The sequence below is a fragment of the Equus przewalskii genome, chromosome 1 (genome assembly GCF_037783145.1).
Source record: "Equus przewalskii isolate Varuska chromosome 1, EquPr2, whole genome shotgun sequence".
Classification (NCBI taxonomy): domain Eukaryota; kingdom Metazoa; phylum Chordata; class Mammalia; order Perissodactyla; family Equidae; genus Equus; species Equus przewalskii.
The window spans coordinates 71,869,700-71,987,410 of record NC_091831.1 but is presented as its reverse complement, the minus strand read 5'-3'; the positions used below and the strand labels follow the sequence as shown (position 1 = coordinate 71,987,410).

At 36.7% G+C, this 117,711-nt stretch overlaps 1 protein-coding gene across 4 annotated transcripts; it reads right to left on the bottom strand.

The window, feature by feature from the left end:
- Positions 1–33,882: 33,882 nt before the first annotated feature.
- On the bottom strand, positions 33,883–67,200 carry LOC103567765 (zinc finger protein 33B-like). Of its 4 annotated transcripts, none has more exons than XM_008544499.2 (5): positions 67,088–67,200; positions 64,469–64,527; positions 50,823–50,949; positions 50,473–50,568; positions 33,883–36,919 (listed from the first exon to the last, which is right to left on the bottom strand). In XM_008544499.2, the coding sequence occupies exons 2-5, from the start codon at positions 64,481–64,483 to the stop codon at positions 34,617–34,619; spliced, it is 2,541 nt and encodes an 846-aa protein (XP_008542721.2). In that variant the 5' UTR covers positions 64,484–64,527; positions 67,088–67,200; the 3' UTR covers positions 33,883–34,616. The 4 variants fall into 4 exon arrangements, with proteins under 4 accessions (XP_008542721.2, XP_008542719.2, XP_070423473.1 ...); XM_008544497.2 differs by having other exon boundaries at positions 66,997–67,196; XM_070567372.1 differs by having other exon boundaries at positions 66,772–67,180.
- Between the last annotated feature and the right edge of the window lie 50,511 nt (positions 67,201–117,711).

Genomic DNA, 117,711 nt, shown 5'->3' with positions numbered 1-117,711 from the left:
CCTTCACTGTGTGCCCTGTGATGATAGTTAGCTAATTTGAACCGATCTTTAAGGCTTCTAAGGCAGAAAAGTCAGAAACTCCACAACTCATCAACTTACTGTTGTCCCATCCTGTTCAAGTGCCAAAGCTATTGCAGAAGACAAATGTTCCCTTCCCCGTCCTCACCCACCACACGAGGATCGTTCTAAGTGTGGTAGTACAACACAACAAGGATTATCCTCACGCCACTTACCATTAGCACCGTGGCCTTCACTGCCATCTGACTCATAAGTGATCTAGTTCTAGATTCCAAAACTGAAGTCCTCATTTCTAGGACCACTTTTGGCACCAACAGTACTACTTTGGTCCCCACAAAAGCAGAGGCTGAGACAAAGAATTGGGGTGCAGATAGTTTATTTTAGAGGTTATGGGGAAAATACAGGGAATGGAGAGAATTTGAGAGAAAAGGAGGGAAAGCTAATAAAGTGACGCTGGGGACAAAGAGACTAAAACCACTAAGGAGTCTGAATAACTCTAAAGGATGCACCTCAGAATAGATCCTGTTAGTTGAGGGTTGACCTTGGCAACATTAACATTGAGTATATTTTTTGTACCATTTTTAGTGTTTGCTCACAGTTGACTGGTAGTGATGTTTTATCAGTTCCAGTGAGGTATAGAATATTACTTCTTTACAGGCCCCATTTTTTTTTCTTTTTTGGTGAGGAAGCTTGTCCCTGAGCTAACATCGGTGCCAATCTTCCTCCATTTTGTATGTGGGACACCTCCACAGCATGGCCTGATGAGTAGTGTGTAGGTCCATGCCCAGGATCCAAACCCTTGAAGCCTCAGCTGCTGAAGCAGAGCATGCAAACTTAATCACTATGCCACCAGGCCAGCCCCCACGTGCCATTTTTGAAATATGATTGTCCTTAGTATTTTCTCTCTATATGTTGAGCACCATATCAGATAGTGTGTGTTTTTTGCTTCCAATATGGAATATGATTTAACAACCTCATGGGAATAGTCTTTTATACAAACTCATTCTTTTACCCGTTCCCTTTTTTCTTTTCTGAATTTCCAAGTCTCCTTCTGTTATCATTTCCTTGAAGAACTTCCCTTAGCCATTGTTTGAAGGTAGGTCACCTAGCAACAAATTCTATTTCCTTTCATCTGAGAAAATATTTCTCCTTCATTCCCAAAGGATATTTTCAGTAGATAAAGAATTTGCAGTTGATAATTATTTACTTTAATCACTGGAACAATTTTCTGCCATATACTTCTAACCTCCAAGTTTTCGAGTGAGAAATCTCTTGCCATTTGTATTGGTGTTTCATTGTAGATAATACACAGTTCTTCTCTAACCTCTTTCAAGAATTTTTCTTTTTCTTTTTGGTGAGGAAGATTGGTCCTGAGCTAACATCTGTTGCCAATCTTCCTCTTTTTGCTTGAGGAAGATTGTTCCCGATCTAACATCCGTGCCAATTTTCCTCTGTTTTGCATGTGGGATGCTGCCATAGTACGGCTTGATTAGTGGTAGGTAGGTCCGCACCCAGGACCCAAACCCACGAACCCTGTGTCGCAGAAGTGGCGTGCACAAACTTAACCACTATGCCACTGGGCTGGCCCCAAGAGTTTTTTCTTTATTATTAGTTTTCAGAAGGTTGATTAAGATGTGTCTTTGCATGGATTTCTATTTTATTTCTATTTATCCTCCTGTGGTTTACTTCCCTTTTGAATCTGTAGATTTAGGTCTTGTGCCAAAGTTGAGAAATTTTCAAATATAATTTCTTCAAATATTTTTTCAGGCCTATATTCCTCCTCATAAGAGATTCCACTTAGACAAATGGTAGATCTTTTTGTTTTTGTCCCACAGACCCCTGCATCATTTTATTCAGTCTAGTTTCTTTCTATAGTTCAGACTGAGTTATTTTCTTTATTGTGGTAAAATATACGTAACATAAAATTTACCATTTTAACTATTTTAATTGTGCAATTCAGTGGCTTTAGTATAATCACAATGTTGTGCACCCATCACAAATATTGATTTCCAGAACTTTTTCATCATCTGTACCCATTAAACAATAACTCCCAATTAACCCATTATCCCATCTCCTGGGAACATTTATTTGATGAATTTGCCTATACTAGGTACTTCTCATAAATAGAATCATACAATATTTGTCCTTTTTTTGTCTGGCTTATTTCACGTAATGTTTTCAAGATTTATCCATGTTGTAGCAGATGTCAGAATTTCATTCCTTTTTAAGTCTGAATACTGTTTCACTGAATGTATATACCCCATTTTGTTTACCTGTTCATCCGTTAATGGACATTTATGGTGTATCCACCTTTTGGCTCTTGGGATTAATGCTGCTATGAATAGTGATGTACAAGTGTCTGAGTCCCCGATTTCAACTCTTTTGGGTATGTGCCTAGAAGTGAACTAGATGGATAACACAACGCTAATCATTTAAATTTTTAATAAAATATCATATTATTTCTACCAGTAATGCACCAGCATTCCAATTTCTCCATATCGCCCCCAGCACTTTTTATTTTCAGGTTTTTTTCAAATAGCCATTTTTTTCTCTGAAAACTTTCAATATTTATTTGCACATATTTTAAACAGTAACTACAAGAAATCATTCTGCCACCTATTTAATATTTACAGATTTCTTTGATTGGAAACAAAAAATCAAAACACAGGACACCTAAGTAACTTATCTGAGTCCCCTTCTCTCCCCCATCCTACTCTATTCACTAAAACAAGGCATGCTGCTCTTTCTTCATCTTGCCCTCTCAGCAGGTGAGCCAGGGTTGCAGAGCTGTTAGCTCCACTATAAAAGTCAGACTTTGCTTTGAGTTTTCCACCCATCAGGTCACAGAGGAAGCCGACACTGAGCCTGACAAACAGTCGGTACTCAGAAATGCAGAATGAATTAGTTTGAATGAGGTGATTAAAGTTAATTAGTAGTTAAAGGAAACAATTAAGAAAGACATTTTGTGGCTGGGGCATACGGCTGCATTCTGGAGTCAAAAGCGGGATTCCCCTCCAAATTTTCTGCAACCATTTATTTACATACATTTTAAGCAGTTACTAAAAGAAATTTAAAAATTTTAAACAGTTAATACACGAAAAATATGAAGTGAACTGCTTATGACACTAAAAGTAGTTTATGACAAGATATTTTAAAAAGCAAATTTGGGACCTGAATTCCCTTATGACTCCAAGATTCTGGGTGAAATGTCTTTTTTCTATTGATGTTACCGGTACTATTTCCATTTTGTTCTATTGATGTGCTCTCTTGTGAGCCAGAAAAGTGACTCTAGCAACTCTATGAAAACCAGCAATCAATTTCTTGAGACTACTGACATCTGAGAAATCCAGTCAGTTTTTCAGGAACTGGCTTTTTCTTAGCTCCCTCTTCTTCCGATTAAGTATAAAGGTGTGGTCGTCTCCTTCATGTATGGGAGGCATCAATAGGTGAATGAAGAGTGGTTAGTAACCACATGATGCTGGTTACAGTTAGGCTGGGGAAGAGGTTACAATTCCAACCCACGCCCACCCAGAGAAGCTCTGCCTCCACTCCTAAAACAGCCATTTTAATGGGTGTGAAGAGGGATCTTAATTTGGTTTTGATTTGTACTTCTCTAATAATGAGTGGTGTTGGGCATCCTTTCATGTGCTCATTGTGTATATCTTCTTTGGAGAAATAATGATTCAAGTCCTTTGCCCATTTTTGGATTTTGTTACTCAGTTGTAGGTATTCTTTATATATTCCAGATATTAAAACCTTATTAGATATATGATTTGCAAAATTTTCTCCCATTCTATGGGTTCTCTTTCCCCTCTTCTGATACTATCCTTTGAAGTACAAAAGTTTCTAATTTTGATAAAAGTCCAATTTATGTATTTTTTCATTTGTTGCCTGTGCTTTTGGCATCATAAACAAGAAATCATCACCAATCCAATGTTGTTAAGATTTTTTCTTTATTTTCTTCTAAGTTTTATAGTTTCTCTCTTACTTTTAGGTCTTTACTCACCTTTAAGTGACTTTTTTTAGACAGTGTAATGTAAGGATCCAACTTCATTCTTTTGCATGTAAATACTCAGTTTTCTCAGCATATTCATTGAAAAGGTTGTCCATTCCTCACTGAATTGTCTCGGCACTCATCGAAAATCAACTGCCCATATATGCAAGGGTTTATTTCTGGGGTTTCTATTCTATTCTATTGGTCTATATGTCTGCCCTTATGCCAGTTCTACACTGTTTTTATTTAATTTTTATTGAGGTAACATTGGCTTATAACATTAAATAAATTTCAGGTGTACATCATTATATTTCGATTTCTGTAGGGACCACATCATGTTCACCACCAAAAGTCTAATTGCCACCTGTCACCTTACAAACGTGCCTCTTTGCCACTTTCATTCTTTCTCTACTCCCTTCCTCTCTGGTAACCACCAATCTATTCTCTGTATCTATGTGTTTGTTGTTTTATCTTCCACCTATGAGTGAAATCATATGGTATTTGGCTTTCTCTGTCTGACTTATTTTGCTTAGTATAATACCCACAAGGTTCATCCACATTGTTACAAATGGCAAGATTTCATCTTTTCTATGGCTGAGCAGTATTCCATTGTATGTATGTATATGTATATGTACACACACACCACACTTTCTTTATCCACTCATCCACTGATGGGCACTATTCCACTTCCAGGTATTTATCCAAAGAACAGGAAAACACTATTTCAAAAAGATATGCACAGCATTATTGACAATACATACAGTTTTGATTCTGTATCTTTGTAGCACATTCTAAAATCAGGAAGTGTGAGTTCTCCAAATTATTTTTCTTTAAAGATTATTTTGGCTATTCAGGGTACCTTGAGATTCCATATGAACTCTAGATGTATTTTTCTGTTTCTGCAAAAAATGCTGTTGGGATTTTGATAGGGATTACATTGAATCTCTATAACATGTTAGTAGTATTGACATCTTAAAAATGTTAAGTCTTCCAATCCATGAACATAGGATGTGTTTCCATTTGTTTGTGTCTTAATTTCTTTCAGCAACCTTTTGTAGTTTTCAATGTACAAGTCTTTTGCTTCCTTGGTTAAGTTAATTCCTAAATATTTTATTCTTTTTGATGCTTTCATAAATGGAATTGTTTTCCTAATTTCCTTTCTGGGTTGTGATTCATTAGTGTATAGAAATGCAAATGATTTTTGCATGTTGATTTTGTATTCTGCTACTTTCCTGAAATCATTAGTTCTAATAATTTTGTTATAGAATCTTTCAGGTTTTCTAAATATAAGATCATATAATCTGTGAACTCAGATGATTTTATTTCTTCCTTCCCAATTTGTATGCCTTTTATTTCTTTTCCTTGCCTAACTGTTCTGGCTGGAACTTCAAATACTATGTTGACTAGGAGAGAAGATAGTGGGCATGCTTGTCTTTTTCCTGATGTTAGAGGAAAAACATTCAATTTCCCCACTGAGTATCATGTTATGAGTGGGCATTTCATATATGGCCCTCATCATGTTGAGGAAGTTTCCTAGTTTACTGTTTTTATCAAGAAAGGGTTTTGAATTACATCAAATGCTTGTTCTGCATCAATTGAGATAATCATGTGGTTTTTCCTTTATTTATTAGTGTGCTGGTTGATTTTTGTATGTTGAACTATCCTTGCATATCCACTTGCTCATTGTATATGATCTTCTTACTATGCTGCTCAATTTGTTTTGCTGGTATTTTTGCATCAATATTGACAAGCAATATTGCTCTGTCGTTTTCTTTTCTCATCGTGTCATGGTCTGGTTTTGGAATAGAGCAATGCTGGCCTCATATAATGACTTAGGAAATACTCCTTCCTCTTCTATTTTTCAAGAATAATTGTCGTTAATTCTTTAAATGTTTGGTAGAATTTGCCAGTGAAGCCATCTGATCTTGGAGTCTTTCTTTGTTGGGAGGTTTTTGATTACTGATTCAACCTCCTTAATAGTTACAGATCTATTCAGATTTTCTATTTCTTACTGAGCCAGTTATAGTACATTGTGTCAATCTTCCTATCAAGATGTCCATTTTACATAGGTTATCTAGATTGTTGGCATATAAGTGCTCATAACATTCTCTTATAATACTTTTATTTCTGTAAAACCAGTAGTACTATCCCCCTTTTCATTGCTGATATTAGTAATTTGAGTTCTCTCTTTTCTTAGTCAATCTAGCAAATGGTCTGCCAATTTTGTTGATCTTTTCAAAGAACCAACTTTTGTTGCATTAATTTTGTCTTCTTTTTCTATTTTCTTTCTCTCAGCTATAACCTTCATTAATGTCCTTCTGACCCATGAACATGAGATGTTTTTCCAGGTACTTAAAGGTCATTTTTAACTTTCTTTCAACAATGTTTTGTACTTTTCAGAGTATAAAGTTTGCAGTTCTCTCAAGTTTACTCCTAAGCATTTTACCCTTTTGATGCTATTGTAAATGGAATAGCTTTTTAAATTTCATTTTGGGGTTGTTCATTGCAAATGCATAAAAAATACAATTGAGTTTTCATATACTGATGTATCCTGCAAACTTGCTGAACGGGTTTATTAGTTCTAATTGTTTCTTAGTAGATTATTTAGGATTTTCTATATATAAGGTCATGTCATCTGTGAGTAGAGATTGTTTTCCCTCTTCCTTTTATACCTAGATGCTTTTTATCTCTTTCTCTTGCCTATTTGCCCTGGCCAGAACCTCCAGAACAATGTAGAATACAAATGGAGACACTGGACATTCTTATCTTGTTCCTGATCTTAGAGAAAAGCACTGTGTCTTTCACCATTAAGTATGATTTAACTGGGTTTTTCACAGATGCCTTTATCAGATTGGGGAAGTTCCTTTCTATTTCTAGTTTATTGACTGTTTTTAACATGAAAGGGTGTTTTATTTCATCAAATTTTCTTCCCTCATCTATTGAGATGATTGTGTGATTTGTGTTTTACTCTACTGGTATGATATATTACAGTAGTTGATTTTCAGATGTTAAAACAAACTTATACTCCAGGGATAAATCCCAGTTCATCAGGGTGTGTAATTTTTTTTTTTTTTTTAGTATGTGGCTTGATTTGGTTTGCTAGCATTTCTGAGGATTTTTGCATCTATGTTAATAAGAGATATTGGTCTGTAGTTTTTTTGAGGTATCTTTTGTTTTGACATCAGGGTAACACTGGCCTCACAAAATAAGTTGAGAAGTGTTCCCTCCTCTCTCTTTCTCATTTTTAAAAGAAATTTTCAGAAGTGTTTGTGATGCAGTGGTATTTATTCCTCTTTAAATTTCTGGTAGAATTCAGTGGTAAAGCCATCCCGTCCTGGGCATTTCTTTGTGGATAGTGTTTTTGACGACCTGAAATTCAATATCTTTCCTAATTATAATTCTATTCAGGTTGTCTATTTCTTCTTGAATCTGTTTGAGTAGTTGGTGTGTTTCTCTAGTAATTTCTCCATGTCATCTAATTTATGTAATTTTTTTGGCATACAATTGTTGAAAGTATTCCTTTACAATATTAAAAAATTTCTTTGAAGTCAGTAGTAATGTGCCATCTTTCTGTGGCAGGGAAGAAGGCTTTTAGCAGGGGGTAGTGATCACTATGATACCCAAGAGATAGTGTCCTTCAAAGGTGACAGCACTTCTTTTCCCTAACAAGCCCAAGAGAAAGTAATCAGGATGTAAATAAAGACAGAGAGAAACACTCGGGAAGGGAAGGCTAAGTTTAGGACAGAAAAGGTACTTAGCTGGAGCATGGGCAAAAGGACTCTTGAGAGCGTCTCTTAAACCAATCCTTACCATGAACTGAGAGTATAAATGGCAAACTATATTTCAATGCCGCAATGTTATCATCTCATTAATAGGTTTATAAACTATAAAACGGATTTGAAAAGTACATGATATGATCTATTAGTGAGTTGTGAAATCAACCTAGTGAGTTAGGGCTTTGTGATTTTTTTTTTAAGCAAATACAAAGGATTTACTTTTGTTTTTTGCTGGGAAAGATTCACCCTAAACTAATATCAGTTGCCAATCTTCCTCTCTTTTTTCCTCCCTAAAGCCCCAGTAGACGGTTGTATATTCTAGTTGTAAGTCTGTCTAGTTCTTCTATGTGAGGTGCCAACACAGCATGGCTACTGACAGACAAGTGGTGTGGTTCTGCGCCCAGGAACCGAACCCAGGCCACCGAAGCAGAGCACGCCAAACGTTAACCAGTAGGCTATCAGGGCTGGCTCTGTGATGGTTAGTTTTGTGTGTCAACTTGACTGGGCCACAGGGTTCCCAGACACTTAATCAAACAATATTCTGAGTGTTTCTGTAAGGGTGTCTTTGAATGAGATTAACATATACATTGAAAGCCTGGGTAAAGCAGATTGCCCTCCCTAATGTGGGTGGCTCCCATCCAATCAGCTGAAGCCCAGAATAGGAGCAAGAGGCTAACCATCCTCAGTAAGAGAAAATTCCTCCTGCCTGACTGCCTTCGAACTGAAACATTGGCTCTTCCTGGGTCTCAAGCTTGCTGACCCACCCTGGAGATCTTGGGACTTGTCGGTCTCCATAACCGTGTGAGCCAATTCCTTATGATCGGTCTCTCTCCCTCCCTCTCACTTGCTCTCTCTATATCTCCTATTGGTTCCATCTCTCTAAAGAACCCTAATATAGTCTAAAATTTTATTTATTGAAATAGGCTAGAACAAAATGGAAAAAACCCAGAGTTTATAACAGGTTGTCAAGGTAATATTTCACAATTCTTTAATTTAGGAAACACATATACACATTCAATATATATAAAAATCACCCATACATAAATATATTCACCTATAGATGTAATATTTGAATTTTTTTCTTTTTCTTTACTGCCTGTAATGTTCTACAATAGATATTAACATGAGTCACTCACTCTCTCTTCTTACACAAAAGCCATCTTAGTGAGGCTTTCATATAAAAACTGTATCCTTCCTCTGGCAAATTCCTATCCTTCTTGGCTAATTTATTTTTCTCCCTAGCACACATCACCTTCTTGTACACTACATGTCTGTGTGTAAGAGAGAGAGAGAGAGAGAGAGAGAGAGAGAGAGAGAGAGAGAATGAATATAAAAGTATATATTTCCCCAGTGGAATAAAAGCTCCAAGAGAACAAGGAATTGCGTATCTTGTATGCTGATATAAATCAAGTACCTGAAATAAATATTTAGCATGAATGTTTGTGTATATTTGTACTGGAACTGAAGTTAAATGTACTTTTTGTCTTGGGCTGATGTTAAAACAGGTTTAGAAAACAATGTTCTAGAGATATTCTTACAATCCTCCCAAGCTAATATAAGTATTCTCATTAGTATGAAATAGAATAGAATAGCATTCTGCAGAGTAAAATCCTGGAGTGCATGATGGATACATTTCATAACAGTTTATCTTTGAATTATATGTGAATTCTGCCTGGAAGCCTTTCCCATAGTTACCAGATGGTTCATTCTCTCCTTTCAAAGCATTTTTCAAGTGTTGTTTTCTCAGTGAGGTCTTCCCTGAGCCCCCTATTTAAAACTAAATCTCCACCCAAGCAATTCCCTATATGTGCTTTTTGTTCTTGGCAACATTATCACCATCTAACCCACCATATAGTTTAATTATCTACTTACTGTCTACTGCCTCCACTCTCACAGGAATCAAAGTAAACGAAGGAAGAATCTTATGTTTGTTTTGTTCTCAGCTACATTCTTTGGCCCGAGAATATTACCAGGCAGAAAGTAGGTATTCAATAAAATGTACTGAATGAATAAAAGCTTCAAGTGTGTATTTATACATCACGAAGTAAAAAGTATTCCCTACAGTGTATTAGGGATAAACAAGTCTGAAAAACTGGGCTTGCTCTACAGAATTACTCACATCTACATAAGACACATATAAAAATGTTTAAAAAAGGGATTTCCACTTCTGGTTATGATGAAGTTACAGATTCTAAACTTACCATACTGTGGCAAGCAACTATACAACTAGATAAAATACATGAAACTGATTTCAGACATTGGACAGAGAAAAGGAAAAAGAAGCAAGATAAGCACCAAGCACTCTGGCTTTCTGCCTAGAGCCATATTCTAGAGCACAATTTGGTAAGAGGACCTCAAGCAGAACACGAGAACAGAGATCTTGTTCAGCAGAAAGGACCAAGGATCACGTACACAAAGAGTGAGCCAACAGGGTTGTGGGGCAGAGCTCCAGAGAAGTGGGAGCTATAAAGAATACAGGCCCCCAAATCTGCATATGGTTTCCCCTGAGCTTCTGCTAGTGTAAACCACACACAAGTAGACTGTAACTTCACAAGGCCAGGCAAAGAAGAACATGGGGACTGAAGCAGAACAATTCTCACTGGTCACACAGGGCATAGAGACATTTAAGCTCTGCCCAACCACAGCCCTTGTTGCACACCCAGGGTGTTCAAAAAAGACTCACTACTACACTGCTTAGTAGTAGGGCTAAACAATCCTTACCTTCTATTAGGAGAAAGAGACAATCTGAATAGCTCCTATAAAGGAAATTAAATTAACAATTAATAACCTTTAAAAAAGAAAGCACATGGGGCACGGTTTCTCTGGTGAATTCTATCAAACATGTATGAAGAAATATCAATTCTACAGAATCTCTTTCAGAAAACAGAAGCAGAAGAAACATTTCCTAACACATTCTATGAGGCCAGAAATACCCTAATAACAAAACCTGATAAAGATATCACAAGAAAGAAAAACAACACACAAATCAATCTCTCATGAACATGGATGCAAAAATCCTCAAATATCCAATCCCTTTATAAATCCAATCCGACCATGTATAAAAATAATTATATCCTGTGATCAAGTGGAATTTGTTCTGCACATACAAGGGAAATCAATCAAAGTAATTCCCCACATCAATAGGCTAAAAAAAGGAAATACATATTCATATCAATTGATGCAGAAAAAGCATTTGACAAAATCCAGCACCTATTCACGAGGAAGGGAACTTCCTCAATTTGATAAAGAATATGTATAAAATCTTGCAGCTAACATCCTAATGGTGAGAAACTGGAGGGGCTCCCCCTGAAACTGAGAACAAGGAAAGAATGTCCTCTCTCATCACTCATTCAACATCATACTGGAAGTGCTAGCAAGTGCAAAAAGAATGGGAAGAAATAAAACTGTCTTTGTTTGCAGATGACGGATTGTCTATGTAGTGTTAGAAACAAGACAACAGGCCAAAAATGAAGTTGCTCATGCTAAGCCCATGTCACCAAACTGAGACTTAACTACAGTTAAGGTTCTCCCAGAAATAAAATTTTCAACCAGTCAATCACGAAATTACCTGATCAGCACAAGTTAGGTCATCTGCCTGATAAACCACTGACACCCCCTGAAAGAAAATGACTTTGTAGTAACCTATCCCCTTTTTGCCTAGTGTAACTTCCCTTTTCCTGCTCCCTTCTGCCTATAAAAGTCTTTCATTTTGTATAGCTCCTTTCTATCTGCTAGATTGCATGCTGCCCAATTCATGACTCATTGAATAAAGCCATAAGATCTTTAAAATTTACTTAGTTGAATTTTGTTTTTTAACTGTTTTGATGGCAATGATGGGATCTGAAGAAGACTTCTGATGGCTTCAGGGACAACGAGAAACATAGGCTTTAGCACCAACCTGAACCCCTTGAGTTCTCTCAACATTTCTCACCATTTCCAAGGGCCTTGGGTTAAGTTCCTTTCAGATTTGAGCTCTGTTCTCTTTGTGTTAACCTACTGATCTAATCGGCTTTCCAGGCCAGGGTTAACAGGCAGTCTAGACTGACAGGAGGCTCTGACAGAACACCAGTCTTTAGCCCTTGGTTAGTGTGCAGTCCCAGTCCAGAGCTTGGTGGGTCACCTTGAGCTGGCAGATGGTTCCACGTGGAAACCAAGTCCCAGCATTGGTCAGTCTGGTGTGGATTTGTTGGGTTCTGCTGGTTCATTCTGTAGTTGCACATTGGGAACTGCTGGTTTTTGTTGGCGCCCATTTAATGCCTTCTACTGGCCAGTCTGTGGAAACTTTTCTTTGGTTACTGCTGGTGTCCACAGTTCTGTTTCCTCGGTTGCTGTTGGTTTCCGCTAATGTGCACATGGGGTAAAGGAATAATAAATCTGTTGTTAACGGCAATCTTGGAAGCCAAGCCACAAAATTTGCGGGCATGGGTGGAGCACTTAAAAGCTGTTAGAGAACTTGCCACCTAACTCTAAGACTCATGCCATGATAAGTTGGTCATGGGACAGGTTAGATCAACACTAGATTACCTGTCAAATTCAATTCTGTGCAAGGTATACTGGGAAACACCACAAAATCCCCAACCCAGTGACACATCCCTTTTAGGTATTCATGTGGCTCTGAGAGACCAAAGGCTTGGCTAAAGAAATGGGATCCTCAAATTTCAAAGAACTGAGCACTCCATCCTCCAGCATACCTCCTTACTTTATGTCTAAGAACTGTGGTCCCAGAAGCTGTACGTATCCAGAAAAATGGCAAAGTCTTACTAAGACAACCTAGAATTACAATGGGCATTACAAGGAACATTCTAGTTAGACAACATCGTTTATGTAAGAAGTGCACCTGAAAGCAAGGGCTCCCAAATCAAACAGGATGTGATACCTATTTTAATTGGTATGCAGAAGCCTTCAAAAGGCTTCAATATTCTAAAATAGCTTCCTTGAAAGATTCATTGCAAAAGGCTAATGAAAAGTTAAAGACAAAAGACTGCAAGACTGACCTGACTCCTAATACTACTCTCTATCCTCCTTTACCTGAGTACTCAGTCTTCTAATCCTCTATCTGAATTGCCTTTCCACTCTAAAAAGACTGCAAGACTATAAACAAAAGTCCACTAAGTTAGTGATCTTCCAGCTGCAAAAGCTCCAAGGCCAGAAACCTAAAACAACACCTGGGCCTCTCCCATTGCACCCTCCTAAGGGTCCGTCACAAGAACATTGGCCTAGAAATAAGTGTCTCATTTGCAATCAACTGTGATACTGAAAAAAAGACTGTCCACAAAGGTTTTGTCAAATCCTTTCCCACAAAATTGAGTGCCCCTACATCTACCCTGGAAGGAGGGCCTCCATATGGGCCCCTCCCAGAGTCGACAGGACTCTGAGGGATTGTCCAGTAAACTGCTACCAGTTATTCCCTTAAACAGCCAAAGAGAAACTAAAATTAAAATTAATGGAAACTTTGACATATTCTGGTAGATATCAGGGCTACATTCTCTACCTTAAACCTCATTTGCCCCAGAGCCTGCAGATAGGATCCTGGTAAAATTAGAAGCAGCCAGCAAAGGGTGAGAATTCTTACCAGAGTCAGCTATCCTGGATCTCTGTAGTGTTCAGTCAAGAGAGGAAAGTAAGATTTCACGTTGTCCTTTCCTTTCCAAATTCGGAACCTTGTGAATTTGGGTTTGGGGTACCCACTGGCTGTCGATCCTTCCTCTCCCAGGGATAGCTACTGCCTTCTTGTTTGTCTTGTCTTGTGTCCTGAGAATGTGGTTTGGCTTTTTGAACGAGGCACACAGGTTGTTGGTTCTTGCATATGCAGGCAGTTCAGTCATCAGGCTGGGGGCCCAAAAATATGGCTGGACGGAAATGTGGGTTGCATTCCATTTGCAGCTAGATATAGCCAAAAAGAAAAGTGGGTTGCACTCCATTTATGGCTAGGGTCCTACCGACAGTTGTCAGCTCTCAGAGGAATTGTCTAATTCTTTGTTTCTTTTGGCTATCTTTGGGAGTGTCTCCGGATCTTAGGAAGAGAGTATCTTTTGTACCCTCTTTGGGGAGGCCTCTTATGTCTAAGGGGTTGTTCAATACTGTTAAGAATACTTACTGCTTGTCCCAGCTGAAACCTGATAAGATATTTGAAATGATTATTTTTTTTTTTAAGTAGCTCTATGGTCAGAAGTTGGCCAAATTGCAAGATGATATTCAGAGCCCTATAGGAACTTTTTTTTAGGCCTTGACTCCTAAGTTAAATGAAACTATGTACCTAGAGGGAAAGGAAAGCATTCCAAAGACAAACAGCTCTAAATCTAGAACATACAAATATTTTGATTTCCATCTTGGTTGAGGATCTTCTCCCTGATATAAAGAAGCAAACTGAAGATAATGTAGTTGGATAGCTGAGTCAGCCCCTTGATGTCACTCAGGTTGCAACTCAATTCCTTGAGGAATTAAAAATAACTGTCCTTATCTTACAAATTGAATCTTTACAAGAACAGAAATACAGCTCTAGAAGCATTTCAAAGCCCATCTATCTTTTTTTTACCAATCCTCAAACCTCTTCTTTAATTTCAAAGAGATAGTAAAAGGTCTTGACTTAGGGAGCAAAAGTCCTTCTTAGTGGGAGTTACATTCTTTCTCTGTGCCTTTTGAGAGGCAATTCTTATCAGAATTCAGCAGAGAAAGGATAGTCTTTTCAACAAATGATGTGTGAACAACTGGACATCCATATCCAAGAAAAATGAACCCAGACACAGACCTACATATTTCACAAAAATTAAGTCAAAATAGATTATAGTGGTATCAGCAAAAATGGTGGAGTATGGAACTCAGTATTATGCAATTCCATAAAAGCAACAAAAATATAGGCAAAACCCATCAGAATCAACTTTATGAAATCTGGAATTTAACCAAAGCCTTGCGGCAAGTCAGGGAGTGCTAATTCAAGGAAAACAGCTGATTTTTGGTAAGAATAATGAAACTTTGGGAGCATTTTAACTTGCCCTCATCACAGTCCCTGCTTTCCAGCTCAGGAAAAAAATGTCAAAATAAAATCCCACATTTCTAATACTAGAAGAATCACAACAGATCTCATTCACAGAGAGTTATAATTTATTTGTCTGACTTGTCTGATGGCACAGCTCAAAAGGCTTATCTTTGTATTTTAGCTAATCTGAAACCAACCCAGTGCCAAAGCTGCTTCCTTGGGGGCATCTGTGAAAACTATTTACAGACTGATGCTGCCTAAGGTGATGGATGGCAGTTGGGGTGAAGTTACATGTAGAGAATCCCAAAGAATACACAAAAAAGATTAAATCTAAAAAATAATTCAGCAAGTGTATGTATACAAGATTAACACAAACACAAAAAATAGAAACACCAGCAATGAAAATCTAAAAAGGAAATTAAGAAAATAACCCCATTTACAATAGCATCAAAAAGAAGAAATACCTAGGAATTAATTTGCCCAAGGAGGTGCAAGACTTATACAACTGAAAACTACAAAATATTACAGGAAGAATTAAAGAAGACCTAAATAAATGAAATGATATCTCATGTTCCTGGATTGGAAGATTTAGTATTATTCCGATGACAATATTCCCCAAGGCAATCTACAGGTTGAATGTAATCCCTAGCAAAATCCCAATAGCTTTTTTCAGAAATGGAAAAGGTGATCCTCAAATTTATATGGAACTTCAAGGGGCCCGAAAGCCAAAACTATAATGACAAAGAAGAACAAATTGCAGGATTCACACATGCTGATTCCAAAACTCATTACACAGTTACAGGAATCAAAATGGTGTGGCACTGGCAGAAGGACAGATCTATAAACCAATAGAATAGAACTGAGAGTCCAGAAATCTATGATCAATTAATTCTCAACAGAGGGGCCAAATCGTTCAAAAAGTTTAAAAAGTACAGTTTCTTTAGCAAACGGTGCTGGGACAACTGGTTATTCACACACAAAGGAATGAAGTTGGACCTTTACTTCAGATTATATACAAAAACTAACTCAAAATAGACAAAAGGCCTAGGTGTGAGGAAAGCTAAAAATATAAAACTATTAAGAGGAAACCAAGGTGAAAACCATGATCTTGCATCAGGGAATGATTTCTTACATATGAAACCAAACACACAGTCAATCAAAGGATAAATTAAAGCTCACTGAAATTAAAAACATTTGTGCACAAAAGCATTATCAGGAGTAAAAAGACAACCCACAGAATGAGAAAAATATCTGTAAATCATGTATCTGATAAAGATATATAATCCACAATATCTACAGAACTCTTAGAACTTAACAAAAAAAAAAACAAATTAAAAAATAGGAAAATAATCTGAATAGACATTTCTCCAAAGAAGGTATACTAGTAGCCAAAAAGCTCATGAAAGATGTTCAGCATCATTAGTCACTGGGAAACGCAAATCAAAAACACAATAAGATACTACTCACACTCATCAGAACAGCTAAAATTTTAAAAATGCAGAATATCAACTGTTAGCAAGGACTGGAGCAATTGGAATGCTTACACATTGCTGGTGGGAATGTAAAATGGTACCGCTGCTATGTAAAAGGGTTTAGCAGTTTCTCAAAAACTTGAAACATAGAATTACCTTAAGACCTACCAATTCAACTCCTAGTTACAAACAAATGTTCAATCAAAAACTTTTGAGATGTATATTCATAGCAGCATTATTCACAATAGTAAAAAACTATAAACAACCCATATGTCCATAAACTGGAAAACAGATAAACAAAATGTGGTCCCCGTACAACGGAATATTGTTCAGCCATAAAAAAGGATGAAGTATTCTTAAATGCTAAAAGAAGGATGATCCCTGAAAACATCACGCTAAGTGAAAGAAACCAGACACAAAAGGCCACTTACTAGATGATACCACCCATTTATATAAAAAGTCCAGAATAGGCAAATCCATAGAGCTACAAAGTAGACTTAGTGGTTGTCAGGGATGAGGGTGAAGGGACAATTGGGACTAACTGCTAAATAGGCATGAGATCCTGGAGCAGAAAAAGGACATTAGGTAAAAACTTAAGGAAGTCTAAATATTAAAGTATGGACATTAGGTAACAGTAATGTGTCAATAGTGGTTCAGTAATTGTAACAAACATACTGTATTAATATAAGATATTAATAATATGGGAAGTGGATATGGAGCATATGGGAACTCTCTGATCTTCACAATTATTTATAAATCTAAAATAAAAAGTTAAAGAAAATTTTTAAAAATTTAGCATTAATAAACAGATGGTATAAAGAATAAAAAGGTGATTGACTCATAACTAGTACAAAATTCAGTGAAAAGAAAAATTACAAAAACTGACAAATGCTGGGGTCAGTTGAAAAAATACTTAAATCACTATTATAAATATGCTACATATATTCAAGGACTAAAGAGAAAAAAAATGACATGTAAGATACAAATATACAAAAAGGGAACCAAATGGAACTTTTGGAGATTAGAAAGAATCACTGAATGCAATTAACGTCAAAGAAAAGCCTGGTGAACTGGTAAGTGATCCAAATTTTAAAATACAAAAAAACTTTAAAAAAAAATAAAACACAAAATGAAGGCAAAAGGTCCATGGCACAATACCTAGTAGTCGAAAATATACTAACTTAAGTCCTAGAAGGAGAGAAAAGAGAAACAGAAAAATATTTTTAAAATAATAGGCAAACTGATAAAAACTATGACCCAAGAACTTCAAAGAACACTAAATCTGATAAATGCAAAGAAAAACCACACTAAGGCACATGACAATCAAATTCCTGAAAACGTTATGAACAAAAAAAATGTTTAAAGGAGCATAAGAAAAAATCACAACACATATAGAGGAGCAAATATAAAAAAATACCTCAGACTTCTCATTACAAACTATCCCAGCCAAGACAATGGGAGGACAGCTTTATGGTATTAGAAGAAAACTACCTACCAACATACAATTCTCTACCCGGCTAAAATAGCCTTCACAAAATAATTCCCCCTCACAAACAAACAAAACCTGTGAGAATTCATCACCAGAAAGACTGTATTACAAGAAATATTAAATGGATTTCTCTTAGGCAATATGAAAATGATACCAGATGAAAATTTGAATATATACAAAGTAATGCAGAGTATCAGAAATGGTAAATAAGAAGACAAACATATAATACTTTTCATTTATAAATTTCTTTAAAAAGGAAGTTTAAAGCAAGTATAATAGTATATTTTGAGATGAACAAGGAACAAAGAAATGGAAATTATGATAAAAATAGTGAATAGGAGAGGAATAATTTACATACTTTCTTGTATACTGTAAATGTTAAATGTTCTGTTATTACTCAAAAGTAGACTTGATAAATTAAAGTACATTACAACATTTAAACAGACAGCTACACGATAATTTTAAAAAGAGGTAAAGTTAAGAAGACAATAGCGCTGATAAAATGGACTAAGAAAAATATACATTCAAAAAGAAGGCAGGAAAAGAGGACTGAAGAATAGATAAGATAAATGAAAACAAAAAGCAAACTAGTGGTCTAGACAATATGGTGGACATTCACGTCTCCCTGCTCCTCCCTGCAAAACTCTTCCTCTGAAATAACACAAGACAAATAAGAGTGAACTCTGAAAAGTGTTTAGAAAAAGGGTCACTGGCTGTGACCCCAGGACTGGAGGAACACCACTGTAACACGTCATCTTATGTTCCTCCACTCAACAGAAGGAGGTGACCCAGACTCAGCATTTCCCAAACCCTGATGTAGCAACAGAAAGAAGCCCTGACAGGCTCATTTCTCAATCCAAATTTTAAAAAAGTCCCTTTGACAACTGCAGGCAAGCCCGAAATCACCAGCAAAGGGGACTAACCTGGAGGATCTCACCCAATAGGCAGCCCAGGGAAGTGCTCCCCTCCCCAACCAAGAGACAGAGGCAGGTGAGCAGAAATGGCAGGAAAGACCCAGCCAGCACAGTACCTGGTCCAGGAAGCCTCTTAGCTTCCACAGACCAAGACTTCTCTCCTCACCAAGAGACCCTGATGCCCTTGCCTGGCGAAACACCTTTTGCCCTCTCAAGCAGTAGTGAAGAAACCAGTAAGAGCACCAGCAGCAGTAGATAAAATAGGCAGACCAGAAAGACTGTGAAAATTAAACTATCTTTAGAACCACAGCCCATACAAGTAATGCAGGACCCGTACACTAAGCCTAAAGATGTTTGCTGCAAAAATAAAAGATTTAAATAGGACTCACAATCTCCTAACATAAAAAGAAAAAACACACAGGATACATTTGAGAATCATCCATTATACTAAGAACCAAGAACACAACTTGAAAGAGAAAAGATAATCAAATGACACCAACACTAATGAATCAGATGTTGGAATCATCTGACAAATATTTAAAGCAGACATCAAAAATAATGCTTCAACAATCAATTATAAATTCTCTTAAAAGAAATGGAAAAATAGAAAATCACAGCAAAAATATGAAGTTAAAAAAATCAAATAGAAATTATAGAATTAAAAATTACAACTGAAAAAAAAACCTTGGTAGATGGGCTCAATAGCAGACATGACAGAAAATAGGATCAATCAGTCCTCTTAAGGAAAGATCAACAGAATCCACCCAATTTGACTAAGAAAAAGGAAATAGACTGGTAAAAAAAAAAAAAAGAACATAGCCTCAGGGACCCGTTAGGCAAGAATAGAAGATTCATATATTTAGAGTCCTAGAAGAGTAAATAGAGAGAGGGGATGAAAGAGCATTTGAAGAAAAAACAGCTGAAAAGTCTCCAAATGTGGCAAAAGGCACAAACCTACAGATTCAATAATTTGAGTGAACCCCAAGTAGAATCAAGACAAAGAAATCCCAGCCAAGACACATCATAATTAAACTTCTGAAACTCAAAAACAAAGAAGAAAACCTTAAAAGCAGGCAGACAGAAATGGCAAATTTCCTACAGAGAAACACTAATTTGAATTACAGTGAATTTCTTATTTGAAACCTTGGAGGTCAGGAAAAAAAGAGCAAAACCGGTGTTGAACTGCAACTACGATATGCAGTGAATCTATCCTTCAGGAATGAAGGGAAATAAAAATATTCTCAGAAGACAGAAAACAGATGCTTAAAGAACTAACACTTCAGAAAACAGAAGAGGAAGGAACACTTTCATTTTATATTACCAGCATTATACTGATACCAAAACCAGACAGTAACATTTCAAAAAATTAAAACTACAGACTATATCTCATAAACTTAGTTACAAAAATCCTCAACAAAATACAACCAAATCCAATAATCTACAAAATGAATTATATATCATGACCAAATGAGATTTATTGCATGTACATAAGGCTAGTTCAACATTTAAAATAAATCAATGCAAACCACCAAGTTTAAGAAGAAAAATCACAGGAACTGGAACAACTGATGTAGAAAAAGCAGGCAACAAAATCCAATAGTCATTCATGATAAAACACTCAGAAAACTAGGGATAGGAAAGAATTCCTATAGATAAAGAGTATACACACACCCACAAAAGTTAACAGGTAAGATCATACTTAACAATGAAAGGTATTTTCCTTAAAATGGGGGAAAATATAAGGATGTCTGCTCTGAACACTCTTATTCAACATAGTAGAGGTTCTAGCCAGCACAATAAAGCAAGAAAAGGCATACCATTTGAAAGGAAGAAAGAAAACTGCCCTTATTGCAGATAACATGATTGTCTATGTAGAAAATCTCAAGAAACACATTAAAAATTCCTAGAATTAATAAGTGAATCAGACAGACTGTAGAACACTAGACCAACACAAAAATATTAATCACATTTCTATATATATGTGCAAAAACAAAATTTGAAAATACACCATTTACAATTACTCAAAAAAAACAAAGTTATACATTTAATAAAACACGTATAAGATCTGTATGCAGAAAAATAGAAACTACTGAGGGAAATTTAAGAAAGCCTAAATAAATGTATGCATACATACTGTAAAAAACAACATAGTAAATATGTCAATTTTTTACAAAGTGACATAAAAGTTTAATTCAATTCTTACTAAAATGCCAGCTGTAGACAGTATTGTTCTAAAATTTATATACAATTGCAAAGGAGGAAACACTGGTCAAGATGGCGCCGTGAGCAGACATTGAACTCGCCTCCTCCCACAAACACAACCAGGTTACAACAATTTTGGGAAGAATCACCCTGGATTGAAAACTGAAAACTGGATAAAAAGAATCCCCACGACAAGGGACAGTCCTGACGAAGGCAGAAGAGGCAGTAACTCTGGCCAGAGAGGAAAAAAGCCACCTTTGGGAGGAGCGGAGCTTCTCAGCTGGCCAGGCGGGAGCCACCCTAAGGTACGAGCCCTCCCTGGAGGAGTGAGGTCTGGAGCAGGGGCAATACTGCTATAAACATCCTTTGGACTCTGCCCAATTGAGATGGGGGTCTTACTGCCTGGCTTTGCTGGCTATTAACTGCAGAGAGGACACCCCAGAAAAGCTATCGGCCAAAAGCCAAAAAGATCCAGGTCTTAAAGGGCCCAAGCACAAACTTACTCATTGCAGCAACCTAAAATCACCAGAGAGAAGGCTGACTGTCCTTTGGTGAAATGAGACTCACCTGGTGGGCTCTGGGGGAATCTTGGTGAGAGGAGGGTCCTCTCTGGAGACTGAGACATTGGTGGGGGCCATTGTTCTGAGCTGGTCCAGGCGTGCTGATACGGACACCAGTGGGGGCCATTGAGGTTCATCCCTTGGCCTGTTAGCCCGGGGTCTGCCACACCCACTAGAGCACAGATTTAATCCAGTTCAGCCAGGGCAGGCAACCCACCCTAGGGACTGGCCCCACCTAACAGCAAGCCCTCAGGCTACTTTTCAGCCTGCATTGACTGAGTGCCTTGATCCTCTACAGGCAGGCAAGGGTGTCTGCCTCTGTGGGGCAGGGCCTGTGTGAGGACCAGGTGAACTGTGGGGGGCATTGGGGGAGAAGGGGGGCCTCTGCAGTGTGGCATTGGGGTACACTCCAGGGGGTTGAGAAGTGTGCACGGACCAGGACTGTGTGGACAGTGTATGTGGTCCAGTGGGGGGTGAGGCTTATCAGCGGCAGAAGACTTGTGCTTCACAAATAACCATAAAAAGGATCAGCCCCATCTTCCAAAGCCTGAAACAATTGAGTGCCCCCATGCCAAGGGCTAGCCCCACTCAGCTGCACTCCTAAGAGAACTGACAACAGCCTTGTTGGCCTCAGGCCTATCACAACTGTAGCCCCTGAGCGTAGCAATCAGCTACACTGGGTACCAACCCAATAAAGAGGACAATTGCAATAAGAGTGTGCTGATAGACTTTGTAGCCAACAGTGCTGAGCCCCCCCCCAACCAGATTTACAAACAGCTGGCCAGGGAAGGAAAGATCAGACTCCCTGTGGACCTGCAGTGGGCGCAACCCTGCCACAGCAGAAGAACACAAGTAAGGGGTCACTCCTGGTTCTTATGGTCTGGTGACGAGAGGGAGCGCACTGCTGGGCCTCATAAGGCATCTGATACATAAGGCCACTTCTCCAAGATCAGGAGACATAGCCAACTCACCTAATACATAGAAATAAGCACAGAGAAAGAGGCATAATGAGGAGACAAAGGAATACTTTCCAAGCAAGGGAACAGTACAAAACTCCAGAAAAAGAACTAAGTGAAACAGAAACTAGTGACCTACTGGACAAAGAATTCAAACAAAATATAATGAGGATGCTCATAGATATGCGGAGAAGAATGGATGAACACAGTGAGCACATCAGCAAAGAATTGGAAAATATTTTAAAAAAAAAACAATCAGAAATGAAGAATACAATACTCGAAATGAGAAATTCACTAGAGGGACTCAATAGCAGAGTAGAGGAAGCAGAAGAACGGATCAGCAAGCTAGACGAAAGCCTAGAGGAAATCACCGAAGCAGAACAGAAAAGAGAAAAAAGAATTAGAATGAGAACAGTGTAAGGGAACTCTGGGACAATATCAAGCGTGATAACATTCGGATTATAGGGGTCCCAGAAGGAGAAGAGAGAGACAAAGGGGCAGAAAACTTATTTGTTGAAATAATAGAGGAAAATTTTCCTCACCTGAGGAAGGAAACAGACATCCAAGTTCAGGAAGCACAGAGAGCTCCAAACAAGAGAAGCCCAAAGAGGCCCACACCAAGACATATTATAATCAAAATGTCTAAAATTAAAGACAGAGAGAATCCCAAAAGCAGCAAGAGAAAGGCCACAAGTGACATATAAAGGGAAACCCATCAAGCTATCAGCGGACTTCTCAGCCGAGAACCTACAGGCGAGAAGAGAATGGCACGACATATTTAAAGTGCTAAAAGGAAAAAACCCACAACCAAGAATACTCTATCCATCAAGGTTGTCATTCAGAATGGAAGGAGAGATAAAGAGCTTCCCAGACAAGCAAAAATTAAAGGAGTTTATCACCAATAAACCAGTTCTGCAAGAAATGCTGAAGGGACTTATTTAAGTGGGAAAGCAATGACCACAAATAGAGATGAAAGAAAAAAATTATCAAAAAAACCCAAAACAACAACAACAAAAAACAGGCAATAAAATTACTTGTAAGGTAAAAGTATAGTAAAGGCAGCAGACCAACTACCTGTGAAGATAATATAAAGGTTAAAAGACAAATGTACTAAAATCATCTATTTCAACGATAAGAGGGTAATGGATAGACACACACTAAACAAAACACAATATATGATGTGAAAAACATGTAATGTGGGAGGAGGGGAGTGAAAAAGTAGAGCTTTTAGAAAAAGGTCAAGCTAAAGAGTCTATCTACTCAATATAGACTGTTATATGCATAGTATATTAAATAGGATCCTCATGGTAACCACAAACCAGAAACCTACAACAAGCAGGAAAAAAAGTAAGACAAAAGAAATCAAACATATTACTAAAGATAGCCATCAAACCATGAGGGAAGAGAGGAAGAGAAAATGAAAGGAACTGAGAAGAACTACTAAAACACCTCAAAAAAAGAAAAAGTGACAAAATGGCAATAAATACATATTTATCAATAGCTAATTTAAATGCCAATGGACTAAATGCTTGAATCAAATGCCATAGGGTGGCCAACTGGATAAAAAAACAAGATCCATGTATATGCTGCATACAAGAGACACACTTCAGACCTACCGACACAAACTGAAAGTGAAAGGACAGAAAAAGATATTCCATGCAAATGGCAAAGAAAAGAAAGTGGGGGTAGCAATACTAATATCAGACAAAATAGACTTTAAATCAAAAACTGTAATAAGAGACAAAGATGGGCAATACATAATGATAAGGGAACAATCCAACAAGAAAATATAACACTTGTAAATATCTATGCACCCAACACAGGAGTACCTAAAGATATAAAGCAATTATTAACAGACATAAGAGGAGAAATAGACAGTAACACAATAGTAGGGGACTTTAACACTCCACTTACACCAATGGATAGATCATCCAAACAGAAGATCAATAAGGAAACACTTGCCTTAAAGGACACATTAGACCAGATGGACTTAGTAGATATATACAGAACATTCCATCCAAAAACCACAGAATACACATTCTTTTCACATGCCCATGGAACATTCTCCACAAATTACATATTAGGCCACAAAACAAGTCTCAATAAATTTAAGAAGATCGAAATAATACCATGCATCTTTTCTGATCACAAAGGTATAAAACTGGAAATCAACTACAGAAAGAAAACCAGAAAAGCCACAAAATGTGGAGATTGAACAAAATGCTACTGAATAATGACTGGGTCAATGAATAAATCAAAGAAGAAATCAAAAAATTCCTGGAGACAAATGAAAATGAAAACACGACATGCCAAAATCTGTGGGATACAGCAAAAGCAGTTCTACGAGGGAAGTTTATAGCAATTCAGGCCTATCTCAACAAAGAAGAAAAATCCCAAATAGACAATCTAAAAGCGCACCTAAAGGTACTGGAAAAAGAACAACAAACAAAGCCCAAAATCAGCAGAAGGAAGGAAATAATAAAAATCAGAGCAGAAATAAACGAAATAGAGACTAAAAAAACAATAGAAAAAATCAATGAAACCAAGAGCTGGTTCTTTGAAAAGATAAACAAAATTGACAAACCCTTAGCTAGACTCACCAAGAAAAAAAGAGAGAAGGCTCAAATAAATAAAATCAGAAATGAAAGAGGAGAGATTACAACGGATACCTCAGAAATACAAAAGATAATAAGAGAATACTATGAAAAGCTATACGCCAACAAATTGGATAATCTAGAAGAAATGGATAAATTCTTAGAAACATACAACCTTCCAAAACTGGACCAAGAAGATGTAGAAAATTTGAATAGACTGATCACCAGTAAGGAGATCGAAACAGCAATCAAAAACCTCCCAAAAAATAAAAGTCCAGGACCAGATGGATTCCCTGGTGAATTCTACCAAACATTCAAAGAAGACTTAATACCTATCCTTCTCAAACTCTTCCAAAAAATTGAAGAGGAGGGGAGGCTTCCTAACTCCTTCTACAAAGCAAATATTATCCTGATACCAAAACCAGACAAGGACAACACAAAAAAAGAAAATTACAGGCCAATATCACTGATGAACATCGATGCAAAAATCTTCAACAAAATACTAGCAAATTGAATACAACAATACATTAAAAAGATCATACATCATGATCAAGTGGGTTTCATTCCGGGGATGCAGGGATGGTTCAACATCTGCAAATCTATCAACGTGATACACCACATTAACAAAATGAAGAATAAAAATCACATGATCATCTCAATAGATGCAGAGAAAGCATTTGACAAGATACAGCATCCATTTATGATAAAAACTCTAAATAAAATGGGTATAGAAGGAAAATACTTCAACATAATAAAGGCCATGTATGACAAACCCACAGCAAATATCATTCTCAATGGAGAAAAACTGAAAGCTATCCCTCTAAGAACAGGAACCAGACAAGGATGCCCACTGTCACCATTCTTATTTAACATAATATTGGAAGTCCTAGCCAGAGCAATCAGGTAAGAAAAAGAAATAAAAGGGATCCACATTGGAAAAGACGAAGTGAAACTGTCACTCTTTGCAGATGACATGATTTTATATCTAGAAAACCCTAAAGAGTCCACTAAAAAACTTTTAGAAATAATAAAGGAATACAGTCAAGTTGTGGGATACAAAATCAATGTACAAAAATCGGTTGCATTTCTATACACTAACAACGAAGTAGCAGAAAGAGAAATTAAGAATACAATCCCATTTACAATTGCAACAAAAAGAATAAAATACCTAGGAATTAACGAAAGACGTGAAAGATCTGTACACTGAAAACTATAAAACACTGTTGAAAGAAATCGAAGAAAACACAAAGAAATGGAAAGATATTCCGTGCTCTTGGATTGGAAGAATTAACATCGATAAAATGTCCATACTTCCTAAAGCAATCTATAGATTCAACGAAATCCCTATCAAAGTTCCAACAACATTTTTCACAGAAGTAGAACAAAGAATCCTAAAATTTATATGGAACAACAAAAGACCCCAAATAGCCAAAGGATTCCTGAGAAAAAAGAACAAAGCTGGAGGCATCACCCTCCCTGATTTCAAATTATACTACAAAGCCATAGTAACCAAAACAGCATGATACTGGCACAAAAACAGACAACAGATCAATAGAACAAAATTGAGAGCCCAGAAGTAAACCCACACGTTTATGGACAGCTAATATTTGACAAGGGAGCCAAGAGCATACGATGGAGAAAGAAGAGTCTCTTCAATAAATGGTTTTGGGAAAACTGGACAGCCACATGCAAAAGAATGAAAGTAGACTATTCCCTTACACCATGCACAAAAATCAACTCAAAATGGATTAAAGACTTGAATGTAAGACCCGAAACCATGAGACTTCTAGAAGAAAACATAGGCAGTACGTTCTTTGACATCTGGTCTGAGCAGCATATTTTCAAGTACCATTTCTGACCGGGCAAGGGAAACAAAAGAAAAAATGAACAAATGGGACTACAGCAAACTAAAAAGCTTCTGTACAGCAAAGGAAACCATCAACAAAACGAAAAGACAACCTAACAATTGGGAACAGATATTTGCAAACCATATATCAGATAAGGGGTTAATATCTAAAACATACAAAGAACTCATACAGCTCAACAACAAAAAAACCAACAATCCAATTAGAAAATAGGCAAAAGATCTGAACAGAGATTTCTCCAAAGAAGATATGCAGATGGCCAACAGGTATATGAAAAGATGCTCAACATCATTAGCTATCGGGGAAATGCAAATCCAAACTACAATGAGGTATCACCTCACTCTGGTCAGAATGGCTATAATTAACAAGACAGGAAACAACAAATGTTGGAGAAGGTGTGGAGAGAAGGGAACCCTTGTTCACTGCTGGTGGCAGTGCAAACTGGTGCAGCCACTATGGAAAGCAGTATGGAGTATCCTCAGAAAATTAAGGATAGATCTATCATATGATCCAGCGATTCCACCGGTGGGTATTTATCCAAAGAACTTGAAAACACAAAGGCATAAAGATACTTGCACCCCTATGTTCACTGCGGCATTATACACAATAGCCAAGACATGGAAGCAACCTAGGTGCCCATCAAGGGACGAATGGATAAAGAAGATGTGGTATTTATACACGATGGACTACTACTCAGCCACAAGAAATGACGAAATCCGGCCATTTGTGACAACATGGATGGAGCTTGAGTGTATTATGCTGAGTGAAACAAGTCAGAGGGAGAAAGTCAAATACCATATGATCTCACTCATAAGTAGAAGATAAAAATGACAAAAAAAAAAAAACCCCACACAGCATTGGAGATTGGACTGTTGGTTACCTTTGGGGGAGGGGGGAGGGCAAAAGGGGTAATTAGGCTCACATGTGAGGGGATGGACTATAATTAATGTTTGGGTGGTGAACATGATGTAATGCATACAGAATTCGAAATGTGATGCACATCTGAAAAAAATAAAAATTGAAAAAAAAAGAATTGCAAAGGAAACAGAATAGCTAAAAACAATTATTTAAAAAAGTATATCAAGTGGGAGGAATCACTGAACTTTATTCAAAAATTTATGATATAGCTACAGTAATCAAGACAGTGAGGTATTGTCAATGGAACAGACACATAGATCAATGAAACACAACAGAGTTTCCAGAAACAGACCCACGCAAATAACACCAAATGATTTTTGACAAAGGTGGAAAATCCATTCAACGGAGGAAGGATAGCATTTTCAACAAACGATGCTGAAATAATTGGACATCATAGGCAAAAAAAATGAACCTCAACCTAAACCTTACAAAAAATTAACTCAAAATAGATAATAAAATAAAATGTAAAATAAATTACAAAACTTTCAGGAAAATATCTTTAGGATCCAGGGCTAGGCAAAGAGTTCTTAACTTGACACAAAAAATATGAAGAAAAATTGATAAATTGGACCTCATCAAAATTAGAAACTTTTGTTCTGTGAAAGACCCTGTGAAGAAGATGAAAAGACAACTTACATATTGGGAGAAAATATCTGTAAATCATACACCTGACAAAGAGCTACAATCCAGAATATACAAAGTACTCTCAAAACTTAACAGTAGCAACACAATACAATTAGAGTATGGGAAAAAGACACAAAGAACTGTTTCAACAAAGAGAATAAACAGCAAAAACACACATGAAAATATTTTCAACATCATCAGGGAAATGCAAATTTAAGTGACAATGAGATATCACTACACACCTATTAGAATTGTTAAAACAAAGCATAGCGATAACATAAATGAAAGTGAAGATGTGGAGAAATTATCACTCATACATAACTGGTGGGAATGTAAAATGGTACATTCATAGCAGGTTATTTGTTAACAGTCAAAAACTGGAAGAAACTCAACATGTCCATCAATGAATGGGTGAATGGTTAAACAAACTGTGGCCTGTATTTAATATGCAGTACTATTCAGCAACAACGACAAACTACTAATATACATAACAACTTGGATAAATATTCAGGGAACTAGGTTTGGTGCAAATAGCCAATCCCAAAAAGTTACGCACATATACATCTCTACAACATTTTTGAATGCACAGTGGAGGAGCACATAGGGGTAAGGAGGGTGTGGTTATAAAAGGGTAATACAAGAGGTCCTTGTGATGATGGAACTATTCAGTATTTTGACTATGATAGTAGATATACAAACCTACACAAGTGACAAAATTGTATTAAATACATACACACAAACAAATGTGTACAAGAAAAACCAGAGAAGTCTGTATAAGGTCCGAGGATTGTATCAACCTCAATATCCTGGTTGTGATATTTATACTACAGTTTTGTAAAATGTTACCAATAGGGAAAACTGGCTAAAGAGTACACAGGAATTCTCTGTATTGTTTCTTAAAACTGCATGTGAATCTGTAACCATCACATAAAAATTTCAACTGAAAAACTTGGCAAGATGGTAGATGTTAAAATAAAAATTTACTCCAATTAAAAGTACTCCAGTAGAGGGCAGAGATTATCAGACAGGATAAGAAGCAAGAGCTAATTCTATGCTCTTGAGAGCACAGAAAAAAAGTGAGCCAAAAAGAAAACTCACTTTAAATATAAAGACAAACATAGGTAAAAGAAAAAGATGGAATTAGCTACACCATGCAGACACTGATCATGAGAAGCTGAAGTGGTTATATCCAACCAGAAAAAGCAGATTTGAGAAAAAGGAATTTTGGCAGGAATAAACAGGAAAATCACACAATGAAAAAAAGACATAATTTTAATGTGAATGCTCTGAAATTAGAGCTTCAAGTTACATGAAAATCTGACAGAATAGAAAAACACAAAATCACAATTACAGTCGTAGACTTTAACACTCCTTTCTTAAAAATTGATAAAAAATTGAGAGAAAATCAGCACAAATATACAAAATTTGCAAAACATTATCAACCAACTCGACCTGACATTTTAGAACATCTTACCCAGTAACAGCAGAATACCTAATCTTTGCAAGTGCCCATGGAACATTCACCAAGAAAGAGAATGTACTGAGCCATAAGAGAAGCCTTGAACTTAAAACAAATGTAGTCATAAAGATTTATATTCTCTGAACACAAAGAAGCTAAATTAGAAATGAAAAACAGAAAAATATCTGAAAAATCTAATATTTGGAAATTATACAAGGCTTTTCTAAAGAATCCATATGAAAAAAAAATCTCAAGGGGGCTGGCCCGGTGACACAGTGGTTAGGTTCATGTGCTCCGTTTCAGAGGCCCAGGGTTGGCAGTTTCGGATCCTAGGCGAGAACCTACACACCGCTCATGAAGCCATGCTGTGGTGGTGACCCACATACAAAATAGGGAGAGATTGGCACAGATGTTAGCTCAAGGCCAATCCTTTACACCAAAAAAAAAAAAAGAAAAAGAAAAAGAGATCTCAAGATAAATTGGAAAATATTTTGAACTAAATGAAAATGAACACGTAACTTACAAAATTTCTAGATGCTGGAGCGAAATTCAGATTTTAAAAGCTTACAGTAGAATAAAAATAATTTCAAAATTAATGACCTACATTTCTATTTTTAAAAGTTAGGAAAAGAACAAACTAATCTCACAATAAGTGAAAGGATAAAAATACAAAGAAATGAACAGAAGTCCATGAAAAGAAAAATGACAAACAATAGAGAAAATCAATGAAACCAAAACCTCATTCTTTTGAAAAACACAATCAGTAAAACTGATAAAGTTACAGCAAGACTGATTAAGAAAAAGAGAAAACAAACTACCAATATTAAGAACGAGATGGGTGACATCAGTACAGATTTAGCTCATAGGCTTACTCTTCATGAACATTGACACAAGTCTTTAACACAATATTTGCAAATCAAACTCAGCAATATACAAATGATACATCACAATCAAGTGGATTTTATCACAGAAATACAAGGCTGTCTGAACATTCAAAAATATATAAATGCAATTAATCACACTAGAAAAGTAAAAGAAAAAATCACGTGATTATTAGATTTTATGTTTAAAAGACCAATTGACAAAAATCAACATCTACTCATGATAAAACTCTCAGAGAACCCGAATAGAAAAAAAAAAAAAAAACCCTAAATCTGAAAAACCTACAAGTGACATGAAATATGGTGAAAGATTCAATGCTCCCCTCTAAGATTGAGAGTGAGACAAGGATATCTTTTGTCACCATTTCTCTTCAGCATTGTAGTAAAAATGCAATAAGGCAAGAAAAAAGATGTAAAAAGCACGAAAATTAGAAAGGAAGAAGCAAGTGCAAGAGACATGATCATAGACAGAGAAAACCTTAAGGAATCAAAAAAGCTACCCAAGCTAAGTTTGCTAATCAAGGTTAAAGGAATTAACGTCAATACACAGGGATCAATTGTATTTTTATTTACTAACAAAACACAATAAGAAATCACAATTAAATAAACAATACTATTTATAATAGCATTCAAAACCAAGATATACTTAGAGGGAAATTTAATAAAACGTGCAATTTCCATACTCCAGCAGCTATGAAACACTATTGAAAGAAATTAAAGATCCAATTGAAAAGAGAGATATATTCATGGATCAGAAGTGTCAAAACTAAGAAGTCAGTTTTCTCCAAACTGACTTACAAAGTCAATGAAATTCTAAAACAATATTAAAGGCAGCCTATATCTTTTTTTTTTTTAGAAATTGACAAGTTCATTCTAAAATGTAAGTGGAAATGAACAGGCCTGGGAATAGGCAAAACAATTTTGAAACAGGAGAACAAAGTTGAAGAATTTATACTATGTCATAGACTTACTAAATGTAAGGGAATACAGGTAGTGTAAAGAAGATATATAGGTCAGCGGAACAGAATAAAGGGTCTATAGGTAACCCCCCCACACACGTACAAATACAAAGAATCAACTGGATTTCAAAAATGGTGGCAAAGTAATTCAATGGGGAAAGTATAATCTTCTGAACAAATGGTATTGAAATGATTGAATATGCAAGTGGAATAACATAAATCTCAACCCTTACCACATACTACACACAAAGATGTACTCAAAATAGGTCATATACTTAAACACAGAGTTAAAGCATTTAGAAAATGTGAAAAAAATCTTTGATATCATTGGATCTGCAAATATTTCTTTGATAAGAAAAAAAATAAGCTGGCCTTTATCAAAATGAAAAGCTTCTTTGGAAAAGCCACAGACTGGGGGAAAACATTCATAATTAATAAAGAATTCTTAGAACTCAGTAATAAGAAGACAAAAAACCCAACTAAGAAGTGTGGCAAAGGATTTGAACAGATGCTTCACAAAATAAGATACACGAATGGCCAAGAAGTAAGTGAAAGATGCATAACATCATTATCCATCAGGGAAATACTAATGAAAACCACAGTGAAATAGCAAAATACAATCATTAGAATGGCTACATTCAAAAGGGACCATACCAAGTATTCGGAAAAATGTGGAACAATCGATTTGGAAAAACGTGGAACAATCAGAACTGTTACACATTGCTGACATAAATGTAAAATGGAACAACCACTTCAGAAAAGTTTGACATTACACATACTAACCCTACAAACCCTGAAATTTTACTAAGTATTTATTCAAAAGGAATAGAAACATGTCAACACAAAAATGCACATGAATATTCACTGCAGCTATATTCATAATAATCAATAACTGTGAACAGGTGAATCAATGAACTGTAATATATGCATACAATGGAATACTACTCAGCAATAAAAATGTTACTGACACATGCTAAAACAGGGGTGAATCTCAAAATCATGCTAAACGAAAGAAGAAAGACAAAAGGGAACATCTTGTACAACCCCATTTATATGAAAGGAGATTTTTAAAAATTAATCTAACCCAGGGATAGAAAGAAGATTATCAGTTGCTAGGGGCCAGGAGGGAGAGGGAGGTGTCAGGAGTGACTTGGAAAGGAGCTAGAAAACTTTCTGGATAATGGGTATGTTGTCTATCTTAATTGTAGGAGTGATTACATGTGGGTATACTCTTCTTAAAACTCATCAAATTGGCTGCTTAAATAGTGCATATTTTATCATGTTTAAATAATACCTCAGAACTGATTTTTAAAAAACTTTCAAGCATTACCATTTTAAGAGTAAAACTGAAAAATCTGAAAACTTTGATAACAGGAAAATAGACAATATCGTTATACTTAGTCATATATGCTTTATTAAAATGAATTGACTAGAACTAAATATATAAACACATACATATATCAAAACTATTCATTTGAAGAAAATAGCAAGTTGCGGAACACAGGTCCCCACTGATATAAATACTTACAAAACAGTGTAATTATGCACACACACACATGCAATAATGTATGTATGTTATTACTGTAAAAGTAATGAGATGCGGGATCAATATAAACCAAACTTAGTAAAGTATTGAATGTGGTAAAGGTTATAGGACGTGGAATGCGTTTGGGGATGTTATGCAGATGCTTCAACTATTCTTCTAATACCTTACTTCCAACATGCAATAGGTATACTGATGGTTATGTTATTGCTCATAATTTGACACACATATGAAGTATTTCACCAAAACAATACCAAGTTTCTGTCCCCTGAAAGGGTGGGCTATAATTGGGTCAACAGGCTTGGAGTCAAGAAAGTAAGCTATGATGAGCTTCCCGTAAATTTGAATATATGACCTCAGTATTGAGATCATATATCCTAGAATATTCTAGGCATTACTCTAGCTTTATTCACACATTCAATGGTGTTTGCGGTTCCTGAACCTAAGAAGAGGAGGCAGATGCAGCCTCAAGGCTGTCTGTGGCTGGTCTGGTGTTTACTCTGGTGTGGGGCTGGCCCATCCTGAGATCCCCTAGAAGTACATCCCAGGATGAATCAGACCATTAGGCATTATTTGCAGAGGTAATAGCGTAGTTGGGGGACAGACTAGGCCAAAACATGTGATGGTTCATGATAGGGAGGGTCATGCTGATATGTGTTTCTCCAAAAGTGGAATCAGAGGCTGAGAAAATTATTCAATTTATTTGTTTTTAAAAAGAAGGTTCAAATTCCACAGTTAACATTTTTATGTCTATTTTTTTTATTTCTACTGAAACATTTGAGATCAGAGCAAAACAAAACTTTAGAATAACATCATATCTAAAGGAAAATTTCTGTCCATATTTCTTAAACTGACAGACCTCCTTCAATACACTCTTCAGACATAATAAAGTCTGAATTTTGTTACATTCAAAACATCTTTACGAATTCATCTCAATATCAATTGTCTTGTTCAGTAAAATGGCATTTCTTGATATAGGCTCAACTACATTTGCTGCATCCTTTGGGTATCTTCTCTATTATTTCTCTGACATACAGTGAATACAACTTGTGTATGAGGGTCTCAAAAAACACAAGACGTTAACAATTTTTCCCAGGTTCTGGTTTATCTGATTGTTATTAATGGCCAAATTCTGGAGGAAGAATTTCCTACATCCATTTGGGTCACAGAGATTATCTCCTATGTAAATTTTTCATTTAATAAGCTCTAACTATAATAAAACTATTTCCCCACATTCCATACATGCATTAGGAGGGTTTCTTCTACATGTTTTCAGTAATTTTTAGTGGTCCTATTTATAATAGATTTTCAAACATTCACCACATTCATAGTATTTTCCCCTATGTGTATTCTCTTATTTAGTTTGGAATATGACTTATGGTAAAAGATTTGTCACATTCTTTACATTCATAGGGGTCATGTTCTGTGTGACTTCTCCATAGTATTTTGAGGTGAATGAATCACTAGAGAAAGATTTCTCTCATTGCTGTAAGAGTCTTTCCCCTGTAATTTTGGATGTGCAGTGAGAACTGATTTCTTAGAGGTTTTTCCCACACTCAATACATTCCTAGGGTTTCCCCCTGTGTGTCTTCTCTGATGTACTTTCAGGCCTGAGTTGCAACTGAAGGTTTTCCCACAATGATTACATTCATAGGGTTTCTCCCCTGTGTGTGTTCTCCTATGTTTAGTGAGATCTGACTTATGATAGAAGGACCTTCCACATTCAGTACACTTATAAGGCTTTTCCCCTGTGTGTATTCTCTGATGTACAGTGAGGACTGACTTCTCAGAGAATGCTTTCCCACATTCATTACATCCATAGGGCTTCTCCCCTGTGTGAGTTCTCTGATGTGATCTGAGGACTGAATTGCAAGTGAAGGTTTTCTCACACTGACTACAGTGATAAGCTTTCTCCCCTCTGTGTGTTCTCTTATGTACTGCATAGTCTGACTTATAATAGAAAATTTTCCCACATTTCTTACATACATAGGGTTTCACCCTTGTGTGAATTTTCTGGTGTACAGTAAGGTATGAATTTCTAGAGAAGAATTTCCCACACTCCTTACATTCATATGGTTTCTCACCTGTGTGAGTTCTGTGGTGTTTAGTGAGGTCTGATTTATTGTAGAAGGTTTTTCCACATTCATTACACTTATAAGGTTTTTCTCCTGTGTGGATTCTCTGATGCACTGTGAGGACTGATTTCTCAGAGAAAGATTTCCCACACTCATTACATTCATAGGGTTTCTCCTTTGTGTGAATTCTCTGATGTACTTTTAGGCCTGAGTTGCGACTAAAGGTTTTCCCACATTGAATACATGCATAGGGTTTTCCTCCTATGTGAGTTTTCTGATGTTTATTGACATCTGACTTGTGACAGAAGGTTTTGCCACATACCTTACACTCATAGGGTTTCTCGCCTGTGTGAGTTCTCTGATGTATTGTAAGGTATGAATTCCTAGAAAAAAATTTCCCACATTGATTACACTCAAAAGGTTTCTCACCTGTGTGTATTTTCTGATGTATTGTGAGGACTGAGTTGCTTATGAAGGTTTTCCCACATTGATTACATTCATAGGGTTTCTCCCCTGTGTGAATTCTCTGGTGTACTGTGAGATAAGACTTATGGTAGAAGCTTTTTCTACATTCCTTACATTCATAGGGTTTCTCTCCTGTGTGAGTTCTCTGATGTATTATGAGGTGTGAATTCCTAGAGAAGGATTTCCCACATTCATTACATCTATAGGGTTTCTCTCCTGTGTGGACTCTCTGATGTAAAGTGAGGAGGGATTTCCTAGAGAAGCATTTCCCACATGCATTACATTCAAAGGGTTTCTCTCCTGTATGTATTCTCTGATGTTTGGTGAGTTTTGACTTTTCGCAGAATGCTTTTCCACATTCATTACATTCATAGACTTTGTCTTGTGCATGTGTTCTCTGAGTTACATTAAGAACTGACTTCTCCCAGAGAGGTTCTCTCAAGTTGTTACATTCAAATGTTCTCTCTCCTCTGTCAGGAAAGTTTGATCTCCTGCTGAAATTACCCACTCTTTCAATACAATCATAACCTTTCACCTTCAAATGAGCTCTATGTTTCAAGAGACATGACTTCTCAAAGGTTTTCCCATATTCATTAAACTCATAAAGATTTTCTCTTTTTTCTGTTATCTTATGGACCATGTAGGTTGAACAATTACAGAATGTTTTATCACATTCCTTATGTTCGCAAGGACTCTCTCCTATGTGAGCTTGTTTATAGGTGATGACAACTGCTTTCTCATGGAAATCTTTCCCACTTTCCTTGTATTCAAAAGATTGCTCTACGTTTTTACTTTTCTGATATGGAAAGAAGTCTTCATTTTGACTGAGGTATTTCTGATTTTGAATGAATTCAAAAGGTGTCTCTCCCATATGAGTTTTTTCACGGTTAATATGAAGGAACAATTTCCCAAATGCACTGAGGTCATCAGGCTTCTTTCTTAAATAATTTTTCTTATTAATAATTAATTCTGAAATGTGTCTCAAACTCATACCACATAAATCACATTTACTGGGTATTTTTATGGAAGGAACTAGGTCTGTGCTAAAATTAAACATATTTCCTAATACATTACCTCTCACTATAGTCAGTGTTTTGTTGTTGAGAAATGGAGCTTGCCAGAAATGTCTGTCCTGGATTTTGTGACTCTGTTCCAGTTGGTTATCAACTTTGCAGACTTCTAGAAAGGAGAAAAATAACCATAAGTTAAGAATCATATTATAATTATGATGAAATTACACATATATACAAATGCCCTTTTATATAGTTGATTTAGTTTCTTAAAATAAGAATAATCCACCATGTTCACTTCCCCCATTCTTTTGACTTAGAAAAAAACAAACAAAACCTGATAAGAGTGAAAAAAGGTGACAGAAACTCAGAACACACACATCTACATTTGGTAACTTACAAATATTTACCTCAAGACTTAATATAGAGGTTACAAATAAATACAAAGCACAATGAATACAGTAAAACAGATTTTGAAGGAGGAAAAAAACCCAGCTGATCCAGTGAGATGAAAGACAGAACTAAAGAGACAACAAGATTTGTAGTTATGAGAGCCCTGGAAAAATATCAGAGGAATGATTCAATTTTTTGAAGGAAGCAGCTCAGACTTTACATAATTTTCTCCTTATACTTACATTATTGCAGCTAAATTCTATGATTTACATTTCCAGTTTCATTCTCCTCTTCTAAAAATCACTTTTATTTTTTATTATGTATTGTTTATTTTGTATAGTGTTAATATCAAATTAAATTTCTGAAACCACCCATTTTTCATGCCTAAGGAGTCCTGTAGCCTAGTTTCTAACTCTCCCTCTACTCATGTGACTTACAAAGAATACAAATGTCTACCAGGAAATGTAAAATCAAAGAGAAAAGAAAGAAGACTGCAATAGGACCAGATCTGTTAGTTGTTTTTAGTTGTGGTACATTCAGCTTATTCTCTCAGAGATTGTTCAAAAGTGAACCTATTCTACCACCAGATGCTAACTTTTCCTCATTTTAAACTTGCTTTGACACAATATTAATACTTTTTTTCTTTTACACTCATATTTCCACTTTTCTGGGTTTTCTTGATATTTAAAACCATGGAAGACCTGACCTAAAACAGTCATTGATACTTATATTTGTTTACCCTAAGAATTCTCAGGAATAATTCATGTTGTTGTCTTCCTGCTCAGCATATAGACTACAACAACACCAACTGTGTTAGAAAATCTGTCCAGAAACCACTGTTTCCAAGCACCATTAGACAAAACAGACCAAAGTTACGATTCTGGGGAAAAGAAGACTTTATGCCAACTACATTCATACTCAGTGTCAAAGCTGTTATCACTCCACAAGTCCACAATAAGTGTCTTTCTTTCTAGACATGCCAGACCATAAACTTGCCATAAAATTGTTCAAGTTCAAGCTAGAATTTCACTCAGCTGGCTGACATTACCATTTTAGCTTTCTCAGAACTCATGCATTCTTCAGGGAAATGACATTGTCTCATTTCTTCTTCCAAATAAGTCTTCACCAACATCTCTAGAATTTCCAGTTCTATTTACTTTGAAATTTAAAATTACATTCTACACATCTCATTCTATCTCAACATTAGATAATAGTCCTTTGTATCATAAACATTCCCTGTCAACTACAGAAATTTAAAACACTTCAGTTTCTTTTTCCTATTTCCAACTACAACCTATGGCCTTACAAGTGTTTATCTCTGATTTCCTTTGAATACCTCACAGTGGCTATGAAATTAATGCTCCTTAACAAGCAGTATGTTTTTTCAAAATACAAACCTCAAGTTTTATATATACTTGTAATTTCTGAATAAGAAGCTAGAGGTTTACAACCCAACATGTGCATTTAAAAGTTAATTCCTTGGAAGCGACGTCAGCGTCATGGTGAATGAGCTTGCCCAGCACTCTTTCCCCTCCAACATACAACAAAACGAAGCATTCAAATTTCAACAAAAAATATCCTAATAGCACAGGAATCCTCAGAGACCCACAGCAGCCAAATGACAGAGGGCGGAGAGGCTGGAGCCCCCCTCAGAGGATCTGGAATGGGGTAAGAGAGAACTTCGCTTCCCCCTCTCCCCAAAGACTGGGATGCTCCTGCAGGAAGCTCTGTGAGGGGAGGAGTGGGGAAGGGGCTGTAAATCCCCAGGATCACCCAGGACCCCCTAGGGTCCTTGCAGCCCAGACAGAAGCCCCCTAATGGGGCAAAAGCTTTCACATGTGGTGACCTCCTCAAGCCAAGACCCCACGAGAGCAGATAGTGAGAGCTGATCAAGAAACCAGGGTCTGCAGACAAGAGAAAGTGTACCCCCTCCCCCAACATGCACTGTGCCGGCCATCTTGGCTGAAGGTGGAGGTCTCAGAATACATGGCTCTCCACCTCCATCTAGTGGCAACACGCTGTAACTGCAACCGAATAATATCAATGGACAAGACCAGTAGTTCCAGCATCTGTCCATCTTCCAGCATCTGTCAATTCATCAAATCTCCAGACCAGAGGGAAAGCAAGCACCCAGAATTATGTCCTGAGAATTCAGAAATAAGTAAACTAAACAACAATGAATTCAGAATAGCTATCGTCAAAAAACTCAATGAGGTAAAGGAAAATATAGAGGAACAAGTCAACGAGTTCTGGAGTTACTTCACAAAAGAGATTGAAAGTATAAAGAAGAATCAATCAGAAATACTAGAGATGAAAAATACAATGGAAGAAATATAACATAATATGGATTCCCTGAATGCCCGTGTGGACGCCATAGAGGAGAAAATCAGCATAATCGAAGATAGACAGGTTGAATGGTTCCAGACAGAGGAAGAGAGAGAACTAAGACTGAAAATGAATGAAGAAAATCTCCAAGAAATAGCCGACTCAATGAGGAAGTGCAATATAAGAATAATTGGTATCCCGGAGGGCAAAGAAAAGGAGAATGGAGCAGAAAGCATGCTCAAAGAAATAATAGCAGAGAACTTCCCAAATCTAGGGAATGAGAGAGAAACGTGTGTGGAGGAAGCTTTCAGGTCTCCTAGATATGTCAATGTAAAAAGACCTACTGCAAGGCATACAGTAGTAACACTGGCAAAAGTGAATGACAAAGAAAGAATACTCAGGGCAGCAAGGCAGAAGAAAATAACCTACAAAGGAACCCCTATCAGATTTTCAGCAGATTTCTCTGCAGAAACCTTACAAGCTAGGAAAGATTGGAATGGCATGTTCAAAACTTTAAAAGATAACAATCTTCGGCCAAGAATACTCTATCCAGCAAAAATATCCTTCATATATGAGGGAGAAATTAAATCTTTTCCAGACAAACAAAAGCTAAGGGACTTTGTAGCCACAAGACTCCCCCTACAAGAAATCCTAAAGGAGGCCCTCACACCTAAAGAAAGAAAAAAAGGGAGAAAGGGGTCACAAAACACAGAGTAAGGAGACAAACAATCAGAATAGAACAGCAAATATACAACTATAGCATTAGGGTAAAGGGAAGGAAAACACCAAAAACAAAGACAATTTTAGCACACTAACCACAAACACACAACACAAGTTGGAATGAGAGATGACAGTAATAACTTAGGAGGGGAGGAGGAAAGGGACTGAATCAGTTTAGGCTAAGGAAATAAGAGGCCACCAGAAAGTGAACTATGTTATACATGAGATTCTGAATACAAACTTCAGGGTAGCCACTAAACTTAAAAACAGAACAGAGACACAAAAATAAATAAGGAAATAAGAAACTGCAGAAGTCAATGGGTAGGCCAAAACACAGAGGACTCTTACAATCTCCCAAAGCTAAGTCAAGAAGAAGCAGACAGTCTGAACAGACCAATCACAAGGAAAGAGATTGAAACAGTAATCAAAAACATCCCAAAGAATAAAACCCCAGGACCAGACGGCTTTCCTGGGGAATTCTACCAAAGTTTCAAAGAGGATTTCATACCTGTACTTTTCAAGCTATTCCAAAAAACTAGGGAGGATGGAACACTTCCTAACACATTCTACAAGGCCAACATCACGCTGATACCAAAGCATGACAAGGACAGCATGAAAAAGGAGAACTACAGGCCAATATTGCTGATGAACATAGATGCCAAAATCCTCAACAAGATTTTGGCAACTTGAATTCAGCATTACATCAAAAGGATCATAAATCATGATCAAGTGGGATTCATACCAGTGACACAGGGATGGTTCAACATCCACAAGTCAATCAATGTGATACACCACATCAACAAATTGAGGAATAAAAACCACATCATCATCTCGATAGGTCCAGGGAAAGCATTTGACAAGATCCAACAGCCATTTATGATAAAAACTCTGAACAAAATGGGGATAGAAGGAAATTACCTCAACATAATAAAGGCCATATATGACAAACCCAAAGCCAACATCATACTCAATGGGCAAAAACTGAGCATCATCCCCCTGAAAACATGAACAAGACAAGGATGCCCTCTATCACCACTCTTATTCAACAGAGTGTTGGAGGTTTTGGCCAGAGCAATTAGGCAAGAGGAAGGAATGAAAGGAATGCAAATAGGGAGGGAAGAAGTCAAACTCTCACTGTTTGCAGATGGCATGATCTTATATATAGAACCCCAAAGAATCCACTGGAAAACTTTTAGAAATAGTCAACAACTGAAGCAAAGTTGCAGGATATAAAAATCAACTTACAGAAATCAGTAGCATTTGGGAAAAAATATTTGCAAGTCATATATCCGACAAAGAGTTAATCTCCATAATATATAAAGAACTCACACAGCTCAACAACAAAAAATCAAACAACCTGATCAAAATATGGGCAGGAGACATGAATAGACATTTCTCCAAAGAAGATATACGGATGGCCAATAGGCACATGAAAAGATGTTCATCATCACTGATCATCAGGGAAATGCAAATCAAAACTACACTAAGATATCACCTTGCACCCATTAGAATGTCAAAAATAACCAAAACAAAAAGTAACAAGTGTTGGAGAGGTTGTGGAGAAAAAGGAACCCTCATACACTGCTGGTGGGAATGCAAACTGGTGCAGCCACTATGGAAAACAGTACGGAGATTTCTCAAAAAATTAAAAATAGAAATACCATATGACCCAGCCATCCCACTACTGGGTATCTAGCCAAAGAGCTTGAAGTCAGCAATTCCAAAAGTCTCATGCACCCCTATGTTCATTGCAACATTATTCACAATAGCCAAGATGTGGAAACAATCTAAGTGCCCATCAACTGATGATTGGATAAAGAAGATATGGTATATATATACAAGGAAATACTACTCAGCCATAAAAAAAGAATAAGATCATCCCATTCACAACAACATGGACGGACCTTGAGGGAATTAATGTTAAGTGAAATAAGCCAGATAGAGAAGGACAATCTCTGTATGACTCCACTCATACGCGGAATTTAAACATGTAGACAAAGAGAACAGATTAGTGGCTACCAGGGGAAAGGGGGGGTGGGGGCGGGCACAAAGGGTGAAGGGTGCACCTACAACACGAACGACAAACAATAATGTAAAGCTGAAATTTCACAAGATTGTAAACTATCATAAACTCAATAAAAATTAACATAAAAAAATTCAATTCCTTGTAGAATTTTCTGAATGAATAAACATAAAGGCTCTCTCATTCATCAAGAGTCACAGTTAATTATGTAATGATCCAACATCCATTATATGTTACACAGCAAAGTAAGATATGCTCTCTTTGGAGAAAGCATAATTCAAATAACATCTGGAACTTTGAATTTAAACTTAGAAATGTGCTCAAAAATAATAATGATGATGATAACAATAGGAAGAATAGCAAATCATCATCATGAGCTAGGCACTGTTCCATGTACTTTTCACATATGAATTTACAAGAATCAAGTACCTAGGAATCCAATGTGAAGTTGTAGGGAAGGAAAGCACATGTATGAGTGATACTTAGGAAGGGGGATTAAATGGGAATTTAGTACCAGTTTTTGTGCCACAGAGATGAGAGGTAGCCACACTTAAGGGTCATTAAGGGAGAAAAACTTAAATTTCACCTATTACATATTTTAAAAATATAAGTCACATTACTAACCTTGGAGAAGGTCTTTTTACATTGATGTAGTTAGGAGAGCTAATGGCTTTTTTCACTCATATTTCCAGCTCCTTCCCCAGGTTTTGGAAGTTCTCAGCTATTATTTCTTTGAACAAGCTTTCTGCTCCATTCTCCTTCTCTTCTCCCTCTGGAATACCTATGAGCCTTAGGTTCCACTTCCTAATTGATTTGGATATCTCAAATAATTTCTTCATTTCTTTTTAGTTTTAGTTCTCTCTCCTCTGCCATCTGAAGCATTTCTATATTCCTATCCTCTAAATTGCTAATTTTATCCTCCATGATATCAGCTCTGTTATTTAAGGACTCCAGATTTTTCTTTATCTCATTCATTGTGTTTTCACCTCCAACATTTCCGACTGATTTTTTGTTATAGTTCCAATCTCTTTTGTGAAGAATTCCCTCTGTATTAATTTTGTTCCTGATTTCACTTAAGTGTCTGAGTTCTCTTGTAAGTTGTTGAGTTTTTTACTGATAGCTGTTTTGAATTCTCTGTCATTTATATTGTAGATTTCTGTGCCTTCAGGATTGATTTCTGGGTGTTTGTCTTTTTCCTTCTGGTCTAGAACATTAACAACTTCTTCATACTATTTGATAGGGTGGATGTGTGCCTTTGCATAGTGATAGTATCTTGTCGCAGATTTCACCTGCCATCATTGTGGGGGGTGTGGGGACAGGAGCTATGTATTCTGAGCCCACCATGATCTCTGTCAGCTGTGCCCATCCAAACCTGGGCCACTCTTTGAGACTGCAGCAGCCCTGTGGGCTCTCCCACCAACTAGGAAAGTGATCACGGAGGGGCTCAGGGCTGCTGCCGCCTGCTCCCACAGTGCCACCAAGATACACTCCCCTCTTCGAGTCCACAGTAGTACTATGGGTATCTGAGACAGCCAAGAACTTGTTCGGCTGGGCATGCAGATCTGCTGCCATCTGCTCTTAGGTCACACCAGCTGATGCACATAGTAGGATGGGCTTCTCCACTGGATCCAAACCTGAGCCACTTGCTGGGACCATGGTGGGGCTGTGGGCTCTTCCACTGGACAAGAAAGTGATCATTCAGGGGCTCAAGACTGCTTCCACTTGTTCCCACGGTCCTGCCAAGACACGCTCCCCTCTTCTGGGCCACAGTGGTACTATGGGCATTCACAGCACCCTGGAACTCTTTTGCCCAGGTGCACAGACCTGCCACCATCTCCTCCTAGGTCACACCACCCATTGTGCTTGGTGGGCGGGGCCTCCCCACTGGGCCTGAGCCTGGGCTGCTCCCTGAGGACCACAGCGGCACTGTGGCCTCTCCCACCAGACAGCAAAGCAATCACCTGGGGATTCATGGCTGCCATCATCTGTTTCCACAGTTGTGCTGATGCACATTCCCACCCTCGGGACCACAGAGGTGCTATGGTTGTTCTAGCTGGGAGAGCAGTCGCACATGTGCACAGGGCTGCCGGGGGGCTGGAGAGTGCTCATCTATCTCACCACCTCCCCAGGGGTAGTGCATCCACCTTCTGACATATAGCTACATGGGTCTATCAGGCATCCTGATGTGCTGTGTGGGTATCCTCCACTGATCAATGAATGCCCATTTAGTTGTAGTTTGAAGAGAGAGAGACAAAGCGAACAGCTCACCCCACCATGTTGCTGATGTCACTTTTTGGGTTTTTTTACACACATATTTTATTGAACTTTGTAAGTGAGAATCCTAATGCCCTGAATTGGGGGTACTTTTTTCCTTAAAAGAGGACTCGTTTTCTTTTGCTTATAGCAAGCTACTAATCTGAGATGGATTTAGCCAACAATCTGGATACCGTTATGTGGGGTATAGAGAAGAAAGAGTAAAAGATGAACACTCTATCCCTAGGGGAGGAGCACAGAACCATCTTGGGCCTAGAAGCCTTTACTGATATAAAGTAGACGTCTCTTACCACTCAAGAAGAGGCAGGCACACTGAGAAAGCCCTACTGCTGAGGCCCAGGCACATACCTCAGAATGAGGATGGATCAGAACAACAAAGAACATCCCTGCCACCACCACAAGTGAAGCACGGAGTAACAAGTAGCAGAAGCCTGCTGCAGGAGAAGGAGCAAGGGCAGGAGATAAACTTTTTGTGACACAGGCTTGGAAAGATAACTAACAGCTGAAAATGGAGCACAAACATCGAGAATATTCTCCTGATACAAAAGATCCAAGAATTATGGAATAACATCAGACAGAGCCACAGATAATTAACTGGAGTCCAAACGGGGGAGAGGGGGAGGAGATGAAAGACATCAAAGCACAGAGTTGAGAAGTGAAGAGAACAACAAGAAAGAAAAATCAAAGGGAAAAAAAAAGAGCTTAACCTAGAAACATCAAAGCCAAACAGCTGAAAACCACAGATAAAAAAAATTCTTTAAGGCAGCTAGAGAAAACAGAACATTAAATACAGTGGGACAACGATTTAAAAATTAAAGGAGGAAGTAAGTACTTAAGCCAGGAGACAACGGAGTGACATCTTTAAAGGACGGACAGAAAAAAGTGTCAATCCAGAATTCTACACCCAGAGAAAACATCTTTCACTAGTGAAGATGAAATAAATTCTTCTGAGGACAAATAAAAGCTGAGAGAATTCACTGCCAACAGAGCTGTGTTACAAGAAATACTAAAGGAAGCATTAGAAGGAGTAAGATACACAAAGAAATACAGTCGTGTTGCTTAATGATGGTGATACATTCTGAGAAATGCATGGTAGGTGATTTTGTCGTTATACAAACATCATAGAATATATTTACATAAACCTAAGAGTACAGCCTATGCTATATGGTACTAATCTTACGGGACCACTATCGTACAGGCAATTGACTGAAATGTTATGTGACACACGACCGTAAGGAGTACCGAAAACGGTTACAAAAAAAAAAGACGGTAAAATGAAGACTTTTTAATAACTTTACAAGACGATTGTCTAAAGCAAAAATATTAATAATGCATTACGAGGTTTCTAAGTAAAAATGTTTGACTACAATATCACAGAGTGGGAGAGAGGAATAGAAGTATACTCTTATAAGATTGTAAGGCTACATGTAAAATAGTATAATGTCATTTGAATTAGACTGTGATAAGCTGAAGACGTATAATGTGTACTTGACAGAGATTGCATTGCCCAAGTGGCTGAACTGGACCCATGGAGGCTCTGGCTTCCCCAGTAGCAGTCTGATGCAATAGGGCAACCACTTAAAACATAAACTAAAATGGAGGTGATACTAACAAGTAAATAGTAGAGATAAAGCAAAATAAAAATTCTCCACTAATCAAAAAGAGATAAAAAGAAGAAAAAAGGGAAAAAAAGAACAGATAGGACAAATAGGAAACAAGCAGCAAAATAACAAATTTGAGTCCAAACATATAAAAATTATGTTAAATTTAAGTGATTGAAATATTCCAATTAACAAGTAGAGGTTTTCACATTAGACAAAAAAGACCCAACCAAGTGTTATCTGTAATAATTCCACTTTAAATATAAATAGGTTAAAACTAAAAAGATGGAAAAAGATATACCATGAAAACATTAATTAAAAGAAAGCTGGAGTAGCTATATTATCAAAGTAGACTTCGCAACAAAGAGTACTACCAGGTATAGAGAGAGACATTACATAATCATAAACGGGTCAGTTCATCAAGAGGACATAAAGATCCCAATATATGTGCACTTAACAATTCTTCAAAATTCATAAAGCAAAAACCAATAGAACTGAAAGGAGTAAAAAACAAACGTGACAGTATAGCTGGAGACTTCAACACTGCTTTCTTACTGTGTCAATGACAAAGCTTTTAAATATTATACCCCCACCTGATTTTCCCATTAGCCCTGAGATTTTCAATACACTATTTTGTATAGAGCAGTGATTTTTTAGGAATGCACATATTTTTCTAACAGAATTCACTGTATTAGTATACCTTCACTTCTTTCCACTTGTTTTTAGCCTGTCATCAAAACAGATAGAACCTTTCTGTGTTGCCTAGATTTGTAACTGTTACGTTCTCTTCTGTTATCTAATTTCCACCTTTGCTTTAAAATTAGTTCTTCAGTTAAATTCAGAGTTCACCACCAATCTTTTTACTGTGCTTTTTTTGTCACTTCTTGACTATCTGATATTCATCCTCTAACTGAGGCTTCTGGGAACAAAGGTTCAGAGTTCCTACCTATTCGAAATAGATTTGCTCTTTTTTAAAAAAAAAAAAACATCTTTTCAACTGGGTATAAAATTCTTAATCTGACTCCCTGAGGATTTTGTAGGAATTGCTCTGTTGATTTTTAGCAGCAAATTTTGCTATGGAAAAGACTGAAGCTAGTTGGACTTTTTCTTCTTTACTGGCTGTCAAAATGATCCTTTGTCTTTGAAATCTAGTAACTTTGAAATCTTTATTTTACTAGGCTACATTATGATGTTCACTATTTTAGCTCCATTACCCTGACTGAAGGTTTGCCCTCTTAAGTAGATTCAATTGTACTGGTTTTTCTCCCTCCAAAAAAGAGTTCTTGGAATATTTAAAATACTTGTCCTATTTCTTTGATTTCCTATTTTGGGGAATGAATTGTAAGTATGATATGTATATGGAATCTCTTTTATTCTTTTTTATGTAATCTTCAAGTTTTATTTATCTCAGTTTCTCCTTGCTCACTTTCCTCATTTATTTTTGAATTTCAGCAGTCCCTATTCTTCCTTGGGATTCTTCCACTTTGCCTTCTTTACTATGATTTTATTTCCTGTTACAATTCTTTTCTGAGTTTGACATCCCACAATTCATTTTCTACCATTGCCTTATTAACATCTTTCTTGTATCACAGAGGTAACCAATTCAATTAGTTCTCCTTTTTGAAATTCATGGTTTAACATTTGGTCACATTATTTATATACTTTATGACCACTTTGATCAGATGACAACTCAATCACCTACTACTTTTTTTCTGAATTTTTTCATTCCTTTTTTTCTTGAGAGTTTGTATGCATTTTGTGCTGGCATGAGCTAAGGGACAGCTCACTGCATGAGGTTTACCTGGGAGAGAGAATAGAGCCATGTCTTTACGCTAACAGGATAATTCCTCTTGAACAAGTGTTTTGCCCATGTACCAGACTCAGTTTATAGATCAACCCAGATCTGCCTTCCTATCTCACCAGAGTAGCTTCAGCAATGGCTTGTTCTGTTGGTAAACATGAAGCCAGGTCACTGGGGTTGGCACTGCTGCAGCTACCGACTGAGGAACACCAAGTATTGTGCTGAGTTCACAGAGACTACACATTGCCCCAGTGGCTGAACTGGACCCAAGGAGGCTCTGGCATCTCCAGCAGGTGCCAAGAGAGTCTGATGTAATTGAGAAATGAGAGGGAGTTAAAACTGTACAGAACAGCCTTATCTAATGGGAGAGACGAACAAGAAGACAGCAGATACATCATTTTCCCTTCCACCTTTCTGACAGGCTGTTCCGGAACGCAGTGGCTCACATGAAGACTCTGAAGATATCTCGCTAGACTGAGCAATCAGATATGCTTATTAGAGTGCTAACTAAGCTCTTTATAGCTAACTAAGTAATTGCCCCCTTGTACTTTCCCTTCCTCCTAACCAGCCTTACTCCCCCATGCCCTCATTTTTGTAGGTCTGCACATCCTGACCAATTGTTATCAAGTAAGATTTTGCTTCAGAGTCTGCATTCTAGGAATACCCACTAGGATAGCATGTAAGTTTATTTCTCTGTATATAGGCGTCCGTGAGGTTTTTTTCCCCAAATGGAAAGTCTCTTTTCTTGTACTGTCATAGAAACAGAGTGCTACTGAAAAATATGGCTTGCGTATCTGTTTCCACACTTAACCCTAATATATCTGCTTTGCAAAACTCAAGTGTATCCAAGGAAGGTCCAGCTATCCTGTGCACAGCATCGCTGTTACTCTAAAGATTTAGCTTCCCACAGCTCAGACTACGTACTTTGTCCCTGAAAAGTACTTTGCCAGTTCCTTTGAGTATCAGAAATGCTCTTATTTTCTATCCATCTGCTGATACATACACTCCTGCTTGATTTTTTCAGTGATTTTGCAGCTTTTACACTTGTATTGATTTGGGATTTCAGATATCCTCTAGTGTCATAAAATGGAGTCTCTGTTGCTCATTTTCCTTAATGTTTCTGAATGATTTGCAGGCACAGAGAGAGAAAATGCTGACTTACACCTCCTCCTTCAAAGAAGTTCACTCTCCTTGAAACACTACCCTCACTTGACTCCAGGATACCGCATTCCCTGTCTCCCCCTCACCCCTAAATTGCTTCTTCTCTGCTCTTTGCTGAGTTTCCTCACTTTCACGACTTCTGAAAGATAGTGTCCTCAGGGAGCAACCTTAAGACCTCTCAAATCTGTCCCTTCCTTCCCCTAAGGAGAGGATATCTAATCCCTTAGCTTTAAATACTAAATTTAAAAACTTTAAATATACCATAAGCTGGTAATTTACATCTACATATACCAAATATAATTTATATATCTAATTTATAATTTTTATTTACCCAATAAATTACCTCCAACCTAGACTCTTTCCCTAACCACCTCTGCTTATACATCCAAATGCTTATTCACATGTAAACTTAGATATTTTATAGTCATCTGGAACTTGGTATGTGCAACTGAAACTCCTAATATCCCTGCAAAACTGTTACTCCCCAAAATTCCATCTTGGCAACTGGAACCTATTCATCCAATTGCTGGACAAGGTCTTTGCAGTCAGTCTTTACTCCTCTCTTTCTCTCACATCCTTTAACTAATTCAACAGCAAATCTTATAGGCCCCACTTTCAAAACAGGTCCAGAAGCCAATTGCTTTTAATCTTTGTCACCACTTCCACCCAAGGGTAAGCTACCATCACCTTCTCATAGATTGAAATACTGTCCTGACTGATGTTCCTGCCTTCATCCCTCTGCCCCCTATATTATTTTCTTTGCCCACCAGCCAGAGAAATCAATTTAAAAGATAAAACAGCACATGATGCTTATCAGGTAAAATTATACTAACTGCTTCTCATTTCACTCAGAATAAAATCAAAGTCCTTATCATGGCCCAATGGCCCTACATAATTTGAGCTCCCATTACCTCTATAATGCCAACTCTTACCACTCTTCACACACTCATTTCCCCCAATCCACACTGACACTTGTGAGTGCTCAAAAACATTAAATACATTCCTGCCTCGGTGGACTGACATTTCATGTTACTTCTGCCATCAAGACTCCCCATGATTCTCACCCTCATTTCAATCAAGTTGATATCATCAAAAAGGCCTTTCTGAAGCTCCTTTCAAATGTATAACACTGCATCATATTTAACCTTCTTTAATTTCCTTGCTATTTTATTGGCATATTATATGTGTGTATATGTGTTCTTGTTTCTTTTTTATCTTTCTCTCCTTATCAGAACATAAGTTCCATGAAGTCAAAGACAAAATGTAGTTCACTGATGTATTTCCAGCACCTAAAACTTTAGTGACACACAGTAGGTACTCAATATTTGCTGAATGGAAAATGAACATACGAGCAAACACTTGAGAATAAAAAGACTGCGCACCATGTCACCCAGTGTCCATCTGTTTAATATTCACTAACTCACCTGGGTGGCTCTGGCTTGAGGACTCTTCCTCTAATATCCAGAGCTGTTCTCCCCGTTCCAACTTGAAGATCACTTCCGGTTTAGGGATGCAATATCCTGTAAATGGGAAATGACATGAATTGGGCTAGGCTCATGGACCTCAGGGCCTCTGAAGAAGACAGAAAATGAAGCTTCAGGGGCCAATTTCAATCTTGAAAAAGAAAACATTCTTCATGGAGTCTCAACAGTCCTTCTGCTTAACACCCTGAATCTCAAACTTAAATATCATTAAATTCAACAAAGTTCCCACAGTTTTCAGCAACCAAGAAAGGATGTGCACACTAGGAGTCTACATGGAAAACAGTCCCTACCCACTGAGACGAGGTGGCTGTAGTTCTCCAGCATCACGTCCCTGTACAGGGTCCTCTGAGCAGGGTCCAGGTGCTGCCACTCCTCCTGGGTGAAGCCCACAGTCACATCCTCAATTGATAAGGATCCCTGAAACAGCATATTTATGTTCCAATTTAAGTAATCAGAACTGGAAGACATGAAAAAGCTGTATGAGAACTGTTATGATGCTCACTATTTAGAGGTACCAGAAACTGTGTTTTTGGGATGTTGACTTTTATACTATACTTGCTTAGAGAAGGAGAAATCATAAAAGATATTCCCCACCACTGTAATAAGTTATCAGTATCCCACTATGTGCCTATGTGCCATAAAGAACTCTCCTACTTTGGGAGAATTTGAAGACAAATAAAACAATGTTACCGTTCTTAAGGAGCATTAGTTTGATAAACAGACAGACACATATAAGCATACAACACAATAAGATATTACTATTGCGAAAAGATGTGCAAAGGTGACTGAGGTTACAAAGGGGCAAAAAGTTCTATTCCTGCTATTTGGGTGGTTTTGTTCACTGAAGAGGTAAAGCTTTGAGTTGTTAAACAATAACAGAGTAACATTCATGAACCTGGGGCAACAGTATAACCACAGACACATCTCAAATATGTAGTTAAAGGAAAAGCAATCAGCACATAGGAGGGTACTTTATGGGACTATGACAAGATAAAGAGCTAAAGAGGTATTCAGGCAATAAGTTACTGAATAATTTTGGACACAACTCCTATAGAATATGGGTGTCCAAAATATTCAGTTACTCTTCCATCTGGGAAAAGTTTTTATTTATAAATTGTAAACTTATATTGTCAATTTATATATTAAATTTCATTCTTATGTTTTTAGATTAAAATAAATGTAAGTAGGCATCTGAACATTTTCTTCTCAAATGCGAATGGACTATCTTACAGCTCCTACATTACATATCCCTCACTTAGGAGATGACTACTGTGGATAATCATGAGCCAACAGACATAAGCAGAGACAGAGAAGAAGTGTCATTCCCAGGTTATCAAAACAAATAGCTTGTAAATACTCATGGCATATACTGAGAATTGCAAAAGAAGAAGTCAAATATTAGGTAAAAAAAACTGGTCAATTGGAAATAATAGGTCAAATAGAGTAAAAATGAACTAGTGCAATAAAGCAAGAAAATGATATAAAAATTATAAAGATTAGAAAAGAATAAATAAAGCTGTTATTTGAAGATGTCATAACTCTTTATGAAGAAACTGCAGAGACATCTACAGACTAATTACTAGAACTAAGAAGTGAGCCTAGCAAGTTTTTGGATGCAAGGTCAATATATAAAAATCAACAGGATTTCTGGATACCATCAACTAATTGATAGTTTTAAAGTACCACTTACAGTAATATCAAAAACATGAAATACTTAAGTCTAACAAAACATTGTCCAAGACTATTACACAGAAATTATAAAGGATTATTGACAAAAACAAACAAATGAAGGGATATACTATATTCATGGATTGGACAACTCAATATTATAAAAATCTCAATTCTCCCCAAATGCGTTTATAAAGTCAAGACAATCCTTATCAAAAACTTAGCAGACGTTTTTGTAGAAACTGACAAGTTGATTCTCAAACTTATATAGAAATTCAAAAGATCAAGAATAGACAAAGCAATCTTGGAGAAGAAAAATTAACTGGGTAAATTCACACTAATTATGGTAGGCAGAATTCTAAAATGACCTCCAATGACCCACACCCTTATATAATCTCCTCCTTTCTAGTATGGGAGAGACTTGTGTTCCTGTGATTATGTTACATTCTAAGGCAAAACAAATTTTGCAAGTATAATTAAGATCTCTTAATCAGCTGGCTTTGAGTCAATTAAAAGGGAGATTGCCTTGGGTGGGCCCAACCTAATTAGGTGAGTTTTTTTAAAGAACGTAAAATATCAGAGATGCTTCTACTGGCCTCAAAGAAGAAGCAAACTACTGTGGGTTCTACAGCTACATAGAAATGAATTCTGTGACATGTATGGAAGGGACCACAAGCCTCAGATAAGGAGTCCCTGGTGACACCCTGATAGCAGACTTATGCCTAAGGAGAGGACCTTGCTAACCTAGTCCCAGAATCCTAACCCACAGAAACTATGAGATAATAAATTTCTGTTGTTTTAGACTGCAAAGTTTGTGGTAACTTATTATGAAGTAGTAGAAAACTGACATACTAGTGGATATAAAGATTTATATAAAGTTAAGAGTAATAAGAGAAGTTGGTATTGGTGAAAGAATAAACCAAAAGACCAATGGAACCAAATTTATAGTCTAGAAACAGACTCACAAATATGGACACCTAGTTTATAAAAAAAAGTGTCACAGTAGAACAATGAGAAAAGGACTGTCTTTTCAATAAACCATGAAGGATTAAATGGTTATCCATATGGAAAAAAACAAACGACTTCAATCTCACATAATATGTGAAAATTAATTCCATATGGATTTTAGATTGAAATGTGATCAGTAAAACAAGAGAACTTTTAGGTAATAACACAGAAAACTATCTTCATGACCTTTAGACAAGCAAAGATCTTTTAAGCAATACACCAAAAATACTAACCATTAAGGAGAAGATTGAAATACAGTGGACCACATTAACATTAAGAACTTCTATTAATCAAAGGGAAACCATAAATTAAAAAAAAAAAGTAAATCAGACAGTAGGAAATTTGGCAACACACTGAACTGATAAAGGGATTATTCCAGAATATATAAAATACTCCTAAAATAAATAACAACAAGACAACCTAATAGAAAAACGAGAAAAGGACTTGAACAGTCACTTCACAAAAGAAGACATCCACATGACCAATAAACATGCCAAAACGTGCTCAACCTAAATAGCCAACCACTGGATGAAAGGTTACTGGGAAAGAGGACATTCATATAGTCTCAAAGTTTCACCTGACAAACTATTAGTTTACTAAAGGGTGGAAAGAACATCTACTTTTCAGATGGAGATGTTTGATGGCATTACCAATAATGGTACAATCTGACCTTATAAGAAGCATGTAATAAATGGAAATAATAAAAATATATAATCTGAATCTAATCATGAGGAAAAACATATAAGTCAAATACAGATGTGAGGAGCATTCTACAACAGTGCTTCTCAACATGGTTGCACTGCCTGGGTGTCACCCCTGGGTTTCTGACTTAACTGATATGGAGTATAGCCTGGGTATAGGAATATTTAAAGAGCTCCAGATGATTCTAAAGCATAGTTAAGTTCAAGAATAACTACTCAACAGGACATGTGACCAGGACTTTTTAAAAACATCCATATTATGAAAGAATACAAAGGCATGATCTTTGATTGAATCTTGAACCCAATAAAGTCATAAAGAACACTTTGGGAACGAATGGGGATATCACAGATAAAGAGAGAGAGAATATGTGGTTAAAAGGCTTATAACAGTTAAATCTAGGTGAATGAGCATTTTTTAATTTTTTTAACTATAAATACTTAGGCATGAAGTTGTAACAAGAAATAAACAAAATCTACATAAAGAAAACTATCAAATCACTCCTTAAAAAAATTATATTTGAAGAAACTCAAAGCTAGCCCATGTTCTCAGACAGGAAATCTTAGCATCAAAAAGATTTCAGTTCATAATGTTACTAGAGCAATTTAATACAGTCTCAAAAAAATACCATCAAGCTTTTAACCCAGAGAAACACAAGCTGAGTAGATATTTTAACTGGAAGAATAAGCAAGGAAAGCCAAGAAAAACGTGAAAAAGGAGCAATGAGAGATAACCTATCAGATATAAACATATTACAAAGCTCCCATAATTAAAATAATGTGGTACAGGCAGATAAATAGAAAGAGATATCAAAGGAAAGAAGCTCAAATGCACCTGGAATTTAGTAATGATACAGACAGTGTCATAAAGTAGGAAAAAGAATTTTCATTAAGAAATGGTAGGGTAACTGAACAGATAGGTTAAAAAGGATAAAATAAGATACATTCTCATCTACACATCAGGAAAACTCCAAATGGATTAATCAATGTTAAATGTAAAAAAGAGATCCTACAAAATTAGAAAAAAAGTTGGGTGAATTCCCCTATAATTAAAAATGAATAAAATTTCCCTAACCATGACTAAAACTCTAGATTCAATAAAAGAAAATATCAATAAATTTGACTACATAAAATTAGAAATTAAAAAAGTAAAACCCTCTGCATAATTAAATAAATAAACAAAACTAAACCAAAAAAGACAACCTAGGAATAAGTATTTGCAACTTACATGACAAAGAAGGGTTAATATCCCTATATAAACAGTTCCTAAAAATATAGAAGGGGAAAACCCAACAACCTGATAGAAGTATGACTAAGAATCATAAACAGAAAATTCACAGAACAGAAAAGCAAACACCACCAAAACTTAGGAAATCAAGCTCATTCTTTAAAATAAAAAGAAAAATGTAAATAAAAATTACAGCAAACCATTTCACTCCTAGGGGACCGGCAGAAATCCAAAAGAATAACAATACAAATACTTAAGTTTAATTTGCTATAGGCATAAAAACACCCTCATATCTTGTGGTTGAGAAGACAAAATGATCAACTACAATGGCAATATTTAGCTAAATTACCTATGCATTTACCACTTGATCCAGAAATCCCACTTCTGGGAATCAACCACAAGGACATACTGGCCAAAAAAGCAAAGATGTAGGCACAAGGCTACCTCACCACTTATATTTGCAAAAGTCTAGAAATGACCCAAATGTTGATTAATAAAGAACTGGTTGAATCTATTATGTTGTACTCACACAATGGACTGCTAAACAACTGAAAAAAGAACTAAGGAATATCTCTACATAGTGCCACAGAATGAACTCCATAATGTATCATTATGTAACAAAATGAAGTTTGAGAAAATCAAGTATAACATGCTAGTTTTTATATAAAAAAGGGACAAAGAAAGATCTACAGATGGATCTGCTTATATTAAAAATAACAATACAGGGACTGGCCCAGTGGTGTAGTGGTTAAGTTCACCTACTCTGCTTCAGTAGCCCAGGGTTCGCAGGTTTGGATCCCGAACATGGACCTACAGAATTGCTCATCAAGCCATGCTGTGGCAGCATCCCACAGACAAAATAGAGGAAGAGTAGGACAGATGTTAGCTCAGGGCCAATCTTCCTCAACAACAACAAAAATAAATAAATAACAATACAAAATGAATGGTCACCAGCATAGGGTGAGGGAAGAAACAAGAAACAGGATGGAGGGGACAGGGATAGAAGTTAGACCTATCTCTGAATATATCTTGCTATAATTTATAGTTCATCTTTGGAAATACAAATGTTTTTTATGATTATAAAAAATAATTTTCAGAATGAAAACAAAACCCAAAAAATAAATAGCAAATGAAATAAATGAAATCTAATTGTGTCACAATTTAATGTCATACCACTTAGGATTATCTGTGCTAAATTTAAAACAGGAATGCGACTGTACATCATAATGGAAATATACCCTAAGGACAAAAGAACTGCAAAAAAAAACCCCCCCACACACAAAAATAATCCTGAAATAAAAAGCAAAGACTATGAAAAAAAGATCCATAAATCTGACCACATAAATATGTAAAACTTTCATACAACCAAGGATACCATAAAGTTAAAAGATAAGACAGACCTGGAGAAGATATCTGCCACAAATATAACAAAGGATTACTACATAAAACTCATGAAGGATATCTGTAAATTAGTAAGAAATACAGAACAAAATCAACAGGAAAATATGTACAAATATATAAACAAACATTTCACAGAAGAAAACCAAAAGGCCCAATTTTACTCATAATCAAAATGCAAATCAAAGACAAATCAAAACAATGAGGTTTTCATCATCCACCAGATTGGCCATAATTTTTAAATGACAGTACCGATTGCTAGCAAGGAGGTAAAGAAAGATGTATTATCATATAACAGCTGGTGAGAGTGGTACGGTCACTTAAGAGACCACTTCGGCAGTACTAAATAACATCAGAAGTTCTTACTCTTTATGATCCAACAATTTAATCATGTGTATATGCTCTGGAGAACTGCTTACTCTTATACAGAGAGAGAAAATGTTAAGACATGTTCACTGAAGTTTATACATAAGAATGAAAAATGGAAATGACATAAATGTCTTCCAGTGAAGAAATGGACAAATAAAATGTGATATGGTCTCATTATATTATATTATACCATATACGCCATATACGTATTAGACAGCATTAAAAAGAATAAAATATTAGTCAATTTGGATAGATCTAAATTTAGAGCAACATTAAATTTAAAAAAAGAGCTGTAATAACATATGTATCAAATGAGATGGTCTACATAATTCTAAAAAGCAAATAAAACAAAAATACATACTCTTCCATGATACATATATACATTTCTGTCCACTTACACAAACAGAAGGAGAAGTCAATGTATAGACACAAATAGAACAGAACAGTGAGTCGAGGATGAAAGCCCAGGTGTGGTGGGCTGAACAATGGCCCTGAAGATGTCCATGACCTAATCCCCGGAACCTGTGAATATTACTGCATATGGCAAAGGGACTCTGCAGATGTGATTAAGAACCCTGAAAAGAGGAGATTATCCTGGATTATCCAGGTGGACCCTAAACATAATCATAAACATCCTATAAGGAAGAGGCAGAGAGAGATCCTACTACAGAAGGAAGAGGAGATGGCACTGTAAAAACAGAGGCAGAGACTGAAGTGACGCACTTTGAAAATGGAGGAAGGTGGTACAACAGCTGAAAAATGTAAGGAAATAGAATCGTCCCTCAGAATCTCCAGAAGGTACCAGTCCCGCCACCACCTGGATTTTAGCCCCAGAAGACTAATTTCAGACTTCTGACTTCCAGATCCATAAGAGGATAAATTTGTGTTGGTTTAAGCCACTAAATTTGTGTTAATTTATTAGCTATAACAGGAAACTAATATACAGGGAATACATTATTTACCAAGAGTCAAAAAGACTCCATGAAGAAGACATCACTAGAAGGGTAGGAAGGGGGCTGCGTGAAGTGACAGGGGCCACCCGTCCAGGCTTTGCAGAAGAGCACAGGCTTCAAATGCTCAAATGCTGCAGAAAGGTCCAGTAACTCAAAAACTGCAAAATATCATTGGTAACAGACCTCGGTCAGGGAAAACGGCAGAGTAGGGAAGTACGAGGGCCCCACTCCTCCACAGAAACACAAAAGAACTGGCAAAAACTATCAGAATCAATTTCATCAGAACTCCGGAAAACAAAGGTTTACAACAACCAAGCAAATGATTAATTAAAACAAATGCAACTGAAACCTGGTAGGAGAGATGTGTGCTGTTTTAACTCACCCTTGCTTCCTGTCACCCTCAAGCTGTATTAGTTAGCTATGGCTGCCATAACGAAGTACATAGATTGAGTGGTTTAAACAACATAAATTTGTTATCTTGCAAATCTGGAGGCTAGAAGTCCAAGATTGAGGTGTCAGCAGGGTTTGTTCCTTCTGAGGGCTGTGAGAGAAGAATCTGTTCGAGGCCTTTCTCTTTGGCTTGCAGACGGCTATCTTCTCCCTGTGTCTTCACATCATCTTCCCTCTGTAAGTAACTGTGTTCAAATTTTCCTTTTATAAGGACACTAATCATACGGGATTAGGGCCCACTCTAATGACTTCAGGAGACACAATTAAACTCATTTCACTGGCTCAGCAGCAGTCTTGAGGATGGAATCCTATATTCTTGGTGTGGATTCCTGGTGCCAGAGAGAGCAGACTGGAGCTGGTTGTCAAAGAGTTGGGATTGCCTGTTTTGACCTGTCTGGTGAAGACCTGAAAGACTAACACAGAATGCTCAGAACTCTCTCATACAGGAAAAATGACTACATGGAGAGCATCTATTGAAAACATGCAAAGACAAATGAACCAGTTGCTGCCACTGGTGCAAAGGATATAAGTTGGAGCAAACAACAGATATGCCACAAAAACGTCTGTGGAAGAAAAGCTGGGGAGTGAAATGCTTTGGGGCTTTGAAAAGTTTCCATATATTCCTGGAAATCTAGACAACACACACATATCCAGGACAAGGTACATGTTCAAAAAAATGCAAAAAGATCCTAAGCTCTCACTTCTGGAGGACCAAGTTCTGCACCAGCAGGACATGAGGGTGAGGAAAGACTTGTAAACAGTGTGGTGTTGAAGGTATGCTCTAATTCACCCAGACCCAACAGCAAGTAGTGGGAGACTTTTGGCTTTGTTGGCTCTGGGTTTAAGGAAATCTCTGGTAAATCACTAATTGACACCAGGCAAATGGAATAGAGACTTAGGTAATGACATGCGACAAAGAATACAGTCTTCACAAAAATATTTTAGAAATTCACTAAACAACAACAAAAACTTCACCTCACACAATAGTAACAACTCTAAGGGAGAGTGGGGGAAGATCCAATTTCTGAGTTACCGCATTATAATATTAAAAATGTCCAGTTTTCACCAAAAAATTACAAGGAACTTAAATGAGAAAGTACAGCACATTCATAAGAAAGAAAAAAATTAATACTTTCTCTGGGGAGGCCTAGACTTTGGACTTACGAGACAAAGATTAGAAATCAACTGTCTTAGACAAGCTTAAAGAGGTAAAAGACAACATGGACAAAAAACCAGAAGAGTGAAGTTCCACCAAAGAGAATATCAACAAAGACACACGAAGTATAAAAAGGAACCAAATAGAAATCCTGACGTTGAAAAGTACAATAACTGAAATAAAAAATTCACTAAAGAGTTCAACAGCAGATGTGGACAGAAAAAAAAAATCAGCAAACTAGAAGATAGGTAAATTGAAATTATATAGTTTGAGAAGCAGAAAGAAAAAAGAATGAAGAAAGACAAACAGAGCCTAAGAGACCTGTGGGACACCACCAAGCGTATCAACATTTGCATACTTGGAGTCCCAGAAGTAGGGGAAGGGGCTGAAAGAACATTTGAAAAATAATGGCTGAAAACCTCCCAAATTCGATGAAAGACATGAATCTACACATCAAAGAAGCTCAAGAAACTTCACAGGATAAACACAAAGAGATCCACACTGAGACACAGTATAATCAACAAAGATAAAAACAAAAAGAGAATCTTGAAAGAAGAGAGAAGTGATTCATCATGTGGAGGAGATCCTCAAAAAGATTAATAGCCAATTTCTCATTGGAAACCATGGAGGAAAAGAGGCAGTGGGATGACATATTAAAGTGCTAAAAGAAAAAACTTGCAGTGAAGAATTCTATATTTAGAAAAACTCTTCTTCAAAATAAAGAAATTAAACCATTCTCAGATAAACAAAAGCTGAGGGAGTTCCTTGCCAACAGATCTGTCCTAATAGAAATGCTAAAAGGAGTCTTCAGGCTAAAATGAATGGAAAACAACCCAAAGCCATTAGTAGAAATAAAGAGCACTGTTAAAGCAAACCATAAAGGTAAATATAAAAGCCAGTATTATTATATTTTTGATTAATAAGTCCTCTTTTCTTCCTACCTGACTTGAAAGACATAAGCATAAAACAATGATGACAAATCTATGTTAAATGGGCACACATATTCCTAGGTCTTCTCTAACAAATTCCCACAAGCTGGTGGTTTATAAAGAGAAATTTATTCTCTCACAGTTCTGGAGGCTAGAAGTCTGAAAGCAAGGTGTCACCAAGACCATGCCCCCTCTGGGACTCTGGATAGAAGCTTTCCTTGCCTCCTCCTAGCTTCGGATGGTGGCCAGCAATACCTGGCACTCCTTGGCTTGCAGGTGCATTACTCCAATCTCTGCTTCTGTCATCACATGGTGTTTTCCCTGTTTGTCTCTATCTTTTTGACATTGTAATATGGTAAGAAAGATATATTTTGGTCTTTGTCTCTGGCAGGAGAAAGGAAATAATAAAGATTAGAACAGAGATAAATGAATAGAATAGAAAAATAGAATTAACAAAATGAAAAGTTGTTTCTATGAAAAAAAAAAACCCAACAAAATTAATGAACCTTTAGCTAGATTGACCAAAAAAAGGAGACAAGACTCAAAATATTAAAATCAAAAATGAAGTGGAGATGTTACTACCGACCTAATAGAAATAAAATGGGTTATAGGAGAATACTACACACAATTATATGGTGAAAATTTAGATGAAATGAATAAACTCCTAGAAACACACAAGTTACCCACTGACTCTGGAAGAAATACAAAATGTGACTAGTAAGCAAAGAGATAATCTTTTCAGGATAAAATCACTCAGTAAACTAGGAATAGAAGGGAACACCACCACATGATAAAAAGCATTTAAGAAAAACCCACAGCTAACATATTTAATGGTAAAAGACTGAAAGCTTTCCCACTAAGATCAGGAACAAGACAAGAATACCCACTCGGGCCACTTCTATTCAAAACTCTAAAAGAAGACCTTGCCAGAGCAAATAGATAAGAAAAAGAAATAAAGGCATCCATATTAGAAAGGGTGAAGTAAACTATCTCTATTTGTAGATGACATGATCTCATAAACAGAAAATCCTAAAGAATCCACAAAAACCTATTAGAGCTAATAAACAAATTCAATAAAATTGTAGAACACAAGATTAACACACAAAAATCAGTTACTTTTCTATACACTAATAACGAACAATTTAAAGTAAATAAAGAAAACAATTCTATTTCCAGTAGCGTCAAAAAGAATAAAATACTTAGGAATAGAGTTAACCAAGGAGGTCAAAGACTTGTACATTGAAAACTACAAAACTTTGCTGAAAGAAATTAAAGATCTAAATAAATGGAAAGACATTCCTTGTTCATAGAATGTAATACTTAATATAGTTAAGACTGCAACACCCCCTATGTTTACAGATGCGATGGAAAAGTCAATAGCCTTTTTTCCAGAAATGGACATGATCTTCAAATTCACATGGAATTGCAAGAAACTTCAAACCACCAAAACAATCTTGACAAAGAACAACCAATTGAAGGACTCATATGTCCTGACTTTGAAAGTTGCTACAAAGCAAAAGCATCAAAAAAGTATGGGACTGGCATAAAGATAGATAGATCAACCGACCAGAAAAGAAAGTTCAGAAATTTCCATGCATCTATGGTCAACTGATTTTCAACAAGGGTGCCAAAACCATTCATTGGGAGAAAAAATAGTCTCTTCAACAAATGGTGTTGGGACAACTGGATATCCACACGCAAACGAATGAAACTGGACCCATTCCTCACATTATACACAAAAATTAACTCAAATAGATCAAAGACCTAAATATAAGAGCTAAAACTATAACACTCTTACAAGAAAATATAGGAGTAAATCTTCATGATCTTAGATTTCACGATGAATTCTTAGCTATGACATCAAAAGCACATGCAACAAAACAAAAATAGATAAACCAGACTTCATCAAAACTAAAACCTTTTTCAAATCAAAGAATATACTATCGAGAGAATAAAAACTCAACTTACAGAATGGGAGGAAATATTTGAAAATCATATATCTGACAAAAGTCTAGTAACTGAAATACTCTTACAATACACAACCCAATTAAAAATGGACAAAGGACGTGAATAGACATGTCTGCAAAGGAAATAAAGAACTGCCCAGTAAGCACATGAAAAGGTGCTCATTAGTCATTAGGGAAGAGCAAATCAAAACCACAATGAGATACTACTTTATATGCACTACGATAGCTATAAGTAAAAAAAAAGACAATAACAAGTGTTGTTGAAGATGAGGAGATACTGGAACTCTCATACATTGCTGGTGGATGTGTAAAATTATGCAGCCATTGTGAAAAAGAGTTTGGTGGTTCCTCAATAAGTAAAGAATATAATTAACATATGACCCAGCATTTCTACTTCAAGGTAAATACCCAGAAGGATTCAAAGCAGATGTTCAAACAAAAACTTATACATGAATGTTGACAACAGGACTATTGACAACAGCCGTATGGAGGAAACAACCCAAATGTCCATCAACTAACAAAGAGATAAACAAAATATGGTACATCCATATAATGGAATATTATTCTGCTATAAAAAGAAAATGAAATCTTGGTGAAAGGGTACAAACTTTCAACTATAAAATGAATAAGGTCTGAGGATCTAATGTATAACATGCTGACTATAGTTGGTAACACTTGTATTGTATAACTGAAATATGCTAAAACACAATTTAAATATTCTTACCAAAAAAAGATAAATATGTAAGGTGATGGATCTGTTAATTAATTAGATGGCTAAAAGGGAGAAATCCTTTTATAATGTAAACATATATCAAATCATCATGATGGACACTTTAAATATCTTACAATTTAGTCAATTATAACTTAATAAGACTACGAAAAAAGGAACGAAGTCTGATAAGACGCTACAGTATGGATGAACCTTGAAACATACTAAGTGCAAGAAGATGGAGAAAAACACACTGTATGATTACATTTATATAAAATATCCAAAAGAGGCCAGTCCAGTCCACAGAGATGGAGAGTAGATTAGTGGTTACCAGAGAGGTCAAGGGGGAATGGAGAATGACTTAAAAGGGTATTAGGTTTTCTTTTGGGATGATGAAAATGTTCTGGAACTAGATAGTGATGATGGTTGCACAACACTTTGAAGGTGCTAAATGCCACTGAATTGTACACTTTAAAATGATTCACTTTTTATGTGTATTTAACCACAATAAACATATATCATCGGTGACTTTTACAAACCAAATTCCAGCAAATGGTGAAGAAGAATCATTTTGCGTGAAGCAGACTGAAATTTGATTAAGTACAGAAACATGTGCCAGAAAATCATGTCTTAACTGAACATTCTACCTACTGAGCAAAACTAAGAATTTTGGAAAGCTATTTTAAGGACATGCATTCAATTTATTCTCTAGATATTCTAGGTTTTATCCAGGAAAACAAACAAAACAAGACCATCAGAAAGTTGTCTACATGGGCTTCAGTAATATGGTCACTGAAAAACCTCATTAACCGAGTTCTGCTTGGTACCCTGTCTTTTGCTTCCACTGAAGAATAACTATAGTCATTTATTTCATGGTTGCCACCAGAAGGTTATTCATCATTTACATGAAAAAACACAAAAGGTTTTGTTTTAGCTTTCAGTGCCAGAAAGTCTTTAGGTTCCAAAAGGAAATCAGGTAGCTTTATTAATAATATCATCAATGAAAGCCATGTACCATACAGTCTTTTCTTTGGCCATGGCTACCAGAACAGTCAGAAATATACGCAACTCAAATTTGCTAACTGTCTAACTTCACACGATCTGTATTTATGTGCCTTGCCAACTCTGTCCTAGTGATCCGCTCTTCCAATGATACTGGCCTGTAGACCTCAACATCAGCATTACCTGCAATCTTGTCCAAAATGGAAATTCTCAGGCCCCATTCTGAAAGTTTTAACAACTTTCCAGGTGAGTTTAATACACACTAAGGTTTGAGAACCACCGTGCTATCCTGTTTCCCTCAGGTTCACTTTATCTATTTCTACTTTAACATTTCAAGTATAGGAGTCATTAACCTCAAAAATCCATTGTAAAAAAAGGGTAGAATGACTTTGACAACTCACATTGGATTTCTTCATATTTTGCTGGTCTTGGAAAAAGGTAGAAATTTCTGAAGGTACAGCTGGGATAGAAAAAAAGGAATGAAATCATTAGAGATACAGATTGCCTTGCAACCCCTGGATTTGCCTATTTAAAAAATTGCAGGGGTCGACCCCGTGGCCGAGCGGTTAAGTTCGCACACTCCACTTCAGCGTCCCAGGGTTTTGCTGGTTTGGATCCTGGGCACGGACATGATGCCGCTCATCAAGCCATGCTGAGGCAGTGTCTCACATGCCACAACTAGAAGGACCTACAACTAAAAATATACAACTATGCACTGGGGGCCTTTGGGGAGAAAAAGTGAAAATAAAATTTTAAAAAAAACAAAAACAAAACCCTGCAAACATCACCTGGGTAAAATATCTCTCTGTGGGAGAATATCCTTTTCAACCTTGGGAAGGGCAGGAAGGGACATACGAAGAAGTACTCGCATGTGCATGTGTGACTGTGATATGGTCAAGCAGAGCTTGGGCGTGTAACTTTTCATTGGGTGAATGTAATTATTTTCTCTTGATTTGTTAAACAATGTATATACCCCTTCATTTTATTTCAAAGAAAAAAAGCATTATGAGAAAACTGCTTAAACAAACTGTAACACACTAAGTGAAGGAACACCTAAGTCTTCATCAAAAGTCACACTGTACATGTATATTTCCTTGTTTCCTCCTTGAGGTAGAGAACTTACCCAAAGCTATGAAAAAAGGGATGGAGGCACTTTAAGGTAAAGTTTTTAAATTGTTGTTCTAAAGCGTTGGCAGTTTCTCTAAAGGCTGCCTTTTAGGAAATGTGTTTTAACAGTGATGATGTGGTCAGCACTGGCCTGGGTTTCAGGAGGCTGAACATCTATTCTGGGCTCTGCCAGGGAATTAACACAAAGCCAGGGAAACTCACTTATACTCTCAGGACCTATTTTTCCCAACTTTCTGCAAGACAAATAGAAAACTATTCTTGTACTGCTGTGTATAAGGAAATCACCAGCATATCTTTAGATGCCAAATTCATTGTGTGAGAAGAGCTCAGAATCTGGGAAGAGTGAAAAATAAAGAGTGGGGGTTGAATTGGGATCGGTGAGAGAGAATTTATTCAGATCTAGTTTTAAAGGTCCTTTCTCCATACCATGTCCTCAAAACTCCTGCAATACACAGGAAGTTATATTTCCTGTGTAGCCTAACCTTTCTTCATTCATCTCAGCCCAGTTCCCCTCTCTTCTCAAACCTGGTCCAGACTTTCCTCCATTAGGCAACCTGTGATGGCTTCTGAATATGGCCACATTATTCAAATCTCACTCATTCTGAGCAGGCTGTGCAAACCCAAGATCTGCTCCTTTCTGGGAACTAGGGCCTCTGCTCAGAATCTTGCTCAAATGGTGGAGTGGTTCTCTCCCAAGTGAGATTCTGTTTCTAGAAACACCTCATCCTTACTTCACAAGAGGTGCTTTATTTCAAGGTAGATGTGAAATGCACCTAAGGGACAAATTCACTTTAATCGGATCCTTCATCCAGGCGCACAGTTCAATTCTGAGTATTCCTTATCCCATAAAATCCCAAGTCGGACCTTCAATAAAATCAAATCAAGGCTGCTCAGAACACAACGCTAGGCTGTCACAGAACTAACTCAGAAACAATTATACTGTCTTGTCCCAAGGACTGTGAAGACAGCCTGAAATCCCAGAAACAGAACTGCTCCAAGGTAAGATTCAACAGCTCAAATTATTTCTTCACAGGTCAAATTATTTCTGCCAGGTGCTGTGGAGGATGCAATGCTGGCTTTGATACCCAAGACAGCACATCAGAAAGACCATGACATTTCAAGAAACTTCTGAGTTTGTCTTCTAGCTTGTTTATCTGCTAGTTTTGTGACTTTGGGTATAAAACTGTCCTCTCAGTCTGTTTTCTCATTTTTTTACAGAGGGGAGAGTTATACTGACCTGAGTGATGAGCATAAACTAATGAGTAAGAAGAATGAAGTATTTCTATTAACAACAGTAGCTAATATTTCCTGCCAGGCACTGTGCTACACTATTTAATTCTCTGAAAAACTCCAGGAGCACGCCTTGTAAATATATTCGGTTACACAGACAAGGAAATCAAGTCTCACGTAGGTTAACCATCTTTCCCAGCAATTCTCTTACACCCACTTCTGCCCATCGCCAAACCCCTCCTCAACCCCGCCCGCTCCCGCTCCCGCTCCCCCCTCCCCTCTCCCCCCCCCCGCCCCCCCCCCCCCCGGGCTGAGCGCACCCATCGCGCATGCGCAAGTGCCCCACCCTCGCGGCCGCACAGAACACGCAGCCCGCGTCGTGGACGGTTCAGACCCACGCGACCGCTGCAGCCTTCCCGGGGTACCGCGTCGCCACGTCCAATGCCGGCCCCTTCCTCTGACAGGCTCTCCCCCGTCCCACTGTCCCTTTTCCGGGCCGAGACCGCCTCCACCCGCCCTTTCGGGTTCTTGCACCGCGGGTCCCGCACTGGTCCGCGAGGCTCCTCCTCACCGCCGGGCATCGCTGCCCCCCGCCACGCAGGGTCCCCCTCGGCTCTCGCCCAACCCTCCGGCCTCGCCTGCCGCTAGCACTCGGGCCGCACCAGCTCCCTGAGCATCGCGCAGTCCTGCAGGCTCCGAGACGGCTCTCACACTAGGCCCAGGAATCTTCCCAGGGGCAGCGCCTACGCGGTATTGCACATGCGCAAAAGGGGCCGCAGGAAACTCCCCGCCCTCTCCCGCTGCCCTTGGCCACGCGCGGCGAGCTCGCGGACTGCCCCGCTCCGTTTCTCGTAGACCTGCTTGCCCAGGGCCTTAGAGAATTTCGGAAACGTTACTGTTGCTTTAGCATTCGGAGACTGTGGCCCAGGGTTATCACTTTTGCTGAATGCAGCCCTGAATTTTTGCACTACCTCAGAGAAATAGCTTCTCAACCAGTGTGCCTTCGAACGCCACGCTACTCAAGGAAAGAAAGATGTAAATCCGTGTTGTTTATAAATATAAATAGCAAGGTTACTTTAAATACTGGGAAATCAAATGAATTAAATACTAGGAAATACTAGCAAGAAAATAAGAACAGTACTGTTTAAAAGTAAACAACAGCATTTTTCTCAGCAGTGAAGAAAGTAAACAAGTTCCTTCAAATATCAAATAAAAATAAATCCAGACTTAGGTAAGCAGAAACATTTCAAAAAGACTATTGCAAGAGGAAGAACGCTCCAATTTCAGCATCTCAAAGCATCTCAAAATCAAATAGAAAAAGACTTTTCTTTTGTAGGGAGGAAGAAGAAGGATTAGCAAGAACTTTTGAGAGGAAATTGGGCGAGTGGGGAAGGTGAGTGAACAGCATGATGGAGTAGTCTGACATGAAATATGTCTCGCTCTGGTCAGCGTTCCTACAATGAGAGGTGATGTTCTGTATTTCTGTGCTTGCTCAGACTTGGGGACAGCCAAAGTTCAGGGGCTTGTGAGGGGAAGAGAAGCCTGACTAAAATTTGGTCAAGCTACGTCTGTATAGACCCGACCTACGAGAAATTCTAAAGTCTCCTTTAGACTCACTTTAGACACTACAAAGGATGGACAGTAGACTCTAGACAGTAACTTGAGGCCATGTTACACAAAAAGTACCAGTAAGGATAACTATGTGGGTAATATAAGAACCAGGATTGTTGTATTTTTTGTAGTAACTCTTTGGTTTGACATATAATTTAAAAGACAAATGCACCAACAATAGTTATAAAACAATGTTAATTCAAGAAACACAGAAATTACCAAAACTGACTCAAGGTGAAGTGGAAAATCTGAATAGATCCATAACATGTAAAGAGATTGAATCAGTAATCAATCCCTCCCCACTACAGCAAAGAAAGTCTAGGATCGGATGGCTGCTCTGGTGAATTCTACCAAATATTTAAAGAAGAATTAACACCAGTCTTTCCAAAACTCTTCCATAAAATAGAAGAGGAGAGAACACTAAACTCATTCTGTGATCCAGTTTTATCTCTATTTAAACAAAAACGGACATTACAAAGAAAAACTACAGATGAAAATTATTTCTCAGTATAGATATAAAAATTTTCCACAAAATACTAGCAAACTGAATCCAGCAGCATATAAAAAAAGATTATACACCATGACCAAGTGATATTTACTCCAGGAATGCAAGGGTGGTTTAATATACAAATGGGGTTGCTATCAATGTAATATAGCACCGTAATAGGACAAAGGCAAAAGAAAAAACAAAAAAACATGATCATCTCTGTTGACACAGAAAAAACAACTGAAAAACTCCACACCCTTTCACAACAAAAAACATGCAGCAAACTAGGAATTTAAGGAAACTTCTTCAACATTATTAAGAGCATTTAGGAAACAATCCACAGCTAACATCAGAGTCAATGACAGCAGACTGAAAACTTTCCCACTGACATAAGGAACAAGACAAAAAGAAGAGCTTTCATGAGTTCTTTTCAACAACGTACTGGAAGTTTTAGCAAAAGCAGTAGGCAAAAATAAATAAAAGACTAAAATATTGGAAAGGAAGAAGTAAAACTATTTCTATTCACAGATGACACGATCCTATATAAAGAAAATCCCAAATAATACACACACACACACACACACACACACCACTGCTAGAGCTAATATACATATTAGGGTGAGTTTCAAGATACAAGATAAATCAATACTGAAAAATCAGTTGTGTTTCTATACAGTAGCAATGAATAATCTGAAAAGGATATTAAGAATTCCATTTCCAATAGCATTCAAAAAAATAAACACCTAGGAATAATTTTAAGAAAGAGATAAGGAACTTGTACACTGAAATCTGTAAAACATTGCTGAAAAATTAAAGTAGAATGAAATAAGTGGAAAGAGATCTGATGTTTATGCTGTGGAAGCCATAATATTGTTAAGATGGCAATACTACCCAAAGCCATCTACATATTCAATGCAATTCCTATCAAAATTCCAACAGCCAATTTGCAAAAGTGAAAAAGCCAATCCTCAAAATCATAAGGAAATCCAAGGTGTCCAGAATAGCCAAAGTGATGTTGAAAAAGAAGAACAAAGTTGGATGACATACTTTGTGATTTCCAATGTTACTACACAGCTACTTTAATGAGAACAGTGTGGTGCTGCTATAGGGAATGATATATAGAACAACAGAATAGAATTGAGAGTCCTGAAATAGCTGCATACATCCAATGGTCAATTAATTTTTGACAACATGTACTGGCAAATGAAGACACATAGATCAATAAAACAGACTAGAGACCCACATAAATATAGTCAATATTTTGATTTTTGACAAAAGAACAAAGGCAACTTAATGGAAAAAGCATAGTTTTTTCAACAAATAATGCTGGAACAATAGGACAAACATATGGAAAAGAAATTAGTCTAGACACAGAACTTTCACTTTTCACAAAAATTAACTCAAAGTGAATCATAGATCTAAATGTAAAACCCCAAACTAAAAAACTTCTAGAAGATAACATAGGAGGAAATTTAGGAGACCTGAGGTTTGGTGGTGAAGTTTTAGATTCAACATCAACCATCATCCATGATACAAAAAATTTGGTAAGTTGGGCTTTATTAACACTATAAATGTACTATGTGTAAGATACTGCTAAGAGAATGAAAAGACAAACCACAGACTAGGGAAATATTTACCAAACACATATCTGATTAAGAACTTATACCCAAAACATACAGTGTACTCCTAAAACTCAACAATAAGAAAATAAACAACCTAATTAAAAGTATGTTGTGAGAAATAAAAGAACTATCAATATTTAAAATATCACATAATATACCATTATGACATGTAATATTAGAAAACATTTAAAAAGTTATATGAAAAGTTTAAATACTAGGAAATATCTGGGGTTGATATGGATTTGGGAAAATATTTGCTCCCACCAAATTTTATTGTAAGGAATACAAATTTTCTAGAAGTTTCTTTATATCATACTTCAAAATGAGAATGCTCTTAATTAGCACTCCTACGTTTAGGACAATGCTAGTAGATAACTATCAAATGATGTACTGTATTAGTCAGGGTTTTCCAGAGAGATGAACCAACAGGATGAGAGAGACAGAAACAGAGATTTCTTTTAAGGAACTGGCTCACACATGAATGTGAGGGTTGGTAAATCCAAAACCTGCAGGGCAGGACAGCAGGCTGGAGACCCAGGGAAGAATTTCAGTTTGAGTCCAAAGACAGCCTGCTAGCAGTATACTTTCTTGTTTAGTGGAGGTCAGTCTTTGTCCTACTAAGGCCTTCAACTGATTGGATGAGGCCCGTCTACATTATGGAGGGTATCTGCTTTACTCAAAGTCTACCAATTTAAATGTTAATCTTACCAAAAAAAACACTTCACAGAAACATCCAGAATAATGTTTGATCAAATATTTTGGCACCATGACACAGCCAAGTTGACGCATAAAATTAACCATCACTTTGCAAATTAGTTCATGACAACAAACCATGAAAAGCAACTTAAAAATAAACTATGGTAATGTATAAGATGGAACAGTAGTTAGCGATTAAAAGTAATAATATAGATATACTAACTCACAAGTGGGAGTGATTTTACATGACATGTTTTTCAATTAAAATTGCAATTCATGCAAGAATATGTAAAGCATAGTTCCAATGTTTTTACAATTAATGCATGCAAGTCTTATTCTTTACAATTCTCTTTAATTCTTACTTTCAATCCTTAAATACTACAGTCTGTTGTTGTAATTAATAATTCCTTATATTCAAATTTCCTAGCTCAAAATACTAATTACCAAGTGCTGTGATTTGGCTCTGATCAATATAGAATTGCTACAGGAGAGATTTCAGGAGTCTTGATACAGATTTGGTACCAGAGGTGATCTCAGGAGACAGACATGCAAAGATGGAATTTGGGGATTGGTTTGGTTGTGCCTTTCAGCATGAGTACAATGCTGATCTCCTTGCCAATGGTAAATAGGATGCTTGTAAGCTACGGCATGCAGAGGCTTCACAGTTAATTAGCTATCATGTATGAAATACTAACTGAAGCATGTGCCTTGGAGGCCCAAGAGACTGCTGCACTTGACTGTTATGGCAGTAATGATGACTATAAGGATTGTGGTGTGGGAGAAATTATTTGAGTGCTCCTGAGCACTTATGAAGAGAAAATGACAAACTCAGGTCTCTCATCTCTCTTCAAAAATCATGGTTTGAGGGGGCTGGCCCCATGGCCAAGTGGTTAAGTTTGCGCGCTCTGCTGCAGGCGGCCCAGTGTTTCATCAGTTCAAATCCTGGGCATGGACATGGCACTGCTCATCAAACCACACTGAGGCGGCATCCCACATGCCACAACTAGAAGGGCCCACAACTAAGAATGTACAGCTATGTACCCGGGGGCTTTGGGGAGAAAAAGGAAAAAAATAAAATCTTTAAAAAAAAAATCATGATTTGAGAACCAGACAACTTCCATGGCAGTCCTAAAAGAAGCTCTTATTCTTTGTTGCCATAAGGCTGACATTGTTAAATTCAAACACAAAATATAATAGTCCAGGACTACTTGTTCTGGCTAAGATGTAGTAGTCCTATTCCTTACAATTATTCACTCTTACAATGAAAATACCCTGGAAATAACACAACAAACAAGCATAGAAAGACTGTGAAAGGTGAGAAGAAGGCTGACTGCCTATGGACTTTGATACTTCAGCAGTGGTGGTGATTTCCATTGGTTTTCTTATTACCTTGTTTATATCTCAGACAAGGTACTGCAGAAGCCTCCAATAAATTTTTTTAAAAGTTTTTTTCCTCTAACCAAGACCAAGAAAAGAGTGGCCTAAGAGAACCCCCCAACATTCCTCCTCCCCCCCCCACCTGCCCCCGCACTGTGTGGTAGCAGATAGTAATGCTCTGATTGCCCCATTAATTCTCCATTCTCTTCCTAGTGGAAGTAGGTTGTGTTCCAAATTCCCCTGCTGGGTGATATTGACAACCCAAGCAGGGAGCTGATCTTCCATCCCGACTCAACAAGAAGCAGAAGGTTCTCTGATTAACCTACTAGGGTAGTGTCAATGGGGCTGATCCAGGACTTGATCTTGCATCTCTCACCTGGTGGAAGCAGGTGGTGTTTTGACTTCCCACCTCTGGTGTCAGTAATGTCCAGTGGGTGGCTGAACCTACTTACCCACTTGGCAGTAATGAGATTAAACAAGGCAACAAGGCTAGTCAGCAATTTGGTGCCTCCAACCACCTATCAGGGGAGCCCAGTAAGCAGCTAAGCTTCTGCTCCCACTGGCAACAATGAGGCAAAACAAGCTTTTGCAAGAGAGAGCTAGTCCATTTCCCCCATATTTAGTGTCAAGTGGAACAGTGGAAGTTGAGCTCCCACCTCTTGGAATCAGAGAAGCAGAGCTATGTGGTGGAAGGCAGGGCCAGTAGGGCCCTTGGTATCAGCAAAGTCCAGCAGGGAGCTGAGCTTGTATCCTCAGCTGGAGACGAGATGATGTGAATGAGCACTCCATTTTTGCATGGAGGATGGTAACCTGACTAAGGAGGGGACAACAAGGCAGCATGAGTAGGAAACCCACTTTTGCCAAGGTAGTATCAGCAAAACCCAGCAAGAAGCACAACATATTCCCCCAACCCACATTTTATGCTGTAACTCAACAAGGGGACTGACTGTTAAAAAATAAATTTAAGTGGTTTCTAGAGTCCCAAAATATAACATCCAAATTTTCCAGGAAACAATTGAAAATCACTCATCATACCAAGAACTAGGGAAATTATGACTTGAATGAAAAAAGACAGACACCAACATTGAGATGAATTAGATATTGGAATTATCTGACTGGGATTTGAAATAAGCTATCATCAAAATTAAAAATATGCTTGAAACAAATGAAAAATAGAAAATCTCAGCAAAGAAATAGAAGTTATCAGAGAGAAAACAAAATGGAAATTAGAGAACTGAAAAAAATCCCTGAAATTTAAAAATGGCTAGATGGGATCAGTAGCATAGTGGAAATAAAAGAGGATAGAATCAGTGAACTTGAGGGCGGATCAGTAGAATTTACCCAATACAAACAACAGAGAGAAAAATGATGGGGGGGGGTGAGAGGAGGGAAGAGAGTCCCAGGGACCTGTGAGACAACAGCAAAAGAGCTATCATTGGAGTCCCTGAATGGGAGGAGAGAGTAGAACTGAAAAAGTATTTGAAGAAATAATGGCTGAAAATTCTCCATATTTGGCAAAAAAAATTTTAAACCATAAACCTACAAAAAGCTGAGCAAATCCCAAATAAAATAAACCCAAAGAAATTCACACCAAGACACATCATAATTAAACTTCTGGAAAATAAAGATAAAGAAAAAATCTTGAAAGCAGCCAGACAAAAGATACATTATTTGAGGGAAATATCAATTCAAATGACAGTGAATTTCCCATCTGAAAACATGAAGGCCAGAAGGAAGTGCACACATTTCATAAGTTAAGAGAAAATAATTGAAACACTGTCAGATGAAGGATAACAAATAAAATTTGTCACTAGCAAATCTACCCTGCCTGAAAGACTGACTAAAGGAAAGTATCTAAACAGAAAGACCTGAAACTTCAGAAAGGACAGAACAACAGAACTGGGTCAAAAGAGTGGTAAATATAATTCACTATGCTTATACTAATGAATCTCAAATATAAAAGCAAGGTAAAAATTATAAAAACGGTATACTTAAGCTCTAACATATGAATGATTATCTTAAATATAAATGGTCTAAACACAACAATTAAAAGACAGAGATTGGCAGAGTGGATTTAAAAATGGCCCAACTATGCAGGGTATAAAATCAATTTACATAAATCGGTAGTATTTCTATACTCTAATAATGAACTAACAGAAAAAGAACTCAAGAACACAATACCATTCACAATCACAACAAAGAGAATAAAATACCTCAGGGTGAATTTAACTAAGGAAGTGAAAGATCTATACAAAGAAAACTACAAGGCTTTCCTGAAAGAAATAGATGACAACATAAAGAGATGGAAGGACATTCCATGTACATGGATTGGAAGAATAAACATAGTCAAATGTCCATTCTACCTAAAGCAATCTACAGATTCAATGTCATCCCAATCAGAATCCCAATGACATTCTTTACAGAAATAGAACAAAGAATCCCAAAATTCGTATAGAGCAACAAAAGACTGTGAATTGCTAAAGCAATCCTGAGAAAGAAGAACAAAGCTGGAAGCATCACAATCCCTGACTACAAAACACACTACAAAGCTACAGTCATCAGAACAGCATGGTACTGGTACAAAAACAGGTGCACAGATCAATGGAACAGAATTGAAAGCCCAAAAATACAACCACACATCTATGGACAGCTGATCTTCAACAAAGGAGCTGAGGGCATACAATGGAGAAAAGAAAGTCTTTTCAACAAATGGTGCTGGGAAAACTGGAAAGCCACATGTAAAAGAATGAAAATTGACCATTCTTTTTCACCATTCACCAAAATAAACTCAAAATGGATCAAAGGCCTAAAGCTGAGACCTGAAACCATAAGGCTTCTAGAAGAAAACGTAGGCAGTACACTCTTTGACATCAGTATTAAAAGGATCTTTTCAGACACCTTGTCTTCTCAGACAAGGGAAACAATAGAAAGAATAAACAAATGGGTCTTCATCAGACTAAAGCGCTTCTTTAAGGCAAAGGAAAACAGGACTGAAACAAAAAAACAACCCACTAACTGGGAAAAAATATTTGCAAGTCATACATCTGACAAAGGCTTAATATCCATAATATGTAAAGAACTCACACACTTAACAACAAAAAAATCAAACAACTCGATCAAAAAATGGGCTGGAGACATGAACAGAATTTCTCCAAAGATATATGGATGGCAAATAGGCACATGAAAAGATGTTCATCATCGCTGATCATCAGGGAAATGCAAATCAAAACTACACTGAGATATCACCTTACATCCATTAGAATGACAAAAATAAAACAAATAGTAACAAATGTTGGAGAGATTGTGGAGAAAAAGGAACCCTACACTGCTGGTGGGATTGCAAACTGGTGCAGCCACTATGGAAAACAGTATGGAGATTCCTCAAAAAATTAAAAATAGAACTATCATATGATCCAGCCATCCCACTACTGGGTATCTATCCAAAGAGCTTGAAGTCAGCAATTCCAAAAGCCACATGCACCCCAATGTTTATTGCAGCATTATTTACAATAGCCAAGACGTGGAAGCAACCTAAGTGACCATCAACAGATGATTGGATAAAGAAGACGTGGTATATATATATATATATATATATATATATAATGGAATACTATTCAGCCATAAAAAAGAACAAAATCGTCCCACTTGCAACAAGATGGATGGACCTTGAGGGAATTATGTTAAGTGAAATAAGCCAGATAGAGAAGGACAATCTCTGTATGACTCCACTCATATGAGGAATATAAAAATGTAGACAAAGAGAACAGATTAGTGGCTACCTGGGGAAAGGTGGGGTGGGGGTGGGCACAAAGGATGAAGGGGTGCACCTACAACACGACTGACAGACAATAATGTACAACTGAAATTTCACAAGATTGTAACCTATCATTCACTCAATTAAAAAAAATGGCCCAACAATATGCTATCTATAAGAAACTTACCTCAAATCAACAACTCAGGTGGGTTAAAAGTAAAAAAATGGAAAATATATATCATGCAAATATTAATCAAATAAAGCAGGAGTGACTATAGTAATATCATCTAAAGTAGACTTCAGAGCTAAGACAATTATTAGGGACAAATAGAGACATAATGATATAATGACAAAATGATAAAAAGATCATTCCACCAGGAAGACATAACAGTCCTAAATGTGTACACACCAAGTGGCAGAGCCTCAAAACACATGAAGTACATACTGATAGAGATGAAAGGAGAAATAGAAAAATCCATGATTAAGTTGGAGACTTCAACACGCGCCTCTTAGCAATTGATAAAACTACTAACTAGTAAATCAGCAAGAGTAGAGAAGAAGTAAGCAACACAATCACCTAACAGGATCCAATTGACATATAGAACACTCCACCCCAAACCAACAGAATATATATATATTTTAAGTGCCAAGAAAACATTCACTATGAGAGATCATACTCGGTTATAAAACAAGTCTCATCAAATTTAAAATGATTGAAATTGTAGAGAGTATCTTCTCTGATCACAATGGGATAAATCTTGAAATCAATAATAGAAAGACAACAGGAAAATCTCCAAGCTCTTGAAAATTTAACCATACAGATCTAAATAATCTGTTAGTAAAAGAAGTAGTCTTAAAGGAAATTTTAAAAATACATAGAACTGAATGAAAATGAGAATGCAGCATATTGAAATATGTGAGAAACAGCTAAAGCAGTATTGAGAGAAATTTATAGCTCTAAATGCTTACATTAGAAACAAGGAAAGATCTCAAATCAATTATCTAAGTTTCTAATCCAAAAAACTTAAGAAAAAGAAGAGCAAAATAGACTCAAAGCAAGCAGACAGAAGAAATAGTAAAGACTGAGTAGCAATCAATGAAATCAAAACCAAGAAAACAATAAAGAAAAATCAATGAAAGAAAAAACTACTTCCCCCCCCCAAAAAAATCAACAGAACTGGTAAACCTCTAAAAAGACTGATGCAGCAAAAAAGAGAGAAGATACAAATCACCAATGTGATTAAAGAAACAGGGAATATCACTACAGATCCTTTAGCCATTAAAATGGTAATAAGGGAATGTTGGAAACAACTCTATATTCATAAATTCAAGGGCTTAGAGAAAATGAAATAATCTCTCAAAACCCACAAAATTCCAAAACTCAACCAACATGAAATAGACAATCTCTATAGTCCCACAACTATTTAAAAAAATTAATTTGTACGTAAAAATATCCTAAAACAGAGAACTTCAGACCCAGATGATTTCACTGGAGAATTCTACCAAACATTTAAAGAAGAATTCATTTCAATTTTACACAATCTTGTCGAGAAAATAGAAGAGGGAACACTTCCCACCTCATTTTATGAGACTTGTTCTTACCCTGACACCAATATCAAACCAAGATAGTACAAAAATAAAACTACAGACAGAACCAATATTTCTCATGAACTTAGATGCAAAAATCATCAATAAAATACTAGCAAACTGAATCCAACAATATATAACAAGAACTATAGAAATATCAGCAACATGATGAAGTGAGCTGTTCCCTTTGTCTCTTTCCTTCTGAATTACAATTAAGCAGACATTGACTGACTGATAGAGGATAGCCACACAGCATAACAGGATCCTTGAGAGACTCTAACAGCTATACATCTAAAGGTGGATGGACTGGATCTGCAGGAAGCAGTGGAGATCCAGGAGCACACCCCTCCCCCTCCAAGGCAGCAGCAAGCCAGGTTGCAGAGCCTGACACAGCAACTCTAAGAGGAGGCAGGTGCAGTCCAGTCTCCATGCAAACTCTATCCTGGTCTTCAAGAGTGCCCACTGTGCTGTGGCATCCCCACCAGTGGGAACGTTCCCCTCCGAGAGTCCATGGCTCAGCTCTTGTGAAGGAGCCCCACCCACCAAGCACAGCAGTCAGTACAACTGTAAGAGGAGGTGGGGGCAGCCCAGGATGCATGCACAAACACCTTCAGAAGGGTAGCCTGACCTGTGGGAGTGCCCACAATGCCCTAGTGGACCTGCCAGTGGGAATGCTCCCCACTGATTAGCTGTGGCTCAGCCCCTGTGGAGGTGCTCTGCCCACCAAGCACAGTGACTTGCCCACCAAACTACCAGGGAGCACATGCCAGCCTGCACCTACACAACCTACTCTCTAAGCATGGAGGCACAGACGCTGTTCCCCCATGAGAGTGATCTGCCAAGCAGATGTGGCCAGCCCATGCAAATGCAGTATTTGCACAACAACCAACAGATGAGGGGGGATCAGAAACATAGCTCCTGCTTCCTTTGAGTGATGGCAGGTAGAATCTGTGACCTGATACTACCATAAATGTGCTGGCAAAGGATCAGTTCATCAAACACCATGAAAAACTACAGTAACACTTCAGAGCAGAAGGAAAATGATAAATCTCCCAAAACCAATCCTGAAGTCACAAATATTTACAACCTAAATGACAGAGACTCCAAAATAGTTGTCACAAAGAAACTGAATGAGCTACAAGAAAACTCATAAAAACAGTTCAATGAGTTCAGGAATAAAATTAATGAGCAGAAGGAATAATTAACAAACGAGATTGAAACTGAAAAAAAAACCAAACAGAAATTCAGGATATGAAGAATGCAATTAATGAGATTAAAAATAATCACGAATCCTTAAAAAATAGATCTGACATTATGGAGGACAGAATTACTGGTTTAGAGGACAGAAATATAGACATGTTTCAGGTGGAGAAGGAGGGAGAGCTAAGGTTTTTTAAAAATGAAGAAATGCTTTGAGAAATATCCTACTCAATCAGGAAAAGCAACATAAGGATTATAGATATTCTAGAGGGAGAAAAGGGGGAGAAAGGAGCAGAGAATTGTTCAAAGAAATAATAGCTGACAACTCCCAAAACCTGGAGAAAGAAGTGGACTTACACGTACATTAAGCCAACAGAACTCTAATTACATGAATGTAAAGTGATATTCTCCAAGGCATATAATAGTAAAACTGGCAAAAGTCAATGATAAAGAAAAAATATTAAGGGCAGCAAGGCAGAAGAAAATAATCTACAAAGGAACCCCTATCAGGCTTCCAGCAGATTTCCCAGCAGAAACTTTACAGGTTAGGAGAGAATGGAATGATGTATTCAAAATACTGAAAGACAAAAACTTCCAGCCAAGAATACTCTGTGCAGTGAAACTATCTTTCAGAAACAATGTAGAAATAAAAACTTTGGCAGATAAACAAAAACTGAGGGAGTTAATTGCCACTAGACCTCCCTTATAAGAAATGATAAAAGAAGGCCTCATACCTGAAACAAAAAGGCAAATGTCTACAAAGCTTTGAACAAGGAGACAAATAGACAGACAAAATCAGAAAACTGCAGCTCTTTATCAGAACAAGTTAGCACTTAATTATAACACGATTATAAAATATAGATATAAACACTTAATTATAACATAAAAGATAAAGGGAAGGAAAACATCAAAAATAACTATAAACACATCATCCTAATCACAAACTCACAACACAAAACAGAATAATTTGTGACAACAATACCTCAGAAGGGGAAGAGGAAAGGGACAGAACCTGCTTAGGCTAATGGAGATAAGAGGCTATCAGAAAATGGACTATCTCATCTACAAGATCTTTTATATAAACCTCACAATAACCACTAAACAAACAATCAGAGCAGAGCCACAATTCATAAATAAAAAGAAAACTGAGAAATCCATCACAGAAAAGCACCAAACTGAAATGGTAGTCAGAAATACAAGGGAAAAGAAATAATGGAAGTGAAGAACAACTGGAAAACAAGATATAAAATGGCAGCATTAAGCCATCATATATCAGTAATCACTCTAAATGTAAATGGATTGAATTCTCCAATCAAAAGACGCAGAGTGGCTGAATGGATGGAAAAACAAGAACCAGCAATATTCAGCCTCCAGGAAACAGATCTCAGCTCTAAAGGCAAACATATGGTCAGAGTGAATGATGATACTCTGAGCTAATGAAAAACAAAAGAAAGCAGGTGTTGCTATACTTATATCAGACAAAGCAGACTTCAAGATAAAAAAGACAATGAGAGACAAAGAAGGGCAGTATACAATGATGAAAGGGACATTCCACCAAGAGGACACAACACTTATGAATATACATGCACCTAATACAGCAGCACCAAAGTATATAAAGTGACTATTAACAGACCTAAAAGGAGAAATTAACAGCAATACAATAATAGTAGGGGACCTCAAAATTCCATTTACATCAACCGAGAGATCATCCAGATAGAAAGTCAACAAGGAAATAGTGGACTTAAATGAAAGACTAGACAAGATGGCCTTAATAGATATACATAAAACATTCCATCCAAAAACAGTAGACTACACATTCTTCTCAAGTGCACATGGAACATTCTCAAAGATAGACCATATGTTGGGAAATAAGGCAAGTCCTGATAAATTTAAGAAGATTGAAATCATATCAAGCATCTTTTCTGACCATAATGCTGTGAAACAAGAAATCAACTACAAGAAAAAAGCTGAGAAAGTGAGAAAGATGTGGAGACTAAACAACATGCTACTGAACAACCATTGGATCAATGAAAAAATCAAAGGAAAAATAAAAAGATCTCTGGAGACCAATGAAAATGACCATACACCATACTAACTCTTATGGGATGCAGCAAAAGTGGCTCTAAGAGAGAAATTCATAGCAATATAGGCCCACCTCAACAAACAAGAAAAATCTCAAATAAGTAATCTTAAACTGTACCTAACACAACTAGAAAAGGAAAAATAAATCCCGAAGTCAGCAGAGGGAAAATAATAATAAAAACTTGAGGCAAAATAAATGAAATAGAGACCAAAAAAAGAGTAGAAAGGGTAAATGATAAAAGCTGGTTCTTTGAGAAGATAAACAGAATTGACAAGTGCTGAGCCAGACTCACTAAGAAAAAAAGAGAGAAGGCTCAAATAAATAAAATTTGAAATGAAAGAGGAGAAATTACAACAGATACCACAGATATACAAAGGATTATAAGAGAATATTATGAAAAACTATATGCCAACAAATTGGATAACCTAGAAGAAATGGATAAATTCTTAGATTCATACAACCTTCCAAAACTGAATGAAGAAGAAACAGAATCTGAATAGAACAATCACAAGTAAAGAAATTGAAACTGTAATCAAACACCTCCCCAAACACAAAAGTCCAGGAACAGATGGCTTCTCTGGAGAATTGTACCAAACATTCAAAGATTTAAGACCTATTCTTCTCAAACTATTCCAAGAAACTGAAGAAGATGTAACACATCCTAACTCATTCTATGAGGCCAACATTACTCTGATACCAAAACCAGACAAGAAAACACAAAGAAGAAGAATTACAGGCCAATATTGCTGATGAACATAGATGCAAAAATCCTCAACAAAACATTGGCAAACCAAATACAGCAATACATTAAGAGGGTTATATACCATGATCAAGTGAGATTTATACCTGGGATGCAGGGATGGTTCAACATCTGCAAATCAAGCAACGTGATACACCAGATTAAATGAGGAATAAAAATCACATGATCATTTCAATAGACACTGAGAAAGCACTTGACAAGATCCAACATCCATTTAGATAAAAACTCTCAATAAAATTGGTATAGAAAGAAAGTATCTCAGTATAAATAAAGGCCATATATGACAAACCCACAGCCAACATCATACTTAGTGGTGAAAAACTGAAAGCCATCACCCTGAGAACAGGAAGAAGACAAGGGTGCTCACTCTTACCACTCCTATTCAGCATAGTACTAGAGGTTTTGGCCAGAGCAATTAGGCAAGAAAAAGAAATAAAAAGCATTCAAATTGGACAGGAAGAAGTGAAACTCTTGCTCTTTGTGGACAACATAATTCTATATATAGAAAATTCTAAAGAATCCACCATAAAACTATTAGAAATAATCAACAACTACAGCAAAGTTGCAGGGTACAAAATCAACGTACAAAAATCAGTTGCATTTCTACACACTATTAACAAACTAGCAGAAAGAGAAGTCAAGAATACAACAACATTTGAAATACTCTCATGTGATCCTTCTAAAAACAAGGACTGGATTCAAATACTCTGACCCTAAGGTAAACAATAGTTGTTTCCAGGGCACCATATAAGCCCTCTGGGTTTTAATTCTGGTGTGGAGATAAGCATTAGTTTGCCTCCCTCCCCAAAACATGGTGACTTGTGCCTTAGGAATGGTTATAAGAGAGTGTTTGCCTCAAGTATTTGAGAAAACACCTCCAGTAGATCATGTAGCCCCCAGATGGCTGCAGAGAATCAAGCTACCTTTGGTTACTTGGGTGAGATTATCAGAGGGTTAGCTGAGTCTTTACTCCTGTGTACAACATGGGCAGTATTACCTACAACGGGAATCATTCCATTAGAAAATATAGTGCCAAATTTGTCCCTGAGTTCAGACGTAACAATCAATGATACTACTTTGGACATTGAAGGCATTCAGGTCAGCCTCATCACTGGACAGCGTTGTTATGGATGAAAGAATTGTCCTAGACCTCCTCTTTGCAGACCAAGGTGGTGTCTGCGTGATTGATAACATATCCTGCTGTGCATGGACCAATGCCTCGGGCCAAGTGTAAAGTTTAATATAGAACCTTTCCTTCAAACTTGGTTTGAAGGTGGACCCTGAGAATTCATGGTATTTGTGAGGCTGGCTAGATCCAGGACCTTTGGGAGCATGGCTGAGGTCCATACTTCAGGTTGGCCTCATCCTGCTTCTTGGAGTTCTATTGAAAATAATCTTAATTATGTTGTGTGTGAGAAACACTGAACAGATTTGGTCCCAGCTGGTGCCGACCAGATTAATAAAAGTGACTGATGGAGTGGCATACACATGGGAAAATTTGCCAGGATCCAAAACTATGTAGAAATGGATAAATGTTAGGGGAGACAATTCTCCCTGAATATCACATTTATGTATGGTCTGGATCCTTTGAGCAAAGGCATTTACAGTCAATTTAAAGTGTTTGTATAAGAAAAAAATTCCAGGATTGTAAAGCTTAGAGACATCTCTCTCCCTGGAGATAGTCCAGGGTAATAAAGAAAAAGACTCTCCTTCCCCTCCTCAAAGAAAAGATGCTTATATTCCAGAGGAAAGAGATTCCCTCTCCACCCTCTGAAAGTCACCAACAGGCCTACATAAAATCTGTTTCCTAATTTCAGGATGCCTTTCCTTTAATGCACTCCATTGCATGTATAGGCATCATCTGGCCTTCATTGTGTTCCCCCCTGGGAGCTGAGGTTCAGTGAATCAGTGCTATGAAGTTACTCTGGCTGCTGCTTTGCGGTGACCAGTAAACTATCTTTATCTCTACACCTGAGACCTCGGGTTTTCTGTGGGTGTGTTTAAGCGTATATCTGTAATTTTACCCTTCTTGCAGCTAATAAATTAGCCTACCATACATATATGTATATTTGGTAGGCTAACTTGTTAGCTTGCAAGTAAGATAAAAATCTCAGATCCTTCACAGTTTCTGACTTAATAGTTAATGTCCACCTAAGGACATCTACTATAGAAGGCACTCTTAATTAGGTGGACAAAATAGTATGCTCTGTGTATGACAGCAAGCCTCTTTCCTCATCTACTACAGTAGATGATAGCCTCAATAAGCTCATGAATAAAGTGGCCTTGATGGCAGAGATAAGCCCTATACATGGGCTCAACAATACGGACTTCCCCTTACCAAGTCTGACTTGGCTAATGCTACTGCTAAGTCCCTGATGAGTCATCAACAACAGACATCAGCATTAAGTTCTGATATGGCACCATTATTTGGGAGGATCTGTGAGCCAACTCCTGGTAGGTCGATTATATTTTACCTTTTCTGACATGGAGGGAGCAGAAATTCATTCTTACTGGAATAGATATATATTCTGGATATGGATTTGCCTTCCCTAACTGTAATGCACCAGCACCAGTTATGGTATCACAAAATGCCTTATCCACTATCATAGTACTCCCCATAGCATTGCATCTGGGTCAAGAAACTCAATTCACAGCAAAGGAAGTGCATCATTTGGCTCATGCCCATGGAATTAACTGGTCTTACGCCTACTGTATCAGCTGCTCCCAGAAGCAGCTTGCCTAATTGAGCAGTGGAATGGCTCACTGAAGACTCAATTATGTTGACAATTGGAAGACAATATCTTGAGAGGATAGATTACTGTCTTCAGGAATGTAGCATATACTTTCAAGTGGGTATAAGCCATTGTCCCTTCCCCCATGGCCACTAGACCCCCAGCATTCATGGAGCATTAAAAGTACTACCAAATCAATGGAAGGATTTTTGATATACACTTACACTCCCAATCTACAAGATTTTAGGACCTAGGGGTCTTGGAAACTCAGAGACTCCTCAACCCCGAGGAGAGTCTGTAGGCTTCAGGGCCCACACAAATTTTCCCCCTTAAGGCAGATGTAGTAGGAGTATTAGGGCCAAGGCTGTGCCATTCTTGATTCACATGCATATATTTGCCAATATTCTCCACCATTGTGTTTTTCTTTACATCTTGGCTCATGTTGAAAGTCATTGTGATGGTCACTCATGCAATGTTATGAATGTACATTCACACCATGTACAATAGTTGTCAAAAAGATTGTCATGAATGTCAGGCTCACACAAAGAGATGCTCACACAAAAGCAAATAGTATAACATTCAAACACTTTGTACACTCATGTATATGAACACACATGAATTAATACATACAATAATATGAAACTCTGTGATTCTAATTAAACTTTAAATACAATGACACGTCCACACCTACCCCAAACACAGGGTACCCAACATCTATGTACATGTGGCAGAATATATTTCCCAAAGATGGTCATGGCTACATATCTATGCCATCCCACAAACTCTTCTTACAATGTATTTGACACTCCTCCCACTGAGGAGTGGTTGGGTCTGTGTTCCTTCCCCTTGAATCTTGGTGGATGTTTGTGAATCCTCAACCAATAGAGTATGGTCGAAGTGATGTTATGTGACTGCCAATGCTAGGTTTCAAAACTTCTATCTGGTTCTTTACATGGAAAGGGTACATGTGAGTGTTTCGCCCAACACCAATATCAATCATGAAATGCTAATGAATGAACATTCAGATGATTCTAACCCCCAGGCTTCAAGTCTTTCAGCCATGGTTCTAGAAATCATGGAGCAGAGATGGACCATTCTTTTTCATCCTGTCTGAATTTCTGACCTATAGAAAATATGAGAGATATTAACTGATTATTGTTGTTTTAAGACACCAAGTTTTGTGGTAATTCGTTACATAGTAATAAATAACTAATAGAATCCTTTTCCTCAATTCCGAGAAAAGAGCTTCTGTCCTTGCTGAGAGGAGAATGCTTTGTTATCTTGCATTAATCTTGGCTACTAGGCAAGGAGACAGGCAGATGTCCTTGAGCCTCTCTGTTAGGATAGCAGGTTACTATGGCCCTGAGAGTTCATCCTGGACGTCACCAAGTTGACTGACTTGAGCACACGACAGCAATTTGCATTTCAAGAACAATCCAGGGCCTTATCCTTCCTCTTTACCCCTATTCTAGGTTCAATCTAGTTGAAAAAATTCAAAAATACATACAAACAAAATTCTTACATAACAACCCCTCTACACAATAGAAATGCTCATAAATCTGGGGGTAACTGAATTAAAGTTCTAGTTGAAAGCAGGAAGAAGAGAGCCAAGTAGCTTAATTTCTCAAGAGCTCCTGGGCTGCATCATGAGACCTGTTCATTCGAGCCATAAGGAGAAGGTCATGTCTAGGTGTCACCTTAGTCCTCCTCCTGCCTTAATGAGGAATTGCCTCATTAAGTCCTCGGCCAAAATCAGAGATCTTGCCCTTCTGGTTTTGAAGTAAGGACCAATATCAAGAGTCATATCACAGAAATATTACCCATCTACAAACATTGCTTACATATATCTACCTGCTTGGTCCACTCAACCTCTCTGAGATGAGCTTAAATCAGTTCAGGGCAGAAGTCTTCCCTCAAAGAACAGGCTAGGTAGAGTTTCGAAAGCAAAGCAGCCAGTTCTGGCAAGGATACCACCTGGCTGTGTTCACGCCCCTCACCTCTCTAGGATTTTATTTCTATACCAATGAGGGCAAATTCATTCTACACAAGAATGGATCACTATAGAGAATCCCAGCAATGCAGTTCACTTTGTAGGAAGCATCTTTAGGATGCCACTCCATTCTTGAAAGGATGGTGACTACAGCTTCCTGATGCTCATGCTTTTTAAAACATTGTGAGTTTGCATTGTGTCACTCAGTCTGTGTAAATGTAGGACTTCTTGTGAAAGAAATTCTCTCTGCATACATACTGCAAATTCTCCTATTGCATTTACAGTATACAGTGTAAGTATGATATTGGGATTTAAAATAAGAAATATATATTTGTTCTTCATCCCTGTTTGTGGCACAGAGCTCCTAAAACCCTTGGAATTTTCTCAGTGATAAGAGCACTAGGAGCATCTCTTGTTCTGAATGCAGCGCTCCTGAGACCATTGTAATTTCCTGGGTGAAAGGAGTGTCTTTTGTTCTAATGAGGTGACTCTGGGTGGGCTCCTGGATGGGCGCTGGTCACCAGAAAGACAAAGTCATGATTAGAACCTTAGAATTTTCCGCCCTGTCCCCCAAGTCTCCTGAGGAGAGAGAAGGGCTGAAGATGGAATTAATGCTCAATCAAGCTTACATGATAAAGCCTCCATAAAATCCCAAAAGTATGGGGTTTGGAGAGCTTCCAGGTTGGTGAACACGTGCAGATTGGGGAGAGTGGCCTACTCGGAGAGCATGGAAGCTCTGTGACCCTTTCACATACTTTGCCCTATGCATCTCTTCCATCTGGTTGTTGCTGAGTTATATCCTTTTATGATAAACCAGTAATTTAGAAAGTAAAATGTTTCTCTGACCTCTGTGAGCTGCTGTAGCAAATTAATCAAACCTGAGGAGGGGGTCGTTGGTACCTCCGATTTGTACCCAAATCTGACAGAAGTTGTGGGTATCCTGGGGACCTACTACTCGCAATTGGCATCTGAAATAGGTTGGGAGCACGCTTGTGAGACTGAGCCCTTAACCTGTGAGATCTGACACTATCTCCAGGTAGATAGTGTTAGAACTGAGTTAATATGTAGGAAACCAGCTGATGTTGCAAAGAATTGCTTGATGTGGGGAAAAAACTTCCATACATTTGGTGACCAGAAGTGAAGTGTTTTGTGTGGGTAGTAAAGGTAACTCACAAGAGAAAGACAAATGAGAGAAGAACGGAATTTTTCCCCACACAGCTGGAAAATTGAGTATTTCTATTAGAGTTGGTGTCTGAGAATTGTTTGTTGGTGTGGGGACCGCCCCCTGTCAACACACACACATGTTGGAATTTGGGAGCAAAACTGATATTAGTAAGTGACCATAACAAATTCATTCTGAAGTAACACAGGTTATAGTTAACATCAAAGTGCTGACTTTACTACGAACAAATATTTATATACATGAAGGTGTGAACCTCCTTCTATCAATAAGTGACAGCACCAGGCCAGATATCCAGGAACATGATTGAATGTTCCTTCTCCCTGAAGTCCCCACAGCCAAGCACTTACAATTACATTTTAATTTTTACTTTTATTATTTTAAAATTAAAATTCTAATATAAGCTCACTGTAAAAATTCCATCATGCAAATATGTATGAAGAAATTATCTCCTCCCCAAATTCCCAACCCAATACACTTGAAATAAATAAGCAATATTACAGTTGAGTTTCACAGCTTTTACCACGGCTCAACAAATATATCAAATACATGTACACTTTTATAAGGTTATTTTGTTTTTCTTTTAAAAAATAATTTGGACTAAGTATGTTATTCTGCCACTTGCTCTCTTTCATCTAAACCTATACCTCAGATATGTTTCCAGGTTGACATATACAATTTTAACTCACTCTTTTTTGATAACTGCATAATAATTCATAGTATGCATGTGTATATATGTGTACTGCATCATTATTTGTAATTGCAAAGAAACTGGAATGAAATCAGGACTCTGATTGATTTCCATATTCATGAACCAGAATCCGAGTCCCGATTTCTTCCCAGTTTTTTAGCAGTTACAAATAATGCTGCAGTACACATATATACACATTTACATATGTCCTCCAATTCTTGCTTTTGTTTAGTTTACTGTTCAGCTTTGTTTTGTTTAGATACCAGGAAGAGAGATACTTGGGCCAGATTTATTATGGTGTTTTACTTTTTATCAATCCTGTCAGATTCCTTTCTTAAATATGTAGCGATTTACACTACTGTAGGTAATGTAAGAGCTCCTGTCAGCTACAGCCTCAGCCGACCTGAATGTTTTTAACATTTTTAATCATTATCAATCTAATGAGAAAAGAACTACACCCTGTTGTAGTTTGGATTGTACTTATCCCGACCATTACTGAGGCTTCAGGTCTTCCCACACGTTTCTTAGATGCCTGCATGTCATAGTCCATGAACTGCATGCTGATGTACTTTGTGCACTTTTCTGTTTGATTGTACGTGTGTGTGTGTGTTAGCAGTGGAGCTTTATATATATTACTAATACTTTCATTTTGCAGAAAGTATTGCATGTGGTTACATTTGTCTGCCATTTGTCTTCTGACATTCTTTGAGTTTTCTGTTGACATGTTCATTTTCAATATTGTATATATGGTTTTTATTCTATTTTGTATAGCACAACGATTTTTAGAAACATATTCGTCATGTTATAGTAGAAGTGACTGTACCAGCAATAAAAAGAGGAATACCATATAATCCTTTAGATATTTAAAAGATCATTTCAAAAGCTTCTACTACTGCCAAAAAAAAAAAAAAACCTTCAAAAAGGAAGATAAAATGAAGATATCTTCAGACTAATCAAAGCTGAAAGAACTGATTACCAACAGATTTGCAATTTTAAAAATACTAAAGGATGCTCTTGAGGATGAAAGACAATGATCCCAGTTAGAAACCTGGATCTGCAGGAGTAAAGAACAATAATTAACACAGTAAATACATAGTTAAACATAATTTTCTTCAGTTAGCTCTAGGTGACTCCTGTTGAGCAGAACACCGTGCACTCATTACCAACGTCGGAAGTGGACTCCAGCCATGTGGGGGACAGCAAAGCTCATCGCTGTGCCAACCGCCAGGAATAGAAGTCCGAACGCTTCTGCCCAGCACATCTACTGTCAGCTGGCGGCAGGCCTGAGGGCCACTGCCAAACAGGCTAGGCAGAACAAAAGAGCACACACTGGGCTTCCAACAGGGAGAGCTATTCCCTCACAAGGCGAGAAGCCTCGCACAGGCTGTGTGGGCTCTGTTTCTCTTGACAAGGAAGTGTTCCAGGCCCAAGGCCCATTCTTAGGCAGCCAAGTGGAGCCTGAAAGGCTGCATGCAAGAAATTGCCTTTCCCAACAGATTTTTTTTTGAAGAAGAAGATTAGCCCTGAGCTAACTACTGCCAATCCTCCTCTTTTTTGCTGAGGAAGCCTGGCCCTGAGCTAACATCCGTGCCTATCTTCCTCTACTTTATAGGTGGGACGCCTACCACAGCATGGCCTGCTAAGCGGTGCCGTGTCCGCACCCGGGATCTGAACAGGTGAACTCCGGACACCTGAGAAGCGGAACGTGCAAACTTAACCGTTGCACCACTGGCCGGCCCCTCCCAACACTTTTAAATCCTTATTTATTTACCTATCTCTCTATTTATTTATTTATTACTTTATTGCACTGACTTGAATGCCCAGTAAAATTCTTTTAATAAGTGGAGAAATTGCAACAAACCTGACTTGTTTCCATTCTCCAACTTTTAGTGTTTCACTGTTACATATATTTGCTGTCAGTTTTTTGGTAGATACTTTTAAAGATCTTTCTGTTCTATTTCTAGCTGCCAAAAGTTATTTCATGCATATATATTAAATTTTAACAAAATATTTTTCTGAATCCATTGAGATGATAATATGATCTGTTATTCTGGTAAACCATATTTTCTAATACTAAAATAATCATGTATTATAGTTATGTGTTGCTGAACGACAGGGAAACGTTCTGAGAAATGCACCGTTAGGTGATTTTGTCTTTGTGAGAACATCATAGAGTGTCTTTACACAAACCTAGATGGTACAGCCTACTACACACCTAGGCTTTATGGTATTAATCTTATGGGATCATCATCATATATGTGGTCTGTTATTGACCTGAACGTGGTTATGCAGCGCATGACTGTACTTATATTAATCCAACTTTGTTGTGTATTACTTTTTAATGTATTTTTGGATATTTGTATAGAATATTTATACCTATGTTCACAGTGATATCAGCCTATAATTTTACTGTTCTAAAATTAATTGGGGGAATATTTCCTATTTTCCCATTCCCTGGAAGCTTTTACGTATGATTGTATTAATTTCTTTCTTAAATGTTTTGTAGACTTGCCTTGGGAACCATCTTGCCCTACAGTTTTCTTTGTGAAAATGTTTTAAATAAGTGATTCAATATTGTCAATGATCATAGGATTATTCAGGTTATCCATATATTCCTGGGTCAGTTTTGATGTTTTGCATTTTTCTAGGCATTATTACATTGCATCTAGATTTTCAAATTTATTTGGATAAAGGCATTCAAAATATCCCATTATGATCTTTCTATAGTTTTAATTTTTCCTATTTTTATTTATCTATAATTTATACACTTTAAAACAGACAAATCTTAAATATACATCTCGAAGAGTATTAACAGATGTTAAAACCTATGTCACCATGAAGCAAACTAAGAAATGAAATATTACCATTATGCCCAGAAAATTCCTTTGTGTCCATTTCCAGTCAATCCTCCCCCTTCAAACAATCACTGTTATGAATTATATCATCATAACTTAGTCCTGCCTTTTCTAAACTTTATGGAAATGGAATAATACAGTATCTATTCTTTTGAGTCTGGCTTCTTTTGCTCAGCAGAATGTTTTTGAGATTCATTCACACTGTCGCATTTTGTTGCTGAATAATATTCTATTGCCTGACAGTATCACAAATTGTTTATCCATCGTCCTATTAACGGACATTTGGTTTGTTTCCAGGTTTTGGCTATTATCAATTATAGTGGCTATAAAAATTATTGTGAAAATCTTTTTGTGTCATTTGCATTAATTTCTCTTAGATATATACCTAGAAATGGAATTGCTGGATAAGATGGGAGGTATATGTTTAACTACATTAGAAATTGCTGAGCAGTTTTCCAAAGTTGTACCATGATACAATCCAACCAGCAATGTATGAGAGTTCTGGCTGTTTCATGTCCTCAATACTTAGCACTGCTAGTTGTTTCATTTTAGCCACCCTACTAAGTATGTAGCGGTATCTTAATGTGTTTTTAGTTTGTACTTCCTTGATGAATAATGGTGTCGAGCACCTGTTAATGTGTTTATTGGCCATTTGTATGTAGTATTTTGTGAAATTCTTCAAATTTTGTCCATTTTTAAAAATTGGGTTGTTTGTCTTTTATTACTTGTTTGTAGGAGTTTTGCATGTATTCTGGATGCTGGTCCTTTGTCAGATAAATGTTTCGCAAATATTTTCTCCCAGACTATCTTATTCATGTCTTTTGACATGATTTATTTTGTTGAAATTTAAGCTATTTTTTTTGTTCTCATCCTGTCTAAAAAATATTTTCCCACTCCAATGTCATAAAGCTATTCTCCCATATTTCTTCTAGAAGCCTCATAGATTTAGCTTTCATGTTTAAGTCTCATGATCCATCTTCAACTTTTTCAAATAGTGTAATGTAGGGGTGAAAGTTTTTTTTTTCCAAACAGATATCCAGTTCATCAAGCATTAACTGTTTAAGGGGTTTTTCTTTATCCATTTAATTTTATTGGTACCAAAATTGACAATCAATTGGCTCTGCAGGTATGTGTGTTCTATTGACCTATTTTGTTCTACTGGTCTATTAATCTATTTTTAGGTCAATATCATACCGTCTTAAACAAGGTGGTATTATAGTAAATGTAGCAGTGTAACTGTAAGTGTAAAGGTAGTATAAGCCTCCCAATTCAAGTGTCTGGGCTATTTTAGATCTTTGAACTTATATATGTTATTTGAAACGGTAAATTTTCATTTACAGAACTTAATCTGTAAATGAAGACAGTTTTACAATTTTCCTTCCAATTTTTGCACCTCTTATTTCTCTTTATCACCTTAATGCACTGGCTAAAATTCCAACACAGTGTTGAATACAAGAGGTGAGAGAGGGCAATCTTGCCTTAATCTCAAACTTACGAGAAAAGCTTGAGTATGATGTTAAATGTAGGGGTTTTGCTTTCTTTGGGTAGATACTTTTTATCAAATTGACCAAGTTCCCTTTTATCCCAAGTTTACTGAGGGTTTTTATCATGAGTGGGTGTTGAATTTTATCAAATCTAAGTGATTTTTCTCCTTTATTCTGTAAATATAGCATTTATATTGATTAATTTTCAAATATGAAACCAACTTTACACTATGGGATAAACTCCACTTGGTCATGATGTATCATGCTTTTGATATATTGCTGGATTGAATTTGGTAATATTTTGTTAAGGAATTTTATGTCTGTGATTGTGAAAGATATTTCTTTATAGTTTTCTCTTCTTGTAATGCCCCGTAAGGTTTCGGTATTTAGTCAATGCTGGCCTCACAAAATAATTTGGGAAGTGTTTCCTCTTCCTCCATTATCTAAAAAAAGTCTTAGTAAGATTAGCATTGTTTCTGCCTTAAATGTTTGATATAATCAACTACTGGGGCCACCTATTCTGGAGTTTTCTTTGTGGGAAGGTCTTTAATAGCTTTACCCCTCTTCAGATTTTTGTATTTCTCTCAGGTCCATTTTGAATAGCTGTATTTTTTCAAGGAATTTGTCTACTTCATTTAAGTTGTCCAATTTGTTGGCATAAAGTTGTTCATAAAGTTGTCTTACCCTTTAATGTCTGTTCTACTCTAATGATGCTTACATGCTTGTTCCTGATTTTATCTTTCTCCCTCCCTCCCTCCTCCCTCCCCCCTCCCTCAGACCCTATCATTCTATATTTCTCTCTCTTTCCTTTTTCCTCCCTCTCTCCCTTTCTTATTAGTATTGCACATTGTTTTTAAATTTTATTAATGTTGCCAAAACACCAACTTTGGCATTGTTCATTTTCTTTATTATTGTCTATTTTCCTTTTTCTGATCATTTTTCATTTCCTGCCTTCTACTTTGTTTGGTTTTAAATTGTTCTTTTTCTAATTTTATGATTTAGAAGCCTAGATCAATTATTTTTATCATTTCTCCCTTTCTAGAATGTGTAATTAAAGCTATAAATTTCCCTCTAAATACTGCTTTAGTGACATACCACAAATTTTGTGTTGTGTTTTCATCATTTTTCAGTTCAAAACATTTTCTAAAAATTCCATTGTGACTTCTTTATCCATGGATTGTTTAGAAGTGTGTTGCTTAATTCCAAGTATTTGGGGATGTTCTATTTCTCTTTTTCTCATTAATTTCTAACTTAATTCCATTGTGGTCAGATAACAAATTCTATATAATTGCAATTCTCTTAAGTATATTAAAACTTGTTTTATGGCCCAGAATATGGTCTGTTTTGGTAAATGTTCCATGTGCACTCGAGAAGAATGTGTTTTCTGCATCTTTTGGTATAGGACTCTTCAAATGTCAATTAAGCTACGCTAAATAGTAGTATAATTCAAATCTTCCGTACATGAATTTTATTTTTTACTCCTTGTTCTATCAATTATTGAAAAAGGAGTGCTAATATCTCCAACTATGATTTTGGATTAGTCTATTTCTCCTTTTAGATATTAAATTTTTTATCTGTATATTTTATAGCTATGTTATTTGATGCTTACACTTTTAGAATGGTTTCGTCTTCCTGAAAATTGATCTTTTATCATTTGAGAATATCATTATTTATCTGTGAGAATATTCCTTTTCTTAAGATATAGTTTGTCTCATATTAATAAAGCCGCATCTGATTCTTTTTTTATGATTGCTTGCATGGTATATCTTTTTATTCCTTTTTGTTTAAACCTTTTGTGTTCGCATATTATAGTTGTGTCTCCTTTAAATAGCATATAATTGGTTCTTATTTTTTATATAGTCTAAAAATATCTACCTTTTATTTAAAGCATTTAGTCTCTTTAAGTTAGTGTAGATATGGATGAATTGAATTTTTATCTACCATATTCTGACTTGATTTTTATGTGTTTGCTCTATTCTTTATTCCTGTCTTAACTTCTTGTGGAGTAATGAGTATTTTTTAGAATTCTATTTTATCTTCCCTGTTGGCTTTTAAGTTTTCCTTTTAGATACTGTTTTTTAAGTGATGGCTCTAGGGATTACAACATTCATCCTGAAACTATCGCAATCCACCTTGGGTTAGTATTATTCCATTTTACATTTCATGAAAGAATTTTACAACAGCATAATTCAATGTATCCCCTTTCCTGCTGCATCAATTATTTATTGGTGTGTAATGAATTACCCCAAAATTTAGCAGTTTAAAGCAACAACATCTATTATCTTAAAGTTTCTGTGGGTCAAAAATGCAGGCATGCTTTCCCTGGGTCCTCTGTTTCAACAATGAAGGTGTCATATGAGGCTGCCATCTCATGTGAAGGATTTACTTCCAAGCTCTCTCACGTGTTGTTGATGAGAGTCTGTTTCTTGCAGACTTTTAGCCTGGAGGCCTCATTTCCTTGCTGGCTGATGATTGGAGGCTGCCCTCAGTTCCTTGCCACGTGCGCCTCTCCAAAGTGCAGTTCACAATATGGGAACTGGCTTTATCAAGGTGAGCAAATGAAAGTGAGTAAGAAAGCGCCAGCCATCCAGAAGTCATGGTCTTTTTTAGCCTCATCACAGCAGGAGCACACCAGCATTTTCGTCATATTGTATTCATCAGAGCATACGCAAGGGGGAATGAATTTCACAAGGGCGTGAACACCAGGAAGCCGGGATTATTTGGAGCCATCTTAGAGGGCTGCCCATCACATCTGCCATTGTGACAGTTTTTATATATTTTATTATTAAAAATGTAATAAAAGACCCACTTGCCATGGTGGACCAATGCCCACTACTGAAGCTGATCTTGCTCTGTCTCTTCTCTGTGTAAGTAAAGCATTGCTCCATCCAGTGGTTCATTGCATTTTGTTCTCCTTGCTGACTCTGATATCAAGAGGCAGTGGGCAGACGTGTTTGAAATCCTCCCCTGGGATTGGTAACTGGTGCTTTGTACTCTGCTCAACAGAAAGAAAGAAAAATGTCATCGTATGCATTAATATGGGATTGTAGACTATCAAAATAATTTACATGGAAGTTATTAATATTAAATAAGACACTTCTGGCCAAGATTTAGTAGTAGGGACCACCTTAAACAGCTAGAAGACCAGACAAAATATGTGAAACATGGTTACAGATATGGACCAAAGACCACAAAAAAATGTGATCCCTTAGAAAAGGAAACAAGCAAGGTGAGCCCTATGATTACAATAGCTTACTGTCTGAGAGGAAAGCAGGTTCCAGGCTACAATGCAGGGATGGAGGATGCAACAAGAGCCTAGTGGTCTCATTGTGTTGAGGAGACAGAGATCAGAATTCAGGGAGGCCCATGTAGCTATATATTGTGGGCCAGAGTATTAAAGGGGTGAGGGCTACACAGAGAGAGCTCTGGACATCTGCAGAGGGGTAACTTCATGTCTTTGTCTGAATATTGATCTATGCACATGTAAGAGAAAACTATCCCAAAGTTGGGAAAGACTCCAGAAAGGAGTAAGGAAAACAATTCCTAGAGTTCATACAGAGATGGTGATAGTTCCTGTTTCCACCAGTTTCATGAAAAAAACCTATGAATGAAATACATATTGCATCAGGTACAATCATCAGACTGCTATAATTAAATAGTGGAGCAAAATTAGATGTAGAGTACAGACTGATCTGGACTTTCCCTAACCAAGCTTAAAACCAAGCTGCAAAAGAATCTACCTGAGGAGTGAGGCCAGCAAGATGGCAGACTTGGAAGCTCCAGGCTCTTGCTCCTGGATGGAAACACTGAATAAACAACAACATATGCACCAAAATAGATTTGTGAGAACTCTACAAACCAGTTAAGAAGCTGCAGCTAACCAAGGTTGGTTAGCAACCATCGCTAACCAAGAAAAAGCTACTTTCAAAATGGTAGGAAATTTTGTGGTGTCTTTGCTCACTCTTACCCCCACCACCCACCCCTCCAGTGCAGCATGGCATGGGAGGGAGAATGTTGCCCAACTCCTGGCTCCTCCCTCAGGATGAAAGGAAAAGAACAGAACTTGCTTGTGACTTCTGGTTTATTGGGGGGCTGCCTAAGGGACTGGTTTCTGCCTTCTTAACTCAGAATGCTGCTGGGAATGGTGGCATAGTTTGGATATCAGGTTGGAGCTGCTGATAGCAGTGGCAGGTGTTGTGGCACGAGAGAGATCTGCAGGGGGACTGCAGGCCTGTGGGCACCTGAGGGCAAGAGATTACTAAGGGCAGAGGAATATAATACAACAGCTAGGGCTCCAAGAAAAAGCTGAGGTGAGACTCTTGGGGAAATTAAGACAGTTAAAATCAGCTATCTATGCTAGAATAAAGGCACACACATAAGACCAGTCTAATTGCCGGCCAGATGTTGAAAACTCAATTAGTATAATTTCTGGATAAAAGATGAAAATGAATGTCTTTAGAATTTCAGAAGAGACTCAGTAGGAATATCAAGCAAACAAATTTATTCCAGGAAATTTTCTTCAGAATAGGATGGTGAGAATGGAGATGGGGCTAGGGTGCAGGGCATAGAGTTGGCAGGCACAAAACAGGCAGATGATCCCAATCAGGTGACTAAGGTCTAAGACAGGGTTCCCTCTTTCCCTGCTCCAATTGCAGGTACCCAAGAAGGCTGAGAAAATTACCAACACCCAAGAGACCCAGGTGCACGGTGAGGTAGAGGGAGCTCCATCTAGACTGAGTTCAGCTGAGAGAGCTGCTCCTCTTAGCACGGCAACTTTGCCTGGCAGCTCTGCCTCAGGTGTAGATTGGGTTGACTGTTTCCAGTTTCTGCTGTTGAACAAATGAGCCATTGATAAACTGACCTGTTTTTCACTCTAGTGGTATGTCATGCAGAGCACTGTAGGTTAGTAGTGCAGGCTCTAGTTCAGATCTCAGCTCTTCTACTTCCTAGCAGTTTGGTCTTGGTCATAGTACTTAAGTTCTCTGGGTCTGCCTCAGTTTCTTCATGTGTAAAATGTGAATGTTAATAATTCTTATTCTATATTGGGTTTGTGACATTTCAATGAGTTAATGCATACACAGGTTGACCACAGGTAATAAGCTTTGACTAAATGTTTGTGGTTGTTTTTGACTGTTAGGATTCTCTTTGAGCCCAGGAAAAGAGATAAAGAGTGTGTAATAAGTGGACATGCACTGGATGTTGGGACTAGACTGAGTTTAGGCAAGGCACAGCCCACTTTATTTTGTAATTTAACAGCTTCTTGTTAAGCCCAAAATACAGATGGCATCGATATCATTGATTGCTCTCTTTCCAACACATATGACAATACCCAATCTCTGAGACCAACAAAACACACGCAGTCCATTCATTCAGTTCTCTTCATACAATACTGCAGCAGGCCTTTATTATTTTTAATTGGTTTATTAAAATAACCTCTACACTGATTTCTCTGATTCCACTATTGCCCTCTAGTATTAAATTCTCCATATAATAGCCAAAGTAATCTTTTAAAATCACCTATTAGATTATCCGTCATTTTATTTAAAAATCCTACAATGGCCGTCCCTTGTGCTTTGAATAAAATCCAAACTCCTAGCCTGGGTTTATAAAGTTTCTCTGTGAACTGACTACATCTGCCATCTTGTCTTATACTACTTTCTCCACCTCCCATTAGCCTATCTTGATTAACCTTACTTCTGTTTCTTGAATACCATGCTTGTATTTGCCAGGGAGCCACTGCATCACTTGTTCCCTTGACCTGAATCAGTCTTCTGACACCTACATCGTTGGCGCCTTCTTGTCATTCAAACCTCAACTTTTAAATGGTATCATAGAATGGCCTTCCTTGACCACCTATAGTAGACATACAGTCATTCTGTTTCACCTCGCCCAATTTAATTTTCTGCATGATGCATCATCATCATTATAATTTAAGACAATGTTCTGCATTAAACATCTTCGTATAGGCACCTACTTTGATTTATTGGTTATTTTCTTAAGACAGATTCCTGGATGGTGAATTGACAGGTTAAGAAGCATTACATTTTAAAATACTTTAACAAATAATTAACATAGTTTTTAAAAAAAACTTTTTAATTCAAGTATAAAACATACACAAAAATATTCATGAAACATTGATGTATAGTTTAGTGAATTAGCACAAAGTAAGATTTGTGTAACTATCATCCATGTCAATAAACATGCCAGTATTTCCAGAAGTGCCCCAATGCCACTCCAATCAGTGACTTCTCCTTCTCTCCTCCTCAAAGTTTCTACTATCTTAACTTCTAATAATAGAGTTCAAACTGTAAAACAAAGAGAAAGTTGAAGTCAGCCTGAGAAAAAAGAAACATTGCATACAGGAAACAAACATGAGTTACAGAAGATTTCTCACCAGGAACTAAGAAGAAAACAATAGAACGGAATCTCCAAAGTGCTTAAAGAAGTATCTAACTATATGCTGTTGAGAAGACATCCATATTACATTTGAAGATATACATAGCTCTAAAGAAAGGAGAGAGATACTATGCAATCATTAACCAAAACAAAGCTGAAATAGCTATATTAATATCAGATAAACAGATGTCACTGCAAGGAATATTATTCAGGACGAGGAGCAACGTTACAGAAGGATAAAATAGGTCAATTATCTCAGAAGACATAACAATTCTAAATGTGTATGCATCTATCAAGAGAGCATCAAAATACAAGAGGCAAAAACTGATGGAACTGAAAGGAGAAATAAAAAAAGTCCTAATTTAAGACATCAACACTTCTCTTTCAGGGGAAAGAAAATCAGTAAAAATGTCAACATAAATAACAGTATCATCCAACTAAACTTAATTGACATTGATAAAACATTTTACATAAAAATTGCTGAATACATTTTCTTTTAAAGTACACATGGAACATTCACAAGGATGGACAATATTCTGGGCCATAAAAAAATTTCAATAAATTTACAAGAATAGAAATCATAAAAAGTATATTCACAGACTATAGTGAAGTTAAACTAGAAATGAACGACAGAAAGTCATTTGGAAAAAAAACTCCAAATATTTGTAAACTAAATGGCACACTTCTAAATAAGCCATAGGCAAGAGAAATTGGATTGGTGGTTAAAAATCTTCCAAAAAAGAAAACTCCAGGCCTGGTGAGTTCTACCATATATTTAAGGAAGAAATAATACCAACTTTATACAATCTTTTCCAGCAAATAAAAAAAATGGATTCAATTTTATAAGGCCAGCATTACCCTGATATTAAATACCAAAACCATACAAAGGTACTACAAGAGAACCATAGAGCCATATCATCCATGAATACAGATGCAAAAATCCTCAACCAAACATCAGCAAACCAAATTCAAAATTATATAAGAAGTGTAATATACCATGACCAAATAGAGTTTATACCAAGAATGCAAGGCTGGTTCAACATTTGAAATAGCAATTGAGGACACAAATATTACAATGGTTACAATTTTTTTTATTAAGATTATGAAAGTTAACATCCTTGTGAAATTACAGTTGTACATCATTATTAGTCATGTTGTAGGTATAACACTTCACCCCTAGTGCCCTCCCCCCACCCCCCTTTCCCCTGGTAACCACCGATCAGTTCTCTTTGTCTATATGTTAACTACCACCTATGAGTGGAGTCATACAGAGTTCGTCTTTCTCTGTCTGGCTTATTTCACTCAACATAATACCCTCAAGGTCTAACCATGTTGTTGTGAATTGAATGACTTTGTCCTTTTTTATGGCTGAGTAGTATTCCATTGTATATACATATATATACCATTTCTTCTTTATCCAATCATCAGTTGATGGGCACTTAGGTTGGTTCCATGACTTGGCTATTGTGAATAATGCTGCGACGAACATAGGGGTGCATGGGACTTTTGGAATTGCTGATTTCAGGTTCTTAGGATAGATACCCAGTAGTGGGACGGCTGGGTCATAAGGTATTTCTATTTTTAACTTTTTGAGGAATCTCCATACTGTTTTCCATAGTGGCTGCACCAGTTTGCATTCCCACCTATGGTGTATTAGGGTTCCTTTTTCTCCACAACCTCTCCAACATTTGTCACTCTTGGTTTTGGATATCTTTGCCATTCTAAGAGGTGTAAGGTGATATCTTAGTGTAGTTTTGATTTGCATTTCCCTGATGATTAGTGATGATGAGCATCTTTTCATGTGTCTATTGGCCATCCGTATATCTTCTTTGGAGAAATGTCTGTTCGTGTCCCCTGCCCAGTTTGTGATTGGGTTGTTTGATTTTTTGTTGTTGAGCTGTGTGAGTTCTTTATATATTATGGAGATTAACCCTTTGTCAGATAAATAACTTGTGAATATTTTTTCCCAATTAGTGGGCTGTTTTTTTGTTTCAATCCTGTTTTCCCTTGCCTTGAAGAAGCTCTTTAGTCTGATGAAGTCCCATTTGTTTGTTCTTTCTATTGTTTCCCTCATGTGAGGGGTTATGGTGTCCAAAAAGATTCTTTTGAAGCTGATGTCAAAGAGTGTACTGCCTATATTCTCTTCTAGAAGACTTACTGTTTCAGGCCCAATCTTTAGGTCTTTGATCCATTTTGAGTTTATTTTAGTGAATGGTGAAAAAGAATGGTCAATTTTCATTCTTTTACATGTGGTTGTCCAGTTTTCCCAGTGCCATTTGTTGAAAAGACTTTCTTTTCCACATTGTAGGTCCTCAGCTCCTTTGTCGAAGATTAGCTGTCCATAGATGTGTGGTTTTATTTCTGGACTTTCAATTCTGTTCCATTGGTCTGTGCATCTGTTTTTGTACCAGTACCATGCTGTTTTGATTACTGTAGCTTTGTAGTATGTTTTGAAGTCAGGGATTGTGATGCCTCCAGCTTTGTTCTTCTTTCTTAGGATTGCTTTAGCAATTCAGGGTCTTTTGTTGCCCCATATGAATTTTAGGATTCTTTGTTCAATTTCTGTAAAGAATGTCATTGGGATTCTGATTGGGATAGCATTGAATCTGTAGATTGCTTTAGGTAGTATGAACATTTTAACTATGTTTATTCTTCCAATCCACGTGCATGGAATGTCTTTCCATCTCTTTATGTCATCATCGATTTCTTTCAAGAAAGTCTTGTAGTTTTCTTTGTATACATCTTTCACTTCCTTAGTTAAATTTATCCCAAGGTATTTTATTCTTTTTGTTGCGATTGTAAATGGGATTGAGTTCTTGAGATCTTTTTCTGTTAGTTCATTGTTAGCATATAGAAATGCTACTGATTTATGTATGTTGATTTTATACCCTGCAACTGTGCTGTAGCTTTGATTGTTTCTAATAGTTTTCCTATGGATTCTTTGGGGTTTTCTATATATAAGAGCATGTCGTCTGCAAACAGTGAGAGTTTTACTTCTTCGTTGCCTATTTGGATTCCTTTTATTTCTTTTTCCTGCCAAATTTCTCTGGCCAACACCTCCAGTACTATGTTGAATAAGAGTGATGAAAGTGGGCACCCTTGTCTTGTTCCTGTTCTGAGAGGGATGGGTTTCAGTTTTTGTCCATTGAGTATGATGTTGGCTGAGGGTTTGTCATATATGGCCTTTATTATGTTGAGGTACTTTCCTTCTATACCTATTTTATTGAGGGTTTTTATCATAAATGGATGTTGGATCTTGTCGAATGCTTTCTCTGCATCTATTGAGATGATCATGTGGTTTTTGTTTCTCATTTTGTTAATGTAGTGAATCATGTTGACTGACTTGTGGATGTTGAACCATCCCTGTGTCCCTGGTATAAAACCCACTTGATCATGGTGTATAATCTTTTTGATGTATTGCTGTATTTGGTTTGCCAAAATTTTGTTGAGGATTTTTGCATCTATGTTCATCAGTGATATTGGCCTGTAGTTTTGCTTCTTTGTGTTGTCCTTGTCAGGTTTGGGGATCAGGGTGATGCTGGCTTCATAGAATGTATTAGGGAGTGCTCCATCTTCCTCTATTTTCCGGAATAGTTTGAGAAGGATAGGTATTAAATCTTCTTTGAATGTTTGGTAGAATTCTCCAGAGAAGCCATCTGGTCCTGGACTCTTATTTTTGGGGAGGTTTTTGATTTCTGTTTCTATTTCTTTGCTTGTGATTAGTCTATTCAGATTCTCTATTTCTTCCTGATTCAGTTTGGGGAGGTTGTATGAGTCTAGGAATTTATTTATTTCTTCTAGGTTGTTCAATTTGTTGCCATATAGTTTTTCATAGTATTCTCTTATGATCCTTTGTATTTCTCTTTAGAAAATGACAATACAAATTGCTGATGAGGATGCAGAACAATAGGAACTCTTATTCCTTGCTGATGCGAATGCAAAAAAAAGAGGGTCCAGCTACTTTGGAAAAACAATGTGGCAGTTTATTACAAAGCTGAATATAGTCTTACTTACAATCCAGCAATTGGACTTCTGGGTATTTACTCAACTGATTTGAAAATGTATGTATACACAAAAACCAGCATGTCAATATTTACGGCACTTTGTTCATAATCATCAAAAACTGGAAGCAACCAAGAGTTCTTTATAGGAGAATAGGTACATTTGTGGTACATCCTCCAATGGAAAACTATTCACTGATAAAAAAGAATAAGTATCAAATCATGCAAAAACATGGATGAATCTTAAATGTATTGCTAAGTGAAAGAAGCCAGCATAAACAAAACAGAAAAATAGAAAATGAAAACTAGAAATTGAAAACAATAGAAAAGATAAATGAAACTACAAGTTTTTTGAAAATGTCAACAAAATTGACAGACCTTTAGCTAGATTAAGACAAAAGATTCCATTTATACGGCATTCTGGAAAGAGCAAAACTATAGAGACAGTAAGCAGATTTGGTGTATGGAGGGGACAGAGCTGTAAAGCAGGAGAGTTTTGTATGTGATCGAAATTAACTTGTTATCAATTTAAAATAGAATGCTATAACTTTAAGATATTTTATATAATCCCCATGGAAACTACAAGGAAAATATCTATAGAACATACACAAAAGGAAATGAGAAGGCAATCAAATCATCTCACTACAAAAAAAATCAGTAAGTGCCAGCCTGGTGACATAGTGGTTAAGTTTGCGTGCTCCACTCCAGTGGCCAGGGTTCTCGGGTTTGGATCCCAGGCACAGACCTACACCACTCATTGGCCATGCTGTGGTGGCAACCCACATACAAAATAGAGAAGATTGGCATAGATGTTAGCTCAGGGTGAATATTCCTCAGGAAAAATAAATAAATAAATAAAATGGTTATTTATGTTAAAAAAAGTGTCAACTTACCAGGAAAATATACAATTATAAAAAAGAAATTCCCCAAACATCAGAGCTCCTAAATATATGGAGCAAACAAGGATGGAATTGAAGGGAGAAATGGATACCATACAACAATAGTAGGAGACTTCAATACCCTACTTTCAGCAATGAATAGAACAAGGAGACAGGAGATCAATAAGGAAATAGGGGACTTCAATAACAGTACAAACCATTTGGACCAACAGACCGAAGAGAACACACCACCTAACAACAGCAAAATACATGTTCCTCTCAGGTACCTATGGAACATTCTCCAGGACAGACCACGTGTTAGGCCACAAAACAAAACTTAACAAATTTTAAAAGGTTAAAATCATAAAAATATCCTCTCCAATCATAATGGAATTAAACTAGCAAACAATAGCAGAAGTAAAACTGAGAAATCCATAAATATGTGGAAATTAAACAACACGGTTTATTTGTTTATTTATTTATTTTTGGTGAGGAAGATTCTCCCTGAGCTAACATCTGTTGCCAATCTACCTCTTCTATTTATTATTATTATTTTTTTGCTTGAGCAAGATCAGCCTTGAGCTAACATCTGTGCCAATCTTCCTCTATTTTGCATGTGGGTTGCCACCACAGCACGGCTGATGAGTGGAGTAGGTCCACACCCAGGATCTGAACCTGCGAATCCAGGCCACTGAAGCAGAGCACTCAGAACTCTAACCACTTGGCCATGGGGCTGACCCCTAAACAACACACTCTTAACCAATGGGTCAAAGAAGAAATCACAAAGGAATTTAGAAAATATCTTGAGGCAAGTGAAAATGAAAACACATAACATACCAAAACTTATGAGATACAATAAAAGCAGTGTTAAGAGGGAAGTTTATAGCTGTAAACACCTACTTTAAAAAAGATGTCAAGTCAACTACCTAAGTTTAACTTCAAGAAACTAGAAAAAGAAAAACAAATGAAACCCAAAGCTATCAGAAGGAAAGAAATAACAAAGATTATAGCAGAGATAAGTGACAAATAGAAATTAAAAACAATAGAAAAGATCAATGAAACTACAAGTTTTTTGAAAATATCAACAAAATTGACACACCTTTAGCTAGATTAACTGAGACAAAAAGAAAGAAGATGCATATAAATAAAATAAATGAAGAAGGAACATTACAAATGATGCCACAGAAATAAGGACTGTAAGAGAATACTATGATCAATTGTATGCCAATAAATTGGATAGCCTAGAAGTAATGGATAAATTCCTAGAACACACAACCTACCAAGACTGAATCATGAAGAAATATAAAATCTAAACATACCTATAACTAGTAAAGAGATTGAATCGGTAATCAAAAACCTACCAGGAAAGAAAGGCCCTGGAATAGATGGATTCCTGGAAAATTCCACCAAGTATTTAGAGGAGAATTAATACCAATCCTCCTCAAATTCTACCAAAAAATTGAAAAGGAAGGAAGATTTCCAACGCATTCTATGAAAACAGCATTACCCTGATACCAAAGCCAGACAAAGACACTATAAGAAAAGAAAACTACAAATCAATACCTCTAATGAATATTGACACAAAAGTCCTCAACAAAATATGAACAAACTAAATCTAGTAGCATAATAAAAGGATTACACACCATAACCAAGCAGGATTTATTCTTGTAATGAAAGGATGTTTCAACATATGAAAACCAATCAATGCAAGACACCCCTTTAATAGACTGAAGTACAAAAACCACATTATCGTCACGATTGACATAGAAAAGACACTTGACAAAATTCAACATCCTTTCATGATTAAAAATACTCAAAAAACTAGGACTAGAAGGAAACTCTCTCAAAATAATAAAAGTCATGGCAAACATCACCTGCAATGGTGAAAGACTAAAAGCTTTTCCTCTAAGATAATGAACAAAAAAATGATGCCTACTCTCACCACTTCTATTCAACATAGTACTGGAAGAGTAATTAGTAGTACTAGACATAGCAATTAGGCAAGAAAATAAAATAAAAGGTATCCAAATTGAAAAGAAAGAAGTAAAACTATCTCTGTTCACAGATGACATGATCTTTTATGGAGAAAATCTAAAGATTCCACAAAAAAATTCTTAGAAATAAACAAACTCAGAAAGATTGTAGGATACAAAGTCAATACACAAAATCAATTGTGTTTCTATACACTAACAATGAACAATCTGAAAAGGAAATTAAGGAAACAATTTCATTTATAATAACATGAAAAAAAAGAAAATACTTATGAATAACCTTAACCAAGAAGGCAAAAACTTGTACACTGAAAACTACAAACCATTCCTGAAAGAAATTAAAGAAGATACAAATAAAGGGAGAGACTTCCTGTGTTCATGGATTGGAAGACTTCATACTGTTAAGATTATCAACACTACCTAAAGCAATCTACAGATTCAATGCAAGCCCTATCAAAATCCCAAAGGTATTTTAATAGAAATAGGAAAATCGATCATAAAATTTATATGGAATCTCCAGGGACCCCAAATTACCAAAACAATCTTGAAAGAGTAGAACAAAGTTGCAGGACTCAAACTTCCTGATTTCAAAAAAATTACAAGTTTACAGTAATCAAAACAGTGTGGTACTGCTATAAAGACAGACAAATAGACCAATGGAATTCCGAGTCCAGAAATAAGCCCTCATGCATATGGTCAAATGATCTTTAACAAGGGTGCCAAGACCACTTGAGAAAAGGACAATCTTTTCAACCAACGGTATTGGGAAAACTGAAAATCTACATGCCAAAAGAATGAAGTTGGACCCTTGTTTTACACCATATACAAAAACTAACTCAAAATGGATTAAAGACCTAAACAGAAGAAGGAACAAATGATAAAACCCCTAGAAGAAAACATAGGGGTAAAACTTTTTAACATTGAATTTGGCAATGATTTCTTGGATGTGACACCAAAAGCACAGTGTATGTGTTATAAATTTTTAAAATTTCATATTTTCCTGATGTATCAACACCCCCACAAACAGGCTGTGATCACTCTGCCAAGGCAACGAGGTGAACCAGTGTGATAAGGCTGGTCCCTGCCACAAGTTCCCCTTCATGCCCTTCCCTGATTGTGACCTAGTGACATTCAAATGCATCAGTAAAGTCCTCTCACACCTTTACTTGTGTACTCCTCTCTGATCCCCAATAAAGGCACTTCCCATGGGTCTTCATTCTCTCTGTCTCTCAACTCCCCACCTACTTAGTTGAGCATGCTGCCTTATTTCTCCTCCCATATGGCTCCCTGCTTGGTGTGCTGTGCTTTGCTCTCCTAGGACATCTAAGTATAATAAATCCTTTAATTTCATATGTCTCTCCAAGTGTAATTTCCACAGCTGTGTTATAGTGATCTTTCAAGACCACATAAGAGGAACTCACTCCCCATTCATTTACAACACAGTGCATCAAAAGACACAATAAATAGAGGAAAGGAAACTCATGGAATGGAAGAAAATATTTGCAAATCATATATCTGATAAGGGCAAATATTCAGAATATATTAAGAACTCCTACAAGTCAAAAACACACACAAAAATAACTTCCTTAAAAAATAGGCAAAGGACTTGAATAGACATTTCTCCAAAGAATATATACAAACAGCCAACAGGCATATAAAAAGATGCTCAAAATCACTAATCATCAGGGTAAAGCAAATCAAAACCACAGTAAGATATCACCTCACATCATTAGGACAGTTATTGTTAAAAAACAAAAAAAACCCAGAAAATAACAAGTGAAATTGGAATAATAAGAAATTGGAAGACTTGTGCACTGTTGAATGTAAAATAGTGCATCCACTATAGAAAACAGTAAAATTAAAAATAGAATTACCATATGATCCAGCAATCCCACTTCTGGGTATATATCCAAAACAGTTGAAGGTAGGGTCTCGAAGAGATATCTGCTCACCTTTCTTCACAGCAGCAGTATTCACAAATAGCCAAGAGGTGGAAGTAATGCAAATGTCCATCAAAAGATGATTGGGTAAAGAAAATGTGGTGTGTGTGTGTGTGTGTGTGTGTATATGTATATATATATATACATATATACACACAGGATATATATATACGGGATATATATACATATATATGTATATAAATATATATATATTGGAATGGAATATTACTTAGCCTTAAAAAAAGAAATTCTACTCATATACAATATTATTGACATACACTTGGCTGAGTGAATTTTCTTTATAAAGAATATGAGATATAAAAGCCATATAAAATTTTCTGAAAGAAAAAAACAACGAACATTAATTGGATTCCCAGCAGAAGACTGAAAAAATGTCCCAGAACTGATGAAGAAACTTATTTTTAGACAATTTTGCTCTAAATTATATTGATTTCTCTGTGAACGAGTTCATAGCACATGCTGCAAACTCCTTTGGCCTGATCCTTTGAAAAAAACCTCCATTTTTCCTTTTTGTTACACAGTAAAATGAGCAGTCTCCCAGTGCCATCTCTTAGAAACATTCCTCAATTGAAAGCTCTTTTTTTCTCTGCTTCTATCTTGATTTTTGCCTTCATCTGAGCCCTTTTTTCAAATTCCTTACTTTTGTAACTTAAAGACATTAATAGAAACATAAGTTCTTTCCACCATTCATTTAGTGTTTTAGTTGTCCCCATGAAATCATGCTTATGATTCATTATATTTCCTACACTAAAACCCTCTGCTATTTTTCTAATGAAAAAGTTGAAGACTACCATTTTTTATATGGCATTGCAAGGGAAGAAGGAAAAAAAAAGGAAATCCTGTCTCGTGCTACAACACGGATAAACCTTGAGGACATTATGCTAAGTGAAATAAGCCAGCCATAAAAATACAAATATTGTATGATTCCAATTATATGAAGTCTCTAAAATGATCAAGTTCACAGAAACAGAAAGTAGAATCGTGGTTGCCAGGGGCTGGGGAGAAATGGGGAATTGTTTAACAGGTACAGATTTTAAGTTTTGCAAGATGAAAAAATTCTGGAGAACCGTTTCACAACAATGTGAAAATGCTTAACACTACTGAACTGTACCTTAAAAGTGGTTAAGATTGTAAATTTCCGTTACATATAATTTTTACCATGATTTTAAAAATTATAAAAAAATAAATTTTTGTATACCAGGAAACCAAAAGATGTTTATGGTAAGCTCTAAAGCAAACACTATGGAAATAACTCAAAAGTTATTATCAAAAATACTCATTAAAGAAATTAAAATGCAATGTTAGAGAATACTTGCTTAATGCAAAAGAAAGTAGCAAAGAAGGAATAGAGGAACAAAAAAAGACATCTAGAAAACAAAAAATTCAAATGGCAGATACAAATCTATCTATATTAGTAATAACATTAAATGTAAACAGATTAAACAGTACAGTCAAAAGTAAGAGTTTGTTAGATGGAAAAAAAGCAGTATCCTACTATATGCTGTCTACAGTAGACACATTTTTTTATCCGAAAATAGAAATAGACTGAAAGTAAAATGATGGAAAGGATATATCATGTAAACAGCAGCCACAACAAATCTGGAGTGGCTACACTAACATCAGACAAAATAGACTTTAAAACCAAAAATGTTACTGGACATAAACAGAGACATTTTAAGATGAAAATGGCCAATCCATCAGGAAGATATAGCAATTATAAACATATATACACCTAAAAACAAATTTCCAAAACACATGAAGCAAAAACTGAGAGAACTGAATGGAGAAATAGACAATTAAAATACTAGTTGGAGGCTTCAATACCACTTTCAATAAAGAGTATAACTAAGCAGAAGATTAACAAAGAAATGGAAGACTCAAACACCACTATAAACCAACTAGACCTAAGAGATATCTATAGAACATGCAACCCAACAACAGCAGCATACACATTCTTCTCAAGTACACATGGTACATACTTCAAGATAGACCATATTCTAGGCCATAAAGAAAACAAGGAAATTCGAAAGGATAGAAATAATACAAAGTATATTCTCTAATCAAAATGAGATCAATAGAAATCAAATAGAATCAATAACAAAATGAAATTTGGGAAACTTACAAATAAATGGAAATTAAACAACATACTGCTAATAACAAATGAGTCAAAGAAGAAATGAAGAGGCAATTTATATCACATCCTGAAATGAAAGAAAATGAAGACACAACATTACCAAAATATATAGGACGCAGTGAATGCAGGGGCTTAATGGGAAATGTATAGCTGTGTATGCCCACACATAAAATAACAAAGATCTAAAATCAATAACTCAAACTTCCACATTAAGACATTAAAAAAGAAATAGCAAAATAAACTTGAAGTAAGCAAAAAGAGTTAATAATAAAAGATTAGAGCAGAAATTAATAAAATAGAGAATAGAAAAACAATAGAGAAAATCAATGAAACCAAAAGCTCATTCTTTGAAAAGATCAATGAAACTGACAAACCTTTAGCTATAAAGATCAAAAAGAAGAGAGGAGACTCAAATTACTAGAATCATAAATGAAAGAGTGGACTTTACTGTCCACCTTACAGAAACAGAAAAAGATTATAAGAAATACTATGAACAGTTGTATACCAATAAATTAGGTATCTTACTGTAAATGGAAAAATTCCTAGCGGTACACAAAGGACCCAAACTGACTGAAGAATAAATGGACAATCTGAATAGACCTACAACATGTAAAGACATTGAGTCACTAATAGATAACTACCAGCAAGAAAAGCTTAGGCCCAGATAGTTTCACTAGTATATTCTACCAAATATTTCAAGAAGAATCAATATTAATTCTTCACAAACACTTCCAAAAAGTAGAAGAGGATGGTACATTTCCCAACTTATTCTATGAGGCTAGTATTATGCTGACATCAAAACAAAAGCTATGACAAAAAAAAATAAATAAAACAAGTATCTCATTAAAATAGGCACAATAATCCCAAAGAAAATAATAGCAAACTGAACCTTACAACATACAAAAAATTATGCATCATGATGAAGGGGAATTTCCCCCAGGAAGGAAAGGTTGATTTAACATTCAAAAGTCAATCAATATAATATACCATATGGATAATATAAAAAACAAAATCCACATGATCATCTCAAAAGACACAGAAAAAGCAAATGACAAAATTCAATGCCCTTTTATAATAAAAGCACTCAACAAATTCAGAATAAAAGGAAACTTTCACAACCTGTTAAAAAGCATCTATGAAAACCTATAGCTAATATCTTATTTTATGATGAAAGACTGAATGCTTTCCCCCTAAGATCAACAATAATTCAAGGATGCCAGTTATTGACAGTTTTATTCAACTGTGTACTAGATGTTCTAGCTAAAGCAATTAGGCAAGAAAAAGAAACACAAGACATTCAGATTGGAAGGGAAGACGTAAATCTCTCTTCTCAGATGACATTATCTTGTATATATATTAATTATATATATATAATTCTAAAGAATCCTTGAGTTCAACAAGGTGGCAGGATACTAGATCAATATGAAAAAATAATTCTATTTCCATACACTTGTAACGGGCAATCTGAAAACAAAATTAAGGAAACAATACCATTTACAATAGCATCAAAAGAATAGAATACTTAGGAATAATTTTTAAAACTTGCAAAACTTTCACCTAAAAACTACAAGATATTGATGAAAGAAATTAAAAATCTAACTGAATCAAAAAACATCCCATAGTTTTAGAGCAGAGGATTTAGTATTGTTAAGATGGTAATACTCCCCAAATTAAGGTACAGATTTGATGCAATCCCTATCATAATCTTAGATGACTTCTTCATAGAAATTCACAAGCTGATTCTAAAATTTAAATGGATTAGCAAGGGACCTAGAATAGCCAAAACAATCGTGAAAAATAAAACAAACCTGCAGTATTCACATTTGCCGATTTCATAACTTACTATAAAGCAACAGAATCAAGACAATGTAGTATGGACCTGAGTATAGACACACAGATCAACGGAATAGAATTGAGAGTTGAGAAATAAGTCCATACATCTATGGTTAACTGATTTTTGACAAGTGTGCCAAGAACATTCAATGGGGAAAGATTAATCTTTTTAAAAATGATGCTGCTACAACCAGATAGCCACTTACAAACAAAGTGGGCCTTGCTTCACACCATATGAAAAGACTAACTCAAAATGGATCAAAGACCTAAATGTAAGAGCTAAAAGTATAAAACCCTTTGAAGAAAACAGGAGAATATTTGTATGACCTTGGATGTGGCCATGAATTCTTAGATATGACACCAAAAGCACAAGCAACAAAATATAGATAAACTGCACTTCACTGAGATACAAAACTTTTCTGGTTGAGAGGACACTATCAAGAGAGTGAAAAGACAATCCACAGAATGGGATTACTTATTTGCAAATCATGTATCTGATAAGAGACTTGCATTTGGACTATCTAAAGAACTTTTACAGATCAATATTTAAAAGATAATAACCTAATTTAAAAGAGGGCAAATGATCTGAATAGAAATTTCTCCCAAGAAGACATACAAATGATCTATAAATTTATGAAAAGATGTTTAACGTCATTATTCATCAGGGAAGTGTAAATCAAAACTACAATGTGATACACCTTCACACCCACTAGGATGACTAGAATTAAAAAATCAGGTAAAAACAAGTGTGTGTCAGAATGTGGAGAAACAGGAACCCTCATACACTTCTGGTGAGAATGCAAAATGGTGATGCCACTCTGGAAAACAGGCTGGCAGTTCTCAAAAGGTTAAACATGGAGTTACCATCTGAATCAGCAATTTAATCCCTAGGTAAATACCCAAGAGAAATGAAAACATATGTCCATAAAAAACTGATACATGAATGTTTATAGTAACATTATTCATAAGAGCCAAAAGTTGGAAAGAACCGCCATCAACTGATGAATGGATAAACAAAATGTGATACAACCATACAATGTAATAGTATTCAGTCATAAGAAAGAATGAAGCACTATTACATGTCAAAACACAATGAACTTTGAAAAACAGTATGCTAAGTGAAAGAAGTCAGTCTCAAGAGACTACATATTGTTACCATTTATTTGAAGAGGCAAATCTATAGAGAAACAATAGATTAGTTTTTGCTTCAGACTGGGCAGAACAAAGGTATTGGGGGATGATACCTAAAGGGTATGGGTTTCTTCTGAGTTGATGAAAGTGTTCTAAACTTGAGTGGTGACGATCACTCCTATATGTGAATACACTAAAAATCATAGAATAGCACACTTTAAATGAGTGAGCTGATGTGTGTAAATTATAGCTCAGTAAAACTTTTTTTTTTTTATTGGAGGAAGGGTGGCATAGGAGCCAACTGAAAGAGTTCCCAGTGGCCAAAATTGGAACAATTTGAGCAACAAAATAAATAAAGTAGTATTGGATTGTGACCCAAAGTATAAAATAAATATCCACGAATCCATACTGATATAAATAAATGATTGAAGGGGTCTGGCTCTGTGGCCGAGTGGTTAAAGTTCCATGTACTCTGCTTTGCTGGCCTGGATTCGGGGTTCAGATCCTGGCGTGGACCTGCTGCACTTGTCAGCCATGCTGTGGAGGCATCCCACATACAAAATAGAGGAAGATTGGCATGGATGTTAGCTCAGGGTGAATCTTCCCCACCGAAAAAATAAAATAAATAAATGATTGAATAAATTACTAAATGGGGGAGAAAACAAATTTTCTGTGAGAAGAATTCTAAATAATTTATGCAGATACTCTGCTCATGAGGAAGTGGATATAGCTCCCTACTCCTGAAGTGTGGTCTGCACATAGTGACCTCCTTCCAAAGAGGACAGTATGAACACAGGAGAACAGAGTAACACTACAGTGGACAAACATGAAAAATGCTACCTTATTCATGTGACAGGTAATTAACAGGGACACTTACTTGTCATGTCTCTTTTGGCTCCTCTTAGCTGTGACAGTGTCTCAGATTTTCCTCACTTTTGATGTCTTTGGCAGATTTGACGAGTACTGATCATATTTGGTAGTACGTTCATCTACTAGGAATTGTCTGCTGTTTTTCTTATGATTAGATCAGGGTTATGCATTTTGTGGAGGAAGACCCCAGAGTTAAGTGACATTCAATTACACCCTATCAAGGGTGGATGCTACCAATGTGACTTATCACTGTCGAGGTGTCCCTGTTAATTACATAACAGAAGATTGCAGGATGCGCTGTCATCACACAAAAATCAATTGTACTTAGGGGCCGGCCCTGTGGCCCAGTGGTTAAGTTCACACCCTCCGCTGCAGGCAGTCCAGTGTTTCGTTGGTTCGAATCCTGGGCGCAGACATGGCGCTGCTCATCAAGCCATGCTGAGGCAACGTCCCACATGCCACAACTGGAAGGACCAACAACAAAGAATATACAACTATGTACCGGGGGGTTTTGGGGAGAAAAAGGAAAAAAATAAAACCTTTAAAAAAAAATCAATTGTACTTCGTGTACTAAAAACGAGCCATTGGAATTTAAATTTTATATACAATTTACATAATTGTAGGAAATATATATTTTTTAAATTATGTGTGTAATTTTTGTAAATATGTGTGTGTGTAACTTTTTAAAGTGCCCAAACCAAAATATTTTTAAAGTTTAACTTTATTTTTTGTTGTAGTTGACATACTATATTAGTTTCAGATATACAAGATAGTGATTTAACATTTATATACATTATGAAATGATCATGGCAAGCCTTGTAACTGTCACCATACAAAATTATTACAATATTATCGACTATATTCCCTATGCTGCATACTATTTCCCTGTGACTTATTTATAACTGGAAGTTTGTATTTCTTAATCCCCTTCACCTATCTTGCCTGTCCCCCGACCCTCTCCCCTCTGGCAAACACCAGTTTGTTCTTTCTATCTATGAGTTTGCTTCTGTTTTGTTTGTTTTGTTTTTCAGATTCCACATATAAGTGAAATCACATGGTATTTGTCTTTCTCTGACTTAACTTTCCATAAGCTATAATATTAAAGACAGTGTGGTACTGATGAAAGGATGATGAGATCAATGGAACAGAATAGACAGCACAGAAATAAATGCACACAAATATGGCCACTTGATTTTTGATACAGGTACAAAGCCAATTTAGTGGAGAAAGGACAGTCTTTTTAACAAATGGTGCTGGAACATTTAAACATTCACATGCAAAACACCAAAACAAACAACAACAAAATGAACGTCAATCTATGCTTCACTCTTATGGAAAAATCAACTCAAAATGCATTGTAGACTTAAATAAGCTTAAAATTCTAACACTTCCAGGTGTATAGGAGAAAATCTTTGTGACCTTGGGTTAGGCAAAGAGTTTTTTTAAGTTTCACACCAAAATCACAATCCAGAAAGTGAAAAATTGATAGATTGGACTTCATTAAAATTGAAACCTTTTCCTCTGTGAAAGATACTAAGAGAATGAAAAGACAAGCCACATACAGGTAGAAAATATTTGCAAATCACATTTCTGACACAGCATTTGTATCAGAATATGTGTAGTTCTTAAAAGCAACCACAAGAGAATAAACAATCCAATTTAAAAATTGACAAAAGATCTGAACATGTATGTCACTAAAGCAGATACATGGCTAGTACATAAGCATGTGAAAACATGCACAACATTAGTTTACAGAGAAATGCAAATTAAAACCAGCATAAGGCCTTTATACTCCTATTAGAATGGGAAACAAAACAAAGATGAAAATACAAAATAGTGCTGTGGATGTGGAAACTGAGAAATGGGAACTCTCACTCATTGCTGGTGAGATCACAAAATAATACAAGCACTTTGGAAAAGAGTTTTACAATTTCTTATAAATTCAAATACCACACAATCCAGCAATCCTCCTCCTGTGTATTTACCCAAGTGAACAGTAAACGTATGTCAACACAAAAGCCTCAACACAAATATTTATAGTATCTTTATTCATAATCACCAAAACAGGTAACAACCCAGATATCCTTCAACAGGTAATGGAGAAATAAACTGTGAAACATCTATAAATAAAATACTCCTCAGTAATAAAAAGGAATGCTAATGCCTCACACTACAATATGAGTAAATTTTAAATGATTTTTGCTAAGTGAAAGAAGCCAAACCTAAACGCTGCACATTATGTCATTCCATCTATGTGACATTCTGAAAAAAGTTAAATTATAAGACAGAGAACAGATCAGTGGATGGCAGGGGCTGGGGGAGGAAGGAAGGGCTGAGGAGGGAAGTTCTATGGTAACAGAGCTGTTGTGCACAGTGCTGGGGTGACACATTCATCAAAACCTGAGGGCTGTACACTGCCAAGAGAGAACTTAACTCTAACTAGGTAACCAAAACAATCAGACAGCGTTGGATGGAACGTGGACTGTGATAAGTGACTGTTTTTACAAACGTATCCTGTAACCTGAATGAAAAGGGTGGGGGGAAAGGAGCTGACCTAAATAACTTTGTAAAACAACATTTTTACTGGATACTAGAAGACTGGAAACAAAAAGAACTGTACAGAAACACTGTAGCCTGGCTGGTGAATTCTCACAGGCATTAGCAATTCTGAAACGGTAATGCACACTAGGGCTAAAAGAGTAAGTAAATATATTGTAGATAACAGTAACCAGGTACCTCAGCGTCTGAGTATGAAGATAAAAATAAGCAAGCGGCAGGTGGGGAGTCTAGAATGAACCCTGAGTTAGAGAAGGAGATATCAGCGTAAACTCATATTATTTTTAATATGTATATGTATACATAGTACATACATGTATAGACACAGAAATATAGATATTGTAATACACAGTACTAACATGGATTAGCAAACATACATATTTCTTAGCTCTGTCTTCTGAGTCTAGAAACAGTTACATTCAGCATCAGTAAGCACACCTAGGGCTCAGATGTTCATTTCTCCAATAAAATAAACCAGGGCCCCTTGGAAAAATGGCTGATTCTAGGGCTGGGGCAGGAAAAATGCAGGATGAGCCTGGAGCATCTTGTGGTGTCAAAAAGCGAGGATATGCTTTAAAAAATTTTTTTAAGTATATATTAAAAGGATCCAAAAGCTAACCTATGATAGCTCTCAATGCACCCGGAAGAATTGGAGCAACATAATGACACCATAGTATTGGAAGAAATGAAAAGGGAGAGGGGGCAGGGGGGAAAGGAGCTAAATAGGAGCAACAACATGAATGAATCTTAAATGAATTTTGTTAAGTGAAAAAAGCCAAATCCAGGAGATACATATAATGATTCCATTTGACATTCTGAAAATGGTAAAATTATCGAACAGAGAACAGATCAGAGGGTGCCAAAGGTTGGGTGAGAAAGGTAGGGTTGAACAACAATGGTTGGGAATGAAATAAATATCCATGAGTCCATATTGACATACATAAATGACAGAGTAGTTAATGGGGGAAATAAAACTTTTCACTTACAGAAGAATCCCAATTAATGCCTATATAAAGAAGAGGTGAAATAGAAATTACCATTTAAAACACCACAGTAATAATTGCTGCAGGCAAGATCCACCAATGAAAGCTAAAATTAGTGGCCAAAACTCTAAATAGAAACAGTATATTTACATAGCCTCAAAAGGTCTCTCCTCAAATTTACTAACAAATGTGGTGGTTTTAAAATATGACCACAAATCCAAGATGGAGCTTATTTCCAGCCCCCGTGAGTGTGCACTGGACTTAGTAACCCACTTCTAAGTGTAGACTAGAAAGGGGAAAATCCTAACTACAGAGTGGAGAAACCTATCAGACACCACCTTAACCAAGTAATCAAGGTTAATATGACAAGTCCTGTTGATATCGTGTCCCATCTGTGGTATTCTTTCCAGAAACTTATAACCACCACCCAATCAGGAGAAAAC

Coding starts and splice junctions, on each gene's coding strand:
- LOC103567765 (XM_070567372.1), bottom strand. CDS start 67,006: ATGCCCGGCGGTGAGGAGGAGCCTCGCGGACCAGTGCGGGACCCGCGG. Junction 64,528..66,771: donor TGTTCTGTGCGGCCGCGAGG/GTGGGGCACTTG, acceptor TTTCTATCCCAG/CTGTACCTTCAGAAATTTCT. Junction 50,950..64,468: donor AAAATATGAAGAAATCCAAT/GTGAGTTGTCAA, acceptor ATGCTGTTTCAG/GGATCCTTATCAATTGAGGA.